The 138,216-nt window shown below is 42.7% G+C and overlaps 6 protein-coding genes across 8 annotated transcripts; 4 read left to right on the top strand and 2 right to left on the bottom strand.

The window, feature by feature from the left end:
• Positions 1 to 6,927: 6,927 nt before the first annotated feature.
• Positions 6,928 to 18,302, top strand: HDIP1 (HDAC and MIER1 interacting protein 1). Its single transcript, XM_088536461.1, has 4 exons — positions 6,928 to 7,036; positions 10,656 to 10,752; positions 12,674 to 12,856; positions 17,827 to 18,302. Exons 1-4 carry the CDS (start codon positions 6,971 to 6,973, stop codon positions 17,943 to 17,945), a joined length of 465 nt encoding a protein of 154 aa, XP_088392587.1. The 5' UTR covers positions 6,928 to 6,970; the 3' UTR covers positions 17,946 to 18,302.
• A 26,551-nt stretch (positions 18,303 to 44,853) lies between these two features.
• On the top strand, positions 44,854 to 63,334 carry MYLK3 (myosin light chain kinase 3). Of its 2 annotated transcripts, XM_088536444.1 has the most exons (14): positions 44,854 to 45,366; positions 47,321 to 47,386; positions 48,185 to 48,275; positions 49,503 to 49,938; positions 52,335 to 52,906; positions 54,446 to 54,551; positions 55,612 to 55,705; positions 56,011 to 56,120; positions 57,502 to 57,643; positions 58,674 to 58,744; positions 59,694 to 59,822; positions 60,735 to 60,887; positions 62,608 to 62,740; positions 63,251 to 63,334. In XM_088536444.1, the coding sequence occupies exons 1-14, from the start codon at positions 44,854 to 44,856 to the stop codon at positions 63,320 to 63,322; spliced, it is 2,688 nt and encodes an 895-aa protein (XP_088392570.1). In that variant the 3' UTR covers positions 63,323 to 63,334. The 2 variants fall into 2 exon arrangements, with proteins under 2 accessions (XP_088392570.1, XP_010220892.2); XM_010222590.2 differs by lacking the exon at positions 47,321 to 47,386.
• Positions 63,335 to 65,539: 2,205 nt separating this feature from the next.
• On the bottom strand, positions 65,540 to 71,097 carry ORC6 (origin recognition complex subunit 6). Its single transcript, XM_088536459.1, has 7 exons — positions 71,033 to 71,097; positions 70,784 to 70,913; positions 69,905 to 70,068; positions 69,227 to 69,316; positions 67,933 to 68,045; positions 66,566 to 66,640; positions 65,540 to 66,151 (listed from the first exon to the last, which is right to left on the bottom strand). Exons 1-7 carry the CDS (start codon positions 71,095 to 71,097, stop codon positions 65,976 to 65,978), a joined length of 813 nt encoding a protein of 270 aa, XP_088392585.1. The 3' UTR covers positions 65,540 to 65,975.
• A 78-nt stretch (positions 71,098 to 71,175) lies between these two features.
• On the top strand, positions 71,176 to 89,707 carry VPS35 (VPS35 retromer complex component). Its single transcript, XM_088536493.1, has 17 exons — positions 71,176 to 71,235; positions 76,063 to 76,161; positions 77,571 to 77,667; positions 78,345 to 78,468; positions 78,918 to 79,100; positions 79,445 to 79,658; positions 80,323 to 80,406; positions 80,875 to 80,984; positions 81,636 to 81,732; positions 81,859 to 82,007; positions 82,529 to 82,736; positions 83,262 to 83,417; positions 84,439 to 84,561; positions 85,477 to 85,656; positions 86,820 to 87,059; positions 87,689 to 87,832; positions 88,817 to 89,707. Exons 1-17 carry the CDS (start codon positions 71,176 to 71,178, stop codon positions 88,994 to 88,996), a joined length of 2,448 nt encoding a protein of 815 aa, XP_088392619.1. The 3' UTR covers positions 88,997 to 89,707.
• A 1,615-nt stretch (positions 89,708 to 91,322) lies between these two features.
• LOC104575374 (histamine H3 receptor) lies at positions 91,323 to 94,800 on the bottom strand. Of its 2 annotated transcripts, XM_088536478.1 has the most exons (3): positions 94,557 to 94,800; positions 94,323 to 94,489; positions 91,323 to 92,213 (listed from the first exon to the last, which is right to left on the bottom strand). In XM_088536478.1, exons 1-3 carry the CDS (start codon positions 94,798 to 94,800, stop codon positions 91,326 to 91,328), a joined length of 1,299 nt encoding a protein of 432 aa, XP_088392604.1. In that variant the 3' UTR covers positions 91,323 to 91,325. The 2 variants fall into 2 exon arrangements, with proteins under 2 accessions (XP_088392604.1, XP_010221016.2); XM_010222714.2 differs by lacking the exon at positions 94,557 to 94,800 and having other exon boundaries at positions 94,323 to 94,491.
• Positions 94,801 to 109,185: 14,385 nt separating this feature from the next.
• Positions 109,186 to 122,784, top strand: SHCBP1 (SHC binding and spindle associated 1). The gene is made up of 13 exons (XM_088536492.1): positions 109,186 to 109,252; positions 109,654 to 109,845; positions 110,461 to 110,576; positions 111,450 to 111,658; positions 112,736 to 112,828; positions 115,336 to 115,569; positions 115,674 to 115,842; positions 116,963 to 117,083; positions 119,475 to 119,606; positions 120,493 to 120,611; positions 121,337 to 121,423; positions 121,655 to 121,796; positions 122,465 to 122,784. The coding sequence occupies exons 1-13, from the start codon at positions 109,186 to 109,188 to the stop codon at positions 122,782 to 122,784; spliced, it is 2,001 nt and encodes a 666-aa protein (XP_088392618.1).
• Positions 122,785 to 138,216: the final 15,432 nt, after the last annotated feature.

The following is a 138,216-nucleotide window of genomic DNA, read 5'->3' as shown; positions in this document are numbered from 1 at the left end:
AAAACAAAATCCCAAACAGTACCTTATTACATTTATTCTTTTAGATCAGTGCAGTAATGGAAAGTTAAGTGGCACTACAAAGCTCTATATAGGTTAGCATGCATTACAATGTGAAAGCTATCTATTACTTTTAGTGGTTTAAAACAGGAGGCAGGGACTGGGTTCTATTTCCATCCTTTACCTCATCAAGTTACTTAAAACCACATTTTCAAAGTGATTACTCATTGTGAATGCCGAAGCTTTTGAGAAAATAAAGCTGGAAGAAGGGCATTTTTATATCACGGGTAAAACTACCTCTGTTGTACCAAGCACACAAGCAGGCTTTTCATGCTGGTTTTCAATATTTCACAAAATATTTTTCCAAGCAACAGTATTGCAAGCAGCTTTTTATTGCTTTACACTTAGGGAAAAAAAAACCCACATCTTTTTTCATTACCACTGCTTCAGTGTGATTAGAAGGATATGAGCTCACTGCCTAAACGGCCAGCACATATAAAATCCTTTTTTGAAGTACTCTTCTAGTTTAACCCCATACAGCCTGAGCTGTTGATAACTGTGGAGCTATAAAAATTGAGGTTCTCAAATGTGCAGAGTATCTGGGGGAGAGAGGAAAAAAATGCATTCCAAATTTGCACTATTTCTGCTCTTTTGGGGTATTTTGATTACCATTAACTAAAACACCTGAGAAAAAAAAAGGAACAAATATAATATGGTTACTTTCATTTATTAATTACTCCTACTAGATTGCTATACATTTAAAGAGTGAGCACTGGCAGTGTCTTCTAAAACATATCAATAAGGCTTGGTCACAACGGAATTCTATCTGGATGAGCAAAAACTTCCTATGTGTAAATACTAAATGATGCTAAATACCACAGATGCCAACTTTGGTAAATTCAAATCTGAAGTCCAGGTAAGGGGTAATATAGTTTTCAATAATTAAGCTGCTCATCCTAAAAGCTTAAGTGGAACCATCTAAGTAAAAAACGCCTAAAGCGGAGGTATTGCCTTGCAGCTGAAACCTTTTCAAGGCTAAGCATGGGCTTTTAAGGTTAAACCTGGAAGCATACAGAGTTTTTAGGCCCCTCGTTGCTGTTTCGGATTTTCACAAGGCAGCTCCTGCAGCAAGGCCGCAACTTTGACCCAGCCCTTTACCCTGCCTGCAGGTGCACGATCCATGTCCTCGCAGCAAAGCCCCTGCTCACGTCCCCGCTGAGTTTGGGCTGCTCGGAGCCCCCGGCCCGCACAAAGGAGGAGAGAGCAGCCAGACCCCACGGGAGGCCGGGAAGGAGGGGAGGCCCCGCTGCCCCCGCGCGCGGCGCCCACTCACACGGCGGGCAGCGGGCTGCAGGCGGCCTCCTCCGCGCCGCTCTCCACCGCCGCCTCCTCCCCGATGCCGGGCAGGGCCCGGAGCAGGGCCCGAGCGCCGCGGGCTGCCCCGCCGGCGGGCGGCAGCAGCAGGCAGGGGGGCACGGGCCGCCGCGGCTTGCCAAGGAGGGCGCCCGGCGCCAGCGCCGTCCCCTTCATGGTGGCAGCGAGGGTGCCGCGGCCGCCAGCACCCAGCAGGGCCGAGGAGGCCGCGGCGGCACCGCGCCGCCGTTGCTAGGCTAAACACGCGGGACACGGCAGGCCGCGCCGCCCGCCTCATGCGGCGGCACAGGGAACAATGCGGCGCCTTCTCCCCAGCTGAACTGCCATCCAACATCAGGGGGCAAAAACCAGCGGCATCTGCCCCCCATACGGCTCCCAGCCGCTTCTCCTCCCGCCTCTTTCCCGGTGCCGCCCTGGGTGCTGCATGGAAGGGGCTGACAGCGGCCGGTGCTGGCCGCAGAGACCCTCCCTGAGAAGTCCCCGCAGGGCAACAGCTCCCGTGCAGAGACTCCCACCAGGGTGGTGGCAGAGATTAGACCATTGAAGTCCCACCTTTTTCCCATTACATTTCATCTCAGCATTTCTACAGGCTTTTGTCATTTTTGCTATAAGTGTGAATTGCCAAATTTTTCAAGACAATCTATGCTGAGGCAAAATGAGTAACTTGGATGTTTCTCATTATAGCTCTGATTTCATAACATAAATACGAACATAACTCATTCCATGTTAGCTTTTAAAGAATATACGCTTGACACTACACATACCTGGCCCCCATCTTTACACTGCTGCCTCCTCAACTTTCAGAGCTTGAGCAGGCAGAGAGGATTCATCACCTGGCCCGAGGAGGTCAGAAAGAGGCGATGAAAGCAGCACAATGCGGATCATCCTGTTACTGTAATTACGGACTCTTCACCTAGCGCTTGTCCTTAAACAAAGCCTTCCCTTTTCACTTCAGGATTCCCTGAGCAACTGAATCCAGTGTAGGCCCCCTTTTCCTCATTTGGTTTTAATCATAAAACAAAAAGCTTATTAAAACCCAGTGCTTTTCATCTACACATATTTATAAGCTGCTTTTTACTGATTTATATGTGAAGCATTGATCTGTAAATCTATTTTCTAAATCAGTATATCAGAACAGTTAGGGTGTTATTGAAACAGATGAGGGAAATACCAGTAGGAAGAAAACACATCTGAAAGATCGAACACAAATTGAAACACAACTACAATTAAACGGGACTGCTTAGAGTCCAATTTACAATTACATGCTCCAGCACCCCATAAAACTACAACTGGTTCCAAACACTGTGAACATATTTCAGAAAACTTTGCTGTTTCTCAGCTACGTCCAAATCACTACTAGCCTCTAGGTTTGAACCTTAACGTTGGCGCAACTGCCACCTAACCCATGTTTCTACAAAACGTGTTAAAGTAATTCTATTAAGAACTACAGAATTTATCTAGTTTCTTCACAGTTCTTTTTAGCTACAGGCAAAATTATACAGTCATAAGGAGAGAAACAAATTTTGAAATTAATCTACTTCCAAAGTTCCTCTGCTGCTCTTACCTAGAACTGCAATCAGAGGTCTTCTAGTTCTGTTACAGAAGTATCTGTACTTCACTCAGTTCATACAGGCATACAGGCTTCAACATTGGCATTGACTTCAAGTTTCACTTAAAGGTCTGCGTATAATTCTGTATATATGTGTAAAACTTGAGACATCTCAGCCTAAATGGCCTTCTAGATTTCTGAATTTCAACAGAAAATATATTTTTAAATCATTAAAAGTTGATTAAATCAGTTCATAGCAATGAGTCCTAACCTCATTAAGAAGGCTTAAGTGCTTAAATAATCCTTCACTGCAGGTTCTGAACAGTGTGCTCACAGGGTGAAATTTCTTTCTGTTTATTTTCTTAAAATGAAGGTTTTAAAAAATACTTTGAAGCTCTGCTGAATTCTTGCCTTTACCTCTAGAAGTTTTAACTAAAGAAAAAAAAATCATCCTCTAAAAATAGTCAGTCTCTTGTCTCAGTATAGGCCTGTTCAACATGGTTCTTTTGAAAATGCTACTGAAAGAAGCATATGTCCTATGACATAAGGAAGTATATTTTACGCAATGGATAACTGGTATACAAGTTTAAGGGAAAAGTTCAGACTTGTCCAAAACAAACAGCACAATAATTATACTATAACACCTAGTACCTTCAGCAAATTTGGAGTCTACCTGTCAAACAGTTTAAGAGTGGATTAAGTCTCAGCCATGATGGACTGCCACATAGGGAAGACTTTATGTAAAGCCCCACCAGAGAATGGGCTATATAGAGGACTCTAAGCTTACAAGACTTAGAGAAATCCACAACAGCTTCTCAAAAATCTAACTCCAAGACAACAAGCTTCCTCAGCTCAGCAAGCTGCGTTTTCCTCACTTAGAACATGTGTTTAATTAACATGATTCCGCCTAGAGCACATCAGATTAACTGCTCCAACGCAATGCCCAGTGACAACGAAACAAGAAATAAAACCAGCATGACATATGTACGGAAAGAGAAAACAATTCCTAGCTGATGTTTTACACAGAAGTACCAAGCAGTTCTCATTCCATAACAACACCTCAAGGTACGGTCATCAAAATCTGAAGCCAAACGGGGCTTTAGCAGGCCCCAGGGCTGTGTGGCTCCATTTCAGAGGACACATGAGGGCTGCTCCGGCAAGGAAAACTCACCCGAAAGCGGCCAGGGAGATCCTGCCAGTGCCTCTCCCTGAAAGCAGCCTCGCCAGCTAGGCAGAGACATTGGTAAAAATCCAGTGGGAGCTGAGACAAGCAGGGAAAGGCCCCTTCACCATTCCAAAGGGGTACACAAAGGAGCACAAAAGAGAATTTAAAATATGCACTAATGAAACCTCACTTCTCTGCACGCAGGGCAGCCTCCTCTCCCCTGCTGCTGGCAAACACGGATGGGCAGGAGGGAATTAAACCCAAGGTGGCCTGTCCTTCCCGCAGGCAGCCGGGTGCTGCGGCCGCTGCTGAGCGCAGGAGCTCGACCTCTGCAGCAGAGGAAGAGCAAGGACCAGCTCTGCCTCCTCACCGCTCTGCATCGCAGCTGCTGCAAGAGCTGCAGAGGACACCCAAGAGGGAGCCCATCTGTAACAAGGGCTTCGTGATCACTGACCCCTCGGAGGGTCTTCTATTCTAGGGAAATCAAGTAGCTGCCAGGCTCGTGTGTACTTAGCACCAGCTCATCCTTAGGTTTCAAAGGGATACAGGAACACAAACCGTTCTTCAGGCAACAGGGAGGCCCTTTTGCTGCTTGGTCATCTTGGTAGCAGGAAACCTAGAGGCTGTTTTAGCTTTTTCATGCTTTTGGAAGGGAACCCAGTAAAGAAACTGCACCTCCATTTTTATCTGACTCAAAGGACAAGGCTGCAGAACAATATTAATGAACAAAAATGAACCACGGTTTCTAAAGGTACGAGCACAGATTTTAGGAAGTGGAGAATGGCACAGAGGTACAAGAAGCCTCCTGTAGATCCCAGGTTGACATTCTCACTTCATCAATATTATTTTTGTAACAAGAAATACATCCTGCCAGCAGGAAACAAGTGCATCTGAATACAAGCATTAAAGTTCCCACATGAAGCAAACAACAGCAGTATTGATCTTGCTAACTTATCATGTGCAATTTGAGAGAAGTCCAATGTCAAACAGTCAGTTCAGTTTCTTCTCATGGTAGTAACTTTCAGCCACCTCTGTAGTGTCACCATGAACATGCAAAAAAGCTACCACTAGATGTCAGCAGTAACGTTCTGCAAAATAGAAAAGAGCCATTTGATTTCAGAGTTGAAGGAATTTACACCAACCCCCCACTTATTTAGAAATACACATAAATTAGGAAGGTATTTCATGAAATCCAAGCTCCCTTAAGGAAATTTTCTAAGCTAATTTCCTCCAACTGGTTCAGTCTTAAGGCTATTTGTGCTGACAAATACAGTGGCAGTTCAATTTGCTGAACTATGTCCATTTGGTGGAATTGCAGAATATCTAATTCCTAATAGCTGAACTTGCAGTCTACCTAAAAAACATCATTTTAGTCAGGCGCAGCTAAGAAAATAAAGCAAAGTCCACAGCTTTACAGACTCCAACATGAGTACTGTAATCATTATTCACCACTGATTAATTTACTGGATCTTTATCTAAAAACACCTAAGGACCTAACTGCATTTTAACAGTGTTAGAACAGAACTCCTGCAAAAATCAGAGTTGCAGCACTATTACAGCGATGATACACCTCACACAAGCATAATTTGTGATTCCTAAGATACACTCCTTAGCTACTTTCCCCAAGATGGCCTAAAAAAAAATGAACATGATTTTCTGGAGACCGACTCGCAAAAAAACACACACAGAAAGTTGCAATACATTTCATGGATCATTTTAAGAATTATTTAAGACAAGAATTCTGCATCTAAGAGCGATGGATTCAAGGACCAGTAGTACATTATTTCAGATTAATACTTTTGTTCCAAGAAAGATCAATAGGAGATTCATGGTGTTAGCTTGATCACACCTCAGGATAATGCAAAGTAAATGCAATGTAACAAATAGCCAGTATACCCTAGTTTAGCTAAGCTCGAACAGTTGGACATCCTAACCGCATGAAAACTGTTGGAAGCAAAGGGTATTTGAGCTACAATTGTTCAACCATGCAATAATTACTAAAGGCGTAACTCTGGATGCTCTGTAAGCACCCACACACGCAGCGAGTCCCCCACCGGGCACCCACACGTGCAACGAGTCCCTCACTGGTGAGCAGAATGCTCAAGTTTCTGTATTCATCAATAAGGGGGTTTCTCCACAGTTTGGCTGAAGAGCAGGACAAAGGGAAGGGAGGCTGAGTGGAGCCATGAGGGAGTGGGACAAAAAGAGCCATCTGCAAGGAGGTGGGGGCCTTTGCAAAGGAGGGAAATAGGGCAATTCCCCCACATTCTTCAGCAAGGGGGACAAAGGAGTTGCTGAGCTCAGGTGAGAACAGATGGCGGGAGGCCGGAGTTCGGTGTAGGCGGCCGGGAAGGCTGTAACTTCTGAGTACCTTGGCCAATGGGGAAAAGGAGAGGGCGTCCCTCAGTCGGGAAATTAGGATAAAAGCGGGGCTGCGTCCCCCAGCATTTTGAGAGACCCCACAGGGATATGCCCGGTGGACTCTCCCTTTATTCGAATAAAGTTTTAGGACTCCTCTGTCTCCTTTTTGGACATTCAGTTCTTGACAGCGAGATTTTCCGCACACTAGACACCCACATGTGCAGCAAGTCCCTCACGGGACACCCATGCACGCAGCGAGCCCCTCCTTGGGGTACCCACACATGCACTGAGTCCCTCACCGCGCACCCACACGTGCAGCGAGTCCCTCACGGGGCACCCACACGCACAGGGAGCCCCTTCCCGGGGCACCCACCCACACGCACAGCCAGCCCGCAGGCCCGCGCGGCTGCGCTGCTCCCAGCGGCCGCGTGAGGCGCTGCCCTGCGCGGAGCGGGGCGGGTGGGGGCGGCGCGAGGCGGGGCGGCGCGGCCGGCGCTCCGGCAGCGGCAGCAGCAGCAGCGAGCATGTCCTCGAGCAGGGCCAAGAAAGTGAAGATGGCCACCAAGTCCTGCCCCGAGTGCGACCAGCAGGTGAGCGGCCCGCGGGGCCTCGGCGCGGGCGGGCGGGCGCGCCGGCCGCGGCCTCTTCCTGTTGCGGCTTCGCCGCTGCGGGCTGCGGCGGCGCCCCCCGCTTCCCGGCTCGTGGCGGGCGCGGGGCTCCTGCCGAGCCCGTGATCCCGGGGAGCAGCGGGATCGCGCAGACCCGCCCCGGCGGGCGGTGCCGTGCCCGGGGCTGCGCCGTAGCCCTGTCGTTTGCTAAAAATACAAACGCGGTAATTCACACAATGCCGCTTGGCTTGGGGGTGACTAATGTGCTTAAGGCCGGTTAGGAGACGGTTCGGTCACGTTGGTTTTATTTATTTGTTTTTGTTTTTCCGCGGAATGCTTTAAAAGCAGCAAAGCCGAGAGCTTGGCTGCAATTTCTGCCACTCGGTCAGCATCTGCAGAGTTCGTGAGCCCTCGTCCTGGCGCCGTTCGTGTCCTGCCGCAGTGTTTTTACGCGTCCCGAGCGTTGGGGTTGTTTGCGCTGGAGCGTTGCCAGCAGTTGCTCGGGGTTGTTTCCAAGCCGGGCGCTTGTCTGCGTTCAGGCGTTTGGCTTCCAGGGATGTTTTAAATCAGAAGAGGCCGGTGTTGTGGCTGCTGCGACGGGGCCCAGCTCTGCGAGGGGCTGCCATGGGCTCGCGTGGGCGGCCTGAATTCATCAGCGCCTTTCTGTTCCTAATTCCCGAGCTTTCCTGGTATACGGCTTTGTAATCTATACTTAAAAAAAGCCACCCATAGCTCTTTGCTTAGGTTTTAAATAATTGGCTTGTTTATTTTGACTTGCACTTGCTTTCCCAGCGTTTCTACTCTTCCTGGAGTAGTGTGCAATATCAAGCTGTGCCTGCAGTATCCGTGCATGTTTTAAGCAATAGATGAACAACTGCAAGGGCCTGTGTGCTAACTTCATCACGGAAGTGCCATATCTGGGGAGAGGAAGTTACATCTTAAGTTCTGGTCTTTTGGTTGATGAGAGATGAAATTAAAATGAGTTAAGCTGAATGTGAAACATTTTTTTCCTCTTTTATCCAGAATGGCAACAATAGGAAAGGCGAATAAATAAATATTATAGACTCTTAAATTGTTGCTGAAAATTTTTGCGCTGGTACTTTAGAGCTGAAAGAGGTGATCTGTGTGTGTCAGCACAGAATTTCTGCACTAGCAGCTCGTCCTGGGTGAGTGGGGAGCTGCGTGCGCCCTGCCCTGGCACAAAGGTTGTTCCCAGAGCCCTGCTCGGAGAGGGCTGGAAAATAACGCCTTGCCCTGTGCCCTTTGGTGCCCAGGCTTCCTGTGGGAATGAGGAGTTGTTTGCCCCAGAACATCTACCTCGTGCTAGGAGTCAGCTCTGCAGAACGTGCCAAAGCTTTTGTGCGACTCGTACGTGCCTGTGTCCTACACTGGTGTTCCTGAAGTTCTGCTGTAGGCAAAGGCCCTGCGTTTGTTTCTGGTTTCTGGGCTGCCAGTGGTATGCTCTAATGTTTGTGTCTGTGCAATATTGATTTAACACTTCTTAGGCTTTTAAACTCTTTTTCTGGTTATTTAGATGATAGGTAAATATCTTTTAGACTTAGGAAGTGTGATTTCGATGTTATTTTCGAAAACAAAGAACAGCACCAGGAAACTAAGGAGTCTGAAGTACTGGCATTCGATCAAAAGAAATAGTCACCACTTCTTATTCTACCTTTAGGTAATCTCTCTTCTATGAGAAGCTTTTTCCTTTTGTTCTTGTTGTTAGGAAAATGTTGAACAGAGTAAAACTGTGTTTGCAAGACTCTGTGCCCCTACTTAATAACTTGATTACAGGGTGTGATTGCAGCTTGCCTGACAGCTGAGGTCCCCTGCGAGGGATAAGGGGCATCTGTCAGTGAGTCCCTTCCCACCTAATCCCCCCGAAGACACACGTCTCTGTGCCAAACTGGGTAACCTAGAGCAGAACTTGTTCTGTTAAACAGCACAAATGCACTGTTTGTTCCTACCCCATTTGGTTATTTTGCCCTATTTTTTTTCCCTAGGCTGAGCTGGGAAGACAGTTAATGAAAACAGGGTTAGAAGGGAGCTCCTGTGTCACCCAGTGCTGCGGGGAGCTCCCTGCTAGTCCGTGTGCCGGGGTGCTCCTGGGCTCACACGAGACAGGAGCTGCAGCGTTAACTAGGCCGGGATTGGGAGTGGTTTTTATTAAGTCAGTGTTTCTGGCTTAAAGGGAATTAATTCTCTAGTTCATTAAAAATTGTATCAAAAGAACTATCTATTAGCTGGCCATGAAGTAAATAAAGGAATTATAATTGTGCTGCAGAAAACAAAATAGGTTGTTTATTCCGAGTCACTCCTTACAAATTCATGCAGTAAGTTGGCATTTGTTCTCCCAGCCAGCAGAACATTGGGACTTTGTACTTTTATGTCTGGTAAAATGCTGTTATTCAGCAGACAGTCATCACTCCTGCTTGTTTCCATGAGCCCTGGCAAACCTGTAGAGACCTGTCTTCAAGAACTGCATTTGAGAAAGTACCTCCTTCTCCCCTCCTGCTGTCCTGCTTCAACTTGATTTTCTTTATTGTGCGTTATGTTAATCTCTTCCAGTTCTCTGTTTATACTCGCTTTGATTTGTATTTTCAGTCTTTAACCTAATCGAAGCAATATGGGGTGTTTCTTACTAGTTTACAATATTCTGAAAGATTTTGGCTGTAAGTGCAGGTAACAAGGCTTGGAATTTATCAGCATTACTATTCTAAATTGCTCTGAGTAAAAATGTTGTAATTTTTTTCTGGGTAAATGTGGCATTTTCCTGTTTTTCACATACTGTTTTAAATTTTCTTGCGCCGGGGGTATTTATTGTTCCTTGTTGCTCAGCTGATTTGGAGAAGCACTGTTGTCTCTCAGACCTCTCCTTCTGCAGTCAGCCTCCAATTAGCTGTGGGTGAGTTATTTGTATTTGGGTTTAACCACAGCCTTTGCTACCTCAGTGGCCCTATCTGCAGCAGGGATGTAGGATCTGGTATAAATGTATCTGCTTTGCATCAGGCCTTATTTTGCCCGCTCTGGAAAGCGGCCTCTGATCTCTAAAGGAGTCTGTTCAAATGTTTCCCAAGGTGAATATATGCGACATGTCTGACACTTAACTGTTGGTGTGGGATTTTAAAATTATTATTATTTATTTATTGTTGTTGCCGGGGGAAGCAAAGTGGGAATGTCTCACTGCTTTGACCAGGGATATTTTTTTGAAGAGAAATTCTAATACTGTGTAACTCGCCCGCACATTCCTGGTTTCCACTTCTACCCAGCCCTTCCTGACCGCCGGGAGAAAAGGGTTTGTGCTCTGCTAAGGAACACAGAGCAGCCAGAACAGCCACGTTCGTCAAGCCCAATTATGAACAACGGTGCTACGGGAAGCCGTGGCGGGTGATTCATAGCAGAACCTGTTTCCACCACATTTGAATGCAACTGTATAGTGGTAAAGGCCGTAGTTTCACAGTGCAAACATTTAAAGAGGTATCTCTGAGAACGCAAAGGCAAGTTGCTAGGGTGTGGTGTGTTATTTTTTCCTTTCACTGGATGGGAACTCTGTGATACCTTGAAATGATTTGAAATATTTTTCTCTTTTTTGTTTTCCCAGGTTCCTGTTGCATGTAAATCGTGTCCCTGTGGCTATATATTTATTAGTCGAAAGCTCCTGCATGCTAAGCGTTCTGAGAGATTGCCACCCATCACAGGTAATATTTACAAAGATAAGAAGACTGCTCTTTCCTTTTATTTCTTATAAATGGAAGATAGAATAATTTATGTCTTCTTTGTGTGAATTTTGACTTTTGTGAGTTCTTTTGAATTGTGCATAGCAGACTTTCTTGAATTCTGAGGAAAAACAATGGCCTTTTTCAATTATACTTCCTTTATACTGTTGGCAATTTATTGTTGGCTCTAGCTGCTTGCATTGGTCACTGTGCAAAATAATTCAGTACTGAAAGCTCTCTGTAAATCCTGTTTTGAAGATAAATTTCTAGAGATGCCAAGATCAGATTAGAGAGTACTTATTGATTGAAAATGGACTTTCTGAGAATAGGAGAAGAAGAGGGGAAAAAAAAAAGAGGTTATACTGAATGGTACTTATTCACAAGCACCAGAATGGTATGCAAAATTGGTAGTATATTTAGTTTGAAACTGTGTAGGTCTTGCTTCTCTTTGCATGATTAAATTAAAAATGGTGTATTTTGTTTGTCCCGTTTGCACGTTCTTACGTGGTTATTGTTGGTTTGTGTGATAAGAAATTGGTAGAATATGGCGTGATTCATATTCTCCCTTATGTTCTGTTTTATCAATTCTTCCTGTGCCAGCAGGAATTAATTGGATCAAGTGCTTATAAGGGAAGATGTTTTAAAAGGGAAAAAAAAAAGGCGGGGGGGAAGCTATAATGTCTCTTTATATCTATGAAATGTAGAAAATGGAGACTTAAGAAACTTTAGTACTTTGTGCTGTTATTCTGAGAGTGCTGGTAGGAGTTGTGTGGAGCTGTGCTGAGCTGGAGGAAGTGAAGCAATGTCTGTGCAACTGGCTTGAAGTCTTGGCCAATCTTCTCCCCTCCTCCCTAATTCTTTTAAATAAAAACTGGTCAAGTAGTTACCGAACTAATTAAAGACCTGATAGAGCAAAGATCTTGTATAATTTAGAATTACAGATGGGGAATGCAGCCTTTATATTGACACCAGTGCCATGTTACCCTGCTGTTTAGTTCATAGCCTGCATCCTTTGCAAGATAAATTGTGCAACAGAAACACAGGGAAAACTGTTCCAGAGGAAGAAATGTAGGCTGACTGTGTATGTCCATACTGTGTTCACAGGTGTGACTGCAGTTTGTTCTAAATAAGATTGTTCCAGTGTTTATGACAATGTAACCCTTGTAGAATGGTGTTTTAAACTTATGAATGCGCAGCTACCCTGTATTAAATATTGTGCTGTGTTGGCTCCATTATTTTCAATACCCAGCTTCATTAATCCATAATTAACCTGCAAATGCAGTTAATGTAAATGCTTTGTCTTCGACTGCGATGTGGAGGAAGATACTGTATCTGCACCAAGCAGAGCGCGGCCTCGTCGGGGCCATCAGTGTGATGTGGCCTTTCCTGGCAGCGACACTGAAGCATCTTCTTCCCTGTGCCCAGGGTTGCAGTGTTAGTGTCAGAAGATGGACACGCGGGTGAAGTGTTTTCCTCTCTATCTGTATGGTAAATGGGTTATTTTCTCTGGCTAGCCAGAGCAGAGGCAATGGGCTGTGCTCACAGCTGTGGTCTATAGTTGTGGGTTTTTTTTTTGCTTTGTTTTGTTTTTAAACCTTGTTATGGGAAACTAAGCATTTCTTGTACACCAGCAAACATTTCCTGTTGCAAAATGCTTTGTGCATTTGAAGTAATTAAATCTTTAATCTCTGTAATCAAGAAGTGAGTTGTCATTCTGCCTCTGACACCTTAATTTCTGTGTGGATATTGGACAGATGCAATGATTTGCTAAAGGTATAGGCATCTAACCACTTTTGATAAGAGATTTAAAGAAAAAGTTGTCGGGTGTGGCAAGCACTAAGAATAAGTTAACGGCGAGGCTGATGACAACCCGAGATCATATCATTTCTGTTTATTTGCACAGAAAACAAGAGTGAGGCCAAAAGGAGACGGACAGAGAGAGTTAAGCGAGAGAAGATAAATTCTGCGGTAAATAAGGACTTAGAAAACCGAAAGAGATCAAGGTCTAACAGCCATTCAGATCATAGCAGGCGAGGAAGAGGAAGACCTAAGAGCGCCTCAGCCAAAAAGCACGAGGAAGAAAGAGGTATGAGAACTGGAGAAAAACGTTCTTTTTTTCTTCTTTCTTTTTTCTTTCATGTTGTCAAGCTTTATACTATTCAAGTAATTTAATTTTTTTTCTTTCTTTTCAAAGAGGAGTTAAATTTGGTTTCCCTGTGATTTCTGGGTGACAAGTGTTCTACTATGGTAGAAATATGCATACAATATCTGATGTCCTCGTTGTTGCATATGGGTGTATTTAACATCACAGAATGCAGAGCTTTCCTCTTTGTTCCTGTTAATGTCTTTATATGCACCTATTCAATCATTTCTAGGCTTTTTAGTGTCAGTCTAGCTTTGGCTTGAAAATTCCTGCAGGATTTTTGGGCTGCCCTATAAAATAAACTTTCATCTGAGAAAGAGGTAGGCAACCTTCCAGGCAATGAAAAGAGAAGATCTCCCTGTTTTAATGTGTGGTTTTTAGTCCTTGAAAAACAAAAATTGGAAAGCATGAGTGATACTTAGAAAGATTGTTTTTCTACTCCAAAATAGACTGGTTTTCACCTCCTGTCACACATTCCAAGGCATGTCTATGTGCCAGTGCTCTGAGGTAGAAAACTGGAAGTGCAGCTGTAATGTGGTCCTTGGATAGGTGTGGGGTGGTTGGTTCCGTTGGTTTGGTGTTTCGGGGAGGAGTCTTGGTGGTTATTTTGTATGTGTTTCGTTTTGTTTGTATTTTTTCCTCTTGATTCTCTGAAGATTGCCTGCATCTTCTTGGCTGCCCTTCTGGTCTTAGGACTATTGCTGTCTTTTCCTCACCTTTCTCAGCAGAAATGGTACAGAATTGGGTTTGTGGCCATTTGTAGTGCATTTGTTCCCAACCAGGGTAGCTCACCTTGCTGGTTACAAATAAGTTGGTTTAGGGTGCGTTTCTTTGTCTTATTCAGGTTCTGTCGATCTCTGTGTGTGCAGACAACTGTTCTGGTTCTTAGGTAGATTTAGAAAAACAAGATGTGTGTGGGTGAATGTGTGCGTATGTATGGCTGTCTTCCTTACAAAATGAGTTTGTTTTTACAGCCGATTACTGTAAAACAACTCAACAATTAACACTGATTTCTCTTTTTATGTGGTTTATAAAATTGGCTGAACTTCTGTGTGTGAAGTAATTAGTGCTGACTTCTAGAAATATTCTTTGGCAAACCTGTTCCTTGATAGTGTTATGTAAAAACATGCTAAGCAACTTTAATACTTCTACTCTCGTTAAGTCACAAAATGCATTTGTGACTTATGTTGCTAGTCCTTGCATCAGCCCGCATAATACTGAGAATTAACTCCTGTTTGCAAAGCATTTGTTTAATGCTAGACTTTATTTTCTTGCCTATTTTATATTTCTGGAATGTTTTGGTGGCTTCTTCCTTGCCACTAGATTTTTGTGGCAACTTAAATCCTTTTTCTTCCCACAAGGAAGAGGACAATGCTTGCAACTTATTAAACATTTGTTTCCTGGTGCCTTTTAGGCTTCTGCAATGCATGATCCATTTGTAGATGAATGACAGATGGGCAGAAAATGCTTGAATTACAGTAGCACACAAGCCAAGAAAACACATCCATTTGTAGACTCCACAGCAGTGAAAACTTCTTTCCCAAAGATACTCCTTCCCATGACATGTAGTTTTCCTTCACTGCCTGTGCCGTGCTCCTTTTCATACAGAGTGCAGCCTGTTCCCACTTATTTCTGTGCCTTTGAGTAGTTCTTTGGTGTCTTTCATGGCTGGTTCACATTAGAGTGAAAAACTGCAGGATTCAACAATGGTGAAGAAGAATGGAGGGAAGAAAAAGGGCTTTCCAAAATAAACTCTTTTTGCCACAGGGTTAGTAAAGAGAGATGTCTTGGAGGAGGAAAGTGGAAGTTGATGTAGATCAAGAGGGTATAGCAGAGTGCTGGGACCCCCACAAGAGCCAACTGTACTGTGCTATGAGGTGGTGTGACAGCCCTGGAAAACAGGGGCTTGTTCCTGCAGGTTTGGATTTGGTCAGGAATTGTCACTTTTTTCCTATCACAAATTCTACAGCTTATTTAGCTTATTTTGAGGAATATGGAAATGCTTCATTGTAGTCTTGTTGTGATTTTTGTGTTTTCATTTTGTTGTACGGGACTACGATGTGTGCTCAGACTGCTGTATCACCTAGGTAGGAACCTTGACTGTATTACCAAAAAATCCCCTCAGCCCATGTGCTGCGGGGAAGCGCTAGTGGTTGTTTTACTCCTAGAAAAGATTGCCCTTGTGTGACACTCAATAATTAGAGTAGCCTGGAGTTTTAGTAAGCATTTCTTGGGAAGCAGCTGTTTTTCAAGGAAAGGTACTTACTGATACAAAGCATCTTACAAAACAGAAGCACCTCCATCCACTGATTCTATAGTCTTTACTTCATTTAACATCTTGATTACTTAGACTCAAGTCTACTTTTTTTTTTTTACTTTTTTTTTTTTTTAATAAAGACTTAAAAGCTTTAGTATCCTGATCAAACTTAAGCCAAAGTAATTAAATTCCTTGACCCAATTCTGTCCTTCCCAACAGCCTGTTACTATATTACTCATGCATTTTTCTGGTGCTTTGTACACACTTCAAGTAGCTCACTCTGCAGAACAGTGAATCTAAACACTTTGAATCCATACCAAATGGATGAGCAGAGGGGAATTCATGTGGATTTATATATAGATGACAAGTCTAGGTGGTCTCTGCCAAATGGAAAGAGATCTGGGGAAGCGTGGGACTTTTTCCAGAAAGACTGGATGTTTTCCACCTAAATCGCCTCCCGTTTGTGTAGCAAAAGTCTTTTGTATTTTTAATGTCTTACCAAAATGGTATAGTGCCTTTGTAAGGAAGTGTTTCTCTAATAATAAAGAAATGAGTCAAAGCTGCTTTCAGAGCAGACTGTGAAGCGGAAGGTTTTAATAGCCCGTGTAGAAACCATGATACCCTGTGAATAGCACATGGTGAAATGTCAGCAGTGCGCGGGCTCTTCCCTGCTCACTGCTGAGCGCCGGCGTTGTCCTAAGCATGCATAAAGCTTAGAGCCTGGGTTCATCCTGCATAAAGCTTAGAGCCTGGGTTCATCCTGCATAAAGCTTAGAGCCTGGCTTCATCCTCCACGCTGTGTGATCCCAGGAACGTGTGATAGTTTCAGCTGACCCTTCAGAGCTCAGAAGTAGCTGTTAATTTGGGAGGGAGGAAGGGAAACCTGGGATAATTTCTTTGGCTATTGAGTGATTTGTTAACTGCCTGGCAGGGAGAGGGAAGGGAAGGGAAGGGAAATACATTTGACCTCTAGGGAGAATGGCCATTAGTGAAATTCTAATATCAAAAAAAAAAAACTTTATTCAGCCAAAAGTTGTTGAAAAGAGGCTTAGCAATGCTTTTCTGAAGATGCTGACACAAAAGGGGAAAAAACAAAAAAAGGAAGATGTCAGATATGCAAACCACAAGGGCTTGTGCAGAGCAGCTAGTGTGAACGGTGCCAAATCCACTTCCTGAGCTGTTAGTTTGTGAATGGTCTTGTGGGAGGAAGGGGCAGAGTGACCCGTATGGGGACATACGGAAACTGCCCTAAACTACAAGGCAGGGCTTGTGATGAAACTCGTTTTTTAGCCTTCGTTCGAACTCAGCATACTGGAGACTGTGGTCCTACTTAGCCAGAGAACCAGCCAAAATCATACTCGAAATATCCAAAAGGGATTTATATTACTCTGGTAAGGCAAGTTTATTGTTGCTTTGTCCATAAAAGCTGGTGCATCTGTTCTGTGTCCCTTATGCACTAGGCCATTTTCTTTGCAGTAAAGATACATTTGTAAGTGACTGAAGTTGTCAGGAATTTTTTTTTAAACATAAGATTTTTTTCGATCAGGAGAATTAAGCTCTAGATCAGTATTAAAGAAGTGGTTTTTTTTTTTTTTTTCAGTTTCTCTCTGCATATTTGTTTAACATGAGCACTGACTGTTTATTCTAACAGAATTTGTTGGAATGGTGATTTTAGTTGTAGAGCTGGTAGGAAACAAGTTGGGAGCCTAACCTAAAACCAGTGTGTGTGTGTGGGCCTGTGGGGGAGTAGCCATGTGGTTAGGAAGGGAACGAAGGGGCAGAATTCTTTTCCATGTGGTGTATTTTATAAGGAGTTGTTCTCAATTTTACCATTTCTGTAAGGACTTGGTTCATCCTTGCAAAATGTCTCAGAGGAACGTTGTGTCCTTTGTCACTGCTTTCCTCTGCCCTCCTAGATGTTATTCTACAGGTTGTACTGGGTCAGAGATGAGTGACCTGTGTCCTGCTGACTGAACCTGCTCACTCACTCGTGCTGATTCTCGTTACTTGCCCATCATCAACTTAGATTTCCTGGTGGAGCAGTCAGAAAGTGAGTGTGTGTGTGTGTGTGTGTGCGTGCACTAATGAGATGAAGTGGTCTGTCGAGCGAGCGTCGTGTTGACATTGTAACAGGGCACGATGTTACTTGGATTTAGGGATAAAACATTATTTTATATGTGGAAAAGGCAAAGTCTGCAGTATAGCGAATGCCAAAAAGTATTCATGATGGTGAATAGGGATCTGACTTCTGCACATGTACCTGCTACCTGGCTGTGGTCACTGTGTGTCTAAGACTTGAGGTTTTTGTTACCTAAGTACAGAATAGGAGTACAACTGTCCAACCTCATGGAGGTATTGGGAAAAGCCTGGAGGAACACTGAATGTTCTTGTGCATCAAGATTCAATGTAATGTTAGTGACTCATTAATTCTTCGTGATTAAAAAAGAAATGCAGTCATGCTTTCAAATGACTAATTCAGTGACTCCTCTAGCACATTTGTGTGCCTCCCTCCCTCCTTCCCCCTGCATAAGGACTGCTTGTCCTTTTCAATCCCAGTGCACCATTCCACGCTAATATAAATTAACTACTGTGTGACTTTCGTTCATTATGCGTAATGGAAACAGCTTTTAATAGTGATTTTTTTCTTCTTCTGCAGAGAAACAAGAAAAAGAAGTTGACATGTATGCCAACCTTTCAGACGAAAAGGCCTTCGTGTTTTCAGTGGCCTTGGCGGAAATAAACAGAAAAATTATCAATCAGAGACTTATTCTGTAACTTGTAAGCACAATCTGTTGCATTTATATGCAGAACGGCTAGCACATTTCCAAGGTGTAATGGATGCTGAGGAAGTATGTTGTCTGCACCAACAAGGACCACAGTATTTCCTGTTAAAATTCAGCTGCTCTCCTTGGAATTTGGATTCTGTCTCCAAGTCAGAACAAGTGTTCCCAAGATTGTGTCTGAACAATACAGAAATAAAACAGCAAGGAGAAGTTTTACGCCTTGAAGTTGAGTGCTAGATGAATGCACAGAGAGACTGCACCCATTCCAGAGCACTTCTTTTAGATTTGCCGCCAGAAATGCAATATTTTAAATACTTTCAGAAATAAATGATTTTTCTTTTAAAATATATATTTCAGATTTTTCAACTATATTACAGTTTACATATGTACAGTTCACTTTTTAATAAATTGATATTCCAGTATTTTATTGAACTGGGAATTAAGTAAATCTATCATATTTAAGGTGTGTTGTTTTTATCCTCTTAAAATTTGGGACTCATCCTAGGGATGAGGGTGTGTGCATGGGTTTTTTTTCTTCGTGTGTGTCTTTTTTTGTTTTGTTTGTTTTTTTAATATATATATCATGTAACTGTGATTAGAAGAAAATTAAAGCAGTTCTGCTTTGGAGGATTCTGTTTGGTAACTTTACAAATTTCGTCTTGAAGGGATTTTCTTGCATGTGAAGGGTTTGGGGTTTTTGTTTTGTCTGTTTTTTTTTTTAAATCATGTATACTTTTGGGAGATCAAGCTTCTGAAATTTGAGAGCAAAATAGTTGTTTCTTAATCACTCATTGCTGGACGTCTATCCAACTGGTAAGCACTTCTTCCCCGTTCTTCCATGGTCAATCCTTTACTGGGGAAGGAAAAATCAGCTATCTGTGATATAGACGTGCAGCTAGCATATCTTCACTTGATATTCTGAAATGATTAGGACACTACAGTAGTAGTTTCTGCTTGCAGTCAGTTCTTGTGGTCAGTCTTTTAAATGTCTAATTGTTGGGAGTGATGCCTTTGGAATGTTGTAATGACTGGTCTTGTTCTTGCAAGTCTACCTGAGTGTGAAAAATGAGCGGCTCCAACAGAAATAGGCTTGGGGAAAGCATTCAACAAAGTAGTCTTTGTTGAAGGGATATAGTGCAGCTTGAGGCAAAACACTTACATGTTAGTGTTTGCTTTAAAAAACAAGAGAAACATGGAAAAAAAATAAGCCTCAAATCCTGTAAATACTGAGGGAAGAAGGGTGGGAGACAATTGCCCTTGTAAAACGTGATATTATTTTTATCTGCTTTCGCTTACTGCTTTCTAAGAAGTAGAATGCAACTAAATATATTGTGGGTTTTTATTTGTTTGCTTGTTTGTTTTTTCTTCGGTGATATTCAAATACTTTTTAGTATGAGCTTAATTTAATAGTAAAAATTGCTTAATGTTCTGCTACAGAATTGATCTCTGGGAGAGAGTGGGGGTTTTTATTGATGAAGTCAAATTATTAAATGCCGACTATTATTATTTATGGTTTAAAGTAAGGAGCTATCTAGTTTTCAGTTGAGCCACAAAGGACAGATCATATGCAAATATTGCAAACAAAAGAGAACATAGAACTTGATTTTAAATTTTTAATTCATAAAGAGTATTTGGGATCTTCTGTATCAGTGGCTGAAAGGGATGGGTGTGTAAATGACTTACTGATGATCTATATTTGTCTCTCTTTCAGTAAATGAGGAATTGCAAACACAAGATCTATTTGCCTACATCATGCAAACTTCTGCTTTCCGGAGCTGTAGCCAGATACCAGTAGTAAAGACAGATGAGTAACCCGTAATGACAGAGTGCATCATAACTGCTGTTGGCAAGGTAAGTAGTTAAATTCAGAAGGACAAAAGGGAGGGTTCTAGTTCTCATTTTGAAAACTTAAGGTGTGATTAGGTTTGTGTTGATCCCATTTGCTGAATAAGATCTATTGTGTAAAAGAACAGATGAAGGGAAGTACTAATCCTGTGTGCTCAGTGCTCCTAATTGAATTGCTGCAGACACCTATTTCTTTCTGATCCTATATACCAAAAAAACAAACAAAAAAACAAAAACAAAAAAACCACACCTTTAAGATAGTGTGTTATGTTCAGAGGACTGGAGTTAGGTATTGTTAGATGTGACAAAATTTAGCTTACTGTTTTTGAGTAGTCCCTTCACCATTAAGCACTGAAAAAATACATTTGTACCTATCTCCCTAATGTATTCACACCTCCGTACTCCAGCTGGCCCAGCTAGAAGGAGAGGCACATTGGGAGCCCAACTCAAATGCCTCTAGGTAAATGCACCGTGTTGCTACCATGGGGAATAAACAAGGGGACTTAAGAGATGTGTGTGCCATTGCAGAGCCGTGATCTCGTGACAATTACTGAGACATGGCGAGACAGCTCTCGTGACTGGAATGTGGTCACGGAGGGCTTTAGGCTTTTTAGGAAAGGCAGGCCAGGAAGGTGAGGTGGTGGAGTTGCTCTTTACATGAGAGAGCAACTGGAATGTATGGAGCTTGGCATAAGGGCGGACGAAGCGCAAGTCAAGAGCCTATGGGTGAGGATTAAACAACAGGCCAGGAGGGGCAGTACTGCGGCGGGTGTTTACTGCAGGCCGCCTGGCCGGGAGGAGGTGGCTGAGGCCTTCTACAGGCAGCTGAAGTAGCCTCATGATCACAGGCCCTGCTCCTTATCGGGGACTTCACCCAGCCTGATGTGCCGCACAGCTAGGAACAGACAGTCCAGGAGGTTCCTGCAGAACATTGTAGATAACTTCTTGATGCAGGTGGTGGATGATCCAGTGAGGAGAGGGGCGCTTCTAAACGTGGTACTAACAAACAGAGATGATCTAGTTGGAAATGTGAAGGTTGGGGCAGTCTTGGCTGCAGTGACCATGAGTTGTTGTAATTCACAATCCTGTGAGGAAGAAGTTGGACAAGAAGTAGAATTGTAACTTGGGACTTCAAGAGAACTAACTATGACCTCTTCAGGGACCTCTTCAGGGAGCTTCCTGGGCCAGGGCCCTAGAAGGAAAGGGGGGTTAGGAGAATTGGCTAGTATTCAAGCAGCACTTTCTCCACTGAGGATCAGTGCATTCCTGCCAGAAAGAAGTCAAGCAAGGGGGACAGGAGGCCTGTGTGGATGGGGAAAGAAGCTCTTGGGAACACTTAGAGAAAAAGAGAGCATACATAATGTGGAAGAAGAGACAGACCACATGGGAGGAATATAGGAACATTGTCAGAGAATGCAGGGATATGGCAAGGAAGGCCAAGGCCTGGTTGGTGTTAGAGTTAGTAAGAGATACCAGGGACAACAGGAAGGGCTTCTGCAAATACAGGATCAGCAAGAAGACGACTGGGGAAAATATGAGCGTGCTGCTGAGTGGGTTGAATGCCTTGGTGATGGAGGATACAGAGAAGTCAGAGTTACTAAATGCCTTCTTTGCTTCAGTCTTTACTGCTAAGATTAGCCCCCAGGAACTACAGAGCCCTGAGACAAGAGAGAAAACCATGAAAGAGGAAGACTTTCCATTGTTCAAGGAGGACTGGGTTAGAGATTATTTACGCAAACTGGACACCCATAAATCTATGGGCCCGGATAGGATGCATCCAACAGTGCTGAGGGAACTGGTAGGGGTTGTTGCTCAGCTGCTCTCCATCATCTTTGAGACGTCATGGAGGGGTAGGGGAGGTGCCAGAGGACTGGAAGAAAGCCAGCATCACTCCAGCCTTTAAAAAGGGCAAGAAGGAGGACCCGGGAAACTATGGATTGGTCAGCCTCATTTCCATCCCTGGAAAGGTGATGGAGAGACCATCTCTGGGCATGCGAAGGAAAAGGTGATCAGAAGTAGTCAGCACAGGTTCACCCAGGAAGATGTTTGACCAACTTGCCATCCTTCTACGATGAGATGGCAGGCCAGGTGGATGAGGAGAGAGCAGTGGGTGTTGTCTACTTGGACTTCAGCAAGGCTTTTGACACCATCTCCCATAACATCCTCACGGGTAAGCTCAGTAAGTGTGGTTTAGACGAGTGGGCATTGGGGTGGGTTGAGAACTGGCTGGATGGCCCAGCAAGTTTGCAGATCATACTGAACTGGGGAGAGTGACCAACACTCCAGAGGTCTGTGTTGCCATTCAGAGGGATCTGGACAGGCTGAAGAGTTGGGCAGAGAGGAACCTCAGGAAGTTCAACAAAGGCAAGAGGAGGGTCCTGTACCCGGGGGGAGGATAACCCCCCTGGACACAGGTACAGATTAGGGGTTGACCTACTGGAAGGCAGCTCCGCAGAGGGTGATTTGGGAGTCCTGGTTGACAACAGGTTAACCATGAGTCAGCAATGTGCCTTCATGGCCAAGAAGGCCAATGGGATCCTGGCTGCATGAGGAGGAGTGTTGGCAGCAGGTCAAAGGAGGGGATCCCACCCCTCTGCTCAGCTCTGGTGAGGCTGCATCTGGAGTATCGAGTGTAGTTCTGGGCTCCCCAGTACAGGAGGGACGTGGAACTTCTAGATAGAGTCCAGTGTAGGGCCACAAAGATGATTAAGGGGCTGGAGCATCTATCTTATGAGGAAGGACAAAGCGAATAGGGCCTAGAGAAGAGAAGGTTGAGAGGCGATCTTATCAACAACTACAAATACCTGAGGGGAGAATGTAAAGAGGATGGGGCTAACCCTGTCTTCTTGGTGGTGGCCAGTGACGTGACAAGGGGCAATGGGTACAAACTGAAACACAGAAAATTCCATCTCCATGTGAGGAAGAACTTCTTGACTGTGAGGGTGACAGAGCACTGGAGCAGGCTGCCCAGAGAGGCTGTGGAGTCTCCTCCTTTGGAGATCTTCAAAACCCACCTAGATGTGTCCCTGTGCCGCATTCTCAAGGTGTCCCTGCTTGAGCAGGAGGGTTTGACTAGGTGATCTCTAGAGGTCCTTTCCAACCTCAACTGTTCTGTGATTCTAAGCACAAGCTCCTTCTCTCCCACACATGACAGGCGACTCTTGAAACTGGTTGAGTTCCATTTCTGTGTTACTTCCCCTTGTCAGCCCCAGGTTTCTGCTGTCAGCTCTTTCCCAGTTCTAGTCATGCAGTATTTATTTCCCTACCGTCTTTCAAAAAGCTTTCTCCAGAAAAACTGTAATGGAAGCAAGTGGTCCTGAAAATATCTCAGGAAGAGGGTGATTCTTTGCCAACGGACTGGGCTGAATCTTGCCAAGCAAGAGTCCTGACTTGCCCTTCCACGATAAACTGCTCCTTCCTGTAAACACAGGACGTTGGCATTTTCTAAAAGCCCTGCGCCTATAGCATTTTAAGACTTTTTTTTTTTTAATAATTGGCCTTGAATGTATCTTTCACCGTATGAAAAGTGCATCAACAAGACACTGTCTCACAAGGTCATTCTTTGTATGGTAGAGATGATAAACAGATAAGCCAAGCTTGTAAAACAAGTTAGATGGTGATTGTAAAATGTATTAGATTTCAGTCTACAAAAGCGTAAAACAAAGGCAGTGACAGATAAACTATGAGAGAGTAAAATTCTGTGTTATAGATAATAGCTGTGCCTGTCTTTAACTCCAGCTTATCTGGAAATTGTATATATTCCAAGAAGCAAAAATAAATGTGTAATTTAGGAAGCTGCCTAGGAACTTTTCTGTGCTCCCCTTTAGTTCCAGTGTAATATTTCTAGGGCCTACCTACCTTCAAATGTCTCTGTGCTTCAGTTTAACTTAATCCAATTCATTGCATTTTATAGCATGAGGTTTCACACAAAAAATTTGGTTTCTTCCAGAAAAAGTGAATTAGGCTGGAATTTTCCATTAATTTGAAAAACGGAATACAATTAAAAGAAAGGCACTGTAAGAACTCTATATGGTGACCTATCATTCTAGATGAAATTGTGAACGGACTAGTTCAGGATTGTGCTGGAGAAGCTGCCTGTTTAGAATCAGGAGTTTCTAGGCAGGTGTTCCTGCTGTTGCTGTGGTGTGTGTGGAGCACCCTGCTTTCTGCTTCCTGCGTTTGTTTTGCTGTGTGAAAGCAGCCAACGCCAAGCAGGTTCTCAGCCCAAATGCTGGCCTGAGCTCCTGCTGCATTTCCTCCATTCTACTACTAGATGGCAGCTTTATTCTAAGGAAAGCTACTATGTGTTCCGCTATTCTTGCTGGTAAGTCTGGGGAGAACACAGTAATTTTACCTTTCAGTGTATTTTCACTGCAGTATTTCTTTAGAATGTCACTCGCTTGTGTTTTAAATTTGGACCTTAAAAACCTGCAAACGGGTATGGCCTTCTGCCCTGAAAACAGATGGCCTCGTTGTGGAATTTATGTATACACGATTATAAAAGTTTTCCTAAGGTAAATGTTACAAGCAACTCGCTGATGATATTCACTCTTGTTACTTTCACTCTTGGTGTTTTATTTCATCAGGAATAATGGCAGATATCCATTGGCAATGGTAGTTTCAAGATTCTAGCAGGCTGCCAACCTCCAGTAACGTCTGCCTTACTCAAATCTTATGCTTCTGTACTCTTTGTACACATTTTTTTTTCCCCTTGTGCTTATTTAGATTTTTTTTTTTATTGACCCTGCAGTAATGCTGCATATTTTTGATAACTGTTTTGGTTTGAATTCTTAATGAGATGAAATAGTCTGTAAAGTAACACAATGAAGAGGGTGACTTTTTTTCCCATGCTGCAGTTACTTTTAAAAGTTTTTTTTGTTTTTGTTTTCTAGCTGCTGACTGTAGAACTAGTTGTAAAATCTAAATAAAAAATAAGAAGTAGATTAGGCAGAAGACAGTGGACTGATACATCCATGTATTCTTGTTCCAGAAGAAACCTAAACCTGCTTTCATTTACATTGTTTGATTTCAAGCTCAAAACATGGTCCTCATGGATTAAACGTGAGTCATCATGCAACACATCCACCAGGAAAAAATCAGGTTGTTTCCCCTACCCCCACCAAGGTATTTTTCATGGTAAGTTCTTAGCTTTGTACATAAAAGCTGAGCTTTATCTTCCTTGCAAAAGCTAATTTACTGCCTTTAAGCTCCTTATTTGCAGTTATTTTTCTCCATCATACCTTACTCTTTGATGCCATCTTAGGAAAAATAAATACTATTTTTACTCCTTAAAGACTCTGGGCCTCTGTTAGGAATGGGGAGTGCTCCAGCTAGTAGGAATCCAGAGATAAATAGTGTGATTAATAGTGTGGTAACTTTCCAAGTTCCAAGTGCTTTTGTTCTGTTTTGGAATGAACAGATTTTGAATGTTTTGAAATACTTTGCTAATAAAAGTCTTCAGATGGAGATGTGGGTTGCTTTGCTTGGAGAAGCCTCGTAGTGAGGGAGTGTGTGTGTGTGAGGGGAGTGTGTGTGTGAGGGGAGTGTGTGTGTGAGGGGAGTGTGTGTGTGAGGGGAGTGTGTGTGTGAGGGGAGTGTGTGTGTGAGGGGAGTGTGTGTGTGAGGGGAGTGTGTGTGTGAGGGGAGTGTGTGTGTGAGGGGAGTGTGTGTGTGAGGGGAGTGTGTGTGTGAGGGGAGTGTGTGTGTGAGGGGAGTGTGTGTGTGAGGGGAGTGTGTGTGTGAGGGGAGTGTGTGTGTGCCTGCACCAATGCAGTGGTTGGGTCTGCTCCCTGGGTGGTCTGGGCCCCAGTTCCTGAATATCAGGAGAGAAGTATTTCATCCCAGGTCGCTGAGTTGGCTAGAGCAGGAGGAAAACTAGGAGTTCCAACTTGCAGGAAAAGGAACGTGCAATATTGTGTCACAGCACTGATTATTATTATTATTTTTAGTTTGCACTGGCATATTAATGTATTTGACAATGATGTTTATTGGTGGAATTTATTTTTCTGACAAACTAATTAAAATCATTCTGTTCTATTAAAAGATAGATTAACGAGGTCTCCTAAAGAGTCACAGTTTATTCTCAGCATAGTTTATGAATCCTTAGATCTGGTGTTGCTGTGATGTGCACTGGAGGTACCCTGGGTATTTAATCTGTTGTGTAAGTACCCTGAGTATTGTAAAAGCAATGCAGATTTTGTCTTGAACACAAGACAAAGGAGGCATGAGTGTAAAACTGCTGCAAGGAAGAAGAGCTGTTGATTTTTGCATGAATGTCAGCTGAGGATTTCATTAACACTATCTGAATGTAGACATGTAATCTCCTAAATGAAGTTAGAAATACAGAGCTCTATTTCTTAATACTTACTATGAGATGTATGTTATTATTTCTCAGGTGGAGGATTAAGGTATAATTTTTTTTTCCATGGCTTCCTGAAACAGGCAAGGAAGGAAACTAGTTACTTGTTTTCCTCTTGAAAGAATAACAAATCTTACTGTTTTATAAGACAAATCTTTCAAATGAATGAAATCAATGTATTAAGATATAAGATACTTTTTAAGTTGTTAATTGGTATTTGTCCTGGACAGGTTGGTACCTTTGATTACATTTTGGAGAAGATTTAAAATGTTGTGAAGTTTTTACAACTCTTGGAGAAGTGTGTTTTGAAAATAGTATTGCAAAGCAATGAAGAGTGGGCTGAAAGAAAATTGAGAAGCCTGATTTGGATAAATACAAATATACAAAAATATTTGATAAATACAAAGCTGCGTTATGAAGAAGAGTCAGTAGTTGTCCTGGTATGGAAGAAATGTCCTGCACAGGGTGCAGGATTGCTCAGGAGTGTGGTGTATTTGTCTTTCATTGCTGCTCAGATTTGTTTTACAAAGTTCTAAGCAAGTCCTTTTAAAAATAATTAGCCTACGCTTCATGGCACTGACCAAATTGTGAACTTGGAAACTTGTCTGATGTTGCTTACAACACTCACGCTCCTGTCTGCTGGCTGCAGTTCCTTAGCAACAGTGAAGCTCACGTTTACATACAGCTCCTGTGTGTGCAGCTAAATGTAGATCTGGAAAAAAAGAAAGGGTAAAGGAGTTCACAGTTTGGAACAGGAAACATTTTAACCCTTTGCACTGTTCAGTACTTCTGATTTCAAGGCTGATGAGGACCGTACATAGGAAACAAAATACCTATTTTTAAATCTTCGTTGGATTGTTCATTCACAGAAATGATGTGTTTTCTAGTTAATGGACCATTCAGATTAGAGGAATTAATCTCCAGCCGTGCTGTGTGGCCACCTCAGCTGGCAGGAGGCTAGAAGAGGATTGTGTCAATTAAATGACTCCTGATAAAGTACAGAATACTTCACGTACTCTGGGAGCTTGATAAAATCTATCATGCCCTACGCGTGGTAAGTCAACTCATCCCGTCTTACCGTTTCCAGAGGACAAGCCTCGCCCACACTCCTTGTCTTGGTGTGTGTGTGTTCTTGATGTTTTGCAACGTTTTCCATTAAAAATTATTGAGCTGCCGATCAGTAAATCGGTGTTAGAACACGTTGATTTTCCATTTTGCCATATGTTCTCACATTTGTGGAAACTGGAAGGGAACCGGTGCTGTCAGCCCCAGGGCCCTGAGGCTGTTTGTTTGCTGCCCGTAGGGTAGCCCCATGGACCAAGGCTCTGTTATACAAAAGCCCAGGATTCCCACTTCACTTCCCAGAACTTATCCCGCATCCTTAGAGAAGACACTTGAATCTGTTCTCCTTTGGACCTTAGGGCAATTAAAGCAGGGTTTGCTATGTAATCTCGTGTGCTTTGAATGCAAAAATATCTGGTCATGTTAGCCAAGAGATGAGGTAGATACTAAATCACTTTGTCTCTTTTAATCTGTTTTAATAGCTTGCAAACTTGTAGCTATTTTCGAAGTGTTTGCTAGGTAAGTTGGCTTTCCTGAGTTTATTCAGCTGCAGACATCGTGTTCACCAGCTTTGACAGTGGGAACAAAAGCAGAATAATGAAAGAATGAAAACTGCTGACAGCCGTACTTGTGTTAGTGCTTTACAGGCAGGATTCATTGTTGTGCAGATCTTGGTGGACTAATGAAGTTAAAGCAGAGCTGAATCTAGCCCAAGAGATATTATCCTTTCATACAAAACCACCCTGCCTAAAGCTGTCACGACTGGTGTTTTCCCTGTGAAACAATGAGAGCGAATACTGCGAGTTTAAAAATGGAATATAATTTATGAGGCTCCTGGCTGTGGGGGTGAGTCCTTGTGGGATTTAAAGTATAAAATGAATATTAATGAGGTGGGGAAGGCTTTCAGATGTGGCCTTTAATACTAATCCATTGTGAGTGGAGCAGCTCTAGAAATGTGCTGATACTGGCACACGGACAACCGGGAATTGCTTGCTCGTAGAAGATGCCTCATCAGTCAAAGTCTTCACAAATTCCTGAATGCTGGTTCTGACCAGATGCTGAAGGGGACATGAACAAAAACATTTCTGGTATCAGCACTCTGCCTGCTGCTTCTGTGAGCATTTCCCTGCGAACGCTCCTATATGCTGCCGTTCTGTTCTAGCTTGTTGCATGGATGGAAGCGTAATGAAAGGGTAAGTTGATGGCAGAGGTTGGAAATTCCTTTTAGAAGGGATCTGTGAACCATCTGTGGCTTTGGGCGTTTTGTGTTAAGCTGGGCAACATCAACCTAGTTAATTGTCTGCTCTTACTTGTCAATTATGACAGAAAGACTCTATAGTTCAGTATCTCTTAAGTGTGTAAAAGAAAGCTGCGCCTAGGAACTAAAACTTCCTCTTATTTCTTTCCAGGAAAGAAGATATGGCTGTACTTATTTACCATGTTAGCAGAGAGTTTCAATTAAGGAATACTTTCTAGGTTATAAATTCCCTTAAAATGTCCATGTGCATCGTGTGCAAAATGTGCACAATGAGCATCTTCCCAGTTCAGAGCCTGATCCTGGGAGATGAGAGGCCCCTTCCAAAATTCCGGACCTCTTTGTTTTATATTTATATATATGTATATAAAAAATCTGTCTTTATTACTAGACAGAAGTTTAAAAATATCTGTTAGTAGCTGGCTGGAGAAGTCAGCAGTACTTACCAGCCTGGTAACCTTACCTCTTGCCTTTTGTTGCTCTTCACTCTGCGTGCACTGAGCGAGCTGTCAAATGTATCTGTTCTTGTTTCAAAGAGGAGTTTCAAAGTCCAAGCATAGCAGATTGAGAGTGATTTGGAAAGATGAAGTATTAACCTTGATCTTGATTGCGTTTGTTGGGTGCTCTCTGCATTATTTTGGGAACAACTTTGCATTTATTCTATAAGCAAATGATGTCTGGTGGCATCTACAAAGCCTGACTAGAATGCCTGTACTGAAACCAAACACTTTGTCTCTAGCCAACAGTATTTTAGGACAAAGGACCAAATTTTGTCTTTCCTTATATGTAAAATACTCTAGTGTATTCAGTAATGCTGAAGAAAAATGTGGTTGTGCATGCATTGCTTGTTTTCTGTCTGCAAGAATACATTTCTGTTCGTGGACCGAATGTCGTATAGCTGCTGCTTTGTGGCCTTTAGTACCCTTCTGAAAGCGCAGACCAGAAACAGCTCTATAAAACTGAAAGGAGGATGGGGGGGAAAAGCTCCAAATTTATGCTTTTTTTTCTTTCTTTCTTTCTCCTCCATACGCAAAGTCAATGAAACTCGTCACCATAATAATTATATTCTTAGGAGTAATTAACAAAAATAGTAGAGGAAGGTGGTGTTTTACACTACCATCCTGTATTTAGGTTTGCTAACGGAAGGTCGCAGGCTGAGCATTGCTTGTTCCAGACTGCTTGCCAAATTTCCTAAAGGATTCTTTGTCATGCGAGCGCTGCCCCTTGGCATGGTGCGTACACGGCTCTGCTGCTGCATTAAGTAATAACAGCTCTTTGTGGAATCCCGTGTAACAATGCAATTATTTATACCTATGGGACTAAGTCACAAAGGTAGCAAAAATGTTATTTCCATAAGCACAGGGATCTCTTGACTCCTGTATTGAGCTCTATTCCTTCTGAATAGCTGCAGTATTCACTGTTTGCCTGGGCTTCGGAGTGGGGCCTGGGTCATGCGACCAGCTGCATCTTAATACAAGGCTTGAGGCCACGTTCCTGATGCCTGTGGAGATAGTCTCAGTTCCCATTGGGAGTGGCAGGAGAGTATTCCGAGTGTGCGCAAAGAATAATCCTCAACGGGCTGCTGTAAAACCTGCAACTGTCTCGCCACGTCCAGGCAAAATGGCTCAGCCACAGCCTCGCTGCTCGCTGCCAGGAAGGCTGCGTGTTTGCTGCACCACTGCATGGAGCCTACGGGATGTGCCTCAAACTTCTGAAGTGGTTTTGACTTGGGAATTATGGTTTTGTTCTGGCTTTGAAAAGGGGAATCGCAGTCATAGATTCCAAAGCCCTGCAAATATCCCGTGAATTAGGAAGAGTTCAGCTCGATTTTAGAAGTGGAGCCAAGGCCTGGAGATCAAATGGAAATGTGCACAGGGGTCTGTCAGTAGAGACAGAGCTCACATTTGTGGAAGTTCAGGCCAGTGCCTCGGCCAGCCCTCAGGTTGCTTGTGTTTCCTCCTAGGATGTTGGGCTACTACCCACTGGTAGAACTACCTCCCCACTCTGAGCTGTAGTCGAATCATCCTGTATCCCAGGCAAACCCCTGGTCTTTTATTTATTTATTCAAAATTCAGTGGCCTGAAAAACATGCCTTGCCAGGCAGTAAGAAATTTTTGCAGCACAGTAAGCATCACCACCTCATCCCTGACCTTTGCCACGTGCAAGTTCCTCTCTTATCCTAATTAACTGATTTTTCTTTTTTTTCTGTACTCACTTTTAAAACTGTTTTTCTTAACAGTGTATTGGTTATCTTGCTGCACAAACCCAAGTGGAAACAAAGCGCTTTATTTTGCTGTGAGAGAGGCATCCAAATCTGTACCGTCGCTGCTGGGCCTGACATCTCTTAGATCGTGATGATAAAGGTACAATGTCTTATGCTTGCTTGCTTTAGGGGAGAGTTGATGCTCATTCATACTACAGTAAAATACATTTAGATTTTTGGTTTGATTGGTAAAGACATGACCCATCCTCATACCTAATGTTACTGTCTGAGACATTGGCTCTCTCCACACAAGCCGTTTGTGAGTGTTTGTTATTTTATGTACTTGTGTCTGCTGTGACTCAGCTTGCTTGTAGGAGGCTCCACACAGGAGGAAGCAAAGCAAGCTAATTCTACTGCAGCTTCCTTAAGAATGGGAAATACGAGTGCAGCACAGAAGACAAACGAAAATGATTTGTTTCCAGAACTTATTTCCTGTCTTGGATCATCCAGCCATTCATCTTGTCTTTTTTTATTTATGTTTCTCTTGCACATCTTACACATTTAGACAGTTGTATAGCAGATAACTTGATATAAACAGTTATGTTTCATACAAGGCAAAACAAATTCATTAGCTGAAGGCTTCATGCTTGAGGGACAAAACTATTTGGTGCAACATGGCTATTGTTAATCTAACATCTATATATAGACCAAAAAAAGGAAATTCTAAATGAAGGAGCTTAGACATTTACCTATGTGGACTCCATAATTGCATACATTTCTGTGAGTATTTTAGTTTGGCTGTGGGGTATTCACAGATTGGAGTAGATATCTTTTGTGTGCACAGTATCAAAATGTAGAAACCCTGTTTGTAGGGATTCACATGTATGTGGGTTCTGTTGGAGGATGAACTTCCATCTCTCTTTCGGTTTTCCTGTTACTATCTTAAAACTCAAAATGTTTACATCTATAATCATATTGTTATGTTAAAGCAAATACTCTGCTGCCTTGATAAAGGTCACTGAACAAAAAGAACAGCATTCGGGGAAATGACAGTCACGTTCAAAGTGTTCGTCTGGAACAAGCATAACTAAAGCAAAGTTAAATTGAGCAAAAACAAACTAAGTAGCAGAGAAATGCAACGAAGGGGCTGTTTAGTGACTGCAAGAGATCTGGCTGTCATCTTCCATTAGGTTGTTTCCGTGCCTGACAGTAGCTGCTATCAGTGATTCAGGAAGCGAGCTGCTGGGATACGGATAGAAGCTAGTGCTGCTGATAAGGATGTGAAATGACTGAAATGCCTGGTGTAGTGTCTGATAAGATGAAATGCCTGGTTTATCACCCAAGCAGAATTCTAGCGAGATTCAGTGAGGCCGTGCAGCTTTATTCAGTAAAAGGCTCTGGGCTACCTGGCAGACCAACATACAAGGCAAAAAGAATGGGAACTTTATACCAAGGATCTCCCCTGCACAGATCCCTTCGTTTGAGCATGGGAGGATTTTGTGTTTCTGATTACATAAAGAGGTTTACGGTAAGGGTATGGCTGCTGGCAAATGTTTTACTGTAACCTGTTTTGAAGGTAAACATTCTTCAGAGTGGAAGAGTATTGGTTTCTGTACCTGTTGTAAAAGTGCTGTTGTGTTGATGCTTTTGGTCAAGTTGTGCTGTCTGTTTGCAAAATAACTGGTGACAAGGAGGTGCTTTTGAAATGATAAGCATGGGCTGGTTTGCATCTGAGGTTATTATTGCTGGTATGTAGGTTTCCGTGTGCCAAGGTTCAAACAACATTTGTTGTCAGACAGCCATTCAAATTACGTGGAAATCAGTTTTTACTGACTATTTAGATGTCATATAGTATGTCATAGAGAGTTTAAGATAATGAAATTACTGTGAAAGATTTCCAAGGGGAAAACAGAAACAAACAGCGATAACGTGAAGCAGAAGGTAACGGTCAGGCTCACGCAGAGGCCATTTCACAGGGAGCCGAGGGCTGGACCTGCCTCGCTGGCCTGCAGCAGCAGCAGTGCAGTGAGCCCCAACGCCCTGTGCCGAGTAGCTCAGGTTCGTGCTGCGAGGCAGGGCCGGGAGCTCCGAGAGCAGAACTCCCTTGTTCGAGGGAAGGACGTGAAGGGAGTCTGTGTCCCAAAGCCTGCACCTACCGACGAGCCCCAGCTGCTGGGGGGGAAGAGGTATCCGCGCATCCCGGGAGGAGCAGGGAGTAGGGATCTAGCTTTCCACTAGCATAAGCCACCCATCAAACCACTATTTCAGTGCTATTTGGGGAGTTTGTTTCAGTTGCTATAGCAGAAAGTAACCGAGGAAAACAATATTTCTGTTTTCTCCGGTGTCTTTGCACATTTATCTCTGCTTGCTGTAGCTGAAGCATACTTATCTTTTACTACCCAGACTGAAGTGAAAAACAAAGGCAAGCAAACCAAGAAAGAATGCAAAATATACACGATAATGTTCAAGGAATATATGTGAAGTAGTTCAATAATAACTCTAATGGGCTTCCTTAAAAAGTTTATATTTGCAGGCATGTTAGTTTCCTAAGCAGCTAGTTGAGTAAATACACTACATCAAGAGCAGTTATTATGGAAGATTGAAATTTTGGCCTAGTTGAATGAATGACAAAACTTCCACTGATTTCAGTGGTTAATATTTTGTTCTAAAGACTTAAATTCATCTAATGTGATGTTCAGTATTTAGTGTAGCCAACATTCCAATATAATTTTTATAATTTGTTTAATGTTTATTTTGTAGAAAATGGAATTGTTCAGAAGACTAGATACTAACACATCAGAAAAAAAGAAGTCTGTTAATTTAACTGAATATATTAACCTGTTCCTCACACTGAACAAATAATGATGTGTTTAAATTGTTAATATCTTTCAACAGTTTATTAAAGAAAGATATTAATTGGCCTGAAAGACAGACTTGTGAATTATTTTAATTGCATGAGTTTTTGACAGCTTATAAAATAAGGACAAATTTTTGAGAATTTTTTTTTTCCTTTAAGTAAGAGGAAGAGAGTTCAGGAAGGCCTGACAAAATATGACTTTAAAACCATCAAAGTGACTGATCCAGGGTTTTTTAATCTACCTGTGTGTGGGGAGAAACAACTGTCAGTGCTGCAGTTATCTACAAGGTGCTTTGGCTCTGTGAACTCGCAGTCGGTGTTTCCCTGTGACATGGAGTACTGAGGTTCAGGTATTTGATTTCTCTGTAATTGGTTTTTTGGGTGGCTGTCAGTAATTCTCTCATTCTCTGCTTCAATTTATTTTCCTGTAAAATTGCTGATAATGGTATCTTTCTCTTCTGAAAGTCCTTTGAGAGAAAAACTGTTCTAGACTTAGTGAAAATTATTATCGGCTTTCTTGAGTACTCAGTGAACTAAGAAACAAAAACACTTGTTTCTGGATGTCTTGCATTGGATTTTTATCATTCAGCCCCATTTATCAAATTCATTGTGTTTAGCTCTTGGAAAAATATTATTTGTTTTATTCACTCAAATTTATGAAACAGCATAAAAGGGAAGATGCTTTTAGAGAAGATGCTTTTAGAGACCGACAGAGAAACACACCAAGCTAAATTGTGCCTTGGACCATGTATGCAGTTCTTATCCCAGGCTGTCCCAGGAGCTGGAGACCCCATTCTTACAGATTCCAAAGTCAGTGTTTGCAAAGTAGAAACTCCTGTTTGCCAGCGTGTTGCCTAGAGTCCCTTTCTGGCTCAGTACTTGGTGATCTGCCTGCTTGTCCTCAAGCAAGTGGCTGGCTCAGCTGATCCTCGTGTTGTGGAAGGGCTTCCAGCACTAGGCAACACAGTGCTCTGACTGTGTTTACAGATTGCCTGGAACTTTGTGCTATTGCTCAGCTGGGCAATGGTGTTTCCTGTTGTTTGTGCCTGAGAAATAAGAAGAGGGAGGTTTGTGTTTCTAAAATTAATTAGACTCTGTTAGCAGAAGTAATTAAATAAATGTTCTAACACCAGCTGAAGACCAAGTTCCCTGAGCTCCCTTCCAGTTTTTCCTTTCCATGGACTGAGCGGTTTTGATGTTCGGCTGCATCGCTCCTCTTAGCCTTGGTAGTTTCCTGGGTCTCTCCTGCCACTTGCTGGAGCTGGTTCTTGTTTTAGAACACGGCCACTTCCTGGGACACTTGCACTCATCTAATCCTTTACAAGTGCTAATGCTGCTGATAATGCTCTGTTTCTCGTTGTTGCAGGGGCTGTGCTTTCACCTCGCTTTCTGGGGTAGCATCTTGAGAGTTTTGTCCTGTGCAGGGTAATCTGCTTTTTGGTACTCCTGGTTCACATCTTGTGCTTGCTGTAGTCAGCGCTGATTGCCCTTGGTGGCACGACAGTTAATTTTGCTTTCATATCTTTTGGGACAGTTGTCTCCCCCGTTTTGTGCAGCTGCGTGGGGTACCGAGTTGCTGGGATGTGCCTGATGGAAACCAGGCCTTGGCACCTGCACTTCAGGCTCCTGTTTGCTGGGAAGTTTCTCCCCTGGAAGCCTTGGGCCTGGGCATTTGACCGACCACCTGTGGACTGCTAAGGAGAGCCAGCAGAAGGGCAAGCAGGCTGAAAAAATCACCAGAAAGCAGGGTACCGGTTTGGAGAGTCTGGGCTTTTAGAAAAACACATGGTTGAAAAACTTTTGTCTTAGCTGCTACTTTTCCAGACTTTATGAGAACTCAAAGAAAGGTTTCATATGCACTGGTGTATAGTGGCCTTCAGTCTAAATATACTCTGTTGGGTATGCTTTCAGACACTTCATATCTCCGAAACGAGAGCAGTAAACTATATATAGTCCCTGACATTACAAAACAGGTTTGTTTTCCACCTTCTCGCATGGCTGAATTGAGATAGCAGGAGGCAGAGGGTCTTCTGCTGCTGTTTTCTGTATTTGTGGCTCACCTTTTTGTCCCCTTAGTTTGGTGTTCAGGCCGGAGTGGTACCTGTGTCTTCTGGTTCATCCAGCTTATTTAGGCATTCCCCGGCTTCACGTATGTATTTCCTGAATGTTTGTTTGGGGATTGATTCCCTCTCAGTGCTGTTGCTGTGCACTCACTGGCATTTTATGGGCTAAGTAAAATCAGGAAGAAATACCAGGCTCTATAAATTACCCAGTTAGGGACACTTTCTGGATGGATTCGTGTGCTCAGTTTCAGCTGAAGCTCCCCAGAACCCAGAAGCTTCTGGATCATAGTTAATCTCACCATCCAATTAGGAATTTTCACAGCTTGAACTACATCTTCTTTGACCTTTTTTGCTGTAAAAAAAATATAATTTGCTGTGTTTTCAATGTTTGGTTGACAGACCATCTTGTTTATGGCTTTGGCTTATGGAGGTCTATTTTACAGCCAGAAAATGTTGGCACAAAATGTTAAGAAATGAGTCACTGGGCCATCCAGCTCCACATGGCCACTGCAATGATGCGAAGTCAGGGAGGAGGTTGTCTATCATTGCGATGGGCACTGAGCTAGTTTTTTTGTGCTTTTTGCTGGATTATGGTCAATGCAGTGTTTCATAAGATCCACTCTTCACTCTTCTTTGAAAAGTTTTTTTCTGTGCTCTCAAAAAGAGCTACTGAAGGTCTGTTTCCCTGTTCTCGGGGCTGTATGAGTAAACTCTTGCCAGGTGTAACTTGCTCTCTAGGTATTCACCTCTGTGGTTTATTACTGCTATTTTTGCCTAGCATTCCACATAATCTCCTCCTATCTCATACGAGAAGCTCTTCATGCACCATTGCTAGATGTGTGGATGGCCCTGCCCTCCTGCTGTTTAGTGTCTGCCCCTCCTGATATCAACTAATCTGAAATCTAAACAATTCATATCCCGCAAGCTTCACTTGCTTGCTGCCCTCTGAGGGGTTCTGACTTGCAGTGCCAACGCTTGGTGCTGCTTTTCTAGTCCGTTGCTAATTTTCAGCATAGCTGGGATTACATTACAACCAGCTGTGCAATCCAGCTAAGAGGAATTTGTCACTAATGTAAAAGCAGAATTGCAAAACTGATGATTTAGTAGTTTGAATGCAGTAACTCCTTAGGAGTGTAGAGAACCCTATATGCAGCTGCTTAAAATTAATATACTGGAGTCTGTTTGGTGTTGATTTATGGTCACAAGGTAGTTGGTGGGGGGGAAAAAACCTTCCTGAGCTCTGATTGCATCCTCCTGGAGAAGCTCTAGGGAATATTGGCTATTCCGGGAGTGAGGATGGCTGCAGATCCACTTAGTGGGTGTGGTGCTTTGAATTTCTATGTTAGTAGTTATTCATAGGGGGATATCAGCTTCAGATAGGGAAGCAGTTCACTCTGCTTAAACGTGTCACTGGAGCCCCCTAACTAAATGCTTTTGGTTCACACCCACATGTTTTTAAAGTCACTGCTTTAGAGAATAAACAAATTTTAAAGATTGACATTTTCCTTGGTGTGGAAGGCTTGGAGCTGGTTATTAGCTATTTTTGCAACTCCACTGGCATGCAGTGTGGGTTTTTTTTTCCCTGTTAAGAAAATCCATAGATGACATTCTTTTTTTTTCCTTCGTCTTTCTCCAAGTCATTGAAAACAGTTACAAAATCAGCTGCAGATCTTTTGCACATCTGAAAAGGATGCAGGGATGCAGCCTTTTTTTTTTCTTTTCTTTCTTTTTTGTTTTTTTTTTTTTTTCTCCCCAGATCCTCACCCAAGGGGGAAGAGTTGCTGCAGTTGATTTTTCAGTTGATTACTGACAAGAACTTGCAAAATCAGCCAGCTTTTGTACCTAGACTCCTTGAATGCTTTCCAAAGCAGGGCTCATGTTGTGGAGACAAGTCTGAAAAGAAATATTCCTGTGTTCACGAATGACGTCAAATCAAAATGTCAGAGAGATCTAAATCAGCAGATGAATATGGCAATAAAGCAACCTCATTACAGGAGAGATGTTAATCTGCTTGATCGGTAATTTCCCTAGCATGTTGTCCTGGTTATTAATGGGGAACAGCAACATCAAGGAATGGTCTTTTTTATTTTTATAAAAAAGAAAATGGGGAGGAGGACAAAACAGCAGCATCCCCACCTGCGTGTTGGATTCCTGGGCTAAACGTGATGAGCCAGGAGCACTGGGCATGGTACCTGGTGTCTGCTGGTACACAACTGATGGGGGAAGCACCGGGGAGAGGAGAAACCAGCATGTGAGTCTCCAGATTGCCCAAGGCTTGAAGGAATTGCCCTGAGTGTTCCTGGGAGTCCTTGGGAACGTTTCCCAAAGTTTCCCAATTCCCAGGGCACCCTGAGTCCAGGGGGAGTGTTAGGAGTTGCTGGAGGTTCTTGTGGGTGAACTCTTCCCTCATGTGGCTGTACCCGACCACCTCGCTCATCCAATTCCAGGGCAGTCTGTCTCTCTGAAACAAGATTTCCTGGTGATTTGAGGAACTGCAGTGCTTTGCTTTCCAATCTGAGATACCCATATACTCTTCAAACAGAGCGATGCAAAACTGCATTTCCAGGTGATCACAGCCACCAACGAGGGCAGAAGAGCAGCCAGTGGCACGGTGCTATTGCCTATCAACCTCAGAAAAGTGAGTGGAGGAGAACAGACAAAAATCAGACGCACTTTGAAAGCATATGTCAGTTTTGGTATTAAAAAAAAGCTGAAATTGGAAATTGCTTGCACAAATTAGTGAGGTTGGTACAGCTCAGTGTGAATTTTTATGGTAATTTTTCAAACTTGATCTGAAAAGAACATCTCCCAAAGTAGGAAGAAACAAAAAGTAACAGAAAACCTAGTGCAGTTTGGTGGCTTTCCATCTTCTGAAACAGTACCGGGTTGTTGGCAAAGCAGACTTCTCTGAGGGCTCCGATTCAAAGCCAGGGAGCTTTGAAGTCAGCAGGAATTATTGTCCTGGTTTCCACGCGCTTTGGAGTGAACTCTGGATTATGTCTGAAAAACTCACTGATTAGAAGTAACCCTTTTTTATGCCACAGGTATAGATACATATTCAGCGGCCTGTCTCATCGCTTCACTGACCAGAAGTTGCTTTTCTTGGTTTTATTCTTCTTGCCTCTACTGCACAGCCAAGGTTACTCTGCGTTACAGTGGGTTGCCTCCTGCCTTGTAATTACTCGTACCCGAGCGAACAGACGCTGAGGCACAACTGCTTTTGGCAGGTGTAAAACTGCCACCGAATTCTCTGCCAAGCTCCAATAGTGAGAATCAAATCACCTTGCAAATAGGAGGCCATGCAGTTTGCTTCTCAAATCCAAGGGCAGCTTTTGGGGCTGCCCTTTTGGATCAGGCCGGCTTTGTTAGGGACTGGCAGCGTCGGATACCGTGTCCCTGAGGTGCAGAGGAAGCAGAGCCAACAGCGTAACTTGCCCTTGATCCATAGGAGAGCCAGTTGCAGGTAGATACTGTGGAATGGAGCAGGGGGGTAAAGCGCTGCCACCGCACCAGGGAGGCCTTGCTGCTTAGCTGCCTTCTCTTTGGAGTTTCCTTTCGGTAAAATATTTCAGCAGCTGTTTAGGGAAGTGAATAAATAGCTGGAAAAGCTGAAAATTCAAGATATGAGCCAGGTTCTTCATGTAGTTCTGGGGGCAGCAGGCTTGGTGGTGAGCATAAACCCTGGGGTCAGGCGGGTGAATGTGAGCAGGCAGCAGGTGCTCTTTTGGCCTCCCGAGGGGCAGAGTAACCTGGAGGAAGGATTTAAAGATCCTTGTTAAGCCCTGTGGGCAAATGGTAAACAGTATTATCTAGAAATCTCATCACTTTGATGTAAATGAAATGTTATAATTGATCCGTTGAGCTGTCTGCTGTCAGCTGCCTGGCAGAGATGCATTAAAAATATTCACATGATCCTGATTCATTAACCTCCCCTTAGCTGGGCCAGTGCCTCGGAGCGCCCTATTGGATTCCGATGCTTGAAAAGGAATAAAAAGGGAGTGGAGGGGAAGGTCAGGACCAGCAGGAGAGTGTTTTGTAGCTTACTGCTTCAGCAGTTTTCCATCACTCAATAGAAAGATGTTTATATATTGTTGTTGTGATAATCAGTTGATGTGATGTTACGGTAAAGTCAAACTTGTGCACAATATATTTAAATATATTGTGCCAGGGTTGCTTGGGGAATCTGATAGTTCTTTACAGACCCTTTGTACAGACCCAGGTGGATTTGACCAACAGCTGTTAAACTTGCAAGGAATTAAATGTCAGGCTCTTGGCCTTCCAAAGGAGGAATGGACCGGTTCCTAGTACGTGGCCAAGTATGGCAGAGGGACATCTTTTGTCTGCTCTACGTAGGAAATCCAGCTATTGCAGTGGATAGATTTACCCTAAGGCGTAATTCTATCCTTGGAGATTATTGCTCTGAATTAAAGCTGATGCAAATTTGAATACTTGCCATTTATCATGAGAATTGGTGTCTCTTGCTGCACCATTACTCTGTGAAGATGATTTATGATCTTTGGTGTTTCTAGGAAACATGCTTGAGGTGAGAAATTACATGTTGGTAAAGCTCCATTTTTCAAAAGTTTAGGTAGCTGCTACTTCCTTTGTTGGGAGTAATTGAGATGCGTGCCGATGAGTTGAAGTAACTAGTTGTGAGTTAAGTAAATTGTCAACATAATTTGAAAAATCTGCCAGCTGCTTTGGAAATATGTAAATGATTTTTCATAGTATTTTACGCCTGAGATGTATTTAGCCAACATAGCTGGGTTGTTTTGAGCTTTTCTGCTGGCTCTTGCTTTTTGTAAGCTCCTAATATTTGCCCCGTTTAATTATTTCTTGCCTTAGACCTGTTAAGCGCAGCCACTGCAAACTTCTCCCAATTCCCCAAACTCTCTGAAAAGATTTGGGCTGAGGCCTCTTTAAAGGTTAATTTTTATTTACTTACATACTTTAAGCCATCTCCAATTCTCCTGTGTTGTTGGAAGCAATGCACTAATGTAATGAAATGATCTGTGTGAGCAGCTGGTCTTAACCTCTGTGACATTTCTTGCTTGGATCCAAGCCTCGGCTGTCACTCCAGTGCGTGCTGTGGATTTTTGTGGCTTCTCCCATCGCCCCGTCTTTGTTCCTATGACGCATCTTCTCTCCTTCCTTTGGGCAGAGCTAGCGAGGAGGAATCAGAACTCAACGGCCACATCACAGATCCTTAAACCCCGCCGTGTCGAAGGGGAGTTTTTCTGCTCTCTTCTGTCAGCTCTCGCTCAACTGGGCGAACGTGCGTGGGGTTGAAGCCAGGACGGAATGAACGCTCGCTTTCCCCTTGAGAGCAGAAGTCTCTTTGGCCTCACCAGCTCAAGGTCACTTGCACTTCTGCTTCTCCAGCCTTCCTGTTCCTTTTCTGCACCAATTCAGAGATATTGACTGCTTAGGTTTCCTGCATTTTTATTTTGGTTCAGCCCTACCAGGAAGCTTCTTCATGTTACATCCAGGCTGTGGTTGTGAAGGTCTTGTGGCCAACTAGTTTATTAGAATAGAGCTCTGTGATGCCTGGATGTCTGCAGGACTTGCTGGAACTCATTACTCCTGAAACACTTCAAGTTTTTCAGATGTAGTTTTGAGGGGTATTGGAGGTGAAGCAGCATATGTAGCAGTATAATATAGTGACATTTTGCAAAGTCCATTATGAGCAATAGTCCCTCGTGATGAAAAGTGAATTTAATAGGCAATTCCATTTCTTATAATAACTGCATTTTCTTATGGTGTCTGAGTATGGGTTTACTGTGATATGAAGCCAGGCAGTTTAGTTTTATTACCAAAAAAAAAAAAAAAAGATAAAGAGTTCAGACTGTCAGTGAAACCGAATACTCTCGTCTGGCTGCTGAAGCGAGATGCAAATATTAGGCACTAAATCAATGTTCTGGATAAAAATTACCTTCCTTTGTAATTCAGAACAAAAGGAATATGAGATTTTTGCCAGTACTTGAACATATCATCATCCTGAAGACAGAACAGTCAGGTCTCCTGGGTCATTTTTTATTTTTGTACTTTCATCAGCAGCTCAAAAAGGGGAAAAAGAAGAGGAGGAAGCTTAAAGACTGAAAAAAATCTGATCTGAACTTTGAGACAGACATAAAAAAATTCCCTTTATGGGTCAACTAAATCCTCCTTCCCCTCTGTCCTTGATCCTACTGATAATTTGGGAGGTGCCAATGGGTGCACAGTGGGTTTCAAGTAATGTTATAAGCTGAACACCTGCATCTGTGTAGGAGGTGCCTCTGGGTTTACCTTGCCTGTTTGTACCCCAGACACCACTGACAAGGAATATTGCAGGAATGCTCCGTGTTGGATCATCTCTTCCTGTGCTGTGTGAGGGGCTGCTAGAGGGCAGGACCCCTTCCATAGTGCTGGGATATGCAGCTCACGTGGCTGCAGGGTGGGAAGAGAGGCTTTGTGCTCCTCGAGTTTGTCTGACATGTCTCCTTGGGTAAATAAGCTAAATTTGGGGGTTTCCACCTACCTATAAAATGCCCTCTGTTTCACACAGCATTTACTGTTAGGTTCTGCTGTCTCTGAGGAAGATCACAAAATCAGGATTATACAAATAACAGTGATGAAGCAAATGCCTTTTGCTGAAGTTGTTAACTAGCTATGAATAAGGTTCAGGATTTCAAGACCCACATTCTCACAGAGAAGCCTCTTGCTGCACTCGCATCGTTCCCAGCCCCGCGTGCCCCACGGTGGCACCCGCGGTGGCCGCACACGTGTGCGGCGAAGCCACTTTTTCCGGCTGGACTTCCGCATTGAAATAGTTGTTGCGAGTTCTGACTTTGAATAGAACAAGTCAAAGGCATTTTTACTTGTTTTTCTCTCTGTCACTAAAAGGCTATTGTTGATGTAGCAAACTGCATTTAGTAACAACAATGGCTATTTTGAGTATTTGTCCTCAGGAATATTTATCGACTTGAAAGAATTAATTGCGTAAAGGCATTTTGCTTGAAAATATCTGTTTCTTTAAATGTTATAGCGGACTTGCAAAGCTTATATTGACAATGTGCTTTATCTTAAAGACAGGGCTTTGTTTTTACTGCATTTGGATGCTTGGTGATAGAAATATGAACACTAATATATAAACTCTATGAACGCTAATATATAAACTCTAATATATGAACACCGATATATGAACACTAATAGTAACCATATTCATTTCTCTTCTTCCCAAGCCATAAAAAATTGTACATAAAAAAAAAAAAAAAAAGACTACAGATGATTTCATAAAATAACTTGCCAATTGCCCTAGGAATTAAGCCGATGTTAGTGGAACAAGTCCTTCCAAACTTTATTTTCCCTTCTCAAAGTAAATGAATTTATTGCAGTATTGTTAAATCAAGTATTTTAGTGGTGAAGGTACTGACTCCTTCTGCAGATCATTTTTCTAGCACTACAAACCTGACTTTCTGCTGAAGAAAATTGCCCTCATAAACAACAGAAATTATACATTTCTCTTTAAGCATGAATGGAAAGCAGGTGGCTCCACAGCCTAGTTTGTTGCTTACAGAACAAAAATAATTTCTGTATTTTGCACATTCGAATTCTAGTTTGCTCTGCAGCCTTTCACTGCAGCTATTGCCTTTTAGAAATTCTGTTATCTCCTTTCAACATCTTGCAACGTAGCTAAAACGTAGGTTTTTTTACAGATGCTACAGCTGGATATAATGCTGGCAAGTGGCTCTGAAACTTGTGCAGCTCGGGTATTAGTTCTCTTCTACTTGTAAATATCTTCTATGCAGTCAAAGATCGCTGACCTGTGAGGTACTAAGTGATATAAGAGGGGAAAATTTCGACTATTTGCTGCTGAGTATCATAGAATTTATGCATTATTAGCCCAGGCCACTAGGATAAAACTAGTGGCTTCTAAATTTCACAAGACCCCGGGTCAGCTATTGGCAGACGCATCAAAGTGTGGCTTTTATCATAAAGATAAGTATACTTTCCTCTTCTGTAAGAGAGCAATTTATCTTCTTGAGAGGGAATGCTAATACTGCAATTACTGACTCTCTCCTGCTTGTAAGGGGAGTATTTTTATATCTACTACTTCCTATCTAGTACGTGAGTTCCCTTGGAATTACATTTTTTCCACTGTGCTCCTTTTGGAAAAGTGTGAGAGGAAGGGATTGGAGGCCAAGGGATGCTCTGCATCCCGCAGGCCCTGGTTTCCATAGGATTTGATTGCCCCGTCACACCAGGACAGGGGGGGTTTCCCACTGCCGTCTCCCTCTATCCTGTCCATGTGCAACGAGGAAGAGGGATGTGGAAGAACCAGGCTCTCCCCGGGCCACTGCCGCCGTGTTTGGTGCTGAGTACATCGCTGGTGATGCTGAGCCCTCGGTACCTCTGTTGGCTGTGGGGAGCTCCGCAAGGGAAGGCTGCCTGGCTGGCTCCTCTAGCGAGCATAACTCGTGTGCTACCCACACCAATGGACTTCAGAAGGGAAGTCCAGTTAGCAATTTTATTATATAGGCTTTATTTAATCATCTTGTTGAAAACAGTTGGAATAATTCTGCTGGGCCTTCATAAAGAGGGTTTTTTTTTTTTTTTTTCTCTAAACTGTGTTCACTTTCGTAGCCTGGGAGAAAGATTTAATTTTAGAAGTTTCAGTTGACAAAGACATGCGGGTGCTAGATGCACATTTCAGATCCTTGTCATTGTGCTCTATTTTTAAAATTCAAGTGCCAGCCAACCTAAAGAGCACAGCCTGTGTCTGTGCTGGTGTCCTACATCCGTGCCGCAAAGCTGAACTCTTACAAGCCGTAGCCGTAGCAAAGGCCATCAAATTTACTTTCACAGTTTTCGTATGTAATGAAAAGAAACATTCTGGCACGTTCTTTTCTGTAGCGCAGAGCTGAAAGTGGAGGTGAAAACTCTGCTTGTGCCTGCAGTGCTCTGCGCAGGCGCTGCTGGCGGGGCTGCCTGCCTATCAACAGCCACTCGAGAAAGAATTTTAAATGGTTTTGTGACGTCCAGGAGGCCCAAGGAAACACGGTCTGGTGCCAAATGAACTCCATCATCGGCAGCACGCAGTAGATAACACAAAAATAAGTCTTTTGTGCAGTAGCTATCTAATGACGTGCTCTAGCATCTCCAATAAGCGAGGCCGTTTGGGGAAGGGCTGGCTGTAGATGACTTTTCGGACTTGTCCTCTAGTTTGGGATTAATGAGGAGCCAGCCTGATCTCTCCGATATCCTCCTGCCTGGACAGAATGTCTGCGAGTAGCTTGGACCCTGCGCAGGGAAATGCCCCGACTAAGTTACAGCCTCCAAAAGTGAACAATTTAAGCATGATGGACAAAAAGCTGAATCTGTTGAATGAAAAGGTGGACAAATTGTTGCATTTCCAGGAAGACCTGACAGGCAAGCTGCAGCGAGTTAACAGAGGCATTGATGATATAGAAAAAGACATTAACAAGCTAACAGTATCCCGAGCAGCTCCTGATGAGACCGATGCAATGAAAAATGTCCTAAGACTATCGGACAGTACGCACCAGGCTGATATCCAGAGCATGTGCTCAGAAGTGCTGAAACTGATGAAACTTGTCCAGCTAGATGCCTCAAAGCATAAGGAGAGGCTGGCAAAGATAGAGAAAAGGGTTGATACGCTGGATAAAGTTATTACGTTTATGGGAGAAATATTAAAAAACTCGAAAGTAGTGGATTTTATTCTCAAAGGGATTGTTCCCTGGAAGAAGGGGTGTCCACTGGAAATCCTTGTGGAGGTTGGTTTTGATTTACTGTTCTTGACCTTTTTTTGGTGTAGTAGTAGGTCTTTGGGATTCTCCTGCTGATTTATCACATCTAGAATTCAGGATTTCATTTCATGAGTGCCATTACAGCTTACCAATGCAGTCTTTGAATAGTAAACCTCTTGAAGCAGAGACCAAAGTTCAAAAAGCCTTGCAGGATCGTCTGATGCACCTAAAGTGGGTCAGAAAATCCTCTAATACTTCTGAGTAGATTACTACTGTAAAAGAAAATGCAGCTTCTGCAATGACGTTCAGAATGTGACTGAATAGAGCCCCTGTGAAAAGAAATAGGAGTAAAATACTATGAAGCATTTGTTGAGGGAAGACCTTTCTAGTTTCTTTTTTTGTTTTTTTTTTCCTGTCTAAATACCTGAATTACTAAAACTTACTCTGATTTATGTTTATCTAACCAAGCTGATTTCTGTCTCCAGAGACATCTAAGTTGTTCTTAGCTAGTTTATGAACTCTTATCAGCATTGTCCACTCCTCATATCAAATAGTTGCTCTGTTTGCAAGCGCAGTTTGCATCAGTTTCTAGGCATCAGTTTGCAGCCACCTCTCAGTTATTGAAGGCAGTGAGAGGGAGAATTGGTGAGACCAGGATATAGTTGGTCTGGGATTTTAGAATTGATCAACACTGGTTTTAAAAGCTGTGGACTTTTAGAATGAGTTTTGGTTGTTGGGAGCTTCGAGTCTTCACAGTAGCTTGTATCCCACTGTGAGAAAGAAGGCGAGGAGTGGCGTGACTTGGAATATTTGGGATATGTGCTCATTCCAAGGATCTCTTTGTATGTAGAGCTGTGATTACAGCAAAAACAAGTTTGCTCAAATCCCTCTATGAGCCCATTCCTATTTTATTCAGTAAAATATATGGGTCAAGCTCTTACACCTAGGCTCTTACAAAAACAACAGTACTAGATCCCAGCATGATCTTTTTTTTTTTTTCCTGGTCTCCTCCTTGAATGTCAAAGACTGACAACTGAGCAGCATGTTAAGGATTGAGAAGAGCTTACGAAGAATTTCTATTAGCATTCAGACAATTAAGTGATATCAGATAGCAACATTAACTCCAGATGGAGGTGTCGTTTGTGCTTGAAATCTGTTCAGTTTTAGTCCTACAGCTTTCTGGAGAAATAGAAGAGAGGGAAAAAAAAAAAAAAAAAAAACTTGGACAGTTTGCTGTATGTTGGTTAAAGCTGCATCAGGTTGACAGCTGACGGGTTACTACTGCCTTCAGTCACCACTCGATGCTTGGAGGTAGACCCTGATGTGAACTGGCAATGCAGAGTATGTTAATGGCTGTGAGAAGATGAAGATAAAAATGATGGCCTATTTTCTTGGCCAGGTTATCAGTCAGTTTCCAAATGAAGAGAAGGGTAAGGAGAGATGCAGATAGAGAGGTGGTCACAGGAGGGGTGCTGGGCATCCCTTGGCCTAGCTGGGTAACGTGGAGCAAAGCATGGGCCAACACACAAGCAAATGAGCTTGTGTGGAGCCATGAGCTAACTTGGGTGTTCGTGTTTTGCAGAACCCTGCATGGCAGCAGCGTAGACCTGTGCCAAGAGGCCCGCAGGGGTTGGACACCAAAAGAATTTGCTGCTTGTTATTTCTGTTTTCCAACCTTGGTTGTTTTGTCCCGGCATTGCTGCTTATCGCCGCGCTGGGTCTGCACAAGGTTCCTAAGGGTGGAGGTGGGAGGCAGGAGGTCCTGTTTTGATTTTTGGGTGAAGCTGTTTGCTGAGGGTATGACACATTCCAGGGATGCCATGGGAATGCTTATGGGAGAAGTTTTGCTGGGTAGACTTCAAAATAATAAAAGACAATGAATTGAGCTTCACAGGAGCCAAATATTTATCATTTTTTATTAAAAAAAAAAAAAAAAAGGCATTAGACTGCCAAACTTTCTCAAGGGTTTTTTTGCACAAAGGATTTTACAGGAATAATGTTCCCTCTGGTGATTGTTGCAGGTTTGTTTAGAGCTGTAATAAAAATGGTAATGATATTTTACTGTCTTTAGTTTTTTTCTTATTAGTGGGGAATTTTAGTGGGGAGTTAATTAGCGGCATTTTTCTGTACTGTTGGTAAAAGACCATGGAAAACCTTGGTCTTGCCCATTTTTTACAGAAGGGATTTATTTGCAGCAGAGGTGTAAGCAGTTACGTGTAAAAAATATTGAATGTTTTGCTTATTTCCCTACATAAATAAAAGCAGGAAATTGCTACATCATTGATTTTTTGACTATAATTGAAGCCAAGAAATATGTTTTGTTTTTCCTCTTTTTGTGTAATGCTTTTTTCCCTAGATATTAGTTATTCAATTCTGATTGCAACGATAAGTACATAAGAGCTATCATAAAACTGATACAACTCTCTTTGTCTGTATTGCCTGTGTTGTAGCTCAAATAAGCAATACTGTTCTCAGATGCAGTAAGACAATTTTTATATTATCTATGCAAACAGTGCTTGTTTTTCAGTGACCAGCCAAAAAGAATTACAATATTATTTCCTTTTCTAATATATCTTAGGTTCCCATTCCATATTTTTTAATATGAAAGTGATACCAGGAGACGTTTTTGACAGTAAACATTTTGGAAAGCAGTGAGCTCATGTATTACTCTATGTTGTCTTGTTTTGCAATAATGTGTTTTTGGAAAAGGGGAGAAAAGGTAACAGTTAACTAAGAATTCAGATTGGAGGTGTTAAGGCTCATTTTGCAGGATCTAAATACCTGTGCACTTAGAGGAACCCGGTTGGCCGTAGCTGTTACTTTTATATTCCATTGTCATTTTTAGGCCAAAGATAAACCTGAAGAGAGTGGTGCAAAACCTAAGCATGTGCTTAGTAACAGAGGAACACAGACCGAAAGCCCGAGGCCAGTGGAAGGTAGGTACCACTCCGGATGACATCCGGAAGGTTTGTTTGACTCTACAGTGTGCAGCAGACACTGGTAACTGCATCCAGCAGTGCTAGAAGAATACAGCAATGTTCTCCCCTTCTACGAGAACATCTGTCCCCAGGTTGGACCCCACAAAAACCGAGAGACTTCCAAAATGAGCAAGTAGTCTTTGCCTGGCCTCACGGTTTCTTTGCTATGAATTTACCATGAGGTGAATTGAGAGCACAGTACCTGTCCTGAGATACCATGAAGGTAGCAGCAATATCTCATAGCAAACCTGTAACATTCTTTTTCCTTAGCACAGCTGAAACAGCCCTCTACCCCTCTCCCCCTCTGAAAAGGAGATGTGCTGACACTGGAATATATTTTTTTTTGATCAGCAATTTCATGGCCATGCCGGCGCTTAGGAGAGATTCCTATTTAATATGCATCTGTCAGGGCTCTGTTTGCATCCCTTAATGCCCATGGAGTTGCAGCAGGGATGAATGTGATGTTGAATGGGCCCTGTCAATCTGTCTGTTTCACAATTTGCCAGTGGATTCCTTAAGTTCTGGAAGATCCCCTTTTTTGTTTCTTCATTTAGAACCGACAAAAATAAAGCACCATCTAGTCACAGTTCTGAGTCAAAAGCTACACAGGATTGTAAACTAATCCGGCTAACAAGTACCCCGATGGAAATTACACTGTACATTTCCACAGTTAATGTTCCCAGCCACAGGCATGACAAAGTGCTGGAAGATCTTCTTGATCTTCTTGTCCTTTTGTAGAAAATGCAAGGGGCCTTATCTCAAGCCCTGTAGGGTTTTGATCCTTTCTCCTCTGCTGCCCTGGTCAGGAAGGAGGTGCAGCAGGTCCTGCCTGGGACTTCGGGGTCTGGCCTATCTGCTGTATTTGCCTCCAGAGCAGCTTCAGATTTGAAGGGCAGTGAGCTGAGCCTTTCAGCTTGCCTGGTGGTTTGCTTTCTGGAAATCCAACTTCTATCTGTAATACTTCAGAAAAGCTAGCGGAGCAGTTAAACCTGTGATTCAGCCATAAACATTAATATTGGTTATATCAAGCCTACTGGTGAGGATTTTGCACTTCTAGCAAATTTCTTCTGAGCTTTCCAAACACCAAAACTGCCCAGGCTGTTTTGAATGGAGTTATTTTGCTCCTTCTCTATTTCTATCAGTTTTGTCAAAGCTCACTCATTATTAATGACTTGTCTTATTCAGAGACTAAAAGTGGGAAAAAATTGGATGAAAACAATGGAGCATGCGCGAAGGTGAACTCTTCCACTGCTACAACTCACAAAGTTGACCCTAAGGCCCAAGTTAAAGAGAGAACAGCACAGCTGCAAGGAGAAGGTGCTGGCAAAACACAGAGCTCTAAGATGTGTCAACAGCCAAAGGACATTGGTGTCAAAGCTCTGAATCAGCACAATGGCCTTCCCTCACTGCATCAAGAATCTGTAGGGACCCAAAATGCACCTACAAAAGCGAAGGATATGGGCAGAGCCCCACATCTGGAAGAGCATCACAGGCAGCTTCTTCATCAGAAATTTGGGGAGAAAGAAGCCAAACCCGCCCGGCCGGGCGCAGCCTCCCGGGACGCTGCAGCCTCCGCGTCCCGGGCCGTGTCCGACGCGGGGTGCGAGGTGACGCGTACCAGGTAATGGCCTTGTTGGGAATTTTCTGTGTGATCTGAAACATTGCAAGTGCCAAAAGGATATGAAGTAAAGATAGATTATTGAAGAGGCATCTCCTGCTGCAGTGTGATCAAGAGGGGAAAACGGCCATGGTAGGAAAGGAGCGATGGGATCTCACAGGAAAAGTGAGGCAAAGAATTGAAAGCTGTAAGGGTCCCATGTAATTTTTTTATGAAGCTAAAGAGTTAGAGAAGTAAATGTATGTGGTATTTGAGATATGGTCGTCGTCTATGTACTAGAGAGATGATAGACTGATCACCACGGGAAAGCTCAAGGAATTAGACCTTTATAACCACCCACTCCTTTCCAACTCCTATGTTTTTATAACCATCATAAAGCTAAGTGACATGTGCATATGCTTATGTAGACATACTACTTTTTGTTTGCTGTTGTCTTATTGCCTATGTGTGCAAATTGGTGTCTGAAGGCCAGACAAAAATGTGGCATGACTTTGACATGTGCATACTGTAACGTGAATGCTTTGAATTTGTGTCAGAACTTGTAAATATATGCAAGGCATTTAAAGGATGGTGTGAAATGGGTAGATGTCTAGTGGGATGAGAGGAAGCTTTTTTTTTAATAATATTTTTTAAAAAGTAACATAAGTGAAGGTTAAATCAGCATATGCTGTCCTGATGTCAGTTTGTCTATGTGAGAAACGGCTCACTACAAATATTGCCTTGTTGGGATAGTCTGAACACCGAGACTGGACTTTTTTCTCTGGAGTGCAAGGACATGACAGGAGAGAGTGGGAGAAACCTTTACTCTGTGACCTCCTCTCCAGGTTTCAAACTGTACTTTGTGTACTGTTTGTAGCCACCGTTATAGCAAAATTGGCTCCTGTAATAACACTGAATGTGTGAGCCTGCCCGTATCTTAGCCATGACTTTTTGGCTCTTGCTCATGAGCTGCTGGCATCTTGCTCGAGCAACTGAGTGTCCCCGTTTCAGCTGCCTGTCCTCGTACTGCCCTGGAGATCCCCACCTGTGCTTTGAGGGGAGCTCCAAGTGTTGAGGCAGTTGCTGGAATGTTGCTGCTATCCCTCGGATAGAGGTGGCCTGCCAGGCAGCGAGCTCGGAGCGGGAGGCAGCAGCTCCTGGAGCAGCGGGGCGGTTTGGGCAGGGGGTGTCATGCCCCAAAGAGTTGGTTTGGGGAGGAGGGAGGACAGCAGAAAGCTGGAAGACAGAATCTAAGCGGGAGAAGTCCTAGGGAAGCTGCAGTCCTCCAGAGAGCTTGTGTGTGATGCCGGGTGGGTGTAGCAAATACCTCTCTTGAACACAGCTTTTAGTGAGGTCTCCAAGCCCGCACAGAAAGAACATTGTGTTTCTCTGCTTGGAGAAATGCCCAAGAGTCCTGGCGAGTTCAGGCTCGTCTAGATAGCGGAGGTGTCTGCTCAGAGCTGCCTTCAGCGGCTCGGATAGCTCGTCCCCCAAAGCACAGATTCAGAGCACAGCAAAAGGGAGTTAAACGTGCTAAAAATGAGACTTCAGGTCTCTGCTGGGCAAAAATGGAAACAATTTATTTTACAGCATCTCTTGTAATAAGGCGCAACTCCACTGAAAAAAGGCAATACCTTGTGGGAAAATGAGATGCATTTTCTCCTAGACATTGAAGATTTTATTTGGTTGCCTTTATATAAGATCTAGTAAACAACTTCAGCCTTCAGTTATGTTCAGGGGCCTCATTGAATTCAGGCTATATGCTTGTGACAGTTGAGGCGATAATAGATGACTCACTTTTTGACAGAATTCAAGAGTATAGAAGATTAAAAACTAATCTGTATTTTTTCTGATTAAAAAAAAAAAAAGTTTCCAGTAGCTGAAATGCCAAGGAAAATATCAGCAGGATTTATAAAAGTTATGCTTTTAACAGAAAGTTATGGAAAGAATGCTATTCCATTAAAAGACACAAAAAACAGACCTGCGTGCTCAAATGTCAGCCAGCTGGAAGAGAGAAACATGTAGAGCTATACAAGCAGTCGGACATTTAGACACTCGGTTTGTAACTTATGAAGGGGATCACTGCCACCCCTCCGCCCAGGCCAGGGGTCTTCTGCTGGACCAACTGCAAAAAGTGGTGAAGGGGGATGAGCTTTTTGGATGGTGAGGCTGATGCTTTGCAGTGTGACGTATTTTGGGCCCGGCAGCTGGTAAGGGTGGGACATGAGCATCAACGTGTCTTTTATTGGTAGCTCCCCACTATGTGCTGTGAATGCTTCTTAGGAAATTTAGCTATGCAATTCTCTTAAATATAAATCACAGAAATCTGTGATTTTAGGAAGACAATAAACTTTTTTCCACCAACTTATGCCAAGCAAAACTATTCATCTGTGTAAAAATGTCAACTGTTTGCTCTCCAGGATATCCATCAGTGTGCATATGACTGAAACGAAGGAACAGACTGAAGTAACCAAGGAAGGAAGCTTAAATGATCACAGAGGTAAAAGTCTGAAGGCAAAGTCTCCATCCTCCACACCAGCTGAAACAGAAGCAGTTAAACAGCTGCCCGACAAATTAAAACTTAATCAGAGTCCTAAAAACACCAGCACTGAGACAAATCAAGAAGTAAAAGAGGACAATAAGCAAAGTCAGTCTGTGTCTCAGTCAGGGAAGCAACAGATGTTACTGAGCAAACCAAAACCAGCTAAAAAGGCTGAAGAGAAATCAGAAATAAAATGCAAGGTTATAACCACACAGAATACCTCTGCAACGGAGTTGAAGAAAGATCAGGGGAGAGAAGTGAAAAACCATGAAGAAACCACCAAAGCAGAAGAATCCCTGGAGGATGTCAGCTCTGAGAGGAGGGAGTCCGAGGTCACCTCTTCAGGAGGCAGTGGAAGTGACACACATCAGTGTACAGGAACGGCACCAGGGAAGACTGAACCGTTAGAAGATGGCAAAGAGCTTCCTAAGCAGGATGAAATGATTATTGGTAAATTGCTCACAATTATTCTCGGGAACACTTGCACTGAGGTTTGTGCTACCCCTATATGTTATATATACAATGACTAGGACTGTGCTCTTTAGACCCAAAACAAAAACATTTATTCCATAAGGTAAAGCATATGCAGTCCAGGTGTGTCCTAGTAACTGTGGATTGAAATTCAGAGGGCAGCAAAATATTTACGTAGAGTAACTTGCTGTTGTTCTCATTATGTTTTTGCTCACGGAACTGGTTACTGTGTGCACGTTTGATTGCGTTATTATCAGGGCTACTCTCTCCTGGCAACGTTAAATATGGACATCTCCCACAATGGACATACGTGAGTGGATGTCCTGACCTGGATCTAGTTTTCTCAGCAGTGGCTGCAGAAGAACCCAATACGTGTTAAATTGTGGCACAAGATATTTGGAGCTTACCTGTACAATTCCTTGAATAGGAACCCCTCAAATAGGTTTATAGAAGCTTTACCCTAGAAAAACTGGGATATTAAGTGTATCATAGTTAATTGATTGAGCTTCCCAGGAATAGATTATCTCCCCAAGAACTGGTTAATGTTGATGTTTGCAGCTTTAAGACCATTTGCAAAACTCTTGCTGCCAGAAGTCTCCTGACTTTGCCATTACCTGGGCTGTCATGATTATTGGGTATCAGCATTGGGTATTTGTGCTCGTCTTTCCAGTTGCCATATAAAGATTAGAAGAAGATTAAGTATCTTGATGAATAAATGAAGATGTAGATCTTCTAGAACTTTACTACATTAAAAAGCAGGGTTGACGGTTAGAAGGTACAAATCCCATTTTCAGTTCTACCCCTTTATTCCTCATCTGAAGAAGAGCGTTAACAGTAAAAGTTCCTCACCTGAGGCAACAGAGATTTTTTGGATATTGTCAGGACCTTGCTTCTGCCAGCACTCTATGAATGCAAAATATTTTCTTGAAATTCTCATGTAGCAAAGTATTGAACTTCTTAATATAATTTTAATTAACAAATAATTCCATTGCTTTACTTGTATTCCTCTCCTAAAAATAGTGAAGGAGTAGCATGCTTAGTGTTGTGCAGGTGCTTCAGTGCTTGCCTGAATTCCAGGAGAAGAAAGAGATGGGATGGTAGAGGGACATGAAACAAAGATAAAATATGGGAGAGCAGACAGGGCTTTACTAAAGCACTTCAGTGAAAATTGAGTGTTTGCATGAGCTGTTTATCAGCATTTGCTGTCTGGGTCTGAATTATCTGGGTGTTTTGCTGGTCTCTGGGTATTTCTCCCCTTAGGGCCCTCCCGTTGCGGAGGTGCTGAGCGCTGGGGAGGGGAGAAGCAGCTTGTGCACTTGCAAACCCAGCCGTGCCTCTGGGAAATGGGGTTTGTCCTTTCGGAATGGTGCTGGAGGGCACTGGGGGAGCTTGGGAGCATCGGGTTTTCACAGAGCTGTGGGGTGTGAGATGCCACAAGCACGTTATACTCTAACATAAACCTTGTGTTCGCTATTTTGTGGATTGAAAACGCCTCATGAGTGCTTGTCTCCTCTTTAGATGACAGCCCTTCTCCTCCGGCTCCTTTTGAACATCGCACAGTGAGTGTCAAGCAAACAGAGGTGGCAACGTGTTACTCGGTGTGTCGTCACGAAGTGCTAGGAGGGTAAGTCTGCAGGAGGGTAATGCTGCACTGCAGGTTGTGGCCAAGTCATGAAGAGATGGAGTTACCCAGTGAGCTAGAGCTGTCTGTTCCTCACAGCACTCCACGGTGCCCGGGTGAGGCAGGTACAAGTCTGAGAAAAATTTGGCCTAGGATAGTAGAGCAGGGAGAGTGTGGATGGGGAGTCAGATTCCTCCATTCGTCTTGTCATCATCATCACGTTGCGAGCGGTCATGGTTGCTGGGCTCCTTCTGGTACCTTCTGTGGATTTCTCCCTGCTCCCTCCTCTTAGAGCCTGGTTTCAGTCGCTGCTCTTTGTTCGGATGACAGTCACTCACAGTCTCCTGAGTGTGATCCTGGGTCACTGCTTTCTGCATCAGCTATAACAGTCCTGGCCACAGCAGGAGTTGTGAGGAAAAGCTGTAACCTTCAGACATGCTCAGGGCATCCGAAGCCAGCAAAACTCATTAGTCAGGCAGCTTTGTAGCCTTGTGTCTTACTTATCTAACAAGATGGTCTGATTTATGGGCTCATCTAAGTACAAATAGGGCTTAGGAAGCGTAAGCCTGATGATGCAACAGCAGAAAAGATGGTGTTTAAAAATCATCCCAAGGGACATTAATGTAACTGGATGGCATCAGAGAGAATTTACCACATGTGAGAAATTCAGCCTGGAGAGGGATTACAGTTCCTGGTCATTAAAAAAGTTATGAGATCAGGACAGAAATATCCTTGTTAATATACACACTGACACATCACTGAAGGACAGCAAGCGGGTATAGTTACAGAACCGAAAAAGAATATCATCAGGTCATCATGCCACTGTGAAATGTAGTAATATGTAGGGAGCATAATATTTTAATGTAAGCATTGAACAACTGGCTGGAAAGATAAAACTAATCCCTCATAAGCTGAGAGAAAGAGGAGATTCATGCTGATGGCCACCCGATTCTGTTCGCTTTGTACCATGCTATTTTTAATCGGTGATAAGAATAGTTGTTTGAAAAGTTTCTGTGGTGAGTGGTGTTAAACCCTTTTCCCACCCTTTGCTTTGTATCAACAGGGGGCGTTTTGGGCAAGTTCATAAATGCACAGAAATATCAACAGGTCTCAGCCTGGCAGCCAAAATCATAAAAGTGAAAGGAGCAAAAGAAAAGGTAATTGTGTGATTGGAAATTTAAATGAGCAGATACTGTAAATCTCGTGTATTACAAGCACCTTCAGTACTCTTCGATGAATCAGCTCTGAACTATTAACGTCTCATTGTATAGTATCAGATATTAGAAAACCTGTCCTAGTGTGTATTAGGATGAACTTGATAGGAATACGTGTGATCTTCTGTGTTTGTGATTAAACCTTTTGTTTGCTTGAGTCCTGTGGTATTGTTGCTGGGTCTTTACAAATAATTGCATTTTAGCATGTTGGTTTTGCTCATTTTTTGTTAATTTGTTATTTTTTTCAGGAGGATGTAAAAAATGAAATTAACATCATGAATCAATTAAATCACGTGAATCTGATCCAGCTTTATGATGCTTTTGAAGGCAAAAATAATATCACTTTGATCATGGAATAGTAAGTTTAAGCCTTCTTGGGCACTGTCAGATATTTGGGTTTGCTCAGGTCACTAGAGGAAATACAGAGCAATAAATCTGAGGTGGGGGAAAGACCTGGTGGTTTCTCAGTCTATGAGCAAATTGATTTCCTTTTCAAAATATAGAATGTGTATTTTGAAGGTAATTTATTCAGATTAAGAACTATATATTTCATAATTGCCTTTTAAACAAATGGTAAGAAAGGCATTCCTTTCTTACCATTCGGGAGTATGAAACAATTCATACTATTCCAGAGTGTGAAACAAATTGCAAGGTTGCTAATGAATAGCTTCATTATAATTCATTTTTCATTTGAAACTTATAGACCTGAGCATTAATGTCCCAAGCTACCGAATTATGAAAAGTTGTTGGAGATAAATAAAAAGACCACGGTCTAGAGAAAAGCAATGTGAGAGACCCAGACTTGAGAAGAAATGAGGTGTCTTGCACAGACTTAGAAAAGGGTTGGAAAAAGCAGGAAAGCACTTTGCTATGTGCATTGCCTAGCAGCCTTTGAATTTTTGAGGATTAATAACAGTACCTTACTATTTGACACTGAGTAAGGATTTTTGTCTGTATCAATTATGGAATAAATCAAAGGAGGCTTTGGTGAAGTAGACCAGCTGGATTTTCTGAGTAGCAGGATATTGCTTTACTGAAAACTGACATTTTTATGAACTAAAAATTGAGATGCTGCTACAGAACGAATCCGTAATCCTTTCTGTTAAGGAAGAAAAGGGCACAAATAAATGAATGAAGAAGTGTAAATATGTTAGTCATGTAAAATGTGTATGTTTTAAACCCTACTTGTATGTAAACCATACATGGAGACATGGAGAAAACAAGTCTATAAAACTTATTTAATGATTTTTCTTTCTTTTTTTCTTTTTTTCTTTTTTTTTTTTTCCAATTCAGAGTTATTCTACTGGAAATTACACTTGAAATATATTTTGCACATAAAGAGAAAACAACATCAGACATAGCTTTGACAAGGTTCTCCTAGATAAAAATTTATTAAGTTTTGTGGGCTGACTTGCTTTCTCCGTGCTGTTCAAGATAGTGAGGGATTAATAGATACGGTGGTACTCCCTGTTGTACCTTCAGTCTTGCTGGCTCTGTGGCTCTAGTTTTGGGTCTTTTTTCTGAATGTTTTAGCAACTTTGCCATTTCAGAAGGCACAGTTGGATGCAGAACTCCAGACTCAAAACTAGTCTCTTGAAGTTTTGAGAATAGCAATGTGCTTTATATCGGAGGTATCGCTAGGATCCTTGCTAGATTAGCAACTCTGTTCCCAAATTGGAAACAAATTCAACAATTTAAGGAATCTTATTGTTTTTCACATTTTTCTGTCAATGTTTTAGTCTTGATGGTGGTGAACTATTTGACCGGATCACTGATGAAAACTACAGTCTAACAGAGTTAGATGCAATCCTGTTTACCAAGCAAATTTGTGAAGGAGTCCACTACTTGCACCAGCATTATATTCTCCATTTAGATCTGAAGGTCAGTAGTTTCTGCTCTCTGCTCTTTCATTTGCTAAGTGTGACAAAATCAAGTATGCAGACTGCAGGAACCAGGTCCTTTCTCTTTTCATTGATTTGCTCTGAAATTTTTTTTTTTCTTCAGTGACATGTAGCTTGCTTAGAATACTGAGCTAAATAAAGTTCCCTTCTTTTCCTCTCTTTGATGAGAAACTTTGTCAGAAATTAAAGCATGCTCTTCCTTTGGGATTAAAAGAAAAAAATAAAGAAAAACACTTTGGAAAGAAGTGCCTGAAGTTTTCCTACTACTTCCTCCCTTGCTCTATTCAGCTGTATTCTCCCCCACAGCTGTATTCAAAAAGCTGTTCTGCTCTGTTTTGTTTGTATTTCTTAACGCCTGGAACTGAACTGTGGTGAATTTTTACTGTCTTTTCCTACGTGTTCTTTAATAGCTGATTTGGGTAGGAACTAACTTCTTTTTTTTCTCCTGTTGATACAATGCCTTAAACATGATGCTAGATCTGGCAGCCTAGAGATATTTCTGCAATTATATTAACTTTGGCTTCCCCTCTGCCTTGGCAAATATTCTCATTATAAAATCCACATCTCTGCCTTTGTCAGCAAACCATAGCATGTGTTTAACATGCTTCTTGTGGCACTTACGTGGCCTTTATAATTTTATGGACGTTGTACTTTCAAAGTGAATCCAGCTTGGTCCAGATTGACACGTAACAGTTTACGCAAAGGACCTTTTTTTACTTTCAAAAACCATCTTTTATCTGTGGTGAAATATAGAAATGTTGTTATAGAGCAGCAGAAGGTAAAATTCTATATGGAGTTCCAAAACAATTTTTTTTTACTAACTCAGATGGGAATATGCCAGAGCCAAATCCTTCTCTCCCCTGAAAGTAATGGAAAATAAAATAAAAATAATAAAAAAAACTCTGAATTTTTTTTGCTCTTCTGCTAGATGTCTCAAACATTTATATATTTAACTAACGGCATCTTTTTTCTTTTTTCTTTTTTTTTTTTCCCTTTTTTTCTTTTTGTAGCCTGAAAACATATTATGTGTAAATCACACTGGAAACCAGATTAAAATTATTGACTTTGGATTAGCAAGAAGGTAAGAGGGTTCAAATATCAATTTATTTTAAAACACTGACATACTTTTGGTAGTTTCTGTTAAGTGCTCTGCGCATTTTAGTAGCTCTAAACTGATTGTGGTATGTGAATGAACGTAGTAGTATGCTTCTACAGGCATAATTTTCTGCTCTGTGCATTAATTATCCAATTACTTTTGCAAATAACATTTCTGTTGGGTAAAGCTTTATTGCTATTCTAATTATCTCAAAATGCTTCCCAGTGTAGAGCTTTTACTCTAGGGACTCCACGAAGGCTCTTGGAGACCTGAAGATTGCTGGGTGTTGTTGTAGGGGTTCCTGTTATGGAAGCTGTGTACTAGCCTCCTTAGGCAGATAAGTTGATTGCAAAATGAAAAGCACGTTTGAGGCATCCTGTGTGAAATGAGAAACCCTCAGAAGTGTGGATTATCTCCATGCTTGGGATGCTTTACCTTGCTTCCTCTGAGATTTTTGTTGGAGGAAAGCTGTGGGAGTAGAAGTGTGTTCTTCTAGAAGGGGAAGCAATGACTCCTATTAGTATAATAATACCTTTTCGAGTATTTTTCTAGACCCTGCAAATCTACTGTATATTTCTGTTTTCACAACATACTCTTCTGTAGACTAAGACCAAGGTTTCATACATACGTACAACTAAAATGCATACACTGAGATTAAATTGTGATTTCTTCTTGAAATAGAGGGTCAAGATGCAAGCAAGCCCTTACTAAAGCAAGGGGTAAGCTGCTGGTGTGTAACGCCTGCTGGTACAGCAGAATTTATCCTTTCTTTAAAGCCTTTAATGCTCTCGTGTGCTTGGGTGAATCTGCTGAGCTTTGTCTGTTCTTTTTGCCACTTTTTAAGTTATTTTTATCTATTTGTTTATTAACACAAGTATGAAATGTGTTTCCAAGCCCGCTAGCAGCATTTGATGCCTCTGTGTTCCTGATAAAGGTACAAACCTCGTGAGAAACTGAAAGTTAATTTTGGCACTCCGGAATTCTTGGCTCCTGAGGTGGTGAACTATGACTTTGTTTCCTTCCCAACGGACATGTGGAGCGTGGGTGTCATCACATACATGCTGTGAGTAAACGCGCGAGGGGTCGTGGTGGTGGCACCAGCGCGGTGGCAGAGCAGCCGCCGGGCCCATCCCGCGGTGACTTCCCAATCATTCCATTAGAGGAAACGGAGCTTCCACGCAAAGGCACCTCACCGTGGGTGCCAAGTCTCTGTACAACAAATAATCCTTCTTTATAATGTTCTCCCTTTCTTATTTAGTGAATTAAAGTAGGTCAGGTTTACTAAGTTGCCCAAAGCTTGTCAAAATTTTCATTTTTATTGAATTCTTGAGCACTTAACTTCAATGTATTATATCTGATCATCTCAGCTGGTGTTCACAAGTTAGTGTGGGGGTGTTGCACTGTGCATCTACACAATAAATGTCTTTCAGCAAATGGGGGAAATCTTTTCACTGGCATCTGGGTTGTGGCCACAGGAGGCACCTCTGTGTCCCAAGTCACTGTCCTCTTGTGGGCTGGCACCGCATCCCAGAATTTTCATAGCTGTTCTGTGGGTAAATTTCTGTTTTGCTTTTATACGCTAATCAAAAAGCAAGTGAATGAAGTGGCAATTATTGAAGGAGTAAATCTGGGCTTAGAAACTAACTAAAAAAAAGTATTGTTCAAAATTTCATTTAAATAAAGCCAAATTTGGATGTGGGCCTGGATTTACAAAAATCTATTGAGTCTTCCCCCTTTCCCTCAAGATTCCTGTTTGACAAAGCACTAAAGAATGTACCTAAAGGAAATTGGGGTATCTGTTAGCAGTGCTCCCTCACCTAGCTGAGCAAACTGCTAGGGAATAACACAACATTGCCACACTTTATTGCTCAAAACTGTCAGTTTATGTTGGTGGGGGCTTGGAAATGGAATCCCCACTGTTGGAAATGCTTCCTTCTCATAAACCAACCATAACTGTGTGTGTGCTTGGTTTAAGGCTTAGTGGGCTGTCCCCGTTCCTGGGAGAAAATGATGCAGAGACGATGAACTATGTAGTCAATTGCAGCTGGGATTTTGATGCAGAAGCATTTGAACAGCTATCAGAGGAAGCAAAAGACTTTATTTCCAGACTACTTGTGAAGGAGAAGAGGTATGTCTTCCTGTGATGATCAGGACAGGGCGCTTGCACCTAAGATAACAAAATTTCTGCCAGCCAAGTTTTTGGATTGCAGTCAACAAGAAGAATTTACTACATCACGGAGCACTTCTGCAGTGCTCCAAAGCCCCTGTTTAAAATGAAGATGTTCCCAGATGACTGGGGAGAGTTGCTTTTCACAGTAACTTCACTATAGGCAGAGTAGAGGAAATCTGGAAGGATTGCTCCTTGCTATGCAGGAGGATCTTGCATTGGATCTTCACAAGCACTGACACAAACTGGAAAAAATCTTTCTCAAATGCTCTGGAGGATAAATGGAAGCTGCAGCTGTGAAAATGTGCATTGTTCTCTCCTGAAGTGCACTAAATGCATTTGGTTGATATTAAGCAGCATTAGAGACTTAACTCTTCATGTGGCTGCTCAGTCTTGGCTCCACTGAAATAAAGTGATTGTACATATGAGGTTAGACAGAATGAGGGCGATGTTGATGCCCAGCCAAAACTGTGGGGTTGGGGAAGGGGGATAGAGAAGTTTTTCTCTTGCTGAGTAGCAGTACAAAACAGGAAATGATGCACACAGTGAAAACAGATCCTGTTTCCAAAGAGAGTTAAAAGGAACATTTAGAGCATTGACATCTGCCAGATCATTACCTAAATCAGACCAATCAGTGCTAATGCTAGTTATGTTTTTAATAACAGGTCACACGAAAAATTAGGAATAAACAGCCTGAGCAGAGGAATAGTCAGCAGGAGTCAATAGAGACTTTTTTGAGACACTGCTGCTGATTTGCTCCAAGTTTGCAGATAATCTTCATGTTTAGTCTTCCATCTATGCAGTGGGAATAGGGACTCCACAGGGACACTGCAAAGTCTGATAGAAACTGAATGAAAAGACTATGCAAGAGAAGAATATTATTGCTGAAACACAAAGAGGAGTGAGTAGTTGACCCAATTATTCCTGAGGCCTGTGGTCAACCTGTGCCCTCCTAGGGCATCTTTGCTGTTCTGAGGCAGCTGGGCTGGTGCAAGAACCGTCCCGACTACCCAAACTGCTGCACGCTGGTGGTCAGCTCTGAGTCTTCTCCTCTGAGGGTCAGTCAAGACAAACAGGAGCGAAGCAGTAGGCCAAGGCTTTTGTTTTGAAAAAAGCAACCTAAACTATTTCCTTCGTCTCCTGATTCCCCAGATTTTGTTGTATTGCCATATATTTCTCAATGATTTCAGAGAGGTCCTCCTACTTGGGCCCACTATTGAATGTGTGGGCGTAATGTGCGTTTCTCTTAAAATTGGATCAGGCAAAATACACATCATTGCCTTTTAATTATTAGACACAGGATAAGCCTTCTTTAATTAGGACTGACAGACAAGGAGCATCACAAGTTCCTACCTCTGTATTTTTCTGTATTCAGTGAATCTCTTTGTGAAGTTCCTCATCTACATAACAAAAATCACCCATGAACTGATGAATCAGCATGGTGGTCCAGTGAGCAAGCACAGGGCAGCACCAGGCCCTGAGCAGCTCTTCACTCCCTCGTGCTAGAGTGCCAAATGCCATGCACACGTGTGCACTGTGGTGAACAGCATCTCAAAAAAGCCTTTCCACCTGGTTTTCTGGGCGTGTATTTAGGGCATTTGTTAATGTTGAGCAGCACAGAGTGCTGAGAAAACAACAACTGTGGTAGCTGTGTTTACATGGCAGATCTCCTCTCCTGCAGCTGCCGGCTGAGCGCAACGCAGTGCCTGAAGCACGAGTGGTTGAACAACCTGCCTGCCAAAGCCAGGAAGTCCAAGCGGCGCCTCAAGTCCCAGTTGTTGCTGCAGAGTTACATGGCTCAGAGAAAGTGGAAGGTAAATAGATGTCACCTGAAAAATCTCATTTCTAGAGGGACAGTCTGCACAGTGCTGGCAGGATCATGATTTCTTTTTCGATATTTTGACTTGCTTTTATGCACATGGCATAAAAAAGAATTCTTGTAAATATCAGTTGGGGGAATTCTACTTTAGTGGCAAATCAAATTTTATCTTCTGCAGAATAATATTACATCTACTTTCAGAGATGTAACCTAGCTGGCCTTCCTGAGGCTGAGTCTGTGCTAGTTTTCAGACCTTGTATGAAATTTTCGCTAAATTAAATGTGTTTCTGTGCAAAAACGAGGGCTTTTCTTCACCTGAGAGAAGTATAAACCACCTGTAATACCCAGAAAACATGGCTATTTTGCACAAGCTGTGGGACACTAACAGCAAAAAAAATAAACTTTTTTTTTTTTCTGACTTAAGCAGAGACCGTGTCAGACACAGAAAATGAATGTCCTTCACCTCACTTAGACTCACATTTGGACTCTTCCATTTTGTTCACAGAAACATTTTTATGCAGTGGCTGCTGCTAACAGGCTGAAGAGATTTCAGAGCATGTCTGTCAAGCTTGCATGAGCTTGTCTGAAGCATCTGCTGACGCATCTACTGAAGCATCTACATGTTGTTGCACATGGACATCAAGCCATGAAAGGACTCTTTTTTAAATAATTTCTATCCTTTTCTTTTCTAAGATTTGGGGGTCTGTTCTCAGATATTCCGTGCATTAGAGTGCTTAGGTTCCAGAAGTGCCTTGGGGCAGAAGCACAGAAATAATTTCTAAAAAGCAGAAGCTCCCTAGCTTGTTTTCACAAGATTTTTTAGTTATTGGAGACGGTGATGCAAAAACATGGCGGTAAGTGGGACTGGCTTCTTGCTGAAGGGTTTGATTCTACAGAAATCTGTTTTGTTTACACCAGAAAACACCTTAGCATTTTTCTGATTTCTCATATCAAACATAAAAACCCTAAATACTTTTTTTCGTTACTGCTGATGTACTTTATCAATTCTAGAACACTGCCACAGCAATGGCACATATTTTTTCCCCCACGTATCTGTTCTTAAAGCAAAAGAGATGAGATGCCCTGTTTTTCAGTATTTTTCCCCCAAAGATTTCATTTTTTTCCTCTAAAACATGACAACTGCTCAAAGTTGAATGCATATCTATACATATATATATGTGTTACACACCACTCTGAGGGATATGTGTGTGTGTATATAAGGTCTACTGTCTCTTTTAAAAAATAGTCACTGCATACTTTGGAACATGAAGATTCCTGGTTTGAAAGCAACTTATGTCAACATGTCCTTTGTTGATTCTCTTTTTTAATACTAAGATGAAATGATTTGAATTTAATTGAAATAATCTTCTTCAGAGAAGATAACACTTCCAGGCGTGGACTTGCATCTTGTTCAAACTTGTAAAGGTTTCTCATCAACTGGGGTTGCAGCATTTAGATTTGTAAATTATAATCTAAGGAGTTTTCTTGCTTCTTGGCAATTTTGGTGAAATCCACCTGAGAAGCTGGCGTGTTGGGCTGTGCAGAATAGTTGCATTGCTCAGTGGTGGAGGTGGCGAGGTAGAGCTTCCATCTCTAAAAGGTAGAGGCAGCAGCCCCTGCCTTTGGCCCAGGAAGGAAGCTGGAGCCCCTTTTGCTCTCCAATGCTAGATTTTTTCCTCACAGAGGTACTTTTTTTGTGTTTTTTAAACAGAAATGTTTTCATGATATATAGAGGTGGAGCCACTTACACTCCCTTAGCTCACAGAATTACATTGTTTATTAAAGCGTGTGGTTTCCTGTATTCCTGTTCTAGATTCTGCAGAATTCAGCATGAGCAGAATGTGCTCTTTGCAGTAGGGGGAGGGAAATTAACAGTGTTAAAACTGGCTTTTCAGGAAAGGCATCATCAAGCCCCTGTCAAGCTCCCATTAACTTTATGGACTTTCACATCCGTTGAATTAGAAAGTGGTGGTTACTAATAAAGAGGGTTTTAAGAATGGCTAATGCCCGTCTAGTTACGTTTTCCCCTCTAGCACTTCTCACTTTGCTTACACCTGGCTTCTGGATTTCTGCAGCCTGTCCAGAATCAAGTCAGAAGAATTAAAATCAAGTGAAATAATCTTGATAATGGATCACCTTCCATGAAGGCCCACTATCGTTCATGTTTTCCTTTCACAGTGGTATTGCATGCTAAATATGGTTATATTCATACATATTGGTATGTATATTTATGAATTGAGATTAATAAATTGCATTAAAATGGGACTAGCTTATTGCTCAAGTTTGGCTTTAACCAAAGAAATCATGATTTAAAAGGCATCTTTAATTGAGAAATAATAATTAAAAAGGCATCTTTAATTAGGTCATAACTATAGAATGTGAAGCATTGGGTTGGATTGTCCCCCATCCTGAGGACTCTGCCCCATACTACATCAGATTTTAAGGAGTGGACATTCTGTACACGTATCACCCAGGTAAGCAAGGAGCACACACAGCAACACGAGGTGTTCGGTAAGCTGGTAAAATACTGCTAGGTAGAAGCCTGACGGGGAGCAGCGTGTCAAACCTAGTGCTCAGACACGAGCTGTTTTCCCTTGTTTCACATGGGTGGGGGGCATTTTTGAGTTGTTTGGAAACAAGGATTTAAAGATGATAATTTGTTTACATGTCAGAAAACATTAAAGGAAAATCTACAGCTGGTTTGGATTAGTTTTATTACAAAAATATACAAAGGTTCCCCCCACCCAGGTATCTTTGTTTTCTGGAATATTTGGGGCCGCTTATATGTGCAAGAGGTTTCAGTCCCGCACAGATCATAAAAACTAAGTCAACTTTAGTATCTGAACACTGTTTTTTTGGCAGTAAAAAGTTTATCAAACTCTAACTCATCTGTTTTTACTGTTAAGAAGGCACCATTAATCCCCTCCCTCTATTTTAACTACTTCCAGCCAGAGGCACAAAGGCAAGTAATTTATAACTTATCTACAGTTAACATTGCATTAAAGTGTTACCTCCTTGCAAGTGAGGTTATCCTACTACCTAATGCTATAGCTGCTGAGCCACCATTAGTGTTCACACATGCCTGTTCTTGCAAAATCACCACAGTTCTGGCGTCGTTTATTACAAACAATGTTCTTAAATATTTTAAAAACTATTTTATAAATTAACTGGCTACCAGCCAACCATTCCTCTACATGCCTACTGGATGTCTTGTTGGAGTGGAAGAGGAGTTAAAATGAGGAGCAAGCAGCAGTGCTGTTGCTAGATGGCACTGCAGAGGCAGTACTCTCATTTGTCTTCTGAGCCTTAGCAGCATTTTCCAGGATTCTCTTTTTCCATTCTTCATAGTCTTGCTTTGTTTCAGTCTTTGTCCGTTTACAAGGCATCTCATCATCATCTTCGGATTCTAGGAGAGAAGGACAAAGCCCATGAGATGCCAACATGGGCAATATACTGCTGGGAATGGCTACAGCAGTGTATAAATACAGACAAGCACAGGGACTGCTACTCAGTCCATTCAGCTGTGGTTTGCTGCTGTTCCTACCCTTCTCCTCCTCTGTTCCCCACTGCAACAGAAACCTCTTCACCTTTGTTTCTGAATAGAAAAATTGTCCTTAAGCTACTAGGACCATTTGATGTAAACATCATGGTCCTTCTGTTAAGCTTTTAGTCCTTCCTCTAGCCAGTGGTTTGTAAAATAGAGTAAGATGCTGCGAACAGATCCTTAGGGCATATTATATCATTAAAATATCATTAAGCAACAACAAAGCCCAGAGCTGCTCGGGTGAGCTGATTTAGTTCATGGCTAAACACAACTTACCTTCCTCCTTCTCACACTGCTCCAGTTTGGTCTGCAGGCTTTCGGATGTCTCAGCAACCAAAGGAACGTCCTCCTCTAAAGAAAGAAAGCTGCCTTATTTCTGCAAGTTGTCTGAAGCCCCAAGAAGGTTGTTCTACGTGTGGCTCTTTGTCAGCAGGTCCACCCTCTGTGCTCAGTGACCTATTTTTCCTCCCTGGTGGCTGTGTGGTACCTGGCACAGCTGCCTGTGCAGCCAGGAACTGCAAGGGGGTAGGTGACCAACCTGGGTGGAGAACAGCCTAGCAGGAAATGATCATATCTCAGAGCCGTCCCCTGGTCCAGGCTGACCCCTAAGCTGTACGAGTGGAGGTGCCCTGGCACTGCAAGGGGTGCAAGGCCTGGCTGGCTGCTTTAACCAGCACTGCTGCCCATTTGTAACCTCCACCAGTCATGTTGATATCCCCAGAATACACTTGGCTATTGATTATTCAGGTAGGATTCTTATTTATTTCTTCTCCCTTCTTTTCTTCAATTCATTTGTTTTGCAGGTAGCCACAATGTGCTGCAGTCCTCTTCCCTGACCTAATACAGAAACTCCCAGGTGCTTCTAGTTGGTTTATGGGTAGGGCAAGACTGGTGTAGGGCACCCCACTCTGGGCTGCTTTCTGCCTGGGAGAGAGCAGCAGCTGCTGGCTGCGTTCAGGCAGCACCTTCCAAAAGCAGCGTGCTCTGAAGTACCAAGACAGGAGGAGGCAGGGAATCAATAAGGAGAAGTGGAAAGGCAGGCAGAGAGCATATTTCAGTCTTCCTCATCCCCTAAAAAGAGTGGGGAGAGCTGTATGCTCAACGAGAGCTGAGGACAACCTTCATGCCCACTGCATGTGATGGAACGTATGTGTAAGTCATGTAAGTGGAAGGTCTTGCCTGCATTACCACAGGAAAGCAGGGCTTAGACATGTGAATTAGACCTGTCATGGGGAAGAAAAGGAAAACGCAGAAAACAGCAAGAGACGGCAAGATATTTATGTTACTCTTCACATTATGTTTCTACGGTAAAAGGTGGCAAAAAGCACATGAGAAAAGGGAATCTAAAAGATAGTTAAGGGAGAAACAAGAATAAAGTTGCAGTGGCAGAGAATATGAACATCTAAGAAAAGAGAATATTTATTGTTCATCCTGCAATGTGTTAAGCTGTTGTGACTGTCCTTGGGGTAAGGAGCACTACTGGGATCTGAGCTGCAGGGAACAGAATTGGAACAGACAACCAGGGTTGGCTGGAAGGGGGCAGTTATGTATGATCACGGAATCAGCAGCGTAGAAGGATGGGGCACTGTGAGGTCTGGTGAGGACTGGGGGATGTCTTACACAGATAAGGCCAAAAAACTTACTGCTGTGTTGCTGACTTATCTTCTCCATCTGACTGCACAGCCGCTCGAATATTGCTTTTTTCACTCCAGATGTAGCCACCATTTTGGATTTGTCTACTTTTATCTTCAACTGCCTACAACAGAAAGTTAATTTATCTTCTGTAGGAAGCAAAATTCAAGCAAGGTATCACTCAGTGAAGCTACATTTACTCTACCAGCAGTGTCTGCAAGAAGAAGGAGGGGAAGCTTGAGTTCTTGCCCTACCTGCCTGGTCCTTATTTGACTCAGAAAAATCTGGTTCATTAATAGACCTTTACACAACTCAACCAGGACACTTCTAAAACCAAAGCCTGCGATTAGGTTAAATTGTAAGAGGAAATTTTTAGGAAAAAGTACTTTTCCACCTTTTGGAGAAAGCAGGACAAAATCCCACTACTGCAAAGAGGCAGCCAAATGGGATGACTGTGGTAGTGATCAGTTGTAGAGAGCTGTGCAACTCTGCAGCTCCCAGACTGCTTCAGAAGATTGTTACAAGGCCTCACACTGCCAGGGAAGGTACCTGCATGCAAGCAAACTCTTGCAACGGGTTGGCCGAGTTGCACCCTGCTGATACTGATCTGCCAAGTTACTGCAGGCCTTCAGCTAAGAAACACCCCTTTCCCAAAGGATAGGCTGTCCTCGGGATGTGGGGGTCTGTGGTGTAAGAGCTCTCCATCCTTTAGAACAACAGCTGCATCTTGGTGTCCTTGGTTACCTCTGGGTAAGCCAGCAGCTGCTCCTACACTTGTGAGCAGCTTCTCAACAAGACCCATGTCTGGCTCTATGCTCTTTGCCTAGTTTAAATCCAGAATGGCAGACAGAAACAGTCTTCCCACTAAATCTGAAAGTGTTACTAAGGGATTATGCTATGCTAGTTAGGCTGAGAGGGAGGAGGGGAAGTGCAAAGCATTAATAGATGTTCTTCAGCCACTGCCTTGGATAATGTGTCCTAATGGAATCACCCACAGCATCTATTATGCACCAGCAAGGGCAGCTTTCATTTATTCTGTAAGTAGTAATTTAAGTTACCCTACTGCATATTTGATGTAACACTTTTGCTTCCTCCTGAAGGAAAATGCAGAGTAGGTATAAGATTTTTCTGTAAGAAAAATGACTCACTTGCTAGGTCTGTTTTAAATCAGTGAGCACTAAGCAAGATGCTTCAGATTATTCAGACATGCTGAAAACTGAATCAGCTTTTTAAACTGTGAGCACTCTCTCTTTGATGTCTCATTAGGCATTTAAGTCCATATAAGATCCCTCCAGCTATACTCACCTGCATGCAGTGAACAGTGCAGCTGTTGTAAAGAGTGGCTTTGAGAAATCGAGGTCTGTTTGCTGGGCTTCAGAGAGGCTAGACTCATACCTAGAAACACAGTAAGAGTGGTAGTTGCATGGCACACCTGCCTCAAGCAAAGCTGTTGAAATAATTTATCACATGGCCCTCAACAGATGAACACGTGTTGGACTACGTGGTCCTTTGCAACCCCGTCAAACACTGACAAACTACCAGCTGAGAAAAGAAACAAGGAAAAAGAAAGGGACTGGGATCTTCTCTTGAAATAAAGGTATTTTAAATCAGGAATCCTGATCAGGGCATGTCAGTAAAATCTATTTTTCCTACTTGCCATCCCCAGTGCTTCAAAAGTTATGATGAGGTGTTTTACACAAATCCATCCTGTCCTAGAGGGTAGAACTATAGTTCCTTTGATATTTTAATACATCTATTACAAAGATAAATGCTTTGGGATGGCAAATGACACAGTGGAACTCCAGCACGGTGGAGAGTTTCAATTTTTACTGTCCATTTGGGCCCAGAGCATTATCAAATGTAAGCAGTTAAATGGAAGACACTTTGATGCTACAGATCTTTGGAACCATTAGGATGTTTAGACATCTAATGAACCAAGGATCTTAGTGGTGGTTCCCCGGGTGGCTGCAAGAGCCTCCTCACCTCTGCAGTATTTGTGAAGCGGTGCCCACTGCCTCCATGCAACAGAACTGCACAGCCAAGTCTCGCATGCCCAGCCTCGAGCTCAGCCCTAGCAGACACTCCAAAGACTTCATGGAGCTCTGGTACGTCGTCTTGTTCAGACCGGAGAGTTTAACAAAGTAGCTCTTCAAAACACAAAGACAAATCTCAGTCCTTACCTACAGACTGCTTTCCACTATCTCCTGAGCAAACTCAATGCAAAACTGAACTGAAGTGCAGAGAAACTATATAGCAAGTTTTCTAACTAGTGTTTAAGTGCTAAATAAAACATTTGTGCAGTGAGTGCTGGAGATTTTCATTGCACAGAAAAAGACTAACTGTCTAGGAACTCCAGCCCTTTTAATGCAGCTAAATCTAAAAATCACTTCCCTGGGGCTGAGATTTGTCTTTTCCATGCAACGTGTCATGGTCCCTTTATCACAATATAGTTAAAAATGAAGGTATCCAAGACCCGAGCTGCTCGCAGAGATGCACAGTACCTCCGTGCGGCTCCTGCAGGGATCGGGTGCACCCAAACCCTCCCGCGTGTGAGGGGACAGTCGGGAACACCCTAAATCACACGGTGTTTTGGCAGCTTGTGCCCTTCACCCGGCAGCTCTGCCGGGGGAGGTTCTCAGGAACCCTGGAGCTTCTGCTTTGCTCCCCCAGGAAAGGGGCAGGTTTTAACTTTAACATCCCTGCTAGGAGTGGGATGGTTACCGAGGGAGCTGGAAACAACAGCAAAGCGCAAACCGCGCAGCGGCTACGGCAGCGACGCCGATCTCGGTTCTCCCGGCTCCGGGCTGGCTGCGGAGGCGCTGGGAGCGCCCCGAGCCCGCCCGCCGAGCCGCCCCCTCCTACCTTGTCCACGGGCCGCTTCATGAGCGCGGCCGCGAGCTCGAGGCAGAGCACGGCGCTGCTGGTCGCCGTCAGCTGCGCCACGAGCCCCGCGCCGCGCACCTGCGCGAGCCGCAGCAGCTCCTCGGCCTTCCTGCAAGACACGCGGCGCGACCGGCCCCTCAGCCGCGGCGGGGAGCGGCGCCGCCACGGGCCGCCCGCACGCGGGGAGGCCCCGCTCCCGCCCGAGGGCGGCAGCAGCCCCGGCGGTACCTGACGACGCCGGGCTCGGCCAGGCCCAGGCGCGCGGCGAGGCCCCGCACGGCGCCGCGCTCCATCCCGCCCGGCCCCGCTGCGCGCGCCCGGCCCCGGCGCGGGCCAATGGCGGGGCGGGGCGGGGCGGCGCGCGCGGTCACATGACGGCGCGGCGCGGCGGGGCGTTGCTGGCGGGGGCGGCGGGCGGCGGCGCGACCATGGTGAGGGGCGCGGGGCCGCGGGCGGGCGCGGGGCGGGGGTCGCTGCGCGGCACCGCCGCGGCCGGGCTGCCCGTCCCGCCGCCCCGGGGCCGGGCGCGGCGTGGGGAGAGGGCCTGGCCCGGTGCAGGCCCGCGCGGCCGGGGCTCTGCGCCGCGCCCCCTCCCCCCCTGCGCCGGGAGCCGTTAACGGCCGCGGGCGGGCGCGGCGCTGAGGCGAGGAGGCTGCAGGTGCCCCGGCCCGGCCCGGCCCTGTGGCGGTGCCGCCTGCGCGGCCTCGCAGCTCCGCGGCGCGCTGGGGCCTTGGGCAGGGCCTCCCGGCGGGGCCCCCTGCTCTGGCCGCGGTGACCGGGGTCAGCGGCCGCCTTGGGCCGGGCTGCGGCCCTGGGCGTCCCTGCGGCAGCAGCTCCCGCTGGGGAGCGTTCCTGGGCAGCCGGCGAGAAGCGGGCGCTGCGTTTCCATGTCGCGCTCAGTGGCCTTTGTCAGGTGACTTGGTCGGAGCTGCGGCTGCTGCAGCCCGGCCTGGGAGCAGGAACCTCCCAGCGGCGCCTGCACCCGGGGGCCGAGGCCGAGCCCTGGGCACAGCTGCCGTGGGGCCTGGCTCGTCTTCCAGAGCTGCTTCTTGGAATGGGCTTAACCTGTGGCATGGCTTCAAAACAAGTGAAAATATGTGATTGGGTGATGGGGAAAGCTCCGGGGACATAGGTAGCAGGCCCTTCTGCCCCCTGTCCCGTGTCTGTGGCTCATGGTAGTCATTAAGGATGATGCAACTGTTTTTTTTTCTGCTTTTCAACCTGTGTAGTAGTTTCTACAGACGTAAGACTTGCCTACTCTTATGTCCTCTTTCTGATTGGAGCTGATGGCAGATGATTCAGAGGCTCATAAATCTCTAGATATTAAGTATGGGATAATTTCTTCTAAGAAATTTGATTCCATTTCTGTTTCCAATGGCTAGACTTGATTTAGGCCTTGAAGCAGAATGTTTAAATGCACTCTAACCAATGGGGTTTTTGTTTGCTTGTGTGTGTGTGCGCGTGCGAGTTCTTGGTCATCTCCAAAGTAAAAGCCCAGTCCCTGGATTCTTAGTCATGTCTCAGTACTTACTGACACGGGAAGCCCCACATTGAACCTGTGAAGGTCACTTCCTTCTGTTTGGGTCATTTTCAGTCTTCTCTGATCTGAGACCTAAAGGAAGCTTTGGCGCTATTTTCTGTACTGTGGAGTAGTGCCCTGTGTGTAAAATATGTTTTTCTGGTGCCAGGGAGCTCCATGAAGTTTGCAGCAATGCTCAGTGTGTATCTAGGCTTCATCTGCGGGCTGGCAGTTCTCCTGATTTACCTCTGTAGGTTTCCTGTTGTCTTTAAGTGCCAAAACTATCAAAAATCTTCTTAGTGATACCCTTCTCCCCCCATACAGCTTGCATCCCATGGCATTCAGCAAGCAGGAAGAGCCTTAAGGGTTTTGAAAGAGCCAAGTTCAGCTGCGCTGTGTTGTGGCCTCTGTAATACCGGTGTAGCAAGGGAAGGCAGCTCTTTTCTTCAGAGGTAGATAAGGGCAGTTTGGAAAATGCTGCTGAAAAAGCAATTCTCCCTCATTCTGTAGTCCTCACTTTCTTCTGTGTGGCTTTAAAATGAAGGAATTTAAAAAGAAGTCAAAGAAAACTATCTTGTTCACTTGATCTCTCATTGGTTCTTACCCATCTAGCAGAGGTAGCTCAGACTTTTCTAGAGATGAGCACAGCCATTTAGACTGAAATGCTTAGCTTGTTTTGATGCACTAGCTTGTACTTAATCAGATGTGCTCCTGACAATTGAGGGCTCTTGTGTTGTGTGTTGCTTTCACAAAAGCTCGGTTGCCTTTTGCTGCTACTTCCTCAAACTTCAGGCGTGCGGATCAGGATGTGCGTGTGCCTGGTACTTGGTAGTAGCCAGCCTGGGTACAAACCATACATATAGTTCTGTGATCACTACAGCAGGCTGGGAGGCAAGGGGAAGTTGATGAACTCTGAAAATGGAAAAGTAAATAAGAGCTTTGCAGCCCGCTTGGTTTCCCCAGCGCCACACGGCGCAGAGCTGGGAAAGGTGCCGCCGAAGCTGTGCATGCGGCAGGAGGAGAGGGCTTCCAAGGCTGCAGTGAGTGTTAAACATCATTCCGCTGTTTCTAGCTGTGCTCTAATGCAGCAGTTACTGAAGTGCTTAGAGCAAATGACAATAACTTCGTTAGTAATTTATTTTTTCCAAAGCCCTTGTATGAATTCAGGAGACTGCAGGGTGGGTGACGAGCGCTCCGTCCTAGCCATCGTTGAGCTAGTCAGTTAAATGGTGTTTTGATACTGGCAGTTACAGACTAGTGCCTGCACTGTCAGTTTCTTTCACTTAAGTCAGACCTCTTGTGGAGTAAAATTTACAGATACAGCAGAGTTTTATTGGCAGAAAATGTTTGCTTTACAATCAGAATTTTTCTAGAGTTTGTAGTTAGTCAATTATCTGGAAAATAGATCCACTTAGCCATGGATACTGCTGCAGTGTTATGGTTTTTGCCTTGTGCTTCAGTGAGCCTCTGTATTTCCTGCACTTTGTGTAGTTAGTTATAAAAAGAGCTTTATAAGAGATGCAGCCATGTTAATTGGCACAGATAACTCTTCTGTTGCCAAGACTAAATTCTGGTTGATTAGTTATTGTACATTATTTGAATATTAGTGAGGTGCCCTGTCGTAGAGGTCCTTTCTAACCACCACTTTTGTCTCATAACTTCCTGTTTGAAGCAGGATTGCCACCAGTGGTAGATCAAGTCACTCTTGGTTTTGTGTAGGTGAGTGATGAGAGCCTCTATGGGGAGAGTTTCCACCATTTATCCGGACCTGCTCAAGGCAAGGGCAGTGTGGCAGGGCGTTGGGTCTTCCACAGGTAGAAGCGTATTATGGAGCGCAAGCAGAGATTATTGTCTGGGACTTTGCTTGGAGATCCTGGTTACAGAGCAAGAATCCAGAGAAACAGCAGATGTAGGAGAATAGAGAGAGAAAAGGGGTATTCCAAAGCAGCCGTCATTAAATTGCTGTTAAATTAAAATCTCTGTATTTTATCGAAGAGTCAAACTTTAATCTCTGCCTTTTATAGATATGTATGGGGCCTCCGAGCCTGGGATGTACGGAAGTAGTTGGTGCTGAAGATGTGTTTTCAGGAACACTAGGATGACAGGGTTAGTGGCCTGCTAGCTGTCTACAATGAGTTACAATGGAGAGACCAGGAGCTTTCTGAATGTGATAGATGAAGGGAACAAATACAAACAGCTGAAATTACTGAAGCTGCAACCTTGGCGATCCTGCTGCAGGCATTGCTGAGTACATAAACAGTGTTTGTCAAGACTTGGGAAGGTGCAGCTGGGACACGAGGTCAATGCTAAGCTGCTGCCTGAAAACAACCTGTGGGTCTGGGAGAGCCTGGGAGGCTCTAGTGAGATGTCAGACTGCGCCTGAGCAATAGGTGGATGGTGCCTTTCCCTGTAAGGAGCTAGCAGGAAGGGTAGCTCCAGGCCGGGGACAGCACTTGGTGTTCTGCCGAGCATGGTGGGAGTCGCTGGAGACACGAGGAGAGACTTGGGGATTGCGTCTGGAGCGAAGCAGGTTTGAGACCCCTCGGACAATAACTTCCAAACTGATGAGAGCAGTTTAGACGAGCATCTCCCTGGTAGAGGGCAGGGAGTAGCTGCAGTAGTGAGGATCCATTACATCTGGATGGCTGGAAGTGAGTTTTAATGTGCATGATAAAATGGTGCAATGCTTAAAAAGACACATGAGCGTGAGAGTTGTTTAGGTAGAGAAGGCCTGGGATGCTTCTCTGAGGAGCGGCGAGAGGAAGGGTGGCAGTGGGGGGCACTAAGAGTTGTCCATTTTCTTCACTTCTCTATGCCTTGGCCAGTTATCTTTACCTTACAGAGAGATGTAAAAAATAATTTAAAAAAAAAAAAAAAAAAAAAAACACTGCTTGTGCTTTGCCTTGCTTATCTGAAGCCTGTCCTCATCAGGGTTTGTGGCTCTGCAGCTGGCTGATAGCTTATGATTTGTGAGTGTGGGGAAGGGTGTGTGGCTGCAGCCTGCGTGCTCTGAGGCTTTGCTCACAGCTCTGGAAGGAGCAGCAATACCTGCTCTGTGTTGTGATGCCTTGCCAGTCTCCTGAAGCTTTCTCTGGCTGGACACTTCACTGTTTCTTAGCCCACCAGTTTTGGAAGAGGATGGAGAAGTTGATTGTATTCTGTCTCATGGCTTTCCTCTTTTGAGAAGCAAAACGGTACTGGTGCTCATAGGTTCCCCATAACCCATCTTCTCCCTGTTTGGGAACAAGAAACTTTCTCCCTTACACATATGTGTATTTTTAAAAGCAAAATCGAAAATGCCATATATCCCTAGCTGAAATTAGGATCACCATGACATCATCACAGCTTTAATGAGAAAGCTGACACAAGCTAAAGCATTTCTTAAAGAGCAGGAATTGATCACCTTCACAGAGGGTATGAAGTGATGGTCTTGGTCTGAGAAGTAGCGTGGGGATGGCCGTATACTAATGGATTATGTTAGGTTACTTACTGTGCTTGCTTACTACAAGCTACTGATTCAAATTTATGTGCTGGTGAACAGAAGACTCTTACATCCTGTATATGAGTTAAAAACCAAAGTATACTGATGCTTATCAGATCTATCCGGATACATTTGATGTGTTAATTGTGTTGAAGTTCTCTGCTCTGAACTATGGAGACTTGGTTTGAACAAGTCTGACAGCTTCATAAGAGTAACTGACATGACGGTCTTTTTTTTTTTTTTTTTTTTTTTTTCCAGCCGACAACACAGCAGTCTCCTCAGGATGAGCAGGAAAAGCTCCTGGATGAAGCCATTCAGGCTGTGAAGGTGCAGTCTTTTCAGATGAAGCGATGCTTGGTAAGAATGTGGCTTTTCCAAATGCAGTGAAATTCCTTATCTGCTGGGAATAAACTAGCAAGTCAATACTAATCTTCTCTGCTGTGAGGAAACTTAACCCCTTGTGGATCTTCGTGGCAGAGGTTTTACAAATAAATAAGGTAGCTGCTCGGTCGGAATGAACCATGAGTGCTCTTTTAATGTCACTTCCTGATATTTTTTGTTACGGTATTTGACAAGCTAAATTGTAAAGATGGCTTCCTACTTTGCAGGCTTGCGCTAGACTAAGACTAAACTGAATTTAAGCCTGCCATTTGTCTTCAAGAAGTTACTGCTCTGATTCATTTAATGGGGAATTATGTGATGTGAAGCCATTCCTGTCTGCCTCCAGTGTACTTATGTACTTCTCTTGCAGCCTTTTCTTTGTGTGAACCAGAGACTGCTAGTGGATTACTGTCAGCAGGATAACCTGTCTGCTGCTGTATAGGATGTACCTTGTAGAGATTAGTTGTAGCTTGATGTGTGGATTTTCTGTGATGCAAAGTGCCAAAGGCTGCTGTTCTAGGGCTTCAAACTGTAGGCAGTGCAGGTAAGCCAGTGTGCTGCTTTTATGAATTTGGAAGGCTATTTTCACTTAGAGACAACTTAAAATTGTGGTGAAAATGAAGTATTCCCATGTGTTCTCATGTGCCTAGGCTAATTTGCAGCTAAATAACAGTAGCAGCAAAGTTAACTTCTGATTCTAAATTGCAATGGGATTTTCACTGCTGTGGCTGAGTGACAATCATACTTCCTGTTGGGAAGACACTGGGAGTTTGTTCCTTTTTTATGCTGAGTTGAACAAATATAGATAGATAAATTAGAAGTTTCTTAAACTTGGGGTACCATATAACTATATGATCCTTTGTTGTATACAGGCTAATAAACTGGCTTTCAGGAAAGTGCTGGGTGAGGAGGAGAGGGGGAAAGGGAAATCTCGCTCCCATTTTTAATGGCCCCCATGGTCCCTCTCTGGAGGATGTGAGTGAGATGACAGACTAGGTGAAGAAAAACTTAGTTGCGATTTTTTTGCTGAATAAAATCAGCGGTGAGTGGGAGTTTGTGCATAAGCAAAAGTTTGGGTGCTTTGTACCATTGTACTACAATTTATTTCTGTAGCTGTAACTTTTTAAGCTAAAACTGTGTGTCATCATACTATCTTCAGGTATAACGTCCCACTTAGTTCAGCCAGAGTTATCTGGCTTGCCCAAGATTGCTCACCCTACCTATGTGGTTTAGTTTAGCTTTCCCGATACTTAATCTGTGTGTTGTTTTTATTTTTTTAAAAAAATAAAAACAGAAAACTAATGTATCTTGTAAAGCAAGCATATTTTATGAATTGTTGTAGTTGGCAGCATTACTTACAGATTATTATTTTTTTCTTCCTAAAGGACAAAAACAAGCTCATGGATGCTCTGAAACATGCTTCCAACATGCTTGGAGAGCTCCGGACTTCCATGTTATCTCCAAAGAGCTACTATGAGCTCTGTATCCTTTAAGGATTAGGGAAATGGTTGAAATGTTGATGAGCTTGGGGAATTTGGGGGAGGGGGGGAAGGCGGAAGGAAAGAGGAGAACAACAAAGCAACATCTCCTTGGCCTTGGATATTTACTAGGATTTTTCTGCTCAATATCTAGTTTTCTGGATATACTGTATGAGAATATATACTTTCTCACTGAAAAATTATTCTTTCTGAGATAAAGCAAGTTGTAAGTCTTTCAGATCTTTCTTTGGAAGTTCTTGAAAATCGGTTTCTTAAAAAGTACTGGGTATTCAAAACAGTCCTGCTTGCACTATGCTGCCCTATGGTCCATGTTGTGATACTTGAAAAAGAGGTTCAGGAATAGAATGTGAATCTCTTCAAATATTTCTTTCTATGTGTGTGCTGTTGAGGTGGTTCTCCAGACATACTGTAGATACTCTGTTCCATCACACTTTACTTAATATTTTGTGTTTTTAGCTTGCTTGCTTGTCTCTTCTAAGAGACAGCTGAAAGAAGTGAAACTTCATTTGAAGTGCTGATTACTTTAAGTGCTACCTACTCATGCCTGGTTTTGAAGCTTGGGCTTGTGTTTGGAGCAGAATCTTCCTTCTTGGTGTGAATGAATAAATTGTGTGCTCAATCTGTAGACACTGTAACTTAAAATCCTTAACCAAGAGGAAGACATGGCGATTTCTGATGAACTGCACTACCTGGAAGTTTACCTGACGGACGAATTTGCCAAAGGAAGGAAAGTGGCAGACCTTTATGAGCTAGTACAGTATGCTGGAAATATTATTCCAAGACTGTAAGTGGGTGTATTTTTAAGTGGGTTTCTTTGTAAGTTGGTGAATGCTGACTGCACTCAGAGTCTGATGATGCTTGAACTCTGCCTTCTTGCATGATAGTGAGACTTCATTTTGTAACTGTAAATAAAATCTCTGCATGCCTTAAGAGTAGAATCTTATGAGACTTATGAGATTTGGGACAAGAGTGCAGCTATAGAGGTCAGCTTTCTTTCTATAATGTTCTATTTTTTCTTGTGATGGAGATCAAAGCACTGCAGCTCTTGCTCTACAGAGCAGACATTGAAAGCTGACTAAATGTCTGAACAAAGAATGGGACCTAGATGATATATATTTCTTTCCATGCTCTGCTAATACTGTCAGGATGGGAGAAGTAGGCAGTTGCCTTCAAATGTGCTTTTGTATTATCATGTTACAATACAAATGTGTTATTTGATTCTGCCTTTTGCAGATATCTCCTGATAACAGTAGGTGTTGTCTATGTCAAGTCATTTCCGCAGTCCAGGAAAGATATCTTGAAAGACCTGGTGGAGATGTGCCGTGGAGTACAGCATCCTCTGAGGGGCCTATTTCTTCGGAACTATCTCCTGCAATGTACCAGAAACATCTTGCCGGATGAGGGCGAACAAACAGAGTAAGAAAAAACAGACAGAACTTCAGGATAATTATTTTCTAGAGAACCCATTTTCTTTCTGTATTGCTTCAGGTTTGATAGTAGATATGTGGGTTAAAGTCAGAACTCCTAAGGCTTGAGCAGTGTTTTGTCTACTAACTCTTCTTTTCCAAAACTAAGATTCTTTATGCTCATTGTATGTAGTGAGGATGAGGATCTTGCTTATAAACCCAAGCTTTCTACCATGCACTTCCCCTTTCACCACTGCACCTTCTTAAAAATTGGTTGTCTACAAATGAATTAAAAAAAAAAAAAAAAGTCTTTGGGAGGTTTTTTCTTTTTTCCTCAACTGTTCTCAATTGCAGTGAAGAAACTACCGGGGACATCAGTGATTCCATGGATTTTGTGCTGCTGAACTTTGCTGAGATGAACAAACTTTGGGTGCGGATGCAACACCAGGGCCATAGTCGGGACAGAGAGAAAAGAGAGCGAGAAAGGCAGGAACTGAGAATCCTGGTTGGAACAAACCTGGTTCGCCTCAGTCAGTTGGAAGGCGTTAATGTGGAACGATATAAGCAGGTAGGATATCTATACTTCTTTACCAATTTCTGTTGTTTCTAACAAATGACCTGTTTAGACTTTAAGGTGAGCAGCTCAGGAAGTGCTACGGTGCTGCTAAAAGCAAAATAATCCTGGTGCCTCTAGAGCCCCTCTTCACCTGAGGAAATTTTGAATGTTAATGAAGCTGCATAAAATGTTGAGGCTGGAGACATTACTTCCAGCAAATTTGTCTGCAGCATTTACTTGGAATTTTATTATTTTCTGCCCTGATCAACACTGTTACTTTAAACTGACTAGTTTTTTTTTTTGTATGTGTGTGCAGTGTACTGTGCAATGTACTGTGATAAACTTTACAGGTTGGGTGAACTTAACACTTCCTGAAGCAAAATAATGATTAAGATATATTCAGCAATCTGAACTGTCTCCTGTAAGCTCTACCATGTAGCTGCCAAAATGGTTTTGAGCAGTGGCACATGCTGTCAAGTTAGTGTTCTTGATGTCTTAGCGTCTGGGACCAACAAAAGTTTCTGAAGGCTGGAGCTGCTGAGCTTGAGAACTATTAATTGGAAAGTTTCTGTGTAATATGGAAAACTTTAGCATATTGCTTTATTGAATTCAAGGCATGCGACTGGCTATAAACATAGTGAATCTAAAAGCACTGCAAGGTTTCTTTCTATTCCAGATTGTTCTACCTGGAATACTGGAGCAGGTTGTAAATTGTAGAGATGCTTTAGCTCAGGAGTACCTCATGGAATGCATCATACAGGTAAGCTGCTTAGATTCAAATGCAGAGATGTTTTTGAACACTGAGGCACTTGCTCTCTTGTGCATCTAGTCAGACCTGGGCTGCTTTCACCTCTCTTCATATAAGAAACTGGAGAATTTCTTCAAGAGGTCTCCTGTGTAATGGCTTGACCCACGCTGTTTTTCAGCAGGTGGGCAGAATGGAGATGCATCCATTGTGCCCTCCTGTTGCAGAAGCTTGTAAGCTCTCTGAGCAGCTGGCACTGCAGTGTGAGCTATGAGTAATAGGTAGCTGGAACATGAAGTTACCCGTTTGTCTTGTATCTCGTTTCATAACACTTGCCAGTGAAAGCTAGCCAGGGAGCCCTACCAGCTCCGACAGGCTGTATTTGTGTGGCTGTCTGCTTTACCATGACTCTTGCGTTTTACTACTATGTAACAATGGACACATTTGGTGTATAAATTAATAACTATTGATCTAAAACTTTAGGTTTTCCCAGATGAATTTCATCTCCAAACCCTGAACCCGTTTCTCAGAGCCTGTGCTGAGCTGCACCAAAATGTGAATGTGAAAAATATAATAATTGCTTTAATTGATAGGTGAGTGACCAAGGGGGTGGAAATTGGCTGCACAAAGCAGGTGATATCTTTCTAGTGTTGGAAGCTTTGATTTTTTTCATACTATTTAACTTCACTGTTTCCCTGTATTTTTTTCACTGTAACTTAAGCTGAAGAATGATTGCTATTTTTTTCAATAGTTCCTGCTGTCTGGATTCTGCTTTTGCAACTTTCAGTGGATTCTGCTTCAAGGACTGATGAAATTTGTTTCCTAACTTAATCTGTTCACAAGCTATTTAGGTTTGAATTTCATGTTTCAGAGCAAAAGCAGCAATTGTGTTCTGTTCTGGCAGCCCTGTCAGTCATAGGTATATTGTATGAACTTGAACATATTAAAGGGTAATCATATAGGTAGGGTAGTTTATCTTTTGATTTTAATCAGAGAACATAACATGTGTCTTTCATAAAAGAGCAAGAAGCCAGTAAGAAGTGGAGTACTAAATTATTAGTTCATCGTCAGCTTCATGCCACTTCTCCCAAAAGATTCTGTTTCTCATTGAAGTTCTGTTGAAAACTGCTAACATTAAATATGGGTATTGGGGTCAAATCTTACCTTCTTTTTCCTGCTGGTGTAATGACTTGTATTTGGGGAGTAAAAGTAGCTTGACTGAGCTCTGTTTTCCTTGTTACTAGGTTAGCTTTATTTGCACATCGTGAAGATGGACCGGGCATCCCAGCAGATATCAAACTTTTTGACATCTTTTCACAGCAGGTTGCTACTGTTATACAGGTATGTGAGGTATTTTTGCATGCAAGTGGTTTTTTTTTTTTTTTTTTTTTTTTTTCCTCCAAAACTATGGGTTTGTGTTTCTTCTTTTATTCTTTAAAAATAACTTGGTGCTTTTTTAAATTTCAGTCTCGCCAAGATATGCCCTCAGAGGATGTGGTATCTTTGCAAGTTTCTCTCATTAATTTGGCTATGAAATGCTACCCGGATCGTGTTGACTATGTTGATAAGGTGTTGGAAACAACTGTGGAAATATTCAATAAACTCAATCTGGAGCAGTAAGTAGACATATCTTACATTCTTTCTGGAGTAGTCATTAGTATTCTGACCTTCAAATCTTGACTAGTCTGCGGTAAAGCATGTCTCCTTGCTGCCTTGCAAAATGTGGTGAAATGTGAGATTATTGCTCCCTGGCTAAACTGCAAGGGATCGTGATAGCTGACAGTGGGAAGGACCTGACAAACCTAGACATTGATCTGTGCATAAACCTTACTAAGTGGCTATACAGATGTATACACAGTGTATAGGCCCAGCTCTGTGTAGTCATTATTCATTCCTTAGAGCATGAAGCTGTTCTCCTTGTGTTGAATTGGCAGCTACAGTCTCTGCTTCTGGTGTCTCCAACTGTATGCACATTGGAGAAAGCAAGATAGAAAATACGGTATCAAACAAATCACATCTCCCTGGAAGCAAGTAGCTTAGCTTTACGGTATATATCAGTTGGTATTGAGGCAGGCTTTTACTCTAAATCGGTGTGAACAAGTAATTAATAACACTTTTTGCATATATTTTTGTCTAGTATTGCAACAAGCAGTGCTGTTTCAAAGGAGCTGACTAGACTTTTGAAAATTCCTGTTGATACTTACAACAATATTCTGACAGTTCTGAAACTGAAACACTTCCACCCACTCTTTGAGTACTTTGATTATGAATCCAGGAAGAGCATGAGTTGTTACGTGCTTAGCAACGTGTTGGATTATAACACAGAAATCGTGTCCCAAGAACAGGTATGACGTAAGTTAACTTCTGTGGTGATCCTAGATGTCTTAAATACTGTTTGAGGACTTGAAAACAAACACTAAATGACCTTACATAGGATATGCTACACGTTTCCTCCTTCCCCTGCCTCCATCTTATAGCACAGGCTTTATCCCACTTGATGATTCCTCTACCCTTGTCCTCAAATATTTTTCCTGTGTATCTTGCCAAATCTCATCCCGGAGACTATTTTTTTTTTCATATTGTTCAACAAAGACATGGAATTTCTCTAAAACTAGGCCTGGACCTTAAGCCTGGATTGGCCATTTGAAATAAGAGTTGCCTTCGTACAGCCATTCTGTTCCTACTGTGCTTAGAGGGCCCTTCTGTGGGAAGTGAAGCAACTAAGTTCTAAAACATCACTAAACTAATGAATTTCTAATGCTCTGTCAGGTCTATGAGTTTTTTTGTAAAGATTTTCATAATGGCTCATAACCTGGGCTCGCATACACTGATCTGGTTTAAACTGAGCTTATATTGCCTTTCTTTAACAGGTTGATGCTATCATGAATTTGGTATCCACCCTGATCCAGGATCAACCAGATCAGCCTGCTGAAGACCCTGATCCTGAGGACTTTGCTGATGAGCAAAGTCTTGTGGGAAGATTTATTCATCTCTTGCGTTCAGATGACCCTGATCAACAGTATCTGGTATGGGTTCAGGGCTTCTAAATAATGCCATGCAAAGTGTCAAGTTTTTTATTACTTACTGTAAAATGATTGAATACATTTGGGAGCTGGACCATCACTGCTGATTCTAGTGTGTTAACTATAAGTATCACTGAGGTTCCATATGCTGAACACTATTTAAACTTTGTTCTGTGGACTTGTTTACACTACACTTTCAAGGAAACATAACAAATGTACTGTGGGCTAGAAAGAGAGTAGTAGTCTTATTCCTTGCTTAAAATTCAAAAGCCCTTTTGGACGGTGTGCCCGTTTTCCAGTCTATTTGAAGATAAATTGGCATCAAAATATGCTTTCTGTGCAAGCTAATCTGCAACATGCTTGCTTGTGTAGGCTCTATGTAGCTTTCTAAGGTTAATCCATTCTTATGGCTTTATTATAAAATTATAAATGATCTCCCTGCAGTGACAAGTACCTGTTTTAGGGTAGAGGGACAGGGATGCTCTGTCTGTGCAGAACTCCACAGGTTCAAAAGCAGGCTGGAGATGTTGGATTCTGTTGTAGGTTGCTTAAACCAAATGGCTGCTTTCAGCTAAGCAGCTCAGAAGCTTGGGTAGGGGCTCCTGTGTGAACATCCTCAGCATGGCTGGGAAACGGAGCTGTCTGACTCCATTTTTACTTTTGAAATTGCAGTGATACCAGACTGCATAAATGGGGGGACAAGCATGACCAGCACAGCACCCTAAGCACAACACTGGGTGGTGTTTTTATTAAATGCAAGCCCAGACAAATCAGATCCTGGCTGGTGCAGTAGGATGAGTCTGTTAATGTTGCTAATACTTATGTACTAAGCATCTGTCGGGCAATTTTAGATAAATGGCGAAGTTAGAGATCGTACAGACATTTAAATAGTCCCTAAAATATGTTGTAATTTATCCAATACTAACTCAGTCTTTGTCCATGTTCTTTAGAATGTGGTTTATTATGGCTGCAAGTGCCATACCTCTTTTTCCAGAATTCTGAACTATTAACCCTTCTGTTGTAGATCTTGAACACTGCTCGGAAACACTTTGGTGCAGGTGGGAACCAGCGTATCCGTTTTACGCTGCCGCCGTTGGTTTTTGCAGCGTATCAGCTTGCTTTTCGCTACAAGGAGAACTCCAAAGTGGTGAGTTGAGTTCTCGTTATCTCTTATTTGCTTGCTTTTTGCTCTTCTGGAATGCCTTTGATCTTGCTACTGCTAATAGTATAGTAAGATTTGATGACTAGGTAAGAAGACTGACTTCTCTTAAAGCAGATTATTCCTTAATGTGTAAAGGATTCTTGAACTGAGGCGGACTTTTATCACTTAAGGAATGGTGAAGCAGAAACTGGCTAGCCCTTTTTACTTGGTAGGCTGGCCCATTACGTGTCTCTTTCAATGCAGGCCATAGGACTAGGATATTGTGGATGATGGCATAAGACTGATTTAAGTCCAGGTACCAAACTTCACGAGCCTCTGTATCTGTAGCTAAACTTTGTCACTACTTCCCAAAGCAAACGCTTCTGCGCAGGTTACATGCAAAAACTCTGTTCTCTGTGGGTAGGGCAATGCTTTCTGATGAGAGTTACTTAAATATGTATTTTCCCCTTATTGTGGTGTGGTAGCAAGGAAGTAAATTTGAAGACTGTTTTTTTAATCCTTTAGAGAGTGAGTGTTCAAAACTCCTCTGATTAATCCTCCAAATTACTGATTTTTTTTCATTTTTTTTATTCTTTGCCACTCTGCTTGTTAGACTCTTGCTCATTTATGTTTAAGCGCAGTTCTGTTAACTGCAGCTCAGCGTAGATATCTGAGAAAGGAACCTATGAGACAATAGGGAAAAACAAATGTGAGCTTTTTATAAATGGAAATAGAAGTACTTTGTGAAGACTGCTGAAGTCAGCAGAGAACTTGCTAGGGCACTTGAAGCCAGCCACTTCTGCCACAGTGAATGACTGGGGTAGCATGCAAAATGTGAGATGGGAGCAAGTAACTTTTACTACAGCATAGGGTTTCCTTATAGCAATAGTCTTGTTCAAATTTTGGGTTTTTTTTCTTTAGGATGACAAATGGGAAAAGAAGTGCCAGAAGATCTTCTCATTTGCTCATCAGACCATCAGTGCTCTGATCAAGGCAGAACTGGCAGAGCTGCCTCTCCGGCTCTTCCTTCAAGGAGCACTGGCTGCGGGAGAAATTGGCTTTGAGAATCATGAAACTGTGGCGTATGAATTCATGTCCCAGGTAAGAATGCCCAACCGCTGTAGCCATTCTTGCAGCCTAAATCTGGCTTGTTTCATCTTCTGCAGCTGTCTAGTGGAATTAAAAATCTGAAATGATTGACAGCTAACACTACTGGGTAGAAACTCCTGATCTTTGTTCTTGCTTCCCAGACCACTATGGAGTTTAAGCTCCATTGCTACTGATTTGAATACTTAGTCTGACAACATGTGGTATGTTGGAATGCTGCCTCCTACTCCTATAATCTGTTCACTGGAGGAATGTAGCTTTCTCAACATAAAATATTCCTTTATTTTGAGGCCTTTTCCCAGCTCCTCTTATCTGGCTGATTTTCCTGACCACCAGGCCTTTTCAAAAGGTCTCTGAAACTTGCAGTGTTCACATCTGTCGTGCTGGACTTTGCTAAGAAAATCCTTGTATTGAAACTTATAAATTATGGTCTGAAAACCCCCTTATCCTATAGTTTTATTTGGATTTAAGATTCAGTGGTTTCAAACACTTCCCCAGAAACCTCTTCCATCAAATATCTAACCAATGTATTTCATATTTTGTGTTATCCAGGTTGCAGGTGTTGTCACAGTCTTTTCTCTAATACTGCTGCTAATGCACACTCTTAAACTGAGTCTCTGGTAACCCTGTGGCTTTTTTCCCACTGTCTCGTGTCAGCTGGCATTGTGGTACTACTCTGGAGGCAAAAGTAGCCTGACAATTACGTACCTTGTGTTAGATGCCCAGTCCAGGATTGTCACATGGGTTCTTTCAGGGCTCTTCATCCATACAGCAGCAGTGCAAACACTCTGGTCACTGACCAAACACAGCTTCTGCTGTACAGTTTTTGTCTCTTGAAGACCCAAATGCATTTCAAGAACTATTTTGGCTACTTAAAGTCACTTATTTAAAGTAGATGCTGAATGAGGAAAATTTCATTCTTCAGATAACATGTAAGGATTAGTTTTTCCTCAAGTGGTTATAGCCAAACATGCCTCTTGCAAACTTTTTTCAGTCTGTGTCTCTAACCTGATTCTGACAATTTATGAAATATCTCTTCTACCTGAATTATGTAATGAATATAAAACTGCAAGCACTTTGTCACTAGCAACTGTGCTCTTTTTCTCTAATGTTGCTTTAAAGTAGTGATTAAGACTCTTGCCTCCTCCCTTGAGCAGGCCTTCTCTCTGTACGAGGATGAAATCAGTGATTCAAAAGCACAGCTGGCTGCAATCACCTTGATAATCGGGACATTTGAAAGGATGAAGTGCTTCAGTGAGGAGAACCATGAACCTCTGAGGACTCAGTGTGCACTGGCAGCCTCTAAGCTGCTTAAGAAGCCAGACCAGTGCCGGGCTGTGAGCACTTGTGCCCATCTGTTTTGGTCTGGCCGAAACACTGACAAGAATGGAGAAGAGGTAAGAAGATTAAAGCCGCAACAGCGTAAGGCATCCTACCTCAAACACAGCAGGGCCTCCCTCCTGAAGTGCTGATGACTGTAGCATAGGCTTGGCTGGAATGTGCCTTAGTATGAAGCTTCCAGATCTCACTGCTGTAGGCGCTGTGTAAATACAGAAGTGGATGCAAGCTTCTGCAACGGGCCACTGGTTCTCAAATCCAGTCTGCTCGTTTAACTGCATCTTGCACATGTCTGCAAGCTAGCTGTGTTGCACTTCAAATTCAAGGTAGAAGTTGAAATCAAAAACAAATTGTAGCTTTGCAGGGCTTCTCAAACAAATGACCTGTATCTATAAAGAGCAGTGAACTCTGCTTGTCAGTGCACTTGTGTATCTGTTATTAAAAAATGGAACTTAAAGGCTTTCAACAACTCTGATTATGTTCCTGTCTGATTTGAGCATAAAACTTAGCCAAACAGGTAAGAGCCAGGAACGGTAAGCTTTTAATGATAGTCTTCTATACAGCATGTGTCTTTGTGCAGTCTGTTTCTGTGGCAGATCACCAGGAAATGCATATATGTACCAAGGGAAGTGATACTGGACCCAAAGGTGTCTTAAATTTCTTGTAACCTGGTCTTTCTTCCTTCTAGCTTCATGGGGGAAAGCGAGTGATGGAGTGCCTGAAAAAGGCTTTAAAGATAGCAAATCAATGCATGGACCCTTCTCTGCAAGTTCAACTTTTCATAGAAATTCTGAATAGATACATCTATTTCTATGAAAAAGAAAACGAGGCGGTGAGTGAAAAAAATTAACTTTCCTTAACTAAGAAAACATTTCTTGAAGCTCTTCATTCACATTTATACCCTTATTATGTCTATTCAACTTTTTCCTGCTGTCCCTCGTGAGAGGCACAAATTCTGGCAATATGGACAGCTTTACTTTCCAAAAACTAGCAGGACTTCCCATGTACTAGTTCAAGGTTTGCATCTGAAATTCTCAACTAAAATGTATAAAGTGACAAGCAGCAAACTTACTCAGTTAAACAAAAAAACTGCATGATCAAGTACAGCTGCACATCTTTGCTTGATCAGGAGCAGATGTTAATGAACACCCTGTGGTGAGAATCTCTAAAGAGACTCTAGGGATTTGCTAATGACTTCAGAGCTCTACTGTAGCAGGAAGCCAATTCAGTTCCTGTAGTGTAGGAGATGCTATCTGATAGCAATTAAAATCAAATTTTGAGTTACAAAACACTTGGCAGATTTGTAAGAATAAATTCTGGATACAGTGGTGGTCTACAGCATGTTTTAATAGGGTATTTTATGTAATTCTCCTCTTGGCAGTATAGACAGCTGTGCCAATCTTGGGGATCCAGTCATTCCTTAGGAAAACTTGTACTGTCAATCTGATGTTGAGATCTTGACTGTGTAAAAGAAATGTATTATATTACACAGGGGGGAAAAGTACCTTATTTGTTCCAAGTTTTTTAAATATTGTTGATGAGAAATGGTTTAGTTGCAAAGCTGTTAGGGTAGTAAGTAGCTTAACCCTCATACTCCCAAAAATTAAGTGTTTGCTTTCAAAAATTTCTGGAGTGGATCTTCTGCCTCCTGTGAGGACCAGAAAAAGAAGAGTCCAACAGTTTGTCTGTACAGTCTGGCCAGTCATTCTGCTGAGAACTAGTAGCAGTTGTTAGAGACAAGTCTCTTAACAAATGTCTGTGCACTTGTGCAGTGGTCTTGTTGACAACTTTGGCTCTGTATGTGTATCTTCTGTAGGTGACAATTCAGGTTTTGAATCAGCTCATACAGAAGATTAGAGAAGATCTTCCAAACCTTGAGTCTACTGAAGAAACAGAACAAATTAACAAACATTTTCACAACACACTGGAGCACTTGCGTCTGAGGAGGGAATCACCAGAATCTGAGGGGCCAATTTATGAAGGTCTTGTCCTTTAAAGAAGATACACACTGTACTTGTTTCTTTTCGTTTACATACCATATGTTTTTTTTTAAGATAGATTGATAGATTGTGCCTTTCAGAAATATCAAGTTAAATTAACGTTCATGTGTTCAGTCTGGCACTTCAAACACTTGTGTTGAGTACTCTAACAAATGTAAAAGGTTGGACCAGCAACTACAGGTTTCATCAGCTAGCATGACTGAAATTTTCTTTGAATTCATGTGACATGATAGGGCTCTTCCAGTTCTGATTTCTTTTCTGTCTGTTCACTGTTGCTTCTGTAGCGCTAGAGTTTTAAACTGGCGGTGACTGTCATGTGAAACTGTCAGACTTCTACGGAGCATCAGATTTTTGGGATTATTGTATGTCAGATTCCGCTTGTGCTTTTCTTTTAATGCAAGTTAAGACTAAGTGTAATATTTTTCCCTAAAAACTAGAATATATTAATGCATGTTTGGAGAATTTTAAACTACCATGTTCAAAAACAGAAGTTATATTTTGCATATTAAGCCTCTGTGACACTCAGTGAGGGCCAGTATTGTGCACAGGGCATATTTATCAAGATAATTTTGTTCCAGATAGAGAAATCGCAATCTATATAGAATATGTATAACCTTCATTACTGTAAATTTAGGGGAAAATGCATTACACGAGTTTATTCGGTATCATGATTTTGCACCAGTGAAACAATAAAATTGCTATTAACATCCTTTGTTTCTTGTCTTTTCAAAGGCCAGTGTTGAACCTAGTGCCACCTTGTGATTAAAAGCAACTTATGCCTTGAAGGGACAGAAGCAAGGCATAGTTAACTCACAAGCTGGAAGGCTGCCAATAGTTGTAATGTGTAGGTATAATCATTCAAAACTAACATACATCCTCTCAGCAGTATTTGGAAGAATGTTCATGTGTCAGGGTGCTTTTCTGATGTGCTCAGTGATGGAGAATCCTACCAGATTTTAGGTGTGTATTAAACAGACAAATGGCAACAAAGGTCTACAAAGGGGAGTAGTAGAATAATTGTCAGTGGTAGCTTGCGTGAAGACTGAGGTAACTTGGAAGCTAGCACCACTTCTGAAGACTTAATTCACATGTCTCTCTTGTCTTAATTTGAGTTCGACGAATTGGAGTGTACACAACCAGTTAGGCTGCTGTTCTACTCTGTAGATCTATGGCCTGTCTGTATCTTATCCGTGCAGTTTCTCACAGGAAAGGAAATAAAACTTGAAAAAATTCAGAGGTGGGTAGCAGTTTAAAACCTGTCAGTTTAAGCTAGGAGTGCTTGGTTCAGGATGTCCAGAGAAGTCAGGAAGTGTGGAAAGATCCATTAACTTGCTCCATTCAGCACAGGAGCTACTGTTAAAAGAAACAAAGTATCTTGACACATGGAAAAAGGTAGCTTGTCAAATGACTGACCTGATGTGTTTCTATTCTCTGTGTGTTAAGGCTATGCAGTTAAGACTCTTGCACAGCTCTGAATCACTTTTATTGAAATTTTACATAGTAAATTTCAATATATGTAAATTCTAAGATCAACTATATTAACATGCATTTTGGCTGTGGTGATGGACGACTATGGCTGTTCAGTGGCAATCACCCCTCTTGCCAGCAAAGGGAGAAGCGTCTCAAACAGCAGAAGATGCTTGCGAGGCTGAGGACAAAGTTCTTGCTGTTCGTGTTAAAACGATCACTTCTAGTGTGGGATGGATCTAGACAGCAGTCAAGGTCTAGCTGTGTGAATATCTCTTGTGGCGGAGGCAGAAGGGTAGAAAACGGGATAGGCAACCAAGTAGCGTGTGATGTTTTTTCTTTTGTTTTTGTCATTTATGGTGCAAGAGTATTTTAACAGACTTGGGGCTATGTTATTTGTGGGGTCTCATTTTAAAGTTTAAAACACTTGGAGTAATATTGTTACTGGATGGATAGATCTACTAAGTGGGCAAAAAACCCACATTTGTACCTGTTAGATTTGGTAGATTTGTAAAATTAACTTTGTCATGATTGCTGTATTCTCTTCTTGGCACTCTTTCTGGTGATGGTGCGCTGAACTTCAACTGTTGGCAGAATTGCCTAAAGAACTTTGACAAATAATAGACTTAATTCCTTGTGATTTCTCTAGCAACAAGAATGGTTAGATTTTAGGAATACTTAAAAAATATACCTATACCTCTATCCACTTACCACTATTCCCTTGAAGTACTTTGATCTTATTGCATTTGCTGGTGAGTTGCAGTTGAGCACTGAGCCAGTTTATGCTCCCACTGAAAGCAAGATGCATTTTTTGTCTTGAAATGGTGTATTTTTCCATATATATATATATATATATATTTACATAAAAACATGAGGATGAATTTTGGCTTTTCCTGGACACAGGAGCTTTATAAAAGCTTTTCTGAAGCTCATGTGGCACAGCGGATACAGAACAGGATTAATGGCTGAATTCACCCACAGAAGCCAAAACGAAGTCTCGTAAAGTGAATAGTGCACACACTGCCCATGGCAAGCTGCTCTGATGATCATCAGGAGTGTATATGGAGCCCAGCACACACCAAACGCACAGACAATAATCGCTAATGACTTTGCCACTCTTTTATCCCGGGACAGTCTAAATTTACTTGTCATAGTGTTAGCAATGTCCCTTGTGCTTGTGGTGTTGCATATGTTTTCTGTGGTTTTGTATAAACTGTTTCTGTGTGGTTTGGGCTTGACATCCACCTGAAGTGCTGGAAGGTCTTGATTGACATTTGTATTTAATGAGTGATTATCAAGCTTATGCAGGCTAAACTTCACTGCCTGTGGTTTAGGGCAAGAAAGGCTGTTTGCTCTTTTTTCATGTTTGTGTGTGTTAGCAGGTTTTACAAAAAATATACTATGTTCTCTTTTTTTCCCCTGGAAATTCATTTTGCAGTCCTCTTGACAGGGGGGTAGGTTTTCACTTCTGAAAGACGTGCGCTTCCTGATATTGAGGTAGATACTTACGTTGAAGTATGTAACAGTAATGAAAGGTGCAAAGAATTCAATAGTAGATGCAATCATTAAGAAATACCAGTTATAGAAAAACTCTGCATGACATTCTCCTTCAGGGAGGATGCTTTTTTGGGCAATGTGCTCCCAGCTGAGGATGGCTGGACCATAGAGAAGAAAAGCAGCAATCCATACAGCGACCATCTTCAATATTGTACTTCTTGTCATCCCTTTCTGTGCCCTGTAATTCACCTGAGAGGGAGAAGTCATGTATGTTAGTAGTATGTCACAGGCACAGCTCCTTGGGAACCTTAGAATATGGCCCCCTTATTTTTGACAGTTAACAACAATATAGTGGCTTGAGGGTAGGGTTATACTAAGCTGTAATAGTACTGAAGAAAAGGTGTTCCTGCAGTGTGTATTCCAACAGACACTGGAAATTGAGAACTTTCATTAGATCTTAAAGGCTAGAAAACAAAGCAAATACCACTGCAGTTCCTATAAGCAGTTGTTACCATTTACATATTCTGTTACATTAGCAGTGTTACCTGTTTTCAGAATATTTAAAAAATATGGCCCCTCAAAATTCACAACTTTCATTTAAAATACATGACTTAAACTTTTAAAATGGAATCTGAATTCACAAAATACCCATGCAAAATCTTCCCACTTTGTATAGAGACAGCTTACAATGCAGAACTTAAGACATGGAAAAACACCAAAAATATAGATAACTTATTATCTCAGTTTCATTATTTGTTGAACACATATTTGTAATTGAGACTTATAGATGGAGTGTTGTGGTTTGCAAAATATAGGGAGAATAATTAAATCCTCTTGTTTATAAAGTAGAGAATTTAAAGTATGAAAGAAGTTAGAGGTATTTGTGAGTAGCTGTGAGTCAATGAGCTATGTAAGTAATAAAATTGAGTAGAATCACAACTAAACACCTTCTGATTCCCTGGTCTATTAGACAGTACTTGTATAACAAATCAGAATTCAGTCTCTCTATCTCTATAGCAGCAAACACTGTGGACTTGTGTTTCTGAAGCAACAACTATCTTTCATTTGATAAAGGGACCTGGGCTAGTTCAGTTTTAGGTGTGAGCTTACATGACCTGTTGGAACATGAGTCTCAACCCCCAATTCTGTGTTTAGAGTTCATTTCATTCTCCAGATTGTGATGTACAAAGCCTGTAGTATTCTGGTAGAATTCCCCATGCAGCTGAGAAATCTTTTTTTTTTTTTCTCCCTGAATCATAAAAAATGATTCATGATCATGATTATGACTGTAGGAAAATAAAGGCTTTCACTGAGGTAGAGAATAATTTAGAACTCCATACAATTTTGTTTTTATACTGCCTGAACAAAATAGGTGGCTTCTGTACTCTTGGTTTGGGAATAGGTTTTATTCATTTGAAATGTTTGAAAGTGACTGAACTTTACCTAGTAAGTAATCAATTTCCCTGTTTCTGAAATTTTCAAATCTATATATTTGTACTATGTGTATAGTCATAAGAGTTTGGATTGTGAAGATAAAATTTGTGGCTAACACAGTACCTAGAAAATAAAAGCATTAAATGAAGTTTAAGAATTAATCTGGTCATTTCTCCCTCTTGAAAAAGAATTTTTTACAACAGCTGTTGCAAAGAAACTGCTTAAGTGTCTCAGAGCCTCTTTCTTGTACTGGTTGATAAAACTTATTACTGCTCCTTAGGGTGACTTGTACTGAATAAAATAAATGCCTACAAGAATCGTAGGCAGAACAGGGGTGTGAAGAATAACCAAGAGTGCTGTGTAGAACTTTCATCAGCAGATAAAACATGTTATTTCAATGTGATCTAAAGCACTTAGAGGCTGTAGGAGCTAGGTGAGAAGTGAAGTTAGCTTTGGAGGTGAGAAGTCCCATCTACTTTTCCTTTGGCTGATGTACTGGATGACCAAGGCTCTAGCTCTTCCTGCAGCTCTTGAGGAGAAATAACATTTCCTTCCTTTGAAGGATGATAATGACTGTTCTGACACTCCTGCACCATTTACAGCTGGTAGAGACAGAAATACACACAAGTCCTTTTGCCCTGCTTGCTGCATGGATGAAGTGCCTCTTTCTAAAACAAGATAACTCCTTCCAGGGTGAAAGTGAGGGGCAAGTGGTTTTAGTTCTGCCAAACCCTTGGGCTTCTGGAAACAGTTCTAGGATCAAAGGGAAGGAGCTAGACCCCCTGCAACTCGTGGGGTTTGGGAGCCAGGTGCCCTCAGCACCTTGTGCTGCTCCTAGGAGCTCCCTTGCGCTGCTCTCCCGCTGGGGGCTGCCCCCAGCTCCCTGCTGGGCTCTCCTCTCCCCCAGCCCCGCGCCAGCCTTACCGCCCTGGTGACGGAGACGAAGCGGTCGAAGCTGATGAGGACGATGTTGAAGACGGAGGCGGTGCACACCAGGTAGTCCACCACCAGCCACAGCTTGCACAGGCCCCGGCCGAGCCTCCACTCGCCCGTCAGCACGTAGGGGATGTAGAGCGGGATGCAGAAGCCGCCTGCGGGCAGAGCGGGGCTGTGAGGCGCGCGGCGCCGCGCCCGCCGCCCCCCGCCCGCGGCACTCACCCACCAGCAGGTCGGCGAGGGCCAGGTTCAGGAAGAAGAAGTTGCCCTGGGTGCGGAGGCTCCGCTCCACCGCGAACGCCAGCACCACCAGGGCATTGCCCAGCACCGTGGCCAGCACCAGCAGCCCCATGAGCGCCGCCAGCAGCGCCGCGGCGCCCACCGAGAAGGGCCCGGCCGCAGCGCACGGGCTGCCCGCCGCCCGCGGGCTGCCGGACCCGTTGAGCCACGGCCCGCCCTGGCCCATGGCTCCGTCCCTGCTGCCGCCCGGCCCGGCTCTGCCCGCCGCGGGCGGACGGAGGGGGCGGCCGCGGCCGCAAAACTTCCCCGCGTCCCGCCCCGAGCTCCGCCCCTGCCGGCCCGCGGGCTCCTCGCAGCGGCGCAGCCGTGAGGCGGCCGCAGGCGGCGCTCCAAGGGGCGGCGCGCGCCTCCCGGGGCCGCGCTCCGGCCTCTCAGCGGCGCCTGCGCCTCTAACGGCCGCTCTCTGGTGTCTTAACGGCTCCTGCGCCTCCATAGGCAGCGCTCCGACCTCTCAACGACTCCTGCGCTTCCAGCGGCCGCTCTCTGGTGTCTTAACGGCTCCAGCGGCCGCTCTCTGGTGTCTAAATAGCCCCTGCGCCTCTAACGGCTGCTCTCCTATCTCCTCACGGCCGCTCTCCAGTCTCTTAAAGGCCCCTGCGCCTCCAACGGCTGCTCTCTGGCCTCCTCACGGCTGCTCCGAGCTGTTGCTGCCCTGAGGCCTGTGGAAAACCCACGGGTACCAGCAGGGAAGGAGAGGGCCCCCGTGCGCAGAGTCCTCCTGCTCTATGAGGAGCAGAGCCTCATCTGTCACCTCCTTGAACATCAGTAGCCACAGTTTCCTCCCATGGCCCTAACGCTGTTTGCTGATGGCTGCTAATCTCCCGCTGCTCTGGCTCGCTGCTACACCCGCACTCCAACACGGACCTGCAGCTTGCCCCCATGCCCCATAGAGCCACCACCACAGTCCTTGTTTTCTGACAGGTTTAACAACTCCTTGGGCTTCCTGCTGACTCGGAGCATGTGGCTTTCGCAGCCCGTGAGTTTCCTCGTGATCATGGGCAGTTTTGGGGCTCGTTGCTCTTGTTAGGGCTGTGATGAACTGAAAACAGAACTTGCTCAAAAACCATCACTGGATGCACACAATCTTCACCTAGTTCAATGAACATTCCACATACGGTAAATTGCTATAAAAGCAAAGATTTGAGTAAATCTGTTGCTGGAAATACCAAAATTCAGGGACAATTTCAAGAGCATTCAGCAGAGAAAACTACTCATGTGGACATCAGGTAAGGCAAACAAGAACCATTCTTTAATAGCTTGTCTGTTGTGTGAAGCTTAGCCTGCACTCAGAGCAATTATGTGCTGGCCTTTTTCCCAGGGAGAAGCCACAAACTTCTCTCAATGTTGGAAGTACAAATTTTAGGCCAGGTCATCTCCATAGATCAGAATCTCCCCAGAGATTTTGCAGTTTGCATCACTTAGGATATGCCCCCTGCATTAATGTTAGTCCAGTGACAGGAGTGGCAGCTATGTGTCCATTGTGTAGTAGCAAAGTATTTTTTACATACTCTCATTTTATTATGTCCTAAAGCAAGTATGGAAAACAGCAGGATGTGTTGCCATTATTGCCTAATTTGGAGACTCATTTCCACTTCCTTTTGACACAATTGGCAGTTTTGCGCTCACTCCAGAGCACAATCACACTTGTTGATAATTACTATCTGCTTATGCTATGCAATACAAAATATATATATATAATATATATATATATAAAAGCAGCCAAAAGATGCAAATAAAATAAGTATCACCAAGAAACACATGGGAGAATTAATTAATTTGTGCTTTCAAGAGTTGTTGTGATATTCTTCAACTCTTCTCAAGTAATTTTCCAGCCGTGTGGTGAGTTTGCCCCATGTGCCCTTGTGTACTGTATTTGAAGTACCTTTTGTAGTGTATTACCTCACTAGATTTTGAGAGTCTCGGTAAAACCCATAATAGCCAACTTTATTGTGGTCTGATGGTTCTTTTGTGCTGCTGCTTTGATAAGGGCTGATGCCTGCAAGTCTAACCAAATTCCTCTAAAAAATGCCAGTCCCTAGTGCTGCATCATGGGCACTTGCTATTGAAGATGCTGCAAGGCTGTCCAGAGGCTGTTGCAGTTGCCACATCCAAACATGCAGTAGGTGCCCAGCTTTCTGAGAACATCAGGTTTTTCTAGTGCAGACTTCAAGCATTTTCATTTCCTCTGAAAACAAGTCTTTTTTTCTATGTCCAGTCGTTCTCCTGTTTATTGAGCTCTGTTGATTTTCTTTTAAAAACGTGAATTCCTGTAAAAAGAACTTCACTTCACTTGGAAATATATTTTGTGGTGATTTAGGCTAATACATGCAGGGGGAAAGATGTTAAAATATGCATGTGAAAAGCAGAGCTGTAGTGCCCAGCTCCACATCTGGGCGGTTTGTCCTGAGGGAGAGCGCTCTGGTTGATGGGTCTCAAATGGGTGAATTAAGAGCTGGGTGATGGAGAGGATTTTTTATAAAATGTCTTGTGTAGCCTAAATTGTACAGTTATGAAAACATACTTTGTTCCTGATCTTGTTTCTTATCTAATCCTTGGACAAAATACATAGTTTTTTAGAACTGATAAATAAGACAATAGCACAAGAAAATCATGAAAAAAATAGCATTTATATTGGTGCTGATATGTAATTAACTTTTCGTTTTTCCCCATGATTTCTTTAATCATGATTGTTTTCACTTTCACATGACTGCCCTCAGTGTTCTTTCAGATAGAGAGCTATCTGAATCACACTGTTTCCTCATGACTGCAGTGTATGTGGGTGAGTGTATCTACAGAAACGACAGAAAAACAGCATGTTTTTTCCCACACCACAGGCAGATGACACTTTTCCCAGAACAGACCAAATTCACTTCCAGATAGACATGAGCAACCGCACTGCGAGGCGGGTAGGTTCTAGCTGGCTGCACATCCTATTGATTCCAAAGATGCAGGAGAACTTCCTCAGTTAATTTCTTCTTTGAAGTATGATTAGGTAAGGCAGTATGGACACTCACTTGGATCCTTCTGACTCTCAACTCAGAAGTAAATTGTGCCTTACCAAAAAAACATACTGTGTGTAATGTTGCTTTCTCCATTTGGCCTTTTAAAGGTATTTAGATTTATTTCCAGTATTCCGCATGGAAGGTCAGTATGCTCTGTCAGTAGCATTATCCCGTATGGGACCCAATGGCACCAAAGCTTTGCTTCCTAGTGTACTGAAAAGCATTTGTGCACCTTTCCGTGAAGTATAGAAGAGCATTGCTGCAGTTAAGACCTTTCATAAAGGAAACTATTCTGTAGTAATTTTGCAAATTTCTGAAAAAGTATTTGTTTGCTCTCATGTAGTATTTTATATGTGGTGGTTGTGAACTGTTCTGTAGTTAGGAGTGTTGAGTTGACAATGTTTCCTTAGTCAGGGAAAGAGGAATAATTTTTAAGACTGAGGGAATATATACCTGGTTCTATCAAGTAAATGGAATGCTGCTGTCAGAGTTGATCCTAGTTCAATCCGTGGGAAGGCTGAATCCTGGGATGATCATTTCCTCTTAACCTTACATGCTTTGCCAGTCAGGTTTTACTTGCATGCTGACTCCCTTTGCTTCGTTCTCTGCTTGTCTCCATGCAAAGGATGCAGCTCATATTTTAAAGTAATTCTTCTTGTTCCTGCACATGTCAAGAAATAGCCCCTGTTTGATGGGTGCCAATGGAAAGGTCACCCACTGCAGGCTATGCAGTGGCACCATTTAATGTGGATGTATTTTCCTTTTTTTTCAGTCAGGAAACATTTGGTAGAATTGAATCCTATGCCTAATGAGGCTTGCAGGATAGCAAGGGTTGGGGTGTCGTTACCAAAAGGGTACCCCAGGCCTGTTGCAAGGCACTGCTGAAGGCAGAGCAGGAGCTGAGGTGCCACTTCCTTAACAGCACAAAGAAGGTGCGCAGCTGAAATCTACTCAGCTCCTGCTTAGCACCTGCAGCTTGTCACCTCCTCACAGAGCAATAAGCTGCTCTCCATGGGCTCTGAGCATGGTTTGCTACCTAATGAAGTCCCTTTGCTGCTGCAAGCAAACAGGAAGGAGGGATCTCAGTGGTAGTGGGGCAATTGGGCTGGGCTGGGGCAGCTCTGCCTCTGTTCTGGCTGTGGGTGATGTTGGGATTTGTTTGTGACCTCCAGGTGAATCCATACAGATACCATCATCCTGAGGCCACCTCTGTGTTTGACTTTGTTGCTAGAATTACTGTGTGTCAAGAAATAGGAATCGTGTTATTTATCTGGAATATCTTGATGAAGGTGGGTCAGAGACTTGGAATGTGTTTTGATGAATGGTCTTAGAAGGTTAGACTACAACTGAGATACCAGAAATAGTTATCCTATAGGCAATGCCTCAAAGTTATACTAAAATTATATTAAAAAAAAAAAAACTTTGTGTATATAGCTGTGATGGTTCTCAGTTTTATAGTCACTACAAGCATTTTAATTTTTCTTTTGCTTCTCATGGATACATCCAGCAGCTTCACCTATTATTCCTAATGCCCTGTGCTACTAGCTCGGTGATGCCACGTTTTTGGCATTTGTATCTTCCCCATATGGTCTCCTTGATGCAGGAATGTTTCACACTGCTGGCATCAAAGGATATCATCACAAATTTGTCTCCTCAGTGGAAGTACAATATAGAGGACTGGATATTTTTTGGTTCATTCAGATAGACCGAATTCCAAAAATAAATAAATAAAAAATCTCTTAGCAATGTCTTGGTGCTCAGGACATGACAAAAATCCTGACTGACTCATTTCTCTTCCGTAGGTCTTTCCTCTTTAATCCTTAGAAAAGTTCCTTTTCTCTCTGACCTTTTGCTGCTCTCCTTTGCACTGGTAGTGTGCCGAAACCTAATCTTGCTAATTTGCTAAGAAGCAATAAATGCCTTTTTTTTTAAGCCAAAATTATACAGAAAATCAAAAATTAGTCAGTGTTTCTGACATTAGGATGCACTTGCAAAATACCTTTTTTTTTAGCATAAGTAGATGGCATCCCCCAGAAGTGGCATCCCCCAGAAGTGAACTGGAAGACATTGGATAGAAGCCCCAGAAGTCATTTGGTATTTATTCAAAAAGACAGTGAACAGAAAGCATGAAGTTTTACAAAGTGACATACAAAGGGGCTTCCTGTTCATGAAGGCTCTCATTTGGTTAGTTATTTAATCTTAACAGATCTTTGAAGTCTGAACAGGTTATTTATCCAGCCTCCAATAACAGGCACAGTAACTTTAAGTTTTCTTGGTGTGCTTTTGAAGTGCAGCTCGATAGCTGTCCTACTTCTCTCCTTCCCGAGCAGGACATTCCTCATGTTTGTAACTCGGGACAAGGAAATCTGTTCGTGTCTACTGACAGATGCAAGTATAAAGGTAGATATCTTGCAAGATGAGAGAAGCAAAAACTCCACAGTATGCAGTTATTCCTCCCCTGCTATGTTCTCCCCAGTGACGTGTCTGTGGGCAGTCTTTATTGCTATAAGTCAACAACTTTTGAAAGAGATGGATCCCCTGAAATATATATGAAGTGATCCAAGTGAGGTAAACAAATGTCATGAATTGGCCCCTAATTGTACGTTTTGCATCAAAGCACACAGAAGGATGGATCACTTTAATTGCAGTGGGAATATTACAGCAGAGATGTAGGAGGCAGAAACCTGTGCTCTATTCTTGGCTTTGCCATAACCTTGTAAATTTGGGGTCATGCAAAATCACTGGGCTCTTGTGCATCTTAATGTTCTTGCATGGCACGAGGTACTTAAAAGTCCTCTTTTGAAAATATATTAAGGAAGATAAAGCTTTAAAATTGGCAGTAGTAGAGGGATTCATAAGACAATTTCAACAGAAAAATAGATTTCATATCATTTCTCTGTTTATAGTTAAGCTCAATAGGCAAGGCGGCTTCCACCCACCACATTTTCAGATCTATTCATCTCTGCATGCAGTAATTAAGCAGGCTGTTCCTGTTAGTGCCAATGAGAGCTAAATAACCAGTTATGGAACATTAGAAGGAAATGATAGCCTTTAATCATCCTTTTTTTTTTTTTTTTTTTTAAAAAAAAAGGCAACCAAAAACCCGGCAAACATGTATTAGCTTTTCTGCAGAAAAAAATAGTTTTGAATCTGTTGTGAACTAAATTCTTCTCCACTCTTATTCTGTTAAACAAATTTTGAAATAATCCGCTGTTCTTTCAACCCTAATGTGAGTACAAATATTTCTTATGGCCCGATTGGAGACACTAGTGGGCAAAAGGAAAGCACAGAACACAGTGTGGCAGTGTGGTGGGGATGACTGAAGGAGTTTGGCATGGAGGGAACGTAGGAGCCTTTCTCTTTCAGGGGATGGACTTAGGATGGTTTAAAGAGATTGTGTAGCTAGCCAAAGACGGGCTTGGCTGTCACGCCATTATTTTGCTTCACTTTGCTGAAAACCAAGTGATCTAAACCTACTCTGAAGTAAAGAAGGAATTTTTTTATAGGCTGTTTCCAGAAACCAGAGGTAATTCTCTTAAAATTAAACCAAAGGTACTCTTCATTTAGAAACAGAAACGAAGTTCTTGTGTGTGTGAATGCCACCTTGAGAAATTGTCTTCAGGCAGGAAAGAGCTGATAAACAACCTAGAGAAATCTTGCATTTGAGTGTGAGTGCATTTTCATGAGAACGGAGGGGAGCCACATGCCAGGCTTCAGCTGTGCTTACAAAGCAGTGCAGTGATTGCCATGAACATGCAAGGAGCTGTTTGTTCAGAGGCTTCACCTTGCAAATAAATGATTTGTAGGTACTAATGCACTCTCATTAAAATAAATGCCATTTTTTTTCTAGTGTAAACTCACTCAATTTTATATTTATTAGAGAAGTAAATCTAGTATTGTAGTGAAATTGAATTTCTAGGAATTTATTTGTATGATATGCAGGGCAGATTCAGACCTTTTCTGCTCTTATAGTGGCTGTTAGTGTTCTTGCCATTATCAAACCAAGTGGTGTGCTGCCAAAGAGCAGCAGTCCCTACACTCCACAGCACCCATTGCTCCTTGTGCACGTTCAGAGGGGAGAATCAGCGTGCGGTGCACTGAGCTATCGACGTCCACCCACGCTATTTTTCGTGGATGCATTAATGTTATCAGGTACTCATTTTATAGCTTTCAGCATGGAAAGCAATCTCATTCTTATCGAAAGGAGAAGCAGCTTTGCTTATCAGAGTGGGTAATGGCTGTGGGAAAGAGTGCAGGGAGAACAGTGAGCAGGGATGCTGAGCCTGCCCACGGCTCGCAGCCAGCAGCACGCTGCAGAACACACTGTCTTGCCCCTTAAAAAGTTGCATAAGCACATAGAGAAATGACCTTTAGGTGTTATCTGCTAATGGGCAGCACAAGGCCAGCAGAACAAACCTGCCAGGCAAACACTGATGTTTCCTTGGTGGAGGTTTTAACCCCCTTCAATCAGCTGCAGGAAGGCAGAGGCTGTTGCTTACACACCTGATTTACATGGCAACACCGGGAACAAGCTGGAGCAGAAGGCCAGTATCTCTGCAGCACAAGCCTGTTTGGAGGGCATGGGGTGTGCTGATGGGAGCTCTAAGTTAGCATTAAACATGGGCAGTAAGTGTTTTTGTGGCACTGCTTCTGTCTGTGGCTAAAACATTCCCTCACTGAGACTCACATCAAAGGCTCCTAGGAGTCCATGTCCCCCGTTTCAGCTTCTGAGCTCCAGCTCCTGCTCTAGCAGCTGAAGCTGATTCTTGTCTCTTGACACTTCTTCCCTGCCTGCTCCTAATTTCATGTTTCATGAACAAGTAATAAAACTGAATGGTAGGTGGCCTTTCTATTCTACTAAACTTAAGTTTTCTAAAAAGCCTTTTATTGTTCTTTAGAGTTGAAAACACACTTTCTCAGACTGTTACAGCTTTTAAAACTGTGAATATCTATCTCAAACTTGTCCCAAGCTGAAGTAAGGTGGCTAGTACTTGCAACAGAACTAACCATGAGCCATTTGTCCTTACAGATGCCAACTCCTGGTTAGTTGCAGGGTTATTTACTATTCAAGGCATCTTAATGCCAAACGTGAGAGCTGACGTGTCTCCAAAAAGGAGAATTGCGAACTTCAGGATCTACATCAACTAAATCCTTAATAATAAGGATACCCTTCTATTGTCATAGGATTTCAGAGTGTGATTTATCACTCCACAAAGCAGCTTGAGAAGCTGTGCCCTGGTGGCGTAGGAGACTGGCTGCATAGGAGATTGTCATTTAGAGAGATGAAAATTATATCCAAGGTGAAAGCTGGAAAAAAATCAGTACAATTTGCTCATAATACGTTTGTGGGCTGGGGGCTAGCAAGAGGATGGCAATTAGAAAAAGAGTTGTCAAATCATGAAGACTTCATTAACAAAGGGTAATCAACAGCAGAATAATAGGGGACTTTAATGGGTAATAGCACTTCTGTTGCACACTCATGTGATAATAAAAATGTCCTTTTCTTGATAGTACCATGACCTGGTAATTATTGTTGGTGGGGAGTATCTTGTCCTTAGATCTTCACTGAATTTTGTAATGATTGAACCAGTCTTCAGAGACAGGTCTAAGTTGGGAATTCCATTAATTTTAACATTCTTGTTTTTACTCTTGATTTGATTTATACTTGATTCCATGTGCCAAGTGACCTTAACCTGCTTACAAAAAAAAAAATCCTATTTTTCTAAGCCTTTTGCAAAAGTTTTACACTTTCAGATGAGGAATTCTAGGACCTTTTGTTGTCTGCACATTCATTATGTGTGACTCGTAAGAAGGGTTGTGACATTGCTCTGTTTCATAGCCTAAATAATCATCATCGCTGCCACCCGGCTATGCAGCCTGAGGCAGCTGCAATGCAGAGTTGAGTGGAGCCCGAGGCAGCTGCAATCCAGAGTTGAGTGGAGCGTTTGTTTGGTGCTGATTGTTACATATTTAAGAGATAATAAGAATAAAGTGAGACACAAGCTCTGAATGATGGCTGGAGATGCAGAGTGCCGCGGGAGGTCATTGGTAATAATACCAGCCAGAGCGGCCTATCTCAGCCCATTTTTCCACTTAGTCACTGTGACACGAAACTAAGCAAAGTAAAGGTAGATCAGTTTCCTGTGGACATAGGCTTTGCTTTTATTTGCTCCTCGTATTTGCTGTGTTGATAACAACTTGCTGCTCGTTTTCATATTCAAATCTTGCACAAACTTACACAAATCTTACACAAACTAGCTCCTGAACTGAGCGTCTCAGGAGAGACACTCTGTGAACAACCAGCGTTGTCTTCTCAGCAGAACAGCATGTTCATCATCAAATCCTGAGCAGCCTCCATTTCAGTTCCAGGCTGCTAACAAGAATCCTTAAAAATAAGCGGTGCTGCTGCCTGCCTTAGATGAACCAGCTGTCTTTTCCAGCTGCCGCTTCAGCAGCTGGTGCGTTTCCCATCTGCTTTGGCTCCAACTAAACATTCATATTTTGAAGGATTTACTTCTATCCCAGATAAGTCAGTGGGATCAGAGTCCTACCTAAAAGAGAAGTGTTGCGTAGTGTGCTGTCTTTTATTAAAGTGCATGGAATAGTGAATAACAAAGGATCCGGTGGGGGGGAAAAAAAGAGGCAAGCAAAAAAGAACGAACACGTGTGTGTCACTGTTTGTGACAAGTTGTTTTCACTGGGCTAGCAGGCAAGTGGTGAGTGATGTATCTTATTTAAATCTTAACAGTGGAGTATTTGGGACATTTTGTTTTGTCCGGCTATACGTTCGGAAAGCCTGGCTGTGTCTGGGTATCATGCAGAATCTTGCACAGCATGATGTTTGATAGGCTCAAAGAAATAGCTAAAGATCAGGATGGATGAGACGTAAAGAAAGGAAATGTATGTAAATACTGGGTGTTCCATTTTGGGCCAGGTTAGGTATAGTTAAAGGAAACTTTTCGTGTTCTCAGTGATAGAGAACTGGGGGAGAACCTTCTCTCCTGGTCACTGCTGCTCTCTCCCATGTTCTCCAAGGTGAAGATCTGGGGATGTTTACTTACACACATCTGCCTCCATAATAGCTGTTTTCATGTGTTTTTCCTTAATTTCAGGAGGCAAGCAGAGTTTCCTAGCAGTAGTCTTATTTTAGACCATCTTCAGTTACTTTGTAAAGAAGCCTGGCTGTACAGACATAGCAACAGACGCAATTCTGAGCGCACACTGTTCTGCCTTGCTGCAAGCCAAAAAGGTGTATCTTAAAAAGGCACAGAAACAGCACCAAGAACGTGGGCTTTTTTCCTTGTTGTTTTTAAGACTGGACAAAATGTGTTTTCCACTTCAGTGGAAATCTGTTTTATAATAGACACTAGTCTATAAAACAGGGTCTGGGAGTGTAAATGAAGAAGTACAGAGACTACAAATGCATTTTAATTTAGCTTTAAAAAAAAAGTAAGGACTCAAGGCTCTGTTTTTGAAGGGAAAGATTTCCAGCTCTTTACAAGGCCATGGGAGGGGTAATTTTTGGATAAATATGTTTGTTTAAAAAAAAATCATTTTAGACAACCCCTATTTTATTTATTGCGTATAGCTTAGAGATACTATATACAGATTAAAATACATCTTTTCAGTGTCATGTTTCATTTACAACATTACAACCAAAATACAGTCTGATAATATGATACAAAAAATCCATAAGCTTATTTTTTTAAAAAAAAACAACCCCCAAGCAAACTATACTGACTAAACAAAGAAGGTCTTTCACCTTGGACATATGTTACTAGCATGTGGAGAGATCTAGAAATGAGTGTACCCAGCAGTTCCAAAAGTCTCCAGACATGTAGAAAGTAAGATTAATCCAAATTTTGTTTAGATTACCAGATATTATAGGCATTCTTTGGTTTTCTAAATCACAGACCATAGAATATAATCCACTATCTCCTGGATCGAGCAGAAGACTAGTATTTTTGGCTGAAGTATTTTTCCCTGAAATATTTTTTAAATCTGAAAATAACCTTTAAAGTTTCAAAAGAAAAAGACTTGATTCTATCACCTGAATATGTCTATGGTTGTATGTTTCTTTACTAATATATATAGACATGCACATACATATGTCATAAAATTGTCACGATTACAACAGGTTGCAGAACACAGAAGCCCAAGTCAACAACAGGAAAGTATCAAACTCACAGCCAGAGAAGCCCAGAGTGGCAGCCCCGTGTGAGGCTTTTATTTCATTTATATTTTAAGCCCATATTCTGGTTTATAGTGTCCAAAATGAGCTTGCTGCCTTGGTGCTGTGCTGCTGGCGGTGACGGAGCGCACTTGGGATGCTCCCGACCTTTCCAAGCGCCGTCTGCTGAGACGGAATCACCAGCCCCAAGACAAGTGTTTATCAGAAATCACTTCATCCTAATTGATCTCTTTCTGACACGCTTTAGTAGCTTATGTTTCAGACCGGAGAACTATCATTACTAGGCATTAGTCGTCAAGGTAACCACACAGCTGTCCTTTGGAAAAAAGAACCTGCAGCACTTGAGTGATGACAAAATTATAGGAGAATCATTTCTAAACAGCCATGTTCAGAGTTTTGACTGAAACAAAAAGAAGCCTTGATCAAAAAAAGAGAAAAATCACCAACAGCTGCATTCTTTTGCTTCATTAGTAAATTTAGGTTTGTTTTGTTTATAGTGAATGAAGAGGTGCTAAGATCATACAAAATCACTAGTGCAGGCAATTTTCCTTCTTTTCAAGCATGTCTTCTTCCTGACATAATTACAGCTAATGATTTCTTGCATTCTGCATCTGCAGTAATGATGATTTCATCCTTGTTTTAAATCACTGCCTCTTTGCTATTCCTTTGGAAATGTGGCTGGCAGCTCCAGGGGGGCAGAAAGTTAAGGGGCCAATGATGCCTATTCATCTGAATGTCCATGAAAATTTTGACAGGAATAATAAGTAATAGGACAAAGTACAGCATTCATTGTGTTATACAATGCTAAATGCCTAGTAAGCAACCCCCCTAGTGTTAGTCATAAAGCTAAAGCCTGTTTACAGTTTCCATTTTTGCTCCAAATCTCTACTTATTCCCATCAACATTCAGTTCAAATTTTAACATCTGTTGGAAAATCTGCCTGCCTATTGCTTGTCTCAATGGAGGCAAAGGAGGCTTTGCTTTGGCTTGTATTGCTCCTGCTACTGAGGAACACCTTATTCCTTGCAATGCCCTGGGCTTTTTGCCTTGTATGGCCCTGGCCTATCCCCCTGTGGCTCTCAAGGGCACTTGGAAACAACTGCAAACGGACTGGCTCTTTTTGGGCCTTGCTCCAGAAAGTCAATACCTAGATTGAAAGCTTTCTGAAATAAAAACATGTTAGAGGCACATACAGCTCAGTACATGGGAGATGGTGAAAGCACTGAATGCAAAATCGACCCGAATTTGACCAGCTGGATCTGAGGCAGTTCCTCCGGAAACACTTTGCTAGAAATGATGGGGCCTGTTCTGCGGCTCACGGCAGCGTGGGAGGGTGGGCGCAAACAGAACTGCACTGCCCGCCCGCGCACGCACAGAGCCTGGACGTGCTTTACCCGCACACTGCGGCGAGGAGGCCGCTGAGAGCAGCACTGCTGAAAATTAAGGATTTAGCCATTAAGATTTTAACTTAGCACTTAGCAAGCAAAGGAGTAAAACCTTGGAAGCAGTTTTGGTGAATTGCAGGAAAGGAGGGGTCTATAAACAGCAAAATCCAAATATGCAAAGTTGTTGCTGGAATTTTAAGGAATAAGGTGTCTGTTGGAGCAGTTAGGCCCTGGAGCACCCTCCTAAAGAAAGCAGTGCTGAGGGCATTCTGAAAACTGCTGAAGGGCTAATTCTGCCTTTCCAGCTGGAAAAAAATACAGAATAAGGGATATCCCACCAAGGTAAACTAGGGCTAAGTGCTGGATGATGATCTTGGAATATCCCTTTTCCAATACATTTTTTTTTTATTTTTTAATATTTTCTTCCTTCTCATCTATACTGTGAAAATTCTTCTGTTCCTCCATTGTATATAGAATATTTCATACTGCTTTCTCCTCCTTTTGGCCTCGTGGTGCTGTGTACAGCCTGCATGCAATTTTGCTAGCTTCTGTTGCAGCAGTTGCCCGTGTGAATGTAATAATAACTGCTGCCACAATCGCAATGCCGTGGATTTCTAGCAAAGAAACGATGTGATAACTGTCACTTCACTGCTTAAATATGGGGAATAGTGTTTCAAATATAATCCGGTGTTCCCTAAAGGATGTGCTATGCAGGGACAAACTCCCAGTTTATTAATTGCCTAAGCCCTGCCAGCTTACAGACACTTCATTTACACACTCTGCTTGAAGCCTGGCCTTTCTGAGAAGCAATTTTGGGGCGATTTCCATGTTTTAATGTTGTTCCTGTCCCTTGGTGTTAATTGGCTCGGCGCGCGTGCCCAGTGTCGCGGGGGGACGCAGGTGATGCTGCAGGAAAGCCTTGGGGCTGCGGCCGCCCCGGGGGCGGTGGTGGCAGCAGTGGCAGCAGCAGGGCTCGAGGTTTACCCGGAACGCGTTAGCTCCGCAGGCGCTGAGCTGCCATCGCAAGAGCAATTGATATTCTGAAAGGCAGGGGGAAACTGCGGCGGCACTGGCTGCTGGTGCTGTTAGAGGCCTCATACAGCCCCCCTGTGGCCACTGCTTTGTGAAGCAATTGGGCTGTCAAAAACCACTTCGGAATAGCCTCTGTTTTGTGAAAACTGCTTCCTGCCTCGAAACGCCGGCTACGGCCCTGTTGCACTTGAGAAAGCTGCCAAGAACACCAGCAGCCTGCGGTGGTAACGCACGTTGCAGTTATCGGGTTGCAGGGTGGGATGTGGGGTGCCCGTCCTCGCAGGAGGCTGCAGGGACGATGCTGCGGGGTGGCACTGGGGCTCTGCCTGCAGGGACAGTGCTGCCTGGTGGCATTGCATCGGTGCGTACAGGAGCAAGGCCTGTGTTCGCCACCCTGCCTGCCGCTCCGCACTGCTGCAGGAGCTTCTCGGGAAAAGCTGCTTCTCTCCTTCATTCCTGCCTGCCCCCACATTCTGTAACTGCCCTGGTCCCCTCAGCTACCCAGGTCAGCTCATGCCCGCTCGCGTAGCGGCACTTGCTGCGACGTTACTTTGTGATTCTAGGCACAAATGGCCAAAGTCTGGCACTGCCCTGGGCCTCGCTGTGCATTTTGCTCCAAGACACTTTCTCTCTTTAGAGGCTTCTGCCTCAACTTTATTTCAGGTCAGGCGGACACACACGGCGCGCTCGGGAGCTACCGCCCTTCGCCGCCCGCGGCCACAGCGGGAGATGGGCGGAGGCCGCGGGACGTTCGGGGCCTCGGGCCTCGCCTTGCAACGGGCGCCGCGGCCCCGCCCCGCCCCGCCCCGCGCCGCCCATTGGGCCCCGGAGCGCCCGCCGCGGCCGCTGGCCAATCAGAGCTGCGCTCATCGCTGACGTAGCGCGGGACCGACTCCCGGGAAAGTTTGAAATCGGCGCGGCGGGCGCGGCGGGCCTGCGGCATGGACGGCGCGGGGCAGCGCGGCCCGGAGCCGGGGCCGTGCGAGCAGGAGCGCGCGGGGCAGCGCGGCCCGGAGCCGGGGCCGGGGCCGGGGCCGGGGCCGGGGCCGGGGCCGTGCGTCCCTGAGCCGGGGCCGTGCGTCCCTGAGCCGGGGCCGTGCGAGCAAGAGCGCCCGGGGCAGCGCGGCCCAGGTAGGGGCGCCCTTCCCCGAGAGGGGCCGGCGGCTCGCCGAGGCGGCTCCGGGGGGCGCGGGGGAGTCCCGGAGCGGCTGTTCGGTGCTTTGGCAACAACCGTAGAGAGCCCCTTTTGGAGCGGGGTGAATCCCCTGGAGGAGAGAGCGAGCAGCCAAATAGCAGCAGTTCCTTCCGCAGCGGGTGCGCGGATTTTGTGCTGAGTGGAAATTCTTTGGGAAGAGAGAAGTGAGTGATGATCGGGTTGAACTAACCCCCTTGGGGCTGCCTTCCCCCAGGTGTGCCCGAGGAAGATGACGATGCCTGCAGTGACTATGGGAGTCCCTGCAGTGACTATGGGAGTCGCGACAAGCCAGGAACCACTTTAGGAAGGACTGTGCCAGATGGGAATGTGCTTTTTCCAGATATTTTTCAAACTGATAATCTTTTGTTTTATGAGAGATTTAAAGCTTATCAGGACTACATTTTGGGTAAGTAATTTCTTGGTAAGAAAGAATGCATACACATGTTTCTTGTAGTGACTTTTAGCATGATCCACTTTAAACAGATGCAATTCTGTATGTTTCAGCAAGATCCAGATAATAATTAGGACTTGAAAGAATCTAGTGTCCTGACCATCATTTGTCAGATTACCCTGCCATAAATTGAGCTGTTCTAACTGAAGGACAGGGAGCCAATGGCTTTAGTATAAGTAAATCTGAGTGACTGACAGGCCGAGTTGCAAATGCTGGATTCTGTGCCTTGTTTTAGGTCGTCTCACTAGCATTTTTTCCCGTATGTAGGAACACTGTGCAGGTTGAGACACACCTTGTCTGCTTAACAGCACAGGCACCGAGAAATCCTCAGTATGTGGGAGGTTGAGGCTGGATCTCTTGCTCCTTCACAGAGGTGTAAAGCTAGTGACATCCCCCAGTTCTCCCCATGCTGAGAGACAGCAACAGGGCTGGCAGCCATGAGCAGAGCAGGACGCAGTCCAGTTTTGGACATGATAGAGGGATGATATAGCTTGGTTGAACTTTTTTTTTCAACAGTACGGAAGACTTTATTTTATTGCATTAGATGTGCTATCTTCAATTTCTTTTCAGCTGACTGCAAAGCTTCTGAGGTGAAAGAATTCACAGCTGAGTACCTGGAGAAGGTCCTGGAGCCGGCAGGGTGGCAGGCAATCTGGCGCACTAATGTTTTCGAGGTGCTGGTTGAGGTAAGCAGAATGCACATTTGCAGCCCCTTGTCTCCAAGCATTATTTACTTCTCTGTTAACAGGCAGCTTAGTTATCTTTAAAGTTTATAAGCTGATAGAAAATAGTATCTAGTTCCTATCTTCTTGCCAGCAATGTCTAGTGCAATAGAGCTCTCTTTAAAGGCAGCCTTGCTTTGAAACCCAGTGTCTTATACGTCAGTGCTTTTCCTTCACCTCCAAGCATAAGGTTGGAGCTCATGATCTGATACCAGCATGCACAAGAGGCTGCTATTCCAGTGAGGCACTGCTGCTCAGAAACAGCTCTTCAGGGCTGTGGCATATGGTGCAACTTCAAGCAGAGTAGATTGTCTAATTTTGGCTTTGTTTCATTTCTTAGTCTTGGAATTCACCTGTCTGCTGTTTAAAAAATGCTTTTGGTACTGAATTATAATGTTGATAGTGAGCAGAAAAATTATATTTTTCTTTGGTTCACAAACCCTAAAATGAATGGTGTTGGGTTGCTTGCGAGTACGCTGGAAAACGAGCCTCAGATGAGTCTATGGTAACCGTAAGAATTTATTTGATTGAGTCTGGTGATACTGCTTTTTGCCCATTTAAAAACAAGTAGCAACAACAAATATAGAATAGAGGAGTGGCTTTTGGGTATTACGATGGACTTGAGCAATGTTTGCAATGTGGAAGCGTCCTGCACGCATGGGTGTGAGTAGCTTAATCTGGGGGTTATCACTTTGGTTCAATAGTTTGCTGCACTGTGCGAAGTGTGTTGGTTTGGGGGGGGCAGCTGTGTTTCCAATAACGCCCGGGGCCTGAACGCGCTGTTTTAGCCTCCTCAGCTGTGCCCACGGGTCTGTGCAGAGGTGCCTGTTCCAACAGGTGCTTGACGTGGAGTGCTCGGCTCTGAAGGCGCTCGTGCGCTGCGGCGAGCCGCTGCTGTGCGAGTCGCGGGTTAGCAGCTTCACGGCGGAGAGCGTGCGGGAGCTCCTGGAGCTCAAGGAGCATCAGATACCCCTGCAGGAGCTCTGGGTTGTGTACGATGAGTCGGGAGAGTTTGACCAGACGGCGCTGGCCATAGAGCATGTCAGGTAGGAAAAGCTCAAGGCTTACTTTTTGTCACACTTTTCTACGTTCTGGGAGTATGTGTTTGGTGCCCTTCTCAGTGGGCTTTGGTGGTCATGCTGGCAGCCAGGCAGGTCCAGCTTTCCAAAGCACATCTGCTGCCTGCTACCATGAGGGCTCCAAGGACTGTTCACCCCCAGGTAATCAGTTAGGCACCAGACGGACCTTCCTGGAGCTTATGGCCATGCTGCTTTCAGTGTCAAAAGGGAAACAATAAGTAGTCATTTCTCTCCCTCCCTTGTTCCATGCCCCAGCTTGGGCTGTATCACCTTGCTGGCTCTAGTGTTCTTTTCTATAACCATATTGGATTTTTTCACCCTTTTGTCTCATTGCGTTCTTTTCCTGTGCTTTGCTTCCTCCCCTAAATATGCTCATTCTTCAGCTGTCTTCACATCTTACCCTGCTTTTTTTCTCCATCATCTCTGTCTCTCCCCCCTCTCCCCTTGCTTCTGTGCTATGCACTGTTTGAAAACTGCTCACAAATGGGCAGGAGGACCAGACTGATAAACTGAAGTAGGAGGAAGAGCCACCACCTGCAACATGGGCAGCGTTTCCAAAGTGGCTGGTGCAGCAAGAGAGGGGGAGAAGAATCCCATCCTGTGAGGAGGCTTCGTGCTGTGTTCAGCATTGCTCTGTAGCGGAGATGGAAGCTTGAACGATGAATATGATGAACTTGCTCCAGACTCTAGGGGCAGTTTAGCTGAAGGGTGAACGACCAAACCCAAAGAGTGTCTGTATCTCTGGTATCTCTAGGGTGCAAGTGTTCTTTCCAAAGCCCACTTTTAGTTGTTCAGTGTGTTTTAGTGAAAGTCAGGGGCACTCAGACTGTAATAAATTACAAAATTCAGAAAGACAAAACTATATCTAGTAAAATAGTTCATGAGAGAGGGCTTTTTGTGTGCTCAGCAGTCTCAGCAGAATTGAATGGGGAGTGATATTTTGAGCTCAGTTCTTGTGGTTATATTCCTGTTTCAAGTTCTGTTTCTGCTCAGGTAAATGTGGCTTCCCTGGTGTGTGTTTAAATGCTTACTTTGTTTCAAAAGGTTCTTTTACAAGTGCATTTGGAGGACTTGGGATGAGGAAGAGGAGGATGATTTTGATTACTTTGTACGATGTGTTGAGCCTCGACTGAGACTGTAAGTGCAACCTTTTCGCTAGGTAAAACCCCAGGTAAAGGTGATGTGAAAATAGTAACTGCGCAATTTCAAAGAAAGCCGTTTATTAGTAAATCAAATCAAGTCTGTTCTAGCAGCAGTCGCTGTCTGATGCTCCAAATTTGTGTGCAGAGAGAGGGCAGCTGAGGCCGCCGCTTCATTTCTGAATCACCCGGTTTCCCTTTTGATCCTTAACGTTCCATCAGGTGGCGCTCCGGATCCAGCTATAACCTCAGCTTGCAGGCGAGCGCCCTGCAAGCACAAGCAATCCTAACTAGGGCTGCCCTGGGATGCTCTGGTGCCTTTGGGCGTAGAATAAGAACAGGAATGGAGCAGAATGTAAGCAAAAACTTGACCAAAAAAAAAAAAAGAGGGAGGAAGGTATGTGTTTCTTTTCACAGTGGGATTAGTTGGCATTAGCTTTTCCAAAGGTGCGTTTGTAATGCCATCCATCCATACGGACTGATGCGGTGCCCAGGGAAGCAATCTGGTTATATTTCGAGGGCGCTAAACTACAGTGCACCATGAAACATGCCTTGAGCAAATAATTGAACAGCAATTCCCGCTGGAAATTGTTCCAAAGATTTGATGCCGTAGCTGTTCTATTATGTTTTTCTTTAGAGCTATTGTTTGATCCGTGCTCCTTGTGTATTGTAACTTATTGTGAGTATCCAAAAGCTTATGTCATTCATATACAGGTCTGATGCTGCTATGATGCTGCAGAATTGCATTAGTGAATATTTAACTCCGACCTGTCACTTAAAATATAGTGTTAAATCTCAAGGTGCTTTATGAATGGAAGTAGTATCATTACATGTACAGTAAAGATGACTATGGGCCTCCCTTTCAAACAGGGCATACGTGACATCTTAGCCCTCTGATATGCCTGGGATTTTTCCTGAGATCATGCAAATTGGGGGGAAGATACATATGGAAATCATGCGTTAGGGAGGTGTTTATACTTCAGGGTCCCTAGCAAATAGTTATTCTGTAATCATGTGTCAAGACATGGTGAGTTTGTTATTTTTTAAGGTAGCATGTGGCCTTACATTGGAGTAGAAGTTTTTCTTAGTGAGAATCCAAAATACTTAAAAGTCTTCAAGCAAAAAATAAATGTTTTCCTTTCTCATTCTCCCTGGTTTGATGTAAAGCCTGTGCTCTAAACTGTGATGTTGTTGGTGCTATCCTGTGTTGTGATCTATGCACTGACATGACAACTCATAGATAACATTCATCTCCAATGTATGGAAACACATGATGCTTTAAGCTTTTCAGGTCTCTGGTGAGCACTGTTTTGATTGAAACAGATAACATCCTTATGCTGCACATCAGCCTGTACTAGTCTGTTGAGGCACATAAAACTGTATGAAACATTTCACCGAAGCTTGGGGAAAAAAGTTTAATGCACTTTCAGAGCGACAAGCCCTAAAAGGACTATATATTTCAGGGCCGAATTGCATACAACATCCACTATCCTTTTGAGTATTTTATACTTCTATATTTCTATGAATTATTTTGCTCTTAGTCATCCTGAATTCACTTACTATTGCTTCTAACAACCTCATTGCCAAAATTTTGTGAGGCTTTTCTGACCCTGTATACCTTGTTTATCACAATTGCATAAATGTTTACTGCTCTCACTGCAGACTATATTGCTCTTCATAGCATCCTGTAAATGTATCCTGTGAAGAACCTCTGAAAGTGGAGAGAATGTCTTAGCCCATATTTCATTTAGTGTCCTGAGCAGAGCTATTCATGCTACATTCAATTGCTTTCCTATAAAATTTGGTGGTGGGAGTTATTTCAGTCTTGTTTTATTTGTACTGTTAATTATTGTCCAGCTTTTTCGTAGTGACCTTCATTGGTGCTGCACGATTGGCCTTGGAGTTCTTGGCACTGTCTAGCAGATGACTTTATCTTTCTGACTTTGGCAATGCAACTTCAGGCTGGAATCTTCTGCCCTGCAATTTCCTTTGTACATCCCTCTTGGAAAACATATTATGTAGTGGTCACCTCTTCATCCAGTCCTGATACTATCTGTCTTATTCATTATCTTGAATAATTTCTTTCTTTTGACCAAGTAGGTCAGATTGTTTTTAGTGGAGACTTCACTTTATTTTTTTTTAATTAGCACATAACTGCCTCTTTTTTTTTCTCTAATACATGCTTAAGAATAGATTATTTTTTATCTGGTTAACTGCTAAATCTCACTTTTTGTAGTTATATTTGTGTTTTTTAGAATAAGTTTTTCATCATTTTGTCATCTTTCAGTGTGGGTGGGTAACTTCTTAGAGATAAGGTTTGTGTGTATCTGTGTTCAGATTTTTTTGGTTCTGCTGTTTTCAAGAAGGTTGAACTATGTTGCTAGAGACTGCAGACAATTTTGACTGAAGTTTTGATCCAAAGCTCCTTAGGTTCTCTGTGGGTTTCTACTCAATCCTTTCAGCTTGAGAATTTGAGAAGTACTGACTCCTTGCTCTGAATTGCAGGCACTACGACATCCTTGAGCATCGTGTTCCCTCCGGGCTTGTGGCTGATTACCAAAACTTGCTGTCTCAGTGTGAGGAGCTCTACGGGAAGTTTTTAGACTTGAGGAGCAGCATGTCAAGCAATGATTCAGACTCAGAAGTAGAAAACGTTTCCATGGTGGAAGGCCTAAAACTATATGAGAAGATAGAGCACTTAAAACAAAAGCTAAAATTAATTGAGAATCCTCTTTTGAGGTACTTACTGGGTTTGTGTAATGAGGAGAGACCATATGGGAAAATACGTGCAAAAATGTTCTTTCCTGAAGGAAGAACTGATGGTTTTGTTGCTCTTGTTCTAGGTATGTGTTTGGTTACCAAAAATACAGTGGTCTTCAGGCTAAAGGACTGAGACCAGCAGGTACCAAGATCACTCATGTTGTGTCCTCAACCATGATGGCAAGTCTGTTGCAGTCCTTGATAAGGGATAAACTTTGTCCTGAATCTTATGGTGAAGAACTAGAAATACAGGTTGGTAACAGTTGTTGTCTGTCACCCAATACTTTTCTCCTTGAAACAATGTGGAAGAGTAACTTTATCCTGTTACCAGATGTTACATTCATGCCATATTGATTTTTGTTAATTAGACTGGAAGGTATACATTTTGATACATTTGTCTTCCAAATACTCAATACAACCTGTTTCCTTCCTGTACATAGGCAATAATAAAATATATCTCCAGAATATAAACATTCTGTAATGAAATGTGGAGATAATATTTATATATATATTCTTTATAATATTTTTTACTTAAAATCATCTGTCTACATCTCTTGCTGATTCTAGTAACGATGATCTAGGGTTGGATTGCTGTGGATTCCTTGGGGCCAAATGAAATTGCTTGCTGTGTTCTTGTCAAGCTTACGAATTACAGATGGGCCCAACTATGCCAGAAGGGAGGATCCAGATTGATTTTTTTGGGGGAGACTATAAATCAAATTGAGTTGACAATTGAAACATTCTCTTACTCTGTGTAACCTGAAAATTGCTTGGGAGCAATGAACATGCAGTTTTCTGTACCATTTGTTGTCTTTCAAAACAGAATGCCCTAATGATATTTGTGAGGGATGGCAGTACCTCTTTAAGTACTGAAACCTTTTATAAGAAAAGGACCGTGCAGACCTCGTATCTGCCACTGCAGCATTTAAGTTCTATTTTGGAGCAAAGGATTAGGTCAGTTTTTAGGCTAACTCAAACCTGATTGCTGAGGGTTTTTTTGTGTTTTTGCTTTTCTTTGTTATGCATTTCTCTGGTGCCTCAGGTGACTTGCCCTGAATCACAAATCAGATGTTCACCTGGAGCCCAGGCACACTGAGGTCTTTTCCTGTGCATCTGCTTTTCAGTCTGGCTCTCTGCCCCATCTTTCTCATGGGGGAGCAGACATAAACATCAAACAAATGTTTTAAGGCTGATTATGTCCAGAGAGTGTGCTGTAATTCTTGAATTCAAAGAAGAAATGGTTATTGGTGCCTTTAAAAAGGATTTATTTTAAACAAAAGCAGCAACACTGAACTGAAAAGAATCTCTAAGACATAAATATAAGCTATGCTTGTAACAGTTTTCAGGAGTTGTTGTTGTTTTTCTTTTATAGTTTCATAGTGATCCACTGGCAGCTGTAAATGCCTGCTATGAAGGAGACACTGTCATCATCTGCCCTGGTCGTTACGTTGTAGATGGTGTGTTCTGCATTGCTGATTCAATTGAACTAGAAGGTAGGGGCTTTCTAGCATAAGTCTGAAAACCGTGTAAAATGTGTGTCCTAAAAGAGAGAGGCTTTGCAGAAAGTGCTTGGTGGGTTTTGTGTCAGGTTTTGTTGTTGCTTTTGTCTTTTTTTTTTTTTTTTTTATGGGGATATTCTTCTGGTTCTGTTTTACTTGCCTTAATCTCCTTCCAAGGAATACTCTCAGACTGGATGCCACCACAATGCTGGTGAATACAGAATGCAAAAGGCCAAATGCTACTGGGATTTTGTTTATGGCACTTGTTGCATGTTGTGTGTGTGTGTGGGCTGCCAGTGTGGATTTGTGCTGTTATGTGAAGTGCATGGACTCAGAAGGGTGCTAATGATTTGACATCTGCATTTATTTTGTAGAAACTACATATGTAACTGCTTCTGTCTCTCAAAACACTACTGTGTGCTTGGATTTAAAAGAAATACATGTGCTTTGTTTGGGATACATGGCCATCTTGTCACATTTCTCGAATTCTGGTAATTGCTCAGCTTTAGGCATGCTCCCTGTTAGCAGTTTACCAAACAGCTTCAAGTGAAGATTACAGCTTGCAGTGTAATAGGCCATATATCACTGTGGGCATAGTACAGCTGTTCAGACACTTCAGCTATATTTTTTCACCTTCATCTTGTCAATTTTCCTTAATGGGAAGATGGCTGGGAGCTTAATTTCCTGCTGTTCGGGGCTATATTTTTCTTGTCCTCTCTGTATTATGAGCATTACTTCTCAGCCTTCTTTTGTATGTTTTACTTATACAAACAGGAGTGCTGCAGGATCTCAGCCTGTTTTATTTCTCCATGAGAATGGTGCTACTGTGAGGTGCTGCTGAGTGGTGTTTGTGGCAACTGCTTTTCTAGCTTTGCAGAAGCAGAAATACCAGTGGCGAAGCAGCACAGCTATTAAAGGATGAGCTGCTCTATTTTTAAAGAGCAGAGAATATAAATAAGTATCTTTAGCCGGAGCCACTTGAATAATGAACTTAAATCAAGGCATTTAATCTCTTTATATGGACTTCTCTTAGAGAAATTTTTATAGCAGTAGTAGCAGCTGAAAACGTTTGAAGTAGGAGCATCAAGGGAAACTTTGGTGGCACTAATCCGAACAGTGGCTGTTTAGGTAGCTTTCTTAGCATGAAGGGGTGACTCATCAAAGGTGTCATGTCACTTTGCTTAGTAGAGCTTTAATACTGACTTGCACAGTGAATAGAAAGTATTAAGGTTGAAAGTATGAGGATTAGTAAGTCAGGGATAAATAACTTAGAAGAACTGAGTAAGGTTTAAGCGCAGGAAAATCATGGTAAGGGTTTAGCACTTGATGGAAGCAGTTTAGCAAAGACACCCCAGAACAACTCTTCCGCTTCTACAGTGAGTTGGGAACCTGTCATCAACCTGTTTGGTAGCAGTGATGAGTTTTAGAGCACGGCCACTGCCTTTAGCTGCTGCGGGGTTGCTTAGTGCTCAGGAAGGTCCTGACTAGGCTGTGTGCTGAGCACCCCTTGAGGGGTCCTTGTCACCTGCTTCCTGCTCCAGCTGCTGCTGCAGGTGTTGCATGTTAAGCAAGCTAGCAGTGTGGTTACAAGATCTCCAGGCAGCCTGTAAGATGTTATTCCTGCAGCCTGTAAGACGTTATTCCTGAAGCCTTTGCCTTACATAACAATTCTGGTTCTGCAGCAGTCTGCAGCTGAGCTGGATCTGCCACTTGCTGTCCCCCTGTGCTCTCCTATTACCTACCAGCAATAAATTGCCCCTTGCAGACTCCCTAGGGGTGACCATAAATCAGCAGTGGTGGAAACAAAATTCTAGATAGTGTAACATGCTGAAGTATCAGTCATGTAATGACTTTAAATCTGCTGTCTTTAAAAACTTTCTGCCAACTCTTTTTCAAAAGCTTTTTATTTTTTTAACTTTTCTTGCACATAAGAGTGTTTATGTACTTGTTTTATTTATGTACTTGGTTACCCTGCTCAGGCATTTCTTAGCTGAGTTCATGTGCATTTTCAGAAAATGATAGGAGTCATGCTGCTTTAGTAGACATTGCATTATTGCCTTTCTTATCATGATTCTTGTCTGTGACAAGCAATAGCAGCTCTACATGCTCATAAATTTCACTATAAGTGGTTGAATGCTGACAGCTGTGGATGGCTTCCTAAATCAGTGTTGGCATATGCTTGTGCAAGTTTGTTATTAATCTGGAAGCCCATGTAAGAGGGACACATTAGTTTTGACCCAAGTTTCATTTACACATGGAAGCTGAGTGAATCCTATTAACACCATGAAGTGCTGGAGCTTCTGCCCTGTCCTAGGGAACTCGTGTGCACCTACTAAGCACCTAACTGTTACCTGTTTTTCTTAAACTTGTGTCCTCTGCTTTAAGGCTATGGTTTGCCAGATGATGTCGTGATAGAAAAGCGAGGGAAAGGAGACAACTTTGTTGACTGTACAGGAGCCGATATAAAGATCTCCAATGTGAAGCTAGTCCAGCATGATGCTGTGGAGGGGGTTGTAAGTAAGTAGTAAAAGCGCTTTGACCTTTTTGTGAAGCTTTCATAATTTACTGATAGAATTAAAGCTGGGATCCACTATTAGAGTTTACCAAAATGTAGTGGAGGAGAACTGTAAAGGTATAAATATCGAGGCTTGACTTTTTAAAATTTATTTTTAACGCGTATAATCTGGAGATCAAAAATAACTTCCCTGTGTACTTTAAAGCTGTTGTGGCTCTCAAGCTATATTCTTGCTTGAGTAAGACTATTTGACCTATTTTTTCTGCTGCTAAGGCTACCTGACTGTGCTGCAGAGCCTATTCCAAACTGCCTGCAAAAGGAAATTTCTCCTTACAAAAGAACTCCCTTGGCAATATTTAGCTTCAGCTGAACCAGCCAGCTCCCCATTCCTCAGGCAGTGTAGATGATTGATTGCTGGTAACATGTCCAACCTGAGGTCCAAATAAAGCTGTTTGCAGCGAGTTTATTGGCCACAGCCTTCTGTCCTTATCGAATGTGCTAATTAATGTCCAAGAGACACTTTGTTCCATACTTGTTAAAAATAGTTACTAACAGCTATATGGGTATTTAATTTTAGTTCAAAAGTCTCTTAGGGAAATGAAGAAAAGAATTTTTGTTGTCACTTAAACAGTCTCCCCCATCCCAGGAAGAAGAACCTTAAGAGAAATTCAGCTAGTGCTCCTTTGCAGTAGCATTTCTGTTTATATGAGAAAAATAGTTTGTGTCCCAAGTATTCTAAGCAAATCAGTAAAATAAATCAAGTTAAAGTTGATAAAATTAAAACAGGAATTTTTAAAAAATACTGTAAAAATGCTGTAAGTTCATCTCTGTAGGGAAGGTCTGCCTCTGCATAGCTGATTCAGTTCACAATATTGGTTGTGTATGCAGATGTTCACCATGGGAAGACCACCCTGGAGAACTGCGTCCTGCAGTGTGAGACCACAGGCATAACGGTGCGGACAGCAGCCGAGCTGGTGATGAAGAAATCGGATCTGTACGGTGCGAAGGTAGGAACAAGGTCTTAATTCTGTCTTCATTCCTGAAGTAAAACAAAGACTGCTGCTGGGAAGTAATACAGTCAGTAAAGGGAGGAGAAAACCTTCAAATTTGCTTGACAGCTACATTCTGACTTTGACATCCCTGGAATCACTCTCCAAGGCTCATGTGAGTATCTCCTGCTGGAGTATCTCATGCTGACTTGTGGGTGATGCTGTATGAGAATCACAAAGTCACAAGTGACATCTGTGACATAATGGTTGCTACATTGTTGGATTATTTGATGTCCTGCAATACCTTGAAAATTACTTTTTCTTGCCTACAAATATTGCTTTTCATTAAATTGTATATCTGTTCAGCAAATGAACGGCCCTTTTTGAACATCTTACACATTGATCCTTACAGAAGGCTGATAAACACAAATTCAAACTCTGATAGAACATTTTGAAGAAAGATGGGGCTTTGGGTGTTTAGGTGGATGACAAAATAGCCAGCAAATGCTGCAAGGCTGTGCAGCTGCTCTTCACCAGCGGTGGCACCGAGTGGTGGCAATAGCGTTGTCCAAAGGGCCTTCAGCCTCGGCCGTGCGCTCATCGAGCTAGTTACCATTCCAGCTTCAGGGCTTTGTTAACATGGTTTTACACTGTGCAACTGGAAGAGGAGCATAAAGATCCCCAATGGAGTTGTCAAATTCTGCTGGAAGTGTGCCTGAACTGCCAACAACTTTATCTTGCAGGGTGCTGGTGTGGAAATTTATCCAGGTAGTACGTGCACCCTGTTAGACAACGGCATACACCACTGCAAGGAGGGAATCCTTATAAAGGTCAGTTGCAGGCAGACTGTGCTTGTAAAAGATCATAGTTACTAGGATGGATGGAAATAACTTGTGTTTAGGTGGCCTTGTGGATGTCCTGTCCTTATGGGCAGAACTCATATTTGTCACACGTGATGATGGTGCTTGTTTTTTGCCTGGGAATCTAAATCTGACTAAAACTGTAGAAGTTTGCATTCCTTTCACTGCATGTAACACCTTGGATTCCTCTCTCTGCTCTAGAACTTCCTAGATGAGAATTATGACATCCCCAAGATAACCATGGTCAATAACATGATTCATAATAATGAAGGGTATGGAGTGGTCCTGGTTAAACCAATGATCCCATCTGATGTAAACGATTTTTCAGCAGTAAAAAGAGAAGGTATGTTTGCCTGGGGTTTGGATTGTGTAATTCATAAGAAGGTCTCAAATTTCCTAATAATGTCTAGATTGATTTAGCCAGATATCATAACTTTCAGATTACTGGCATTTCCCAAATGATGATCTTGACACAGACAAATACTGTAGATGTCTGTGCACCATGCTGTTTTCTGACCATGCTCTATGTGCACTTCTGATTTAAATCCCTTAAATATCTTTGCCCCTGAGTAGGCAGAGCCTGGGTGGCTGGTGGCCTCATTGGATCATACAGCAAGAGGGATCAGCAAGAAATTAGATACGAGGGTCATCTGAAATGGATTTTCTTTTTCCTGGTCATTCCCTCCTTGGTTTTCTCTTTGTGCCCCAGAGCTGGGGCATTGTTCCCTGCAGCATGTAACATGACGTTTGTATTCCCCATATTATGTCTTAGTCAGGAAGACTCTTGAGTGCACAACAGTTTTCTTTAATCAATTGGCCCATTGAAGTCATCACATGATTAAAAAACCCTTATCCTTAAACATCATAAGCTGTATTTGGAATGTGTGTCTGTCACTAAATAGTTAAGATTGAAAAGAAAGCGTTAAGATTGGTGGGTGTGGGGGGTTTGTGTGAAATTCCAGGGCTGTTTTGCATGATCAGTGCTAACATTCTCATTGTTTTCTGACTTAGGGAATGCAGAGGCTCACACTGGCAGTGAGGGTGCCTGTGTAGAGGCCCTCAGACGCGAAGAGCTACCTGGATGTATCACTGCTGATTTGGAGCGTTACGAGCAAGATCTGATTGCTGAGCAAGCTGAAAGCAATTATGAAATTGCAAACGAACTTGGTGCCACTTCTGCAAAGAAGAGCCAGATGCACAAGAAAAGGCTGAGTAAACTGGGAATCACAGAAGCTGATGACAACTTAATGTCACAGGAAATGTTTGTTTCTATTGTGGACAACCAGTTCAAATGGAATGGGAAAGGGAGCTTTGGTACCTTTCTTTTCTGACTGTCCTCACTCTTAATGGCTTGGCAGTGTAAGATTTGCACAGCTATTAATATCACTGCTGCTTTGCAAGAGGTTGGTCTGTTTCATCTGCCTTCCATTATGTTATTAAAATGTGATAAGTATTTTTTAGCAGTTTATATATTGCATGTGGAAATCTTGCTTCCTTGCTGCAAATATGAACAGCATGGTGGACAAAAAAGCAGAACCCTAATAGGGAAACCCTGCATGGAGTCTGCCAGTTTACATGCTTGTCCTTTGCTGGCTGAATGATTTTTTTGAGTGTATTTATTTAACCTGTAAATATAAAAAAAACTTTAAAAAAAAAAAAAAGTCTACCATGGAAGAATGGACAAAAAAATGCAGCAGCTAATTATAAATTTCCCTTTTTTCTTTAAGCACAGCTAACCTGCAGCTGATTCCTCTTGGAAATTGGCTGAATTCTTCATTTTGCACATTAAACAGAAGCTAATGAAATGCTCTTCTTTAGGAAATGTAGTGCTTGGCTGCTGTGTTTTATACTTGAAGGATTTTCTAGCAACTTCAGCACTTAGATCATTCAGTGTTCTGCCTCCACATGCCAGGTGGAGACTTCCAGCAGCTAACGAGGTCTGTGTCCTTTCCCCTGGGGAGGACAGTGTTTAACTGAATTCCACTCATCTGAATAAAGAGACATTGAAGTAGATGCATTTATCTCCTTATATCTGAATCTGCCCACTGCTGAAACGTGCAGAATTTGATGGGAGATAGCAGCACTGCTCAGTCCTTGCTGATCATGCTTGTTTTGAAAATGCCAGGAATTACTAAGCCATCCATATGGGACACCTTATTCCCAGTTTGAAGAATACTTCAAATTTGGTTTGCTTGGAGAGCTTAAGAGAAGTTAACCTTTTATTTTTAATGCTAAGAAACACTTTTATAATTGTCTTCATCTTCACAGTAGGATTTTTTTGGCCTTATCACTCTTACAGCAGCCACATTTTTCTGTGGATATGTGGTGATTAAGTCATAAGTCTGTCATTTCATGCTTTAGTAAACCAGAAATATAAAGCTAAATTGGTCCACACAGTGGTGGTTATATTCACCTGGATTATGGGAGAATTGCATTCAAATCTATTCCAATAAATATCTGATTATTTATGCAATATAGCTCAAGTGAGAGACTTCAGGTAGCCAAGGGTTTGGCTGGTGGTGTGAGGGGTTTGATTTGAACAATACAAGAATGTGAAGGGGAATCAGATCTGAAGGTAAGTTTAAAGTGAATGGGGGACAGGAAAAAATGCAGCCAGAGAGAACGCTTTTTAACATGTTTCTCTGAAATTTCACTCTTAACTAATTGCCCTTAGCTGACAAAATACCTTACAAATACACACTCAGGTGAGCTTGGTCTTTAAAAACTACCTTAATGCTTGCTCTGCATGTAATCTAGAAGGTTTTTTAGCAAAGAAGGTTAAGATCTAAGTGGCCATTCTCAGAACACCTCTGAGGATTTTAGTTATTGGCTTGTATTGTTGTTCCTAGCAATTTCTAGGAAGTATGTTTAAAGTTTGTTATACTGTTTTCACCAGAGAGGAGCCAGACCAATAGGGGTCCAAAGAAGAAAAAAACAAAACGTGAAAGCTCAGCTGAACAGCTCAGCCTCTGGAGCAAAGGAGAAAAAAAGTGTGATGAGAACTAATCCAAGACCCATTAAAAGAGGGATTTATGCTCTAATGTGCCAGTTTCTTATTAGGAAGACTAAAATAAATCTAGCCTTTGTCCTTTATTACATGAAATTAGATGATATGATGTCTATGCATCTCGTCAAAGTGATAATTAGGTACTACGCTGCAGCAGCACTGCCAGGAGCAGCATCTTATTGTGTCGGAAAAGGTTTTTTCCAGCGCAAAGGTATCCTGCCAGCTGCCTGGGGGGTTTAGCAGAATGTTTTGCCTTATATTCTGCTGAAAGTAATTAGTTAGGCTTGTGTTTGCAAGCACAGAATTTAAGTGAAAAAAGGGTTGAAATACAAAAAGTGCACTAACACTGGCGGGTTTTCATGTTTTATAGGCTAGACTTAGCTTCTGCATGGTGTAATTTAGAGGAATGAGGTGCAAACTTTTTGCTCTATCTACTTACTGATGAAGTGCAACCACCATTCACAAAATTTCTGAGAATAAGGAACACACTTGTTTAAAATCCATTGACTGATGAACATGCTTTTTATAAGTCCATAAATTGTAATAACCATGCTGGTAGCCACTGCAGTTTAGAGATTATATGTTCTGAGCTTTTAAATTTTGACACACATGATTCTGGATTATCTAGCTCCTTTCTAATAGAAAGACTGCCTGGTTTTCAAGACTGGATTGTGATTTCTTAAACTTTTTGGTGTACCTTTAGGTCTGATTTTTATAGCAATAAATGAGCTAGGTTGGGACAGGAGCATTTGTGGTAATACAGACAGAAGGTGTTGATCCTCCTCTACAAGGAGGAAAGCTGGGCAGGAGCTCTGTGCCTGTTCTTACACCTATCAACAGTACAGTTTTGCAGAAAGCCAGCAGTAAATCCTCCACTCTCCCTGCCTCCTGTATGGGGAGGTGTGAGCGTTGTGATAAAGGGGGAATTTTATAGACAGCACAGAAGTTGACAGGCCAGAACCCACAAGGTTCCTTGGCTGATGACTGTGTGGGCAACCAAATGTACATTTAGATTTGCCTGGCATAGATACATGCGAACGGGGAGAATAAAGCTGTAGCCGGGGCAGTTGCAGCAGTTCAGTTCTCATTAGCTGCTCCAGCAGCCTGTGCCATAGGTTGATGCTGTAGCTCACACTGTTCCCTGGGCTGCAGGGCTACATGGTTAGAGGTGTCCAAGTTAGCGGTTTTACAGCTGCAGACGTGCTCTCAGGGTAGGTGTCACAGTGACACTTGGCCTGTAAACAGCGCTAACTGCTGCCATTAAAAGCTAGTGCCGCTGGTGAGGATGTTAGAGCAGGTTTTGTGGTCTGCAGACTGCAGTCCCGGAGTCACTAGCACTGTGTGAGGCTATTTTTGCTAAACTGTATGATTATGCAAAAACCTTTGTAGTTTTGAAATATATTTACTCTATAAGATGAAGGAAAATTCAGGATGTTCTTCAGGTGAATGCAGTGCTAGCCCATGTGCTACAGGTGGAACAGTTTCCTGTCCCAGAGCAGATGCATCAGAGTAATGACATGCCATGGCTGTTAGAAATTTGTAGTGGAAATGCAATTGCTTGCTTTATTCCTACCAGTATGTCTGTTCTGCATGTGCAGCCAGCAAAGCACGCATCTGTCCCATGCTACAGAGTCTTGTGCATTTTTATCTGCACATGGGATGTGATTCCATAAACAGCCCGTGTTGCCGCTGCCCGAGCCGTCTGCACAGGCACTTACTGCGGCCGGTTTCCTTGGCAACTGGCAGAGGCTCCTGTAAGCGAGCGCGGGGATGGCGGCAGCTCCGTGTCCTCTTGCGTCCCGCTCTTGCCTGCGTGGGAAGGAGGCCGCTGCGCCGTCTGCACAGCAGCAGTTCACACCTCACCCGAACGGGCGCCCTGGGCAGCCGAGCTCCGCGTGCTTGCGCATCCCCTGCCCAAGGGCTGTGCTGCTTTCCCGGCCTCACAGGGACAGACTGAGAGCCCTGAGCCACGGTCTCCCCACAAACCAAAGCAGGATGTGGGGAATACAGATGTTTTGCTTTGCATGAGCACACAGCTAAACAGGCCAAGGAGCTTTTGAGGAACAGCCCCAGCAACTTCTCCTGCATAGAGGATGGGCACATCTACCTAAAGAGAGCACAAATGCTTGTCTTGATGGCTTACTACCTCTACTCCACCTCATCTACTTCTTTCTGTTAAAAAAGCTGGCCAAAATTATTAAGTTTTGAAGTTTCCTGTTGAATAATTACAGAAAACCCCGCTGTTCCAAATACTTGGGCCTTTTATTGTTGTGCTTTTGCCAGCGTGATAGTAAGTCAGTTATTCCTGCTTCACTCTGTCCCCTGGCCAGTTTCTGTTTTGCGCCAGTATTTTGCTTTGTATCTCATGGTGATGTGGGTGTTCTGACAGAGCCAGGGTTGAAGGACCTGGCGAAAGCTTTTTGAGACCTTGAACAGATGCTGTTTGTTGGTTAATGTCCATCTACTCTGAACAAGTTCCCTCTCAACAGTACGGCAGGGTATTAGCTTGCTAGATGTTACAACATAGTCTAGGCAGACGTGTCACTTATTGCTGCTTTATTTATAGAAAATGGCAATAATAGCTTCTTGGAAAGGCAAAAAGAATATATTATCATCTCTTGGCTAATCGGGAGGCAGTTTATTCTCTTCTTTCCTATAGAATTATTTTAACAAAAGAAAAAAAAAGGCTAAACTTTATTCTTGGAATTTAAATGTACTTTACAAGGACAGTTTTTACAGAAACTGAGAAAATTACATTGGCAACTTATTACTCCTACTCTTGCTATCAATACATGCCCACAGATCAGTGTTAAAAGCCTTTATATTTCAGGTTATTTCCTTTTTTGTTCTTATTGGAATCCAGTGATGTGTTAACTTCTTAATTATTGGGCTGTCTATTTCACATCTATCTCATATTTCACTCACCATGTCACCCTCCCCTAGGAAAATGTATTTTAGTCTCAAGAATGTCCTTCAACTACTTTCCTGAATGCAAAGGCCAATAATTTATTCAGGCCTTTAGCAACATTAGCCTCATCTGTCACTATTACTGCATTCATGTCCCTTAATGACCCTGTTAACTTTTTTTTCCTCCAGATAGTTGCTTCTTTTTCATGTTTATCTTTATTCATTTTGAAACGTATCCTTTCTGTTTGCATTTTGATGAATTTTCTTATCATTCCTGAAGCAGTCAACGAGCTGTGATCACCATTAGCAGTAACAGATTTTACCATCTTTTCAACACTTCTTAACAGGTCAGTTTTTTGGAATCAAACCATCAGCTGTAACTAGGAATAGATTTTTCCTTTTTTTATAATCACAGCATTTTCTGCCCCCCTGCCTTTTTTCTTTAAACTCAGATTTGTCAGCAAAAATATAAAAATTTCTTAGTGCGGGTTTAAATGGATGAAGCATTTACTTGTAGCAAATCCAAAAGGCTGCCAATTATACCTACCCACATAACCTGTTCTTTAAGTGCTCTGAAAATTGACTTCAGGCCTCTTAGTCTTATTCTGGCATATGAAGGCAACTCATAAACTGGATTTTTTTATTTCCCAAACAAATGGAATTTTTAAATCTTCATTGGGAAAACAGGAGCAAAAAACCAAACATTTTCAGTGGTGTAGATCACTTTTTTTTTAAATTTCTCCTGAATAATCTCACTATCAAGTTTCTGCTTTAATGCCTGTTAAACTTGCTTCAGCTGGGAAGCATGAATAGTTTTTTTGAACTTGTGTGGTAAGCTTAGAGCTTTGTCAGTAAAATTACTATAATATCTCCTGCCATCTGTCACTATCTCTTCTCTCAGATTCATCTCCTGTTATAGGGTTGAATTTAACTGTTAGCATGAAAAAGAGCATTATCATTGCCCGTTTTGCTGTTCAGCCACAGTGTCAAGGAAAAAAGAACATGACATAAGTTTCTTGGGGGGGTTTGTGTTTTTAAATTTCAGTAGAAACTTGCCTAATAATACCAAGTGGCATAATAATCTTTGGAGTATTCTGGATTTTGGGGTTGCTGTTGGTGGTGTCTCTTGCCACAGTCAGATGAGCGTGTGCTGAAGAACTGCCTTGGACTTGCTTGTCCTGGTCCTGGCTGTCGAGGACGCTCCTGTGCTGGTACCAGGCCAGCTCCCATCAGTCACGACATTTAGTTTAGCTGGCTCCTTTCAGTGCCCCAAGGGCAGGATCAGTTGTTGTCAGCTCAACTACATACCCAACATTGCTGCAGAATTAGTTTCTAACTCAGTGAAGCTTTTTTGCTTAAAAAAATAGTAGTTGCTAGACACTTCTTTAAGATGTAATTTTGTGTTAATTTAAAAGCAAATAGACAAATATATATTGAAATATTAAAAATGACATTATTTGAGGGCAAGAATCTTTCACAATACTGGGCTAATGTATTTTCTAGAAAAGAGATTATAGTTAAGCAAGCGCACTTTCTATGGAGGCATGGACAAACATTGTGCTGCTTTATTTGGCTTGAATAACCTTTCTGTGATGTTTGCATAATTCTGCAGTATTCATGTCTGGGAACATTAAGAATCAAAGCATGTGCCTTTTGCCTTAACACTGGCTTCATTCATGTCTTTTATGCTGGCATCCAGGAGCCTCTTTGGAGGGCTTAAATAGCTATAGTCTGAGCTATAAGTCACTGGAGAAGAAATGGAGACAAGCAAATGAATATTTAATAAACTCCTAGAGGTTGTAAGTGTGTGGAAATAATTCTGTAGGCACTTACTGCTGTGCCTTCAGGAGCTAATGAGACCCTCATCACTATTCACCATCTATGCCGCAAGGACTGATCACAATGCAGCGAGGTTGCTGTTTATTTCACTTAAAGTACCCTATGAATCAGTCTCTCACATCCATCTGCTACTTTTAATGTAAACACACAAATATATATACATATATATATATATATTTTACAGTAAGTTCTACAAATTCTGTTCATTTGTTCCTCCAACAAATGCAGCCAATAATGATTTCCTTGATCATGAATCCTCCCATAAAGCAGAACAGAAACCTGGTTCAAAATCAACACATGTATGATTTAAAAGAAGAATGATGCTTATGTCCAACTGGATGTGGACAATCCAGAACCTGAAATATATTTGCACAAAATATTTCTTTTGAAAATGGAAATGATATCAGGTATTAAGGTAGGAACAAATCCTTTGCCAAAATGTCCATAAACGTAACCTTTAGCAAAACCTTAACTGTTCTGTACTCATAGAGTGACCAGGATAATGACAAGTTTTGTTAGTTCATCTTTTCTTTTTTTTTTTTTTAATCCTTTGTTTCTATTTATCCTCATTTCATGTGCGATTCAAATGTTTTGCATAGCCAGTATCTTCTCAATAAGAGCTATGCTTGCTTTAAAGGCTAAGGAAATGGGCAAAGTGCCACGATGACAGGAAAACGGTGAAACATGGAAAAGCTGAGGGAAGCCCAGACACTGATGCACTGGGTTTTGTTCTCTTAACAAGAAACTCTGATTCTTAACAAGACAAAAATTCAGTGAAGATGATCTTGTTCTCTTGATTGTCTCTGGTAGCACAGATGTAGAATTTGTTCTGTGACAAATGTCACAAAGGGATTTTCTCGATTGTCTAAATTCCTGTTCTGGTTTCTCCTTTCATGCTACTTCTGTTCCATGACAGTGTTTCCATGGCTGCTAATTCTTAGTGACACCTTTACAAACCAACGTCCTGCAGTGTTGCACTCATACCAGAAATCCCCTCCTGAATGTTAGCGAGGGGATTGTTTAACTTCACTAGCAAACTTGTGTTTCCTATCACTATTAAAGTGTCAACTGGGATAAATAATATGCAATAATATTCTTTACAGTTTTCATTTGTTGTTATTCTTCTCCTCGTTAGATAGCTATTCAGTGGCTTAGATTGCTTTGTAACTTACATATAGTTAGTTATGTTGGCTGAAAAAAAGGGATTTGTTGTAATTTGCATTTCAAACCTAATACAATTATGTTAGGTGTCAAAACATTAGAATTGAGGGGACTTTTCTTCTTCTATTACAAGATGCATCATTAGAAAAGCCTCAGGTTAAGTGAATCCTTGTTCTTCGTTGCTCGATGTATTTCTTCTCCTTTTAGTTAATCACAGGCTCCTTCATGAGGCTGGTTGCTCTCACAAACAGGCTGGTATCAGCTTTACCACCGCACCTGAGCTTGACTGGCTGCTTAACCTGTGGGTTTGCACGTGTTGGAGCTGCCACTCACTGGCTGCCTTTGCAGGAAAGGTGAGAAAGGTGACATCCTCTGAAATATTCTCAGGTGACGCTTTCAAATGAAATATGCTGGAAGTTTTGGTCCGCTTTCCTAAGGGAGGGATGAGTTACTGAACATCTACAACCACTGAGTGCTGGTGGCTAAGCTGACTCACAGGGAGAATTTACACCTGGCTTTGTAATGGAGAAAGAAAATCCAGGTATGTAAAGGCATGGGACCCATGTGCTGCACTTTACCTTCTTACTGGTGAAGCTGTCCCTGAAGTATAAACTATCTGAAGAAATTATTTGATAACGCTAAGGCAAGTATCAGCTCTGTGGCATTGGGTAAATTATGGCTCTGCCGTCTTCAGCTCCACTTCATCACTGCGGGAGCGATTTGGGCTTTGCCTTGGGCTGCGTTTGACTGTCTTGGTGCCAGAGGCCTTTCCAGAGGCTTCCAGCTTCACTCGTGTCCCAGGCCCGCACGGCTGACCCGAGCACCCAGCAAGAGGAGGGCGCTCCCACACTGCCATGCCGATCACATTCGAACGCCACGTGAGAAGAGAGCAACTATTCTGCTATTCAAATCTCAGCTGCAGGCCAGAAACCCAAGTGTTGCATGTAGTGAAAAATTAAGAGCCTCCCTTGTGCTTTTTTTAAATAGATTCATCTCATTTTTCATGAGTATTTCATAATACATGAATATCATTAGACTTTGATACCTTTTAAGGTGATCGCTAGACAATAGTCAAGCTCTGAATTTCCATAAGAGTGTTGGCTAATTTTCCTGTTATTAAAATCATTGTGTTTTCAGTGAAATCTTCAAGTGTTTCTGAGCTGGAAGAAGATATTTAATATGCCTGCCTACAGAAACTACGTTTGTGTTCTATTTTCTTAAAGCATTTTTTTAAAGACTGTATACTCCGTTATTCTCTGAAGTAGATTTTTTTTTATTTTATTTTAAGAAAAAGCTGAGAATATCTTCTGCATTCTCTTTTTGCAAATGGTTTCTGCTTATTCTTTGACTGTTTAGATGGAAGTTTCATGTGCATACATTAAATCTAGTAATGGAGACGATTCCAAAGTGCACAGTGATACACGGGAGCAGAAAAGCAAAGGCTTGTTTGAATTTGAAGACACCTTTTTAAATTACTCGACAAGCATGATGCCAGCTAATTGCCATTAAGACAGTGATTTTATTATAAGCTGACTGCAGCTCTTAAGGACTGGTGACAGGTCCCTTTGGGAATTCCTTAGTCTCAGAGGGAGGGATCCTTCCCTTTAGTCGTTAGGCCTGGAGTGTCTGAGATGAGGTACAAGATACTGTGGTGCTCCTTACACCCCTCCTGTCCTTTCATGACTGTTGTGCTGGTCATATTGTACCATGTGGATTCCTTGTCCACCCACCACACACACACGTGTATATATATGTATGGAGAGATACTCAAATAAATAGGAGAGCAAAGCAGACTACAACTGGTTGCTCCAACCCCTCTTTTATGGATCTACTTTTGACATATACTTGATTCTGCTTTGGTGCCCTTGACAGCTTGTTCTTGTGGCTTGATCCTCAATATATGTACTCAATGTATTGTGCATCCCTTGTTTTGTATCTTACCTAAGTCTGCATTTAGTTTGACAAATGTCAACACGGAATGAGATGCAAAATCTCTCCCTAAGCCCACTAATGCAAGCAGCTCATGGAATTTGGACAAGCCTGCTTTTGGTTGGTTTCTTGTGTTTTTTGATTTGCTATATCCCTGTCAGCAAGTCATGGCTAATTTAAAAAACAAACAAAGAACCAAAACCACCCCCCAAAACAGGTAAAAATACACAAATATTTGACATACACAAAGAAGGTTTCTCTGGAAAATGAAGGATAAAAGGCCGACCTTCCAGGGCTCACAGCAGCACTGCTAATAGCTCCAGAAAGGCTGCCTCCCCGCTGTCCCCGTTGAGGACTACATAAATAGCAGTGTGAACTGCACTGCCCTCCAGCCCTTTCTGTTCTGTTCCATATGGCAGGCTGAGGTGCCATTTGCGACATGCAACTGCTCTGTACATAGTAATTCACCTTACAAGCAGGAAATAAATGTTTTGCCCCTCAGAAATCACATAGTGGAAACATTAATGTAGTAATGCTCTAGAAGATATGTATTTCTTTTTAATGAGAGTTACAAATAGCTCTCTTTCACATCATGGTAATACATTATTTCAACTTACTTCCTTTTCTTAGAAAAGCTTTTGCCATGACCATATCCAAAAATAAAAATTGCTTTTATAGCAAAACAAGATGAAATTATGAAAAAATTGGTAGTGTTGTCCAGGGCTTTTAAAATCATTAGATGTCACTTATTTCTTATTGCACCTGAAGTTGGTATTTATCTTTTGTTTACAAAACTCTGAGAAGGAACCTAACTTGTCGTATGTATATAAACTTTGGTGTGGAAATATTGTCTGTCTAAATATTACTCTCACAAAAGGCAAAAAGCTACAGAGCTGCAGGGTGCAAAAGTCTTTCAGGTAAGAGGCTGTGCTACAAGAGCCGCATGGGAAGTTGCTAGGATTTACGTGAAATTGGTGATATGTTGCCAGATTTATTTAGCTATCCAGAGCGTCCCTGGGGACACAGAATCACGCTGTGAGGACATACATCATCAGTACGAAACTACTGCTGAACACTTCACAAAATACTTTTCCATTTGTGTCCTGCTATCAGGGTACTGCACTCACATTTACATATGCTGAAATCCCCCTAACTAAAATGTAGGTTCTATTATTATCATTTTTAAATAATTTAACTCGTTTCTTTAGAAGCTGTAATTTATTTTGCTTGAAATACCTTGCAGTATGTGCACACAGAATAAAAATTCAAGCATTGGCACCAGCAGGGTATATTCAACTGTGTTCTTAGACAGAAGGCCACCTGAAGATTGCCTTCTGTTGAGACAACCAGCACATCCGATAATGTTAAAACTTAAAGAACTTTTTGTGCAACAGTATATTTTTAGTTGCAAATTTACCTCATACTGTCATACAGCACAATACATGAAAAGATGATGGTGATACATGGTGATGCCTCTGCTAATATTTAGCGTGAGGTTTCTCTTGCACTGGGTACTTAAAGTCTCTTTCCATGGATGGTTAATCTGTGTTAGCTCTACTTAATCAGGAAAAGAGGATCAGTCAAGAAATCATCTATTTTAATTGTAATCAATTTAGTAAAGCTTAGAGCACCATGCTGTCTGCAGGCCTCCATCATATTCTGCGTTGCACATACGCAAAGGAAAAAGCTAACACCTAAAAATTAGAAAGCGCTTTTTTTTTTCCTCCCCCAAATCAGAGAGTTGTTTTCTGCAGATGAATATAATGCAAATATCCTTCAGAAAAATAGTCTTGGGTTAAAACTCTAATATCCAGCAAGGCTTAGCATGTGATAGAGGAACGTGAAGAATATGCCCTTGGTCATGCGCTCCAGTGGTGCTAGCAAACGTCCCAACCTCCCCAGAGCTTTTGTAGCTTTGTTGCAGCCGCTAGGATTCCTTGCACACCTTGCAATATTGGTATTCCAATGTAGGACAGGTTCTTTCTCAGTCTCCTACTTTGTTTCTAGATTTTTTCCCCCTTTTTCCTTAATAAGGAAATACTCATGCATCACCAGGATCCTGACTTGGGCCAGGCAGGCAGTGGATTTTGTGTGTTCTTTCAAGATATGGTGTATGAAGGACACAAGGAGATTAGTTTCTTTCTCCTCCGTGACCAAACACTCATTCCTGATTCCAGTGCAGCTCCGGTTAGTAGCGAAGCACTAACAGCTCCTATAGAGTTACAGACGTGTTGGTAGCCATCATTTCCAGTTGAGAGCTGTAAAAGTGTGGTCTAAGACAGCAGATCAATGCTGGGCAGGGGGAAATGCATCTATACATATATGTATTTTTTCTGTTCTGCATAAAATGACTTGAGTACTGGCAAACTGGACAGATTAATCTGGTTGAATTTAAAAATCTGTTAAATTTTTATGTTTCCTGTGTATCCCAGATATTTAACAGGATTGAGACTGTGAAAACGTGTACTGGTATGATCCAAATTTCTGTGTGAGGAAGGTTAGCTGGCTGTGTTCATGGTCTACTGAAGACTTGCACAGATTGAAAGGCAGCACTGTCTGCTGAGAATGTTTTGCCTATACTAAAAGATTATAGTGATAAAATGTTTAATTCTGATCTTGAACTGGTTTTAGGCTTTTGAAACAAAAGGTGCATCTCTCCTTTCCTTCAAGTTTAGTCTCAATGGAATTAGTAACATGCTAAATCTATTATTTACCTCCAGCTTTGCTTTCTACAGCACTACATTTTGCATGTATTGAGTAGCCTTGCTGGTGTAAACTGAATCTTTCCTCCGTGACCGCAGGGCCCGAGGAAGTAACTTGTTACACAGCAAGTCCACACATGGAGGTTTGGTGACAGCCTCATGGTTTCTACCACGCCAGGATGGACTGGCACGAGGTGACTCCGTCTGTCCGCTCTGGGGTCAGTGGCCCAGGCTCCTGTGTACATGGGGACGCCGGAGGTAGCTCTCACGGCTCCCTGCGGTGCTGGCGTGCAAGAGCCTTCTTTTTTAAGGGAGGTCTGAGGAGAATCGGCACCGAGACGGAGCACAGAGCCCTCGGGGCCTGCAGCTCGGGCCCGCGGGGAAGCCGCCTGCGGCGCCACGGCCGTGGCCTGCGCGGAGCTTCCAGAAGGTTCCGGGCGCGGGGAGGCGGCGCCCGCCGCGGCTCCTCCTCCTGGCGGGCGCCCCGCGCGGGGCCGCGCTGCGGCCGGGGGCTCCCTGGTGCGATGGGGCTGCCGGCTCTTCCCCGTGGGAAGGAGCCATCTGAGGGGCCGCGGCGTCGTGTGGGAGCATCCCGGCAGGACGAGCGCCTTGGTTAGTGTTTGCAGTTACGAAGTTGTGCCTACATATATAATTCCCCTAATTATTAGGGTTTTTTTTTCTTCCTGTCCTGTGTTTTCAGTAAATGTAGGTTAATCACAGCATTATTCAAGAGAAATACAGTCTCTGGTGTAAAAAAAGCGTAATTGAGAAGCCTTCATTGAGAAGTATGATGATAGTGGTATTTATTTTGGATTTAGATAATTACCGATGATGTGTGTGAGCACTAATTTGGTTCATAGTCACCGTAATGATTCTGCAAAGGGTGCCATGTAAGTGTGTCTTGTATTGAAATAAGTTTGGACTTCGCTTTGAATATGTTTTTTTAAAAAACTTTTCAGCAGAGTAGTCTGAATGGGACCCCCTGGGTTTTCTGTAACTGCTAAACCCTGCCACGTTTGTGTGGAGGCTTCCAGAAGCCTCCTGTCTTGCCCTTACTCCGCTTCCCAGGAAAGCCTGGACACCTGGGGAATTGATTAACTGGGTATCATAACATGAGAGTCTTTCCCGCCAAATGTAACTTCAAAACATGGTACATTTGAAGCTACCACATAGGTAAGACGATTTTGCTGTTGCTGTGTGTGTAGCTTGCTTCAATTGAAGCAAGAGCTCCAGCAGCAAAAGGCTGTTTGGTGAGGAGGCCTGCACAGCCACCTTTTATTTACTGTTCTAGAAAAGAAAACGGCGTAGTTGGAGGAGGGATCTTTTTTTCTTCCCTTTCTGTGGAAGAGATGGGTAAGAGGAGCTAATCCGTTAGTACCAGAGCAGTTGGAGGCAGTGAGCACTGAAGGCTCCCACAGTGGTTCCGTGTGCGGATTTGCTCCGGAGGCTGCGGGAATCGCTGTGCGAGCGCGGGGCAAACAGGGAAGCCGTTCCCGGCTGCTGCGGTGGCTTCTGGCCTGCCCGGCCCCTCTGCGCGCAGCGCAGCACCGCTCCCTTGGATGCTGAGCCCCTGCGGCGGCAGCGCAAAAGCTGTTAAGCGGTTTATATAGTATAAACTTCTGAAAAAAAAAAAAAAACAGGCTCAATATTTCATTTTTGATGTGTCTCTATTTTCTATTTGTAACTAACTTTGCCATGGAAAATTACTGTTCAGATATGCAGCAAATGCTTACAGTAGGTCATGTATACATTTTTGTGTTGTTTTCACTTATTGGATCATTTTTTAGTAAATGTTAAATTCCGTTTCAGTCTGAGGCTTGTAGCTCCTTGACCACTAGAAGGCACTGTGGTATAAAACTTTCTACTAACAGCTTACAAACAAGGACAAAGCACAAAATAAACAAACATAACTGGCTTTAAGCAGTTTGCTCTAAAGATAACCATGCTCACTCGCATGTGAGATGGTAACCTTCAAATTGTGTGTCGAGCTACACCAGAGGAACTTGTGCTCAGATACACCCGTATTGCATGGGAGTGTATGGCCACTAGTGAGCATGTTGGTTAGGATTTCTGTTTCAGCATAGTAGCAGCTAGAAACGAGGTGGAGGTTGGTAAACCTCCTATTCTGTGCTCTGTACACATATATACTAAATAAGTCGCTGGCATGAGTTGGCGGATAGGATTTTTTTCTTAGGTGAAATGCTGTTTTTAGCAGTGCATCCCTGTTGGCTTGGGAGGGAGTGGTGTTCCTGCAGAGCTGTGTGTTTGTGTGCAGTATGCACGAGATTCGCAGCTTTAAATAAGCACAAGTCTGCAAATGTGAGAATGTCGCTATAGTAACACACACTTGTTTTGTATGCTTGGAAATTACATCTATTTTGTGAGGTTGTGAGATGTTTCCAGTGAACTTAGTATTTGGAAAAACAGTAGTATTTCAAGTCAAAGCTCTTGAAAACAATTGTGATATATTTTTGTTCTTTGTTCGTGTGCAGTTGACTATTTTTTTAATGTATTTCAGTATTTTATATTGGATTAAAGCTGACCAGATCTTTGGAATTCAGTATTGGATCACACTTGGCCTCAACTTTTTGAACAGAATTCTGTGAAATTACTCATAGTGCATTTGGTACTTACCAGATGCAGATGTATATACCTCTCTCATCAGAAAAGACAGTTGTGTTGGAGAAAGGCCTCCCAAAGTAGCACATTTCATTGTTAAACTTGATACTTAGCATAGCTAAATGTTGAATATCAAATCTGAAACTTCATAGATGTTATTCTTCTAGTTTACATACACTTTTTCTGTAAATAATGTAGTACTTGTTCCCCCATCTAGTTTAGTAGAAACATTATTTTTTGACAAAGGAAGTACCTGTTTGTGAAAAATGAAGGACTTATTTTCGATTCTAAAAAAGTCAGCGGATGTTGAACTTGGTTCATTCCAAATACATTTCTCTGCAGTGGGAAAAAATTCCAATACTACTAATTAGCTTCTGATTCCTGCTGAGCTGTTGGGACTGGAATCCCAGGTCCTCTGACAATTTTCCATCACCAAGTCCATGCTGGGAGGAAAACTTCACTGCTGTCAATTTGAAAAAAACAATGTGGCTTATTAGGAGTCCTTCAAAATTGTTGATTCTGTGATTATTTCACTTCATGCACTTCAGTTTTATTGGAAGTTACAATCTCTGCTCTGGAGGAATATGTCATTGCTTTAT

The sequence above is a fragment of the Tinamus guttatus genome, unplaced genomic scaffold (genome assembly GCF_059628265.1).
Source record: "Tinamus guttatus ecotype Peru unplaced genomic scaffold, ASM5962826v1 Tinamus_guttatus_pri_ptg000674l, whole genome shotgun sequence".
Lineage (NCBI taxonomy): Eukaryota > Metazoa > Chordata > Aves > Tinamiformes > Tinamidae > Tinamus > Tinamus guttatus.
Note: the sequence above shows the minus strand (reverse complement) of the source record. Positions and strands in the feature narration are given on the sequence as shown.

Excerpts from the sequence above, each read along its gene's own strand:
- ORC6 (XM_088536459.1), bottom strand. The coding sequence starts at position 71,097 with ATGGAGCGCGGCGCCGTGCGGGGCCTCGCCGCGCGCCTGGGCCTGGCC. Across the intron at positions 70,914-71,032 it reads GCCGAGCCCGGCGTCGTCAG|GAAGGCCGAGGAGCTGCTGC; the intron begins GTACCGCCGGGG and ends CGTGTCTTGCAG. Across the intron at positions 66,152-66,565 it reads GCAGTGTGAGAAGGAGGAAG|AATCCGAAGATGATGATGAG; the intron begins GTAAGTTGTGTT and ends CTTCTCTCCTAG.
- MYLK3 (XM_088536444.1), top strand. The coding sequence starts at position 44,854 with ATGTCTGCGAGTAGCTTGGACCCTGCGCAGGGAAATGCCCCGACTAAG. Across the intron at positions 56,121-57,501 it reads ATCACTTTGATCATGGAATA|TCTTGATGGTGGTGAACTAT; the intron begins GTAAGTTTAAGC and ends TCAATGTTTTAG. Across the intron at positions 59,823-60,734 it reads GGTGTCATCACATACATGCT|GCTTAGTGGGCTGTCCCCGT; the intron begins GTGAGTAAACGC and ends GCTTGGTTTAAG.
- LOC104575374 (XM_088536478.1), bottom strand. The coding sequence starts at position 94,800 with ATGGGCCAGGGCGGGCCGTGGCTCAACGGGTCCGGCAGCCCGCGGGCG. Across the intron at positions 94,490-94,556 it reads CCTCGCCGACCTGCTGGTGG|GCGGCTTCTGCATCCCGCTC; the intron begins GTGAGTGCCGCG and ends CTCTGCCCGCAG. Across the intron at positions 92,214-94,322 it reads TCGTCTCCGTCACCAGGGCG|GTGAATTACAGGGCACAGAA; the intron begins GTAAGGCTGGCG and ends TCTCCCTCTCAG.
- SHCBP1 (XM_088536492.1), top strand. The coding sequence starts at position 109,186 with ATGGACGGCGCGGGGCAGCGCGGCCCGGAGCCGGGGCCGTGCGAGCAG. Across the intron at positions 109,846-110,460 it reads TTATCAGGACTACATTTTGG|CTGACTGCAAAGCTTCTGAG; the intron begins GTAAGTAATTTC and ends ATTTCTTTTCAG. Across the intron at positions 115,570-115,673 it reads ATTGAGAATCCTCTTTTGAG|GTATGTGTTTGGTTACCAAA; the intron begins GTACTTACTGGG and ends CTCTTGTTCTAG.
- HDIP1 (XM_088536461.1), top strand. The coding sequence starts at position 6,971 with ATGTCCTCGAGCAGGGCCAAGAAAGTGAAGATGGCCACCAAGTCCTGC. Across the intron at positions 7,037-10,655 it reads GCCCCGAGTGCGACCAGCAG|GTTCCTGTTGCATGTAAATC; the intron begins GTGAGCGGCCCG and ends TTGTTTTCCCAG. Across the intron at positions 12,857-17,826 it reads AAAGCACGAGGAAGAAAGAG|AGAAACAAGAAAAAGAAGTT; the intron begins GTATGAGAACTG and ends CTTCTTCTGCAG.
- VPS35 (XM_088536493.1), top strand. The coding sequence starts at position 71,176 with ATGACGGCGCGGCGCGGCGGGGCGTTGCTGGCGGGGGCGGCGGGCGGC. Across the intron at positions 78,469-78,917 it reads GGAAATATTATTCCAAGACT|ATATCTCCTGATAACAGTAG; the intron begins GTAAGTGGGTGT and ends TGCCTTTTGCAG. Across the intron at positions 87,833-88,816 it reads ATGAAAAAGAAAACGAGGCG|GTGACAATTCAGGTTTTGAA; the intron begins GTGAGTGAAAAA and ends TATCTTCTGTAG.